The sequence below is a fragment of the Onychomys torridus genome, chromosome 2 (genome assembly GCF_903995425.1).
Source record: "Onychomys torridus chromosome 2, mOncTor1.1, whole genome shotgun sequence".
Taxonomy (NCBI): Eukaryota; Metazoa; Chordata; class Mammalia; order Rodentia; family Cricetidae; genus Onychomys; species Onychomys torridus.
This window is the reverse complement of record NC_050444.1, coordinates 138,523,711-138,665,343: the sequence shown is the minus strand read 5'-3', so window position 1 is coordinate 138,665,343 and position 141,633 is coordinate 138,523,711. Positions and strand designations below refer to the sequence as shown.

Below are 141,633 nucleotides of genomic sequence, written 5' to 3'. Positions count from 1 at the left end.
AGAATGGCTCTCCTAAGTGGAATTCATTCCCCCAGCCAAGAACCTGCCGTTCTGAATGTGTTAAATGCGGTTTAATAGCCTTTCTCCATTCCAGTTCAGATGGGGAGGGGATGCCAAATGGAAAGTCACCACTGATAGATTCAATAGAATGAATATGACTTCATGAAAAAGAGAAAGCTGCATTCTTTTTATTTGTTTAGGTTTTTTTTTTCTCTCCCAACACCCAAGACACATACTCTAACAGCACAAGTATGAGAGGAAACATTGATTGTCAAAAGACCTCTCTAGCGACCTGCTCCATTTTGTCAACCGAAAGACAGCCTCGCAGGAGGGAGGAAGGACCCATTCAACATACACATGGAGAACAGGTGTGATGGCTCATGGCTGCAGTCCCAGCACTCAGGAAGATGAGACAGGAGGATTGCGGTAAGTTTGCAGCCATATAGTGAGTTTCAAGCCAGCGTAGAAAGTGTAAGACCTTGCCAAAGAAAGACAGTTGGGGATCCGGCTCAGTTGGTGAACTGTTTGCCTGGCATGCACAAAGTTCGATCCTCAGGACTACATAAACCAGGCATGGTAGGGCCTGTCATACCGGCACCTAGAGGTGAAGGCAGGAGAATCAGAAGTTCAAAGTCATCCTTGGCAATGTAAAAAGTTCAGGGACCAGCCTGGTATAGATGAGACTCCTTTAAAAGTGGGGAGCTAGAAATGTTGTTCAGTGGGATTAAGAACACTGGCTGCTCTTCCAAACCTGAGTTCAATTTCCCAGCCCCCACATGGCAGCTCACAAACCTCTGTAATTCCAGTTCCAGGGGATCTGATGTCTTCCTTTGGCCTCGCCAGCCAGGCACATGGTACACAGACATACATGCAGACAAAACACCTCTACCCATAAAATAAAAATAAAAACTTTCTGAAAGAATGACATCATCTTCCTTAAAAATCTACATGGATTGTAAGTTAGTCCTGGTTTCATAGTTTATTTTTAAAGAACACTTTCAAATAGAAGAACTGTGGGTTCCATATTTGTTGAAGCTCATGTGTACAGTTATCTAACAGGGATTTTTATGAGTAGGGTCTAGAACCACAACCAGGAACCCTGTTCTCATTATTTTTGCATGCCCCCTGCATTAAGGAGCTCACTACCTCTGAGGACAATCCTTCACATGAGATAGAACTGACTGGCAGAGTTGTTGGTTCTTGCACACGCACACACACACACACACACACACATTATCCTAGTGGGTGCAAGGCAAAACTACATGGTTACTCCTGGCTCTGCCCCTCTGAGTCTTCCATCCAAAGACAGTGTCCCCAGGTCCTGTGTCCCTCCCTGCTTCCTCAAACATGCGACAAGGAGAAGTGAAAACCTCTCCAGCTATCGCTTCCTCCAGTCACACTGTACTTCCGGAGATGCACCCTGGGGCCATATTCATCTGGAACAGCACCCTTACTACAAAGTTACAGCAAACCTTCAGTCAAAACCTGTCTCATGCCAGGCGGTGGTGGCACACGCCGTTAGTCCCAGCACTCAGGAGGCAGAGGCAGGTGGATCTCTGAGTTGGAGGCCAGTCTGATTACAAAGTGAGTCCCAGGATAGCCAGGATTACATACAAAGACCCTGTCTCAGAGAGAGAGAGAGAGAGAGAGAGAGAGAGAGAGAGAGAGAGAGAGAGAATCCTGGGGACTAGTCCTGGATCTTCTGCATGCTAAATACACATGCCCTCTAGGGCCTTGGCTACTTCTGCTGAAGGAAACATGGCCTGGTGACCAGGATGCAGGCAGCCAGTGGGTCTGGAACTTCTGTGTCCCCATGAATGAGGAACAACAGTGCATTGGTAACCTTGGTGAATAGATGACCTGCACGGAGTGTCAGAGACCTTGGCAATTCCTCACACCAGTTCTCAGCACCTACTGTCCTCTGCTCTGCCTTCTGCAGCTAAGGAGAACACAGCTTCTCGCCATGTTTCCAGCTACCATAGTTCCTTGCCCCCTCCTCAGAAAGCAGCACCTCTGCTGCTGGGCCCACCAGCAAGGACCTCTTTTCCAAGCAGCCCTGAGCAACCTCAAGGCAGAAGCAAGCTGAAGGTTGGAGGGGGCAGAGAGGGACACCAGAGGCCTGGACCGTGAAGAACAGACGATCACAGACCTGAAAAAGCAAAGAGAAGCAGATGGGTACCCTCCCCACCATACCTGGACCTGCTAGAAAGGTGGGACACCCTTCAAGGATGACTGCAGGGAGGTGCCTGCCAGATCCTGGAACTGGGGAGTGTAAGCATGCTAAGCATCGCTACTCCAGGCAAGCTGCCGCATGTGAAGGTTATGCTTCTTGTATACTTCAGATGGGCAGAGTCAACAACCAGGAGCTGGTCCCACACTTCCAAAGCTACCTTCAGATGGCTAGTAATGAAGTTGGGGACATTTAAGTCAGGGCAGGGAGGTGGTTTAACTTCATAGTTGCTTTTCGTTTCCTTTTTTCTTTTCTTTTATCTTTTTCTTTCTTTCTTTTTTTTTATTTTATTTTTTTATTTTTTATTTTATTTTTGGAGACAGGGTCTCATGTAGTCCAGTCTAGCCTAAAACTCACAAATGTAGGTAAAGATGACCTTGAATTCCTGATCCTCTTGCCTCTGTCTCCACATGTCAAGACTGCAAGACTATACCCCTATGTCTAGTACTTGTTGTGTTGAGGGTGGAATCCAGGGCCTCACACATGTTTGGTGATCATTCCACCAACCGAGCCGCATCCCCAGCCCCATTTTTAAGAATTTATTATTTTATTCTATATATGTGTGTGTTTTGCCTACATGTGTGTCTGTGTGCCGTGTGTGTGCCTGGAACTTGCCGATGCTGGAAGAGGGTGTCAGAGCCCCTGGAACTGGAGTTACAGATAGTTGTGAGTCACCCTGCTGGTGCTGGGAATTGAACCTGGGTCCTCTGCTAGAATAGCCAATGCTCTTAATCATTAAACCATCTCTCCAGTGCCTCCCGCCCCCATTGTTGTTGTTGTTGTTGTTTTTCAGTGCTAAGGACTGAATCTAGGGCTTTGTGCATGCTATTGTTATACTTTTAGTTTTGTTTGGCAATGCTAGGGTTCAGTGAACCCAGGGCCTCTTTACACTAGGCAAATGCTCTGCCCCTAAGCTACCACTCCAGCTCTCTTTTTATAATCGCAAGACACACTTCTCAGTTGCAAAAGCTTCAGGCACTCTGAAACCTCTCTCTTACTATCCACTTGTAAGTAGGAGAAAAGCCACAGAGAGAGGTAAAGTCAGTTTGACCAGGTGACAGGGCAGAGTGGGAATCCCCAGACACCTTTCATGAAGCCGGGGGCTCCAGGACAGTAGCTGGGATCCTGCCTTTATGGGTAGCACTAACCTCTGTTTCTACATTTTGATCAATTGGTAAGCCCTTCTTTATCAATCTTTCCAATTGACCCACTGAAGAATCTGCATTTGTCAGGAGACTCACGCTATCCTGTCCACTGATACGTGCAGTTCAGTACACCACAGACTACCCCAGAGTAATTCCCCATGTAAAATAATTCTAAATTGCTTTTATACTCCTAAGGGATTATTGATTAAAGGCAACAAATTACAAAAAAGCCAATCTATGCCTGGTAGGGTGGTGAATTGCCTGTAATCCCTGCACTTGGGTAGTAGAATCAGGAGGACCAGACGTTCAAGGTCAAACTCAGCAAAAGTATGTCTGAGGACAGCCTGGGTTATGGGAGCTCTTGTCCCAGCCTCCTGCCACAAGACAAACAAACAAACAAAAATAACAAGGGCCACTGAGATGGCTCAGCAGACCACCCCACCCCTGCCACAGAACAAACAAACAAACAAAATAACAAAGGCCACTGAGATGGCTCAGCAGCTAAAAGTGCTTTCTGTGTTTAATCTCTGGATGCCTTGGCAGGAAAAAAACAATTCCTGAGATCTATCCTCTGACCTCCACACATGTGCCAAGGCATGTGAGCTCCTACACCAACACAGACACAAGTACACAATAAAAATAAAATCAAATATATATGCATGTGTGTTTGTGTATAGACACAAATACACTTTTTAAAGAGGAGGCATCAAGCTAACGCAACAGGTGAAGGCACTTGCCACCAAGCCTAATGACCTGAGTTCAGTCCCCAGCAACCAGACAGCGAGAGGAGAGAACTGACTCCCCAGAGGGGTTCTCTGACCCCACACACACACACTCACACTCATGTCTGTGTGTGCACACGTGCATTCACACACACAAATAAAGTGTGGGTTTTTTTATTATTATTTAAAGGATTCAAGATACAGCTCAGTGGTGGATTACTTGCTAGCATAAGAGGGACCATGGTCAATAACATATGACCCCCATAGCTGCTAAAGAAAGTGGTATCTGTTTCTATGCAAAACTGAACATTTTTTTTAATTTATTTTATGTACATTGGTATGAAGGTGTCAGGTCCCCTGGAACTGGAGTTACTGACACTTGTGAGCTGCCACATGATTGCTGGGAATTGAACTGAGGTCCTCTGGAAGAGCAGTCAGTGCTCTTAACCACTGAGCCATCTCTCCAGCCCAAAACTGAACATTTTCCTACTGTTTAAGAGAGAGAACAGAAATCTGTATTCAAAGTCAAACAACAAATAGCTATCAGAAGAAAATGATTGAAAAATCTCATAAACAGCTAATTTCCCTTGTCTTGAAAGGGCTCCTGAGACTTGAAGAGCACAAAAGACCAATAATTCAACAGCCGCTGGACAGCAGACAAAAGCCACCAGTCCGAGGCGCAGTGCGAGCCCGCCTCAGGCAGACAAGGCAGAGCTGGGAAGAGAAGTTGGCTCACAACGAAAGACTATTTCTCACCAACCACCTCAGCAAAACTCAGATGGTCTGGCTGGACCTGGTGACACAGGCCCGTGGTGTGTCTCAGAGCTACTCAGAGCTGAGGCTGGGGGATTGAAGTCTCAAAGCCAGCCAGGGCTACAGAGCAAGCTTAAGACCCTGCCTGGGCAACTTAGTGAGACCCTGTCTCAAAATAAAGAGGAAGAGGTGGGAGACTGGGAATGCAATAGAGTGCTTTCTTCCCTTGCACAAACCCCGGGTCTGACTTCCCATTCTGAAGGGGGAAAAAAATCAAAGTCTGGCGACCCCTGGACTATATTTATGTGACAGAGGCCATCATCACTGCTGCTGGTTTGAAGACACTGACACAGTGTCTATAAAGAGTATATTAGGCCCGGTGGTGGCGCACACCTTTAATCCTAGCACTCGGGAGGCAGAGGCAGGCGGATCTCTGTGAGTTCGAGCCCAGCCTGGTCTATAGGTGAGATCCAGGATAAGCACCAAAACTGCACAGAGAAACCCTGTCTGGGGGTGGGGGGAGTGTGTTAAGGAGCTGGAGAGATGGCCTAGAGGTTAAGAGCACTGACTGCTCTTCCAGAGGTCCTGAGTTCAATTCTCAGCACCCACATGGCGCCTCACAACTGTTTGTAACTAGGATCCAACACCCTCACACAGACATATAATGCAGGCAAAACACCAATAACACTCAAAATTTAAAAAATAAAAATAAAAAAAGAGTATGTTAGCAATGTTTATCAATAAAGAAAAACCAGGCTGAAGCATAGCTCAGTGGCAGAGTGCTCACTTAGATTTATGTGAGGTTCTATCCCTAGCACTGACAAAAAAATGTTTTTAGTGAATAAAAGCTTATGTGCATATATTCTTTGTTATGGAGTGAGTTGCATTCCCCAAAATTCAGACATGAAGATCCTGGACGCCTCCCCACCACCACCACCACCCTCACCCCCCACCCGAGACTTAATTTGGAAACAGGCCATCTGAGAAGTAGACTGGGACCCTGATTTAACATGTCTAGTGTTTCATTCAAAATAAATAAATAAATAAAATAAAATAAAATAAAGGACCGAGCAGGGCAGTGGTGGTGCATGCCTTTAGTCCCAGCACTCAGGAGGCAGAGGCAGGCAGATCTCTGAGTTCAAGGCCAGCTTGGTCTACAGAGTGAGTTCCAGGACAGCCAAGGCTGCAGGGAAAAACCTTGTCTTGAAAAATCAAAAAGAAAAGAAGGAAGAAGTAAGGGGCTGGGAATGTGGTTTCAAGGTAGGCCTTAGGTTCAAACCTCAGCACTGCACAAATGTGAAAGAAGTCAGGGTGTGGATACACACAGGAGAGCAGCATACAGACCCTGGCAGAGCTTGAGGTGCTATAGGGACAGGCTAGACAGACATCAGTAGCAGATCCTCTGCGAGGCCTTTGGAAGAAGCTGGCTCCAGACACCTTTGGCTCCAAGACTCCCAAACAGTGGTTGGAAACATCATTTCCATGGCCCAGACTACCCAGACAACAGGCCTCTGCTCCAGCAGCCCAGAAAGCCAAGACACCCTCTGCCATTTGCCTCCAAAGCCCCTTGGGCTATGGTAAGTGGTGGAGCCTCCTGGGGAAAGAGGGGCTGCTAAGACCCTGGCCCTTTCTGCCTCTCTCTGCTCCCCTCCTGCCATGAGGAGGACAGCTTCCCACCCTGTGCTCACACCTCATGCTCACACTCCTCAGTTACCATGAGGAGAGCAGCTTCCCACCCTGTGCTCACACCTCAGGCTTACACTCTCTTTGATGGTTCATGTGGGTTGTCAATTTGACTGGCTATGGAATCAACTAAAATACAAGCCTCCAGACATTCCTAAAAGGGGTTTTCTTGATCAGATTATTTGAAGAGGGAAGACCCACCCTGAATTTGGGCTGCACCTTCTGGTCCCTGGATCAAAGGACGTGGAAGAAGGAGACTGTATTTTGCCTGTGCGGCCTCACTCTGGCTGCCAAGTCCATCTATCCTGTGTTCCTCCTTTGTTAGTATTAGAGGCAGCTTCTTCAGGCTTCCAGCTTAGACTAAGGACCAGCAGCTCTCCGGTAACCCTCCAGGCCTTCAACACCAGGTTGGGACCACCAAGACATCCAGCCCTGTGGATTGAACAACTCCTGGCATCTCTGGCATGTCTGAGATGAATCAGCTCTCCAGGACGAGAGGTTTCAGCCATGGTTGCTAGGCTCCACCACCCTGGGGCCTGTGTCAAGGCATTTAGCATGGAAGGAGAATGGGCATGTATTTCTAGATAAGACTGATAGAATTCATGCATGTTATTATATTATTAGAGGAGCATTTAGGGGGCTGGAGAGATGGCTCAGTGGTTAAGAGCACTGGCTGCTCTTCCAGAGGACCAAGCTTCAATTCCCAGCACCCACATGGCAGCTCACAGCTGTCTATAACTCTAGTTCCAGGGCTTCTGACACCCTCACACAGACATACACGCAGGCAAAACACCAATGCACATAAAGTAAAAATAAATAAATCTTTACAGTTAAAAAGAGGATTTATTAGATTGGCCTACAAGGTATGGTCCAGGTAGTCCAACAGTGGCTGTCACAGAGGATGTGGAACTGCCCAGCACACTTGGTGTGCCCTGGTGCCTTGTGCAGTGACAAGCTCTTGACAGCTTAAGACCAGAGATAGCCTAGAGCTCAGCATATTGCCGGAGGGAGCAGGGCTAGCCTCATCTACATACAATGTTGTTCAGCTGAGACTGGGGAAGTACCTCATGGGCTGTTTTCAAATGACAACAGCCAAGTGCAGACTGGATGGATAGAGAGGCTCATTAGGGCTGAGAAGCATGTAAAAAGCCAGGCTGGATTGTGTGTGCTTGTAATCCCAACTCTGGTAAGGCAGAGACGGGAAGATTCTGGGGCCTAATTGGAAGCCCTGGGTCCCAGTGAGAGACCACGTCTCAAAACCAAGTTGGGTGGTTCCTAAAGAATGTCACCCAAGGTCATCCTCTGGCATCCACATGTATATACATACAAGTACATATGTACATGCACACAGATTGCACATAGTTTGGGTTACTATTGCTTGCTATGATGAAACACTGTGACCAAACGCAAAAGCGTTTATTTGGCTTACACTTCCACATCTAGCACTGAAGGAAGTCAGCACAGGAGCTTAAAAGGGAGAGAACCTGAAGACAGGAGCTGATTCAGAGGCCATGGAGGAGAGCTGCTTCTCTGCCTGCTTTCTTATAGAACCCAGGACCACCTGCTCAGAGGTGGCACCACCCACAATGAGCTGGGCTCTCCCCAATCAACTGCTAATTAAGAAAATCCTCGCTGACGGTGGTGGCTCACGCCTTTAATCGCAGCAGAGCCAGGCAGATCTCTGTGAGTTCGAGGCCAGCCTGGTCTACAGAGTGAGATCTAGGACAGGCACCAGAACTACACAGAGAAATCCTGCCTTGAAAAAAAAAGAAAAAACAAAAAACAAAAAAAACACCCTACCCCCCAAAAAGAAAATCCTCTGTAGGCTTGCCTACAGCTGGATCTTCCGGAGGCATTATCTCAGCTGAGGCCCCCTCCTTCCTCTCTAAAGACTCTACCTCATGTCAGGTTGACAGAAAACTAGCCAGGACATCAAATAAACAGGGGCTAGAAAGACGGCTGGCTCAGTGGTCAAGTGTGCCAACTCCTGCATTCTTCTTGCCTCTAGAGAACCCTGGATTCATGTGCACACACCTACACACAGACACATAATTAAAAATAAAAAAATAAAGCTTAAAAAATGAAACAGTCTGGGGCTATGACTTAGCGGTAGAGCACTTGACTAGCATGTGCCAATGTCCTCAACACTACAGAATTTTTAAAAAACTGAAATAAAATAGAAGCCGAAGCTCAAGCCAGCACTTGGGAGGCCGAGACAGGAGAATTGCCATGAGTTCAAAGGCAGCCTGGGCTACAAAGTGAGACTGTCTAGAACAACAACAGAAGAAAGAGGTGTTGTCTATGAATGCATCTGTCTGCGGGAACTCTTTTGGAGTGCTCAGCTCCCTCCCCAGCCCCCCAGCCCAAACAGAAGGGAATACTTTAAGGCCACTGGGCACAGGGCACCTGCATTGTTCATGCTTCTCCAGTTTAGAAACTTTCACAGAGAACATCGGGGTGTCTCTAGTACTTCAAACTGGGGCACCGGACTGGGAAATGCAGCCGTGTTTGCTTTTCATCTTCGGGAAATCACAGCCACTCAGAGCCCTGTGGGTAATTTGAGGAAGCTGCAGCTTCTCTCTTGTCTTTTCATCTAGAAGCAACGGGAGCAGGATCACAGCACTGAAGCCCACGTGCAGGAATCCCAGACCTGAGTCTGAAAAGCAAGACATCAGGGTTTAAACCCCTAGGTGTACGCTTTCGATCATTAATGACAACGTCAGAACGCAGTTCCCTAATCACGTACAGCCAGTTATTTGTTTGTCTCTAAGCCCTGCTTTTCCTCATACAGTTCATTTAAGGTCTATGAAGCAGTAATCGTCACTTACTGAACAGAAAACAATCCAAAGTGGTCTTTGGGTTGTCAGGATGGCTCAGTGGGTAGAAGATCCTGCCTCCAAGACTGAAGACCTGAGTTTGACCCCCAGGACTTGGGTGGCAGAAGGAGAACTAACTCCCACGTGTTGTCATCTGACCTCCACATGCATCCATGGCATGGTTGCCAGCTCACGTGGTAAGAGAGAGAGAGAGAATGTGTGTGTGTGTGTGTGTGTGTGTGTGTGAATGTGTGTGTGTGTGTGTGTGTGAGAGAGAGAGAGAGAGAGAGAGAGAGAGAGAATGTGTGTGTGTGTGTGTGTGTGTGTGAGAGAGAGAGAGAGAGAGAGAGAGAGAGAGAGAGAGAGAGAGAGAGGGAGAGAGGGAGGGAGGGAGAGAGAGTTGATTGTGTTTGCTGACTTTCACATGAAGAGTTGAGTCTTGGCTGAATGTCTGACAGGGCAGGATATGGGGCTTCTTCAACATTTTTAAGAGTTAATTAATGTTTTGATTTTATAATCAGCTTGCTGAGGACACCACTTTGCATAAACACAGTGCAAGGGGACAGAGGTGCATTTAGGGCCATTTCAGAAACTGTTGAGTGTTGCTGGATATTTGTTTACAGTGAGTGAAGATGTGTCTATGTTTGCCGCACCTGGCTGAGATACCTGATTGGTTTACTAAAGAACTGAATGGCCAATAGCTAGGTAGGAGAGCCTAGGCAGGATTTCCTGGCAGAGAGAGGAACTCAGGGTTAGAATCTTTAGAATCTGGTCCGAGAGAAGACATCAGTGAGGTACAGAGGAAATCAGACATATAGAATGGAGGAGAGGTAAAAGCCACGTGGCAGAATGTAGATTAGTAGAAGCAGGTTAATTTAGGTTATAAGAGCTCATTGGGAACAAGCCTAAGCTAAAAGCCAAGCTTTCCTAATTAATAATAAGTCTCTGTGTCATTATTTGGGGGCTGGGGGTCCAAGGAAAGTCCAACAAGAAAGACGTACTACAGTTGGGGATTCTGTCCTAATCCAAACCAGGATTCATTGAACAGCTTTTTGTGAAACTTGAGTCAGCAACCCAAGAAGCAATTTAATGAATTATTATTTTTGAGATAGGATCTCAGTGTGTAGTCCTGGTCCAGAACTCACTGTGTAGACCAGACTGGCTTCGAACTCAGAGATCTTCCTGCCTCTGCTGGGATTAAAAGCACACACCACCATGTCCATCTTTAAACGGTGATCTTTAAAATGAAACATCCTAACACAACACAACCCGAAGGCATCCTGACTTGGTACTTACTTGCTGGGGCATGATGATAGAAAAATGCTGTCTTTGTCTTATGTTATGAAATCGTCATGTTTCTATAGGAGCATACAGGCTTGTACCTATGATGAGAACACTGTGTCCACTGGACACAGTGCTCTTGAATTTGAGCAGGGGTGCTTCAGGAAGAGCTCACTGGGTTACTGTGACAGTCTGCCAAAAACATGTGCTGTGTGCTCAGAACCAGGGCTGTGATTCAACTCAGGCAAGCTCTGCCAGAAACACCTCAGATGCCTTGCAAATTTGATTCTGCGTTTTAATTTTTCCTGTTGTGTGTTTAGAAACCCTATGTAGGGTGACACCAGCTTAAGAAGCCAGGCTTGGGGCTGGAGAGTTGGCTCAGAGGTTAAGAGCTCTGCTTACTCTTCCGAAGGTCCTGAATTCAATTCCCAGCAACCACGTGGTGTCTCACAACCATCTGTAATGACATCTGGCGCCCTCTTCTGGCCTGCAGGGATATGTGCAGACAGAACACTGTATACATAATAAATAAATAAATCTTAAAAAAAAAAAAAAAAAAAAAAAAAAAGCCAGGCTTGGGGCTGGAGAGATGGCTCAATGGTCAAGACCACTGATTGCTCTTCCAGAGGTCTTGAGTTCAATTCCCAGAAACCACATGGTGGCTCACAACGTGATGGCCTGCAGGGACACATGCAGATACAACACTGTATAGATAATAAATAAATCTTTTTTTTTTTTTTAAAAAAGGAGGGGGGTGCCAAACTCCAAACCTCTCTGTCGGAAGCTCTAGAAGTTTTGAACTTCAGCTTTCCTAGGTGAGGAAGGGCTCCTCAGTCCTTCCCATGACACAATGCCAGACCCCCTTACTGACCCCTGCAACTTCAATGGCTCAGCAGCTGGAGAGGAAGACCACAGCAGACACTGACTCTCCCATGCCACCTGAATGGAGAAGCAGCAGCTGGTACACGGGGACAGGACAAACAGAACAGACGGACGGCACATTTGGGACCTTGAGCAGTTCTACAACCACCGTGATGTGTGACCTTTGGTTGATCGTCAGACTCTCTAGGCTTCTGCTCCCCATTTGGAAAATGAAAAGAATTGTTGTCATCCTCCGATTGGAAACACAAAAGAAGAAAAGTGTGGAGTGATGGTTTCTCCGGGGATGCAGAGAAATTCAATGAACAGCAATAATTAGTGGAGGGGGTGCTGGGGTGCTGGTGAATTGGAAGAGTGCATGGCTAGCATGCACAAAGCTCTGGGTTCAATTCCCAGCACACCATAAAAAACAGGCATAGGGGGTTAGGGATGTAGCTCAGTGGTAGAGCACTTGCCTAGCAAGCACAAGGCCCTGGGTTCGATCCTCAGCTCCAAAAAAAAAAAAAAAAAAAAAAACAGGCATAGGAACTCAGGCATGTAATCCCAGTAGGTGGAGGCAGAAGGATCACAAGTTCAAGGTTATCTTCAGCTACATAAAAATTTAATAATTTTGAGGCCAGCCTGGGCTACATGAGAAACTGTCTTTTAAAAAGCAAGCAACAATAACCACCACAACAATAATAGTAAATGGAAAAGGAGGAGGGCTTGCTAGCAGCTCTAAATCCTTAAGTAAGTCTCATGACTTAACTAGTTTGATCACGTGCCAAACACCAAGGTTGGACTGCACCACCAATTCCCTGCCTTTGACTAAACATTTGTTGTACTATTTCCAAATGCAGACCACATCGTTTGTAAGATTTTACCTTAAACTCTATATAGTTGTTGAGTAATTACTTATCCTTAGAAAGGATTTTTAAACTGTGAGTAATAGTATTGACAGGCAGATATCACCTAAAAACCTAGAACCGAGGACAGCTTCAGGTAAGGCTTGATCCAGCAGCTGATACAAGGGACCTGTGCTTTTTTTTTTTTTTTTTTTTTTTTTTTTTTTACTGTCAGTTTCTCCTTCTGTGATGATTCCAAGGAAGCCAGAAATTCCAGGCATCACTGGCTTTCCTCATTCACAATGATCAGAAAGCAGTTCCTTTCCCAGTTATCAAAAAAAAAAAAAAAAAAAAAAGACAAGAATTGAGACACATTGATTAGTTCTGGCACCAATGACTATACCCTGAAGGATGAGATTTTCTAACTTGCTTATGCAGACCAGACCCCTCCCCTTGAGTGGGTCACATCTGACCAAGTCACAAGGCTAGGAAATCCCCTGTTAGGCGGAGTGTGGGGCAAAGGGTGCTGCAGAGGCAAACACTGGCAACTTTATTGGCCAGCCAACTTCTGACCAGAAAAATCACATGTGGGTGAACCCCAGGGTTTGTGGGGTGCTGCAATGATGACACTTTTCTGAGTGTGATCATGAACGAGACTCGTGTGAGCTGATGTCAGCAAAGGGGGCCCCAGATCCTATAAGGTGGTCACATAGGGCCTTATGACCTGTCCCTCCTGGACCCACTCGGTCCTCCATCTCTGTGGTTTTCCTCACAGACAGATTAACTGGAGCCCTGAGCTCCTTTCCAGCTTGGGTCCCCAGGCACATGCACAACCTTTTCAAACAGGAAATCTATCAGCTGGGCTTAGAAAGGGGGGGGGGGGCTGCAGAGGAGGGTAATCCAAAACATAATGAGAGTTATCAGGGCCCTCCCACACCTGTTCTCCAGGGATGGGACTCAGCCAATCCTCAGTAGCCACAGACAGAGGGGAGAGAGCAATGTCTCCCTGCGCATTCAGCAAGGAAATCTCCAGGTAGCCAGATCTCTGCCCAACAGGGAGACCCCTACTAACTGCCCTTGGGAGGCCGCATGTCTTCTAGAAGCTTCCTGTATATTACCAGGGAATTCAAGCTCTAGTTAAGGGCCCAACCCTGATGTGTATACTCAGGACTCCCACAATCCTCTCTGAGCCTTCAGGGCAGTGATTTCAGTGACTGACGTTCAGTCTTTTACCTACCTTTGGGCCCATCTCTTCTTGGAGGTTTAAAACTAGGTGAGACACACACTGTTGTCAACATTACGGCCTTCAGTCTCGCTCTCTAGCCAGCACCTGCTGTTCCAGGATTGGGGTGGAGCGGGGAGGTCCGAGAAGAGTCACAGGGACTTGGGCCCCGTATGCAGCTGATTTCCATCTTTGTACAAATAGGGTTAGGGATTTCTGGGGTGGAGAAAGTCAGCCTCACCCTGTTCCCAGCATGACCTAAATGAACCCGGCAAGCCAAGGCAAGACCTCCCGTAGACTCCAGTCTCTAGTCTATAAAAGAGTTTCCGGTGGGCCAGCCTGCAGGGACTTTCCAGCCTGCTGGGCCATTTCAGGGCCATAAAAGAGGGAGCTGGGGTAACTGGATCAGGGCAGCAAGGAAGGGGGCAGACAGAAGGGCCATCTGGTCAAAGCCCCCAGACAAAGAGGCCTCAAGCATAGACTTTGGATGTTGTCCCCACATGGGTCCGACTCAGGTACAGGAGGTGACCAACCGAGCTAGGTGATGACAGGGTCACATCTAGGGCTAATCACTGAAGCACAACTTTAGAACAAGTCAGAAAGCACATGTGCTTTCTTTTCCTTTTTCAAGAGAGTGTGTGTGTACATGTGTGTGCATGTGTGTGCATTGTGAAAAACACATTGCATATCTTCTTTAATTGCTTTCACCCTACTCTTTTTAATATTTATCTATTTTGGGTCATGTGAGGTGGTGCATGCCTCTAATCCCAATACTTGGTAGGCTGAGGCAGACAGATCTCTGTGAGTCCAAGGCCCCCCAATCTACAGAGTGGGTTCTAGGCCAGCCAGGGATACACAGAAAGATCCTACCTCAAGAAGAAGAAGAGGAGGAGGAGGAGGAAGAGAAGGAAGAAAGAGGAAAATAAGAAAGAAAATATTTCATTTGTTTTATGTATATGGGTGTCTGCATGTATGTCTGTGCACGGTGTGTGCCTACTGTACACAAAGACCAGAAGAGGGTGTCTGATCCATCCAATCCTCTGGGATTAGAATTACAGATTGTGAGCCACCACATGGTTGCTGGTAATCAAACACAGGACCTCTGGAAGAGCAGCCAGTGCTTTTAACCCCTGAGCCACCTCTCCAGCCCCTTCCAGCTTATTATTTGAGAGAGCTGAAGCTGGAGACAAACGTTCTTCTTTGTAAAGCCAGGGTGGTGGCGCACCCCTTTAATCCCAGCCCTTGGGAGGCAGATCGAGTTCCAGGACAGCCAGACTACACAGAGAAACCCTGTCTCAAAACAAAACAAACAAAGTGCTTTGTGACCCTCGGGACTCCACCCGCCTGGCACCCTCTACCCTGTGCCTTTCTTCTGTGGTCAGGTGTGTCCTAACTGTCTGGCACTAGGAGGTGCCACAGGTTCATCTTTCCCTGTCCCAGCCCTAGGATCACACACGGCTACAAAGAAACAAATATTTCAGCCTGGCATGATGACACACGCTGTGATCGTAACACTCAGGAGGCAGGGGTAGAGGCAGGAGGATTGCCATAATTTCGAGGCCAGCTTGTAGCCATGTAGCTATTCTCAACCTGTGGGTCATGACCCCTTCAGCTACCCTGCATATCAGATACTTATATTACAATTCATAATAGTATCAAAATTACAACTATGAAAACGCAACAAAAATGATTTATGGTTCATTGTCATCACCACATGAGGAACTGTACTAAAGGGTCACAGCATTAGAAGGTTGAGAACCACTGCTATAATGTGTTCCAGGTCAGCCAAAGCTACATAGTGAAACTTCATCTCAAAAGAACCAAGAAACTTAAACAAAAAGAAGTATTTTTTTTTAAATGCCAATAATACAAATACACGGTGCCACATTTGAAAACCTGATTTTTAAAAGGAAGTTAATTGTTCAATTAATTTAAAACCAGGACTGGAGAGAAGGCTTAGTACTTCAGAGCACTAGCTGCTCTTCCAGAGTTCCACCTGGTGGGAGATCACAGCAGTCTGTAACTCCAGTTCCAAGGGAATCCAGGGCCCTCTATTGGCCTCCTTGAATACTGCATGCATATAGGGCACAGACATACATGCAAGGAAAATACCTAAACATTTAAAAAATAAAAACTTAATCTTTTTTTCTTTTTTATTAAAACATACACCAGTTGGTGGTGGCACACACCTTTAACCCTAGCACTCTGGAGGCAGAGGCAGGAGGTCTGGTGGACAGAGCAAGTTCCAGGACAGCCAAGGTGGTTACACAGTGAAACCCTGTCTTGAAAATAGGTAGGTAGGTAGATAGATAGATAGATAGATAGATAGATAGATAGATAGATAGGTAATAAAACATACACCAGGTCCAGCTGGACGGCTCAGCAGGTAAAGATACTTGGTGCACAAGCCTGACAACTTGAATTCGATCCTTGGATCCCACATAAAGACTCAAAACACTGGAGGCTTTTGTGGCTTGCAGGAGTCCTGGCCACTCAGCAGCCACTCAGCTAACGCATGAGGGTCACTGTTCAGCCTTCTAGAGGGGGCTCAAGTTCCTCTGTCATCCTCAGACTGAGCTGGAGTCCTTTCTGGGACCTTTCCCTCTCTAGTCTTCCCCACTTAGCCCTAAGGGGTGACAGTCCAGAAGTTTCTAGACCTTCTCCAGGTGACGAAGGACAAGACTACTCTAGGAAGGAAGTGGCAAAGCTAGGCTTCCAAGGTAGGCATGCAAGATGTGAGTTTGGGATTATCAGATCTATAGGGCTCCTGGGAACTGGGCCAACGCTTGCAAAACCCAGTTGTAAACAGGGCATGGCTTCTCAGGAGCAGCCAGGGCTTTCTGCAGAAGAGGGTGTCTCAGGAAGGAGTCATCATCACAAACCGGAAGAGAGGGAGACTGTGGCTTATGGGGAACTGCATGACTCATCGATGGCCCTGCCAGCTGCCTCTTTAAGTGCTGGACAGCACAGGGTTTGGGAACACAGGTGGAACCCCTGTCTAGTCCCTTCACCAGAGGAGGCCCCAGGCAGATGAAGTGGTTCTTAACTCAGACACATCACTTAATGTTTTCGCCATCTGAAAGGTGGTTACCTTAGAGAATGATGCCCACTATCGCTGAGCACACATGAAAAGGAGGATGCAGGAGATGAGGGTACAGTATGCTGAGTTCAGCATGAGTGACCCTGAGCATGCCACATGCCCAGCACCAGTCATGAGCTGGCACTCAGCAAGGAAGCATTGGATTCCCTTTCTGTTCAACCCTCCAGCATAAGTAAATAAGGCCAGGAACCAAACAAGCACATGCCTACATGTTTTGATGACATTCAGTAAGCCTCAAGGAACAACTTCAGGACCAACTAGCCATGTGTATTTCCTCCTTCTGGCAGCCTCCCAAAGCCTCCACAAAGCAGGTTTCCAAGGGAGCTGGATGCAGTAGGGAAAGCTGCAAGATTTCCAGCCCTACCAACTCCAAGCCTTAACTTTACCCTTCCCAACCTCAGAAAGACATTTTCTCAATTCTCCAATTAGATGAGGGCAAGTGCATGTCAGTAATCCCAGCACTCGGGAGACAAAGACAGGGAGATCACAAATAATGTGATTAAATCACTAGCAATCCACGGAATCAGCTTAATGACCAAAGGAATTTATTTGGGGGTAAACTCACAACCATGGGAGATTTATCGTAAGGTCTGGGAAGGCTGAGCTATGTCCCACACTGAGCAGCTTGGTCCAAGATCTCAACATCCAAACCACGAGGTAGCCAAGAGAGACTGTGCATCCCAGGTCTTCAGGGTCCCCCAGCGGCCACGCCCCAGGGTCTTAGGCAGGTGTCACAGCTACAGCTACCTTACTGGGGGCAGTGCTTCAGGGCAGGGCTCAAACAGCTACCACTGCACACAAACTGGGATCAAGACTTATTTACACAGCAAGACTTTGTCAATAGATAAATATGCAAATAAGAAAAGAAAGAAAGCCAGGATGGTGACACACACCTTTAATCCTAGTACTTAGGAAGCAGAGGCAGGCGGATCTCTGTGAGTTTGAGACCAGACAGGTCTGCATTGTGAGTTCCTGGTGAGCTAAGGCACACAGTGTGACCCTGCCTCAAAAAAAAAAAAAAAAAAAAAAGAAAAAGAAGAAAACAGATAATATCCAAATCATAAAAACAACATCCAAGTAAAGGGATAAATAGTTCTGGGTTCCTCCAGGAAGCAGGATGCTTTTCAGCAGAAAACCAAATGAAGTGTAGTATGCAGGCAACAGACATGGACTTTCACCATCAGAAACCTGTGGGAAAAGGGAAGCCTTTTCATTGTAGAAGAGTCTATTTACCTAAAATTCTAGACAGACAGCACAGCCAAACAATACAATGTTAACACAAGCGAGCAACGTGGGGGAATGACTAGTATGGCAGTTCCTCCAGATGCGGGAAAGTGGTGTGGTGGGGGCACCCAGGAGTCCTCAGAGGTACCACACCAGCCTCTTTTCCAAGTTAGGTGATAGATGCATGGAAAGCCAGGCACGATGGCACATGCCTGTCACCCCAGCATGTAGGAATTCAAGGATAGCCTCTGCTACTTAGTGAAGTCAAGGCTAGCTTGGTCTCCATGAGACCCTATCTCAAAATGACAAAACAGAGCTGGAGAGATGGTTCAACCATCAAGAGCACTTGTTGCTATTGCAGACAGCCCAGGTTCAGTTCCTACGTGACAGCTCACAACAGTCCATAACTCCAGTTCCAGAAGATCTGACACCCTCCTCTGACCTCCGAGGGCACCAGGCAAGCATGTGATACACAAAATTAGATGCAGGCAAACCACTCAGATACATAAATAAAATAAATCTTTAAAAATAACACAAAGGATAACATAGACAAGGTTTTAAAAATTATTACTGGGAGCTGGAGAGATAACTCAGTGGTTAAGAGCAATGGCTGTTCTTTCAGAGGATCCTGGTTTGATTTCTAGCACCCACACTGCAGCTCACAACCATCTGTAACTCCAATTCCAGGGGTCCTAAGCCCCTTCTGGCCTCCTGGGGCAGCAGACATGCACACGGTATGCAAAACACCCATGCACATAAAAACGACAACTGAAAAATAAGTAAAGTCAATAAAATTATTATTATTTTTTAGGCTGAACATGTCCAGTTGCATCTGTAGTGTCTTTTACTATAGAATCTTTTTATTAGACAGCCACCATTCTTAGAGGACACCTACATTTGACAAGGCAGGTGTGACTTACTCAGTAATAGTAAAGTATTAGTACTCAGTAATAAGCACTTAGTTTTGAGTGTTTGGGCTTCCTGAGCCTCAGTTCCCCTATATACAAGCATGCTGGTGACACAATAGACTTTGTCCTCCATGTGCAGGTCCTGGGGTCCCTTTCTCCCTCTCCTCTGCCCCCTCTCTCTTTTTCTGGCACACACACACACAGTCATGCACATGCATACAAACACACACACACACACACACACACACACACACACACACACACACACACACACACACACTGACAGCCAGGCTTCCTCTGCCCTGGGCCAACAATGGCTCCCAGAATGCTGATAGTCATCCCTGGGATCTCCCTGGTCTTAGTCTCTCTGGCTGAGGCCATCCAGCCTTTTCTGCATCTCTCAGGGAAAAATGGAGCTAAGCAGGACAGCTCCTGCCTGTAACTCCAGCACTCAGGAGGCTGAGGCAGGAGGCCACTGGGTTGTTCAAGGCCAGCATGGGCTGTGGAGCTTGACCTTGTACCAGAAACAGTGACGAAACCCAAAGGAAACACAGAGCAGAAGGATCTGTCCATTATCTAAGCCCCAGGCAGACGCAGTAAAGGGCTGTGCTCATCTGAGGGATCTTGACCAGTGACCTGCTGCCTCTTGAGAGTGAGGGATAGCATGAGTTTTGCAGTGTGCTTGACAGCATTCTTCATGAACTCTCCCATAGAGATTGGTGTCAATGTCCTCCTTTCTCTGGTTTTCCTCCACCACTGTGCATCTGTGGTCGTGGTGCCCTCCTGTCTTGGGAAAGTATTTATTTCAGGAAAAGTGTCCCTGGCCCCAAGTGTGGTTGCATCTCTGAACCGGCTTCACACACAGGCTATGGAATTGAAATGGAGTGTCCTGGTCTCCACCAAACAGGAAGGTGCCACCTCCAACGGCTCTGGCCCCACTTGTGCACTTGGAAGTCTGGATCAGGCCAGTGGACCTGTCAAATTGTTGAGCTGAACCATCCAGGCCATGCTGTTCCGGTTTTGCACAGTGCGCAGAACCTGCTTCTGCAGAGCCTGCCTCCCTTAAGCAAGCAGTCGGGTGGCACAAGCTCCCGGCCGCCCAGACTTGGAGTGGCCAGGGGCATGGCTAAGGTTGCTTGGGCGGGGTCTGGTCAGGGACGGGGCGGGACCAGCGCGGGTCTGCCGGGGGCGGGGCCGGGGCAGGAGCGGGGCGGAGCAGGAAGGGGCGGCGGCCCTGCCTGGCTTCCGCGTCACGGCCCTTAAAGCACCTGCCCGCCTGTCGCGGCTACGAAGGTGCCGTCCGACCTCGGGACTTGGCTCCATGGACACGCTACGGGCTGCGTCCGGCGCTCGGCGGGGTGAGTGAGTGCGGCGGGGTGGGACCGGTGGTACGCTGCGATGGGACTGACCTCGGGAGGGTCGCGGGCCGCATCTCCATCGGGGATCACTGGGACCCCGCGGAGTTCACCCTGGTGAGCGGAACGGGCTGTCTTAGGGCACCCAGCATGCGTGAGGCTCTAGCCGGGACCGCCTCGCGTCACCGGGCCCGGTAGCCAACCAGAGTGTCCCAGCAACTTTTCTCCCTGTGGGTCACCCCGGAAACTTGTCCTTCCTGGAATGGGACTCCGGCCCTGGGCTCTTCGTATGGGACTGGAGAACGAAGGCGATGGCCACCACGGGGAAGCCCCTGAGTCCCCTGCGCACTTCCAGCCCCCAGTTTCCTTCTGAGAGCCCCGCCCCTGCCTCTTAGGTCCCTTGGGTTGGCGTAGATCAGGACGGGTTTGGGGGTGGAGTCAGACAAGTTCAAATTTTTTGTGTGTGACAAACTATGAGTTGAGGACCTTGAGTAAATTCTTACTGACTATGCCTCAGTTTCCCTCATATAAGAATAACTCCTTGCCGAGAGCTCTTGAGAGCGCAGCCTAAGCTGGCACGTGAGGATGGCTTTGGATAGTGTCACCTCGGTTCATGTTGCCTCATCCTGTCGGGGAGAGAGGTTGAAAGAGAGAGCTACATTGGATATTCCTTGCCCCTAACCCTGTGGTCTGGTCAATAGGAGCTGTGATGGACGCCTTCCAAGAATCTGAGATATGAGTGACCCCTGTGGAAAGAAGCCTGTCCGAGAAGCCAGCCCCGCCATGAGTCTGTGGGATCTTGAAGACAGCCACAGCTGCCGGGGCCGCCCTCAGCCAGCACAGGATCCTGAGTCTAAAGAGGCCTCTGCTGAGTTGCAGATGAAGGTGGACTTTTTCCGGAAACTGGGCTACTCGTCCTCCGAGATCCACAGTGTCCTGCAGAAGCTGGGGGTCCAAGCGGACACCAACACCGTGCTGGGGGAGCTGGTGAAGCATGGTTCAGCTACTGAGCGAGAGTGCCAGGCTTCGACAGACCCCTGCCCCCAGCCCCCTCTGGTGCCCAGGGGCGGAAGTACCCCCAAGCCTTCCTCTTTAGAACCTTCACTCCCAGAAGAGGACAAGGAGGGCAGTGACCTGAGACCTGTGGTCATCGATGGAAGCAATGTGGCCATGAGGTATGTGTCACTTCTGTGGCGAGGACCTGTAGAATAGCGTCTGTGGCTCTTCCTTTGGGAAAGAAAGCTTTGCTTTCTTTGTGGACTGGTGAGGGAGTACAGACACTCTGTGAGGTCCCACCATGTGCCAGGAGGCTCCCTGAAGCCCTAAGACTTCTTGGGGTATTTCATGAATGTCCTAAGAAGGGAAATGGGAACTCGAACCCTTTTCCAGGCATGCTCCTTGATAAATGGGAAGCAAGAATTCAACCTCCTGTGTACCTTGTACCATGGTCTCTCCTGGCAATGCAGGGGATTCGCCTGTGTGCTCGAGCTTTCTGGGAGCTTAACAGGTGGAGCCATTACTTGGCTCTGTCAGTCTTTCCTCTCGGGTGGCCCTTGTGGGGGAAAAATGCAAAGGACATGACAAGTTGCAAGTACTAAGTAAACAGTTGTTACTCAGCGGCTGAGGCCTCTGGGACCCCCGTGTCTTAGACTTCCGCGCCTACAGAAGCAAGGCTTAGTTAGCTGGCTATCGAGAGCTCCCTAGCCCTAACCAGGTGGAATCTATTTGCCAAATCTGGCTCCCTGGGTGTGTGCAGGTGGCCTGATGCTCTGGGCTCATGTGAACCCTGATGGGATCTGTATTGCCTGAACTGACACTGCTTGGGCTGGACTGATCTCTGGGGGTTCCTAGACCTCAGTGCTTGTCACCTTTGCAGATCTCACGGGGAATGGGGTGGGGAGGAGGCACAAGATGAGCCAGGCTGCCTCTGACCTTAAGGAGCCCTTGACTTCTCCCTTCTATCCAGGCCGCACCCTCCAGCCCTGCTTTCTCCCAGTTCCCTGCACAACGGGCTGGTGAGTCAGGACTGGGTGGATCACACACAAGGAAAAGTTCCTGTTGGCAGAGACCAGGGGAGACCCCAGCAAGAGAACAGGAAGAGGGGAAGTCTCCTTCCCAGTTGCCCTGAGGGCTCTCCCAAGTGGACTGCCCAACCTGTCATGATGTCAGCTTCTTCCCTACCTGGCATTGGTCCCACCTACTCCCGGCCCAGTTGGGTCAAGTGAGCTGTCCAGCTGGTCCTGGCCCTACTTAGCTGGTGCACTGGGGTGGGGGTGGGGAGGAAGGCAGACCTCTTCTACACCTTTGGGTCCATCTTCACATCTTTAAAATGGGCTGATCTTGGGTGGAAGGCTGAGAATCGCTGGCTTCCATGCCAGAGGGCAGCAGGTCAGACTTGTACATTCCGAGTCTGGAGTTCTCGCTGAGGTTCTGAAATAGGAGGAATTAGGAGGGTCTGACTTTCTCTAGGAGTCATGGGCTGGGTGTTAGGAGTGTTGTGGGCAGCCATGTGCTATGTGTATTTGTATCCTGGGCAGGGGAAGGAGGGGCCTGGACGGGAGGGGGGCAGTAGTGGAGGGTTCGGGAGAGTTGATACCAAAGAGACAGACAGCTACTGTCTGCAGGCTGGCCCGTCTGCCCGCCTGCCTATCTGCTGGGGGTTTCTGAGCTGGGGTGGCCACGGAAGGGGAATTCCAGCCTCACACTTCCTGTCTCAGCAGCTGCTTGGTTCCTACCCTGCTGCTCCCCACACACACAAGGGCAGGCCAGCTAGCCCCCACCATATGCAAATCGTGGGGAAATTCACCTCTTGTTTCCTTCTAAGGGAATTTTCCTCCACTTGCTAGGCCCAGCCCAGGCAGTTCATTTCACCTAGGGAGGCTAGCCCTGCCTTGTCCTTGGGCAGGAGCTGGAGTCTTCCACATACAGAGCCCATCAGGCTGGGAGCCCTGACCTGTGGGTCTGCGGGACTCTGAGAGTGAGAGGAAGTTGGTTTTCCTGGGCCAACCAAGCTTCCTGCATTGCAGTGAGCTGAATGAGCTGTCCAGGCGTTCTGGGCCTCAGGCCTCAAGTGCTCTCTCTGCCAAGAATAGGGCTGTGACTACCTGCTGAGAGAACATTCCAGTGCCAGCACTGCTGAGAGTGGACTTGTCCCCAGCCATGGTTTTAAATGCCCAGAGGCAGTACACAACCAGATCCCTGGCATCGGTGAGGTCCTCACGCTTGACTTTGCTGGTCCAGGAGGGCCCATGAATACATAGCAAGGTCAGGGGACACGTGGACACTGCACACTCAGGACAGTGAGCCATGAGGCAGACGACTACCTCACATCTGGGGGAGACAAGAGAGTGCCCAGGGAAGGAAGCAGAATGATGGGGCAACAATGCTAGGCATTGTGAAGCCACAGACTGCGACCCGCCCTGGAAAGTGGGGAAGGGCTTCTCAGAGGTTTTGACATGTCACCTGGCTTCCAGAAGGAGGTGCAAGAATTTGCCAAGAGTCCATCATTTCTCTCTGGTTCCAGGGATGCCCCTTCCTCTCCATATGCAGAATGCACATCATTGATACTTGAGTTCAGAAGCTACTTTTCTCTCCCATAAACTTTGGGCCTTCTGTAAGAGACAAGATGGCAAGCCAGTAGCCCCACACCCCAGCTCGGCTTTCACCTCTTAGCACTAGCCAGGTAACTTGCATGTGTCATGGAGTCTTCATTCCCAGCACTGAAAGGTCTGGGTGACCCCTGTGCCTTTCCCAACCATCAGGGCTGCTGGTACCTAAATGCCAGCCGGAGTGGTTCTGATCACTGGCTGCTGTGTGACCCTGGTGACTAAGTCTCTGGACCATCTGAACAGAGGGGAAGGGGAGGATAATTGCAGTATTTCTTGTGGGCTTGCTCATGATTCTGAGGAGAACATAGAACGGCCAGGTTTGCAGCTCCCCGTGAGTGTTAACTCTATTATGAGCAGGCTACAGGGGAGTCAGGGAGCCAGGAAGGTGTGAGTGCTACCTTGGGGGTGAACTTTGTTTCCTCTACATTTCAAAGACTTCTAGACTTTGGAGCCTCCCCCCCCCCCAACCAGATAGCCTCCATGCCTCCAGTTAACCCACTTCCCACTCTACATTCTCTCGGGGCACCAACTATCACTCCCCCAAAGCTACCCACAGGATGTGGTCTGCCATGGACTTGCCTCTTTTGCGTAACATTTATTCTGTTTTATTTGCCAAATATGAGTCTGAGTTGCTCACTGTGGTGCTAACCAGAGGCTGGGATTGCGGGGGAGGGAGTCCCCTCCAGTACTTCCAGGAACTCCACCGTACCAGCTGTCTTAGCCTCAAGCCTTAGGGAAGTTTGCCCCCTGGTGTGAAGTGGCTAGTCTGAGAAAGATGCTGTCCACAAAGCGTGTGGGCACCAACCGAGGATCCAGCTAGGCTGCTTCTGAGGAAAGCCATGTTTAGATAGAAGGCCAAGGCCTGACGCCCCAGCCCTCCTTGTGAGCAAGCAGAGTTCCCCAGCAATTTCCTGCCCATCTTTCTGCCAGGAGTCACACCCTCCCTGGAAGGGTGAGTGTGAGGGGGGAGAAGAGGACACAGAGACATGCAGGGAGGGGCAGGCTTGCAGGGAACTGGCCTCTTGAGAGGAAAAGAGATGACCTTTCACTTTCACCTGGAAGAGCTCCTGGAGTGCCTCCTGGCTGTTATTGCTTGACTCCTGTGGAAGCGTGACACCCCCGGGCTCCTTCCCTGCACCCTTTGGGGACCCAAGCTGAGACCTTGTACACAGATTGAACTTTAATCCAGAACAGTCTGTTTTGTTTTTTTTTTTTCTCCTGCTTTACATCGCTGGTGCCTCCTTGCTATGTAGTGTTGAGGTGACTCAGCCTACGTGTGCACATCTGTGTCCCCGTGGTCCCTGTAGCTCCTGGGTGGGGCAGGATCCCCAAGTCTCCCATCACCTTTCCCCACCCCCAGGTATGTTGCAAGTGTCCTGGATCCTCCCCCTCTACGTGGGGAGCCAGTGTGGCTAGATTCCTGGGTGGATCCACACTTTGAGATGGAATCTTAGGGAAAGTCCCAACTAGGGCTGGCCACCAGGCGCTGTGGGAACCGGCCCAGGGACAAGGCCTTAGGCCCTACTGGCAGAGGACCAGGGCTTGAGTCCTGCAGCTATCCAGCAAGGCCAAGCAGGGCTAGAGCATGGCCCACTTCCCACTTCTGCTCCAGCCTGGGTGACCACAGACTGGCTACTCTGTGAGCTGACATGTCCCTCTCCTGCCAGCCACGGGAACAAGGAAGTCTTCTCTTGTCGGGGCATTCTACTGGCTGTGAACTGGTTTCTGGAGCGGGGCCACACAGACATCACCGTGTTTGTACCATCTTGGAGGAAGGAACAGCCTCGGCCAGATGTGCCCATCACAGGTATGGATGCCCTCTGGAAGGGGATGGCCTCACTGTACCAGGGACCCCTGGTGCTCCTCAAAAGAGTCGTTGAATAGGGCCAGCACCTTCTAGATTGTAAACAAGGACCAGCCTGTATTTTTCCAACACCTGCTACCTTCAGCAACCCAGCTCAGATAGGAATGGCTAGAAGTCACCTTGTACAGCCTTAGGATATCTCCCTCATCCTCCTGGAGGGGTGTCCCTTGTTCAGCCTCCCCAGTGGTAGAGGGGCAGAATAGCTTCATGATTGAGACTGTGGGTGCTAGTCCAAGAAGACGGGGTGAGAGGCTTGGCCCCGAGTAACCCAGGCGAGGGTCTTAAGTAGCTATGCTCTGAGCCATGGGCTCTTCCTCTGTGAAGTGGGACAGGGTGGCAGTGTGCTGACAGTACCCACCCAACACTGCTGAAGGAGCAGCTGAGATGGTATAGAAGTGCCTAACCCAGTGCAGTGTGAATCCTTGGTATGTTCAAGCTGTGGCCACCATCCTCATGAGAGCCCCCACCTGGAGGAGGAGCAGGAGGGGGAGGGAAGGAGGGAGGGAGGGAGGGAGTGATCGGACAACTTCTCTAGAAGTCTGCAGGTCTGGGTCAGACTGGGAGCTCCTGGACCTCTTCTGAACAAGGCTGGGAGCATTGTTTTGAGTGTATAAGGGCCAAGACACTTCTTCCTGGACCCCTGTGGTCCAGGCAGGGCACACAAGTCAGAGGGAAGCAGGAAGAGCCACTCTGGGCTCGGCACTCTTGCTGAACGGGAGGTTCCTGCGCACAGGTGCGCTTGGTTTCCACGTGACTGACTGGTTTCTGTCCTCTTGAAACTGGTGTGAATAGCCTCTGAGTCTGGCCACTGTGACTTGGAGCCCTGTGGGTGTCCCGGGGTGCCCAGTGGCCCCTGACCTGGACCTCTGTCATCCCCCAGACCAGCACATTCTGCGGGAACTAGAGAAGAAGAAGATCCTGGTGTTCACGCCATCCAGGCGCGTAGGCGGCAAGCGCGTGGTGTGCTATGACGACCGCTTCATTGTGAAGCTGGCCTTCGAATCCGACGGGGTGGTAGTCTCCAACGACACATACCGGGACCTCCAAGGCGAGAGGCAGGATTGGAAGCGCTTCATTGAGGAGCGGCTGCTCATGTACTCTTTCGTCAATGACAAGTGCGTTGCCGCCGGAGGACTGGGAGAGATACTGGGGGTAGACTCTGCGGGGCCCATGGTCTGGGTTGCAACTTTGGGGATGACATGAGTAGCGGAGAGAAGGCTGAGACCAGTAGAACGTTTTGATTGGCGGGTGGAGGTTGACACTAGCTTGAGACAGGGCCCAATGAGCTCCTAGATGGCTCTCAAGTAAGTCTATGGCAGCGTATGTCCCAATGCAGTTGGCTTGTGGTCGCTTGATACCCTGAGAACTCCCAGGGTATTCCCAGAGCCTGGGGAATGCCTGGAGGTAATCCTGAGCTAAACCCTCTGAACTGAGGGATTCCCTCTTCCTTTGGGGGGTATCTGCAGACAGGCAGTTTGGGGGCTGATCTACTCTTTGCAGGAAGGCTGGCTATCTAGCCCTTTTCTTGGTCCCTCTTCATGATTTCTTTCTCCTGAGCGTTCCTTTCATCTGCTGCAGGTTCATGCCCCCTGATGACCCTTTGGGACGGCATGGGCCTAGCCTGGACAACTTCCTGCGTAAGAAGCCACTGCCTTCTGAACACAGGAAGCAGCCATGTCCCTATGGTGAGACCCAGCTCCGTCTTCAATAGCCTTTTGTACCCCACTTTCCTCTTGCCTGCCCATCCACCTAGGTAGGCCTGCCTGTGCCCTGGTAGCTTCCTTGTGGGGACAACATGTACTAGGCCACCTATACCCCAAGTCCCCGTGCCTCCTCTTCCCTCTGGCCCCATTTAGAGACGTTCTCCGTCCTTCTTGCAGGGAGGAAGTGTACCTACGGAATCAAGTGCCGATTCTTCCACCCCGAGCGGCCCAGCCGCCCCCAGCGCTCAGTGGCTGACGAGCTCCGTGCTAATGCCCTCCTCTCATCCCCCAGGACCCCAGTCAAGGACAAAAGTGGCCAGAGGCCTTCCCCTGCCTCTCAGCCCAGCTCTGTGTCTTCAGAAGCTGAGCAAGGCAGCCTGGATGGGAAAAAACTGGGGGCCAGATCATCCCCAGGCCCCCACCAAGAAGGCTCAACACAGACCTTTACTCCAGCTGGCAGGAGCCTCCCTGTTAGTGGGAGCAGCTTTGGGCCCACAGAGTGGCTCCCACACACCCTGGACTCACTCCCATACACCTCCCAGGAGTGCCTTGATTCAGGCATTGGCTCCCTGGAGAGCCAGATGTCAGAATTATGGGGGGTGCGAGGAAGCACCCCTGGGGACTCGGGCCCTACTCGGGGCCCTTATGCTGGTTATCATACCTACGGGTCTGAGCTGCCAGCAGCACCTGCCTTTTCTCCTTTTAGACAGCCCATGGGTGCTGGCCACTTCAGTGTCCCCACTGACTATGTGCCCCAGCTACCCACCTTTCCAGCCAGAGAGTACTGGTCTGAGCCATACCCTTTGCCCTCACCCACCCCAGTCCTTCAGGAGCCCCAGAGACCCAGCCCAGGAGCTAGCAGGGACCCCTGGGGCAGGGCAAATGAAAGGGCCAAAGAAAGGGCCGGTGTGTACACCAAGTTGTGTGGTGTCTTTCCCCCACAGCTGGTAGAAGCTGTGATGGGGCGCTTCCCGCAGCTCCTGGACCCCCAGCAGCTGGCCGCTGAGATCCTTTCTTACAAGTCCCAGTACCTCAGCGAGTAAGCCAGAAGGTGGCCTGAGGGGCTGTGGGGCATCACAGGTCAGTCCCCAGCCCCTGGCCCACCCTGGAAGCTGGACAGAGGGACGAGTGGAACAGGCAAGAGAATCCTCAAACCAAAGATACCATAGGATTGGTTCTGGCCCTGTGGCACCTCTATCCCGCATGGGTCAGAAGCGATCACCCTGTTGATACACATTGTATCTCTGTCATTTAAGGAGACGCTGCCGGTCAGGCCGTCCATCCGTGGCTGATGCCCAAACCCTCTTTTTTTCTCAGAGGGCGGGGAGGGAGGCCTGGGGGAGCAGAGGCCTGAACTAGACCCCACCCTCCACCCTGTCCCTGGGACGCCGGCACCACCGGCTAGTTGGGCACCATGTGCCTGCCCTCCGAGGCCCCCCTCAAGCCAATGCGGCTTCATCCCTGTTCACAGGGCATGAGGCTTCATGTTAGTAAGCAAGATGCTTCTTATAACCCACCCGCCCGCTCTGTCCACCTACCCCGTCACCCCACCAGGGCTCCAAGGCCCTCTCTCCCCACACCTATTACCTTTCCCCACGGGTGGGAGGACACATGTATGCTATGTACAGATAAAAAAAATTGAAATATTTTAAATGGAAAGAATGAAACAAATAAAGGATATGAAAGTCCTTACAAGAGGTCCTTGTGTTTGATGTCCTTGGGGGGCAGAGCTGAGCTGGAATGACAAGAGACCAGTAGAGCAGGTGGCCTCAAGCTTTCACCCTGGGGGAGTCATCTGATGTCACTCCCTGTCCTCAGAAAGGAAGCTTTCCGGAATTGGCTGGTCCCTTGGAGCTGAGCCTGGGTAGGAGGTGAGGTGTCCCTGGGCCACGGCAGGTGACGGGTACAGGAAGCAGAAGTTAAACGTCATAGAACCCTGAGGCTTCAGCTGGAGAGGGTGACCCTGGTGGTGGTGAGGGGGGGGGGGAGCTGTTCCCCTTTTCTATGCTGATGAAAATTGAGGGTAGGGAATAAGGAAATGACCTGCCAGGTTATAGCTTTAGAGGGTGGGGGATCTGAGTGGGTGCTGCACTCCGGACCCTCCTCCCAGATCTGTGTCCAAAGAACGAGGGTGGCAGAGCAGGGTCGGAGAGAGCTGGGGTAGGGGCAGCAGCATGGAGAGGCCCTGCCACTGACTCTGCCAGCTGGGGCAAAGGGACTGTCCCTCCCAGACCTCAGTTTCCTCATCTATGAAATGGGAACGCTAATGGCAGCTACCTTACAGGTCTGTCACAAGGACTCAGTGAGATAATACGTGCTGGGTGTGTGGCCTGCCTCCTGCCACACAAGAACTGCTCATTAAGAGGCCTCCAAAAGTGTGACTCCTGTGGGTGGGTTCACAGGACTGACCCCATCCACCACTTCAAACTGCTCACCAGCCTAGACAAGCCCAGGCAAGATGATTCTTCTCTCCCTGCTCCAACCTCAAAAATGAACATGAGTATCAAATATTCTAAATAAAGACTAGGCTGTCACACAGTCCCCAAACAAATACTATTAGCCAGGGAAAATGGAAAAAATTACAGCTTTAATTAAGTTTAATTTTACTACCTTTGAACAATTCCTCTGATTTGTACTTAATGGCTGGTACAGCTATATTTTGTTTTAAAAACTACTTCACTACAGAACAGCTGTGATACTGAGGAAGAAAATGTCACCCCAGAGGCCCTGACCACCAGCTCCTGAGCACCCTTTCAGAAATCCCCGTTTAAGGCAGGGATAGGGCACTTCGACATACGTGGGCTGGAAGCCTCCCTCTCACAGGCACTCAAGATGTCTGTCCCAAGTGGTTCCTCCAGCCTCCTCACATGGTTTTATCAGCCTAAGGAGATGGTAAAGCCTTACTTAGACTTTACAACCAAACTAGAGTTTGCAGTCCAGGGAGCTGGGAATGTAGCCAGTCATGCACGGAGTTCACGACTCGGCACCTGGTGCTGGGGTATGCACCTGCAATCCAGCATCTGGGAAGAAGACGTGGGAGGGCCAGGAGTTCAAGGCCATCTTTGGTTGCAAAGCAAGGTCCAGGCCAACATGGTCTGCATGAGACACTCTCTCAAACAACATGAAACAAAACACACAAGACACACAAACACCCCAAAGACACACTCACATCAGAAGGCTTATTTACGGGCATCTGTTTGTCTTTATGGGATAGGAAGCTAAAATACCGGACTGTCTGGTTCATTATCAGCTGCTTGGCAATGCTGAGTGACTTGCCCAAGGTCCCACGGAGGAAGGCAGGCTGGGGCAGGGCTTTCAGTAAAACCCTGATCCCAAAATCTGACACCAGTCTACTGTGACTCAAGTCCCTGCAGAAATGGGAAGAAATGTCCTCCCAGAGAGATAACTATAATGACCATTGGTTCAGACACTCGGTAGGGCCCAGTCTTTCTCTGTACAACATAATGGCGCCTGAGGGTCGTGAGAATCAGGGGTCCTCTGGAAGGGGAAGTGGAAACTCTCTGGCTTACTTGCTTGCTTCCTTCGTCAGAGTTGAAGTCATTCGCCGACTGTCCTGTGGAGGTAGTAAATGAGGTGACCCCATAGGCAGACAGGAGTCAGTGTTAGTACCAGCAGGCTGTGGTGAATGTCAGGAAGCAGGGCCTGGCCCGGCTAGCTCCCTGACAAGAACCAACGAGGTCTACACATCCACACAGAAGGTGCCAAATGGGGCTAAGTCCTGGGGAAGAGAGGGTCAGCTCAGGCCCGCTGAGGCCTGACCTGGCACCCATGCTTCCTGACAGCTCAACTCAGCTGGGCAAGGCGGCCACAGAGCCATGCCTCCAGGCCTCTTTCTCAATCTAGCTTCTGGGCAGGGCTATGCAGGCAGCCAGGCTCAAAGCCAAGGCTGCTGCTTCTCTGTGACCTGCTTCAGCCTTAACTCCAAAATTCTCACCACCTCTCATCTCCTGGCCCACAAAAGCAGCAGAGATGGGTGATGCTGAGTCACGGGGCCTTGGCCTCCCACCTGTGAACAGGACACAAAGCCACACCACCGATCTAGATACTGCAACAGGATACCTTAGCTAGTGGGAGCTAGAGGCAGCCAGTTCAAGTCCCACTCACTAGCTGGGCAGCCCTGGGCAACTCACCACACTTCTCACGACCCACAGTGATCCGTGTGTGTGTGTGTGTGTGTGTGTGTGTGTGTGTGTGTGTGTGTGTGTGTGAGCTTAACGGGAGAGGGTAGCCGGGACAGAATGTGACTCCTGAGACCAAAGCTCAAGCCACTAGGCATGCTGCAAGGGACCAAATTCCAGGTAGCTGCCCCAGTTGCTCTTTCCTGCTGCTTTTCCTGGTTACTTGAGCCAAGAGGCTGACGGGGAAACTGGTGTGTATGCAAATTCCCACTGTTGGGAAATGCTCCCTAGGAGCTGGGCCTTCCCACAGGCCCTGCCTACTAGGGCCAGCAGGTGCGGAGGTGCTTGGGCAAGGTCTGCCCCACAAGATTAACCCTTTCAAGGGGGGCCCCAGCCTGCTCAGAAGCCAAAATGACTGCAGTCGGCCTTTGCTGGTAGCCTGATATAGGAAATCTCTGTACTCCCTGCCAGACTGAGCCAGCCCAAAATGGAATGAAGCACCCCTGCTCCGGATGTCCATGTCTACTCAGTCCCCATTGGGCTTCTTCAGGACATGGGAAGACCTGGCGGTCCCTGAAGATCCTGGTACCTAAAGAGCCACTGTGCAAAGACCACCTGGAGCTGCTAATGCTCCAAACTGCTGGTGTCTTTCAGGGGGTGAGGGAAGCCAGCAGCTGGGACGAGGCCAGCACCCATCTCTGCAGCTCCATTTCTCACTTCCTTTTTCCACCCCCACCCCTACCCCCGCCACCCTCCCCAGAAAGAACCTGAACAAAAGGGTAACCCCCTGTCTCAAGGAGGTGTTGGGTAAAGAAGTGAGCAGACAGAACTTGAGGGGAGGGTCATTAGCTAAGCCTTGCCAGAGGAAGGTAGCCCAAGGACCCTGGAGCCTTTGTCCCACGCTTCAACTCCTGGCTCATCTTCTGTCATTGGCTCACAGCAGGCTGGGTGACAAGAACCTGTCCTGGGGACCTCCTAGTTCATGGAAAGGGTGTGGGAGACTTGGCTGAAAGAGGCAGGAAGTAGGCCCCTGTCATTAAGAAAGCCCAAGCTATCCTAGGCCATGGCATGTAAATCCTTGCAGCCAATTCCTGGAGGGGGAGGAGGCCCAGGCTGTAACCCAGGGTGTGCCTCCTGAAGCTGCTAGCAAAGCAGCAGCTGGTGATCCTAAACTGCTTACCAATTTAAGAAACAGCAAGGAGACTCTTAGGCAACCACGCTCACAATAGGCCAGGCAAGCAGCATCCTGCTGCCGCCTTCTGGCAGCCCCCGGTACTACTACTACTACTGCTGCCTGGAGTGAGCCGCTTGCCCACCCGGAACTGCTGAAGCCCAAACTGCTGGTGTCTTTCAGCGGACAAGGGTGGGAGTGACTGCAGGAGGTTTGAAATACTGGGCTCTGGAGATCCGGCTGTCTGGGAGAACATGCAAAGCAGAGCACTGACACAAACAGGGAACTCCTTTTGGCTTTTGTTTTCGGACAGGGTCTCAGTTTGTAGTGCAGAACTGCGTCAAACTCACAATCCTCTTAGCTCCTAAAGCACTTAGATCACAGGTATGTGCTGTTTGTTTAAGCAGTGAATTTTCAAAAGTTCTTTTTTTTTTTTTTTGCTTTTTCTCTGTGTAACAGTCCGGGCTGTCATGGAACTCACTCTGTAGACCAGGCTGGCCTTGAACTCACAGAGAACCACCTGCCTTTGCCTCCCAACTGGGATTAAAGGTGTGCGCCACCACTGCCCAGCTGCCAAGAAAATTCTTGAGCAGGAGGTATAGCTGAGTGGTTGATTACTTGTTCAACATGTATCAATCTCCTAGTTCAACCCTCAACAATGTGTTGCACACGCACACACGCACACACACACACACACACAGCTGGAAGAATAAGGAGAAAAATTACAATTACATATACTTAATAAAATCACCATGAGTTGCTATTCCATAAGAATTGAAAGGGTGGTGGTGGCGCATGTCTGTAGTCTCAGCACTCAGGAGGCAGAGGCAAGTGAATCTCTGAGTTTGAGGCCAGCCTGGTCTACAAAGTGAGTTCTGGGACAGCCAAAGCTACACAGAGAAACCCTGTCTCAATTATAGTAGTAGTAGTAATAGAAAAGTTGAAAATGCTGTCATTTGGGCAGGATGTGGGGAAATAGGCAATATCCTATCTAGTGTCAACTCTGGAGACCTGGTACTCCAGGTTACCTAAGAAACACACACCTCACCGGGCGGTGGTGGCGCAAACCTGTAATCCCAGCACGCGGGAGGCAGAGGCAGGTGGATCTCTGTGAGTTCGAGGCCAGCCTGGTCTACAGAGCTAGTCCAGGACAAGTTCCAAAGCTACAGAGAAACCCTGTCTCGAAAAACCAAAAAAAAAAAAAAAAAAAAAAAAAAGATGGAGGGCATTCAGGACAACAGCAGAAGCTGGAGACATCAACCCCATCAATAGAACTTGGGCTGAAGGAACTGGCACAGAGCAGTGGAGTATCAGTCAGTGAAAATAAGGCAGCTGTCTATTTGGAATCTGTTTCTGCTTTTGTCTTGTTTTCCGGGTAGCTTGGCATAGGAAAGCCACTGCCTCAGCTTCTCACTTGCTGGTTGGGATTACAGGTGTGCACCATCAAGCCTGACTGTGTATGTTTTCACATTTGTGTGTACCCACATGTGCATGAGTGGACAGCTTGAGGGAGTCAGTTCCCTGCGTCCATGGTGAGGGTCCTAAGGATCAAACTCAAGTCATGAATGAGGCTTAGCAGCAAAAGCCTTAACCTGCTGAGCTATCTTGCCAGCCCAAAGCTGGCTTTGGGAGAATGTCTAATCTAAGAAGCTATTTTAAAAACGAAAGGTAGCATAGAGCCAGCACCTTACCATCTTTGCAAACAGTGTTTGTCCACACTCCTCAGGCCCCAAAGCACTGCTGTCTCTAGAGGACCGGCGACTGAGCCCCAAGTTCCCACTGGAGGCACCCCAGCACCATCTGATTGTCTACCTTTTGCACATTGCTATGGCCAAGAGTTCCTCTGAAGCCCTGTGGTAATTATAATCCCCAGAGGGAGGGCCTGCAGACAGTGAGCTCAAAGGGCAGAGCTCTCTAGAGCGGAATTACAAAGTGTTTTATGAAAGAGGCCTGGAGGAGCCCCCCTCCCACCACTCAGGGAGGCAGCAAAGGCCTCTGGGAACCAGGATCCAGACCCTTTACCAAGCACATGCATCTACTGGTGGCCTGACCTTAGATTTTCTTGCCTCTAAAACAGTTATTTGTAAAGCACCAAGTTTATGTTATTGTTATAGTAGCCTCTATAGACTGAGACAGCTATTCAGATGACATATTTCAAAGCCCCCACCCTTCCTGAGCTACAGAATAGATTATCTGGGGGTGAAGTGTGGAGCTGGGAGAACATGGACCAGGGGCCTATAGGGTATTCTTGTACATGAACAACAAACATTTGGAATGCACAGACCTCCAACACGCCATCCAACCATGACAGCAGTCATTTTCATAGATGAAAACAATCTCACTATGAGCAGTGCTTGTGGTTCAACCTAGTATTTATTTATAAATTATCCACATGTTTTAATGAACTAATATTTAGGCATATTACACAACATATTCAAAGTGGAGAACTACACAAGGCTGAGGTCTAAAGAGAAAACACATTCAAGATCTGGTCTTACCCTCCCACACCCCAAGCCATCCATACCCACTCCCCTTCCCTTGGACACCTAAGCCAGGGCCAGCACCCATGCCACCTGCTCCTGTCAGACCCACAGTATGACGGATTGCACAGAGCAGTGTTCAAAATGAAACCTGTGCTTCAAATCCTGAGGCTGGTCCTGAAGATCCAAACCTGGGAACACACACTTTAAACACACAGGATAGACTGACTCTCTCTCTCTCTCTCTCTCTCTCTCTCTCTCTCTCTCTCTCTCTCTCTCACACACACACACACACACACACACACACACACACACACACACACACGGCCTTCCTAGGCACTGTTCACAGCCCCATGCTGAGAGGCAGTTGTGCAGTTGTGCACACAGGGCACTGTCCTCCACTTCCATCAAGTCAGAGCTTCTGAAAAGACTTTGCAAGTGTGTGAACACCGTAGTGATTTGGAATAAGGCTGAGGGTGGGGAAACACCAAATAAGTGCAAACAATCTGCTGGAGAGTGCTCTAAACCGCACACCAACTACGTACAAGCGCAGGCGCCTTACTGGGTGGATGCAGGAGCATTACTCTCCACACTTCCTGCACCCAGGACCAAAAGCTTCCAGGTGAAGACCCTGCTGCTTGCTTCCTACTCTTGGAACCAAGGATTTTCCTGGAAGCAAACAGTACAAACTCAAGTGTGGGGGCACAGTTAACCCATGCAATGACGGACAGATCCCAGATCCGTTTCTCACAGTGCTCTGAGGCTCCTGAGACCTGGGGCCTCTGGACCAGCACAGCAGGTTTGCAAGCCCTGTTCTTGGTCCACACTGTCCTTGTCCCAATTCCCAAGCTTCCTAAGGTCCCTCTTACAGGCCCCAACTTTGTGGGCTGGTCGTGTTCCCCACATTCTCCTCATGTACCCCAGGAGTGTTGGGAACACTGATTTTAAACATAAGGGCCCCTTCCTTAGTCCTTAGAACTTGGACACTCCCATGAAGCTTTGCTATAGACTATCCTTCAAGTAACTGACAAAAATGTTACACAAAAGGTCAGGTCCTGTCTTATGACTTCCCGAGGCCAAGGGCAAGCTCTTTCCGTGTTAGAGAGACGCACATAGAAAGAAGTATGTATACCTGGTGGCAGAAACAAGTGTGCCACCCTCCATGCCTTGCCCTTCCAGAGGACAGGTGGGTCACTCGAAGCAGCTGTTGCTTCTCACCCCCTCCACCACCACCACCACACACACACACACACACACACACACACACACACACAGGCCAGCTAGTTACAGCCTAGGCTGGCCTTGAACTCCCGTCTGCACTTCCCAAGCGGTAGGATTACAGGCATGTGTGCCGTCACACCTGGTTTAGGAACTGGCTTACTCCCACAACCCACAGGGCCCTAGTTGTCACTTGGGTTTAGGGACTGCTGACTGCCTGGTTAAAATGAAAGACTATCCTAGCGAGATCAATGTTCTTTTTGTGTAAACACATTCCTTCTTACCATCGATGACTTGTACACAAAGCTGATAAAGTTAGTATCACAGCATGGTACAGAGGCAGGAACCTATTGGAGTGGGTCTTTTTTTTTTTTTTAAAGTAAGGTTTCTTGTAGCTCAGGCTGACCTCAAACTCCCTATGTAACCAGGGATGACTCTGACTTCTGATCCATCTGAGAGCTGGGATTAAAGGCATGCACCACCATGCCCAGGTTTATATGGTGCTCATGATCAAACCCCAGGACTCTGCATGCCAGACAGTCACCCCATTAATTAAGCTACATCACGAGAGTCTTCTGGATGCCTTTTTCTAAGCCACCCCAAAATAGGAAAAGCAAGTCACCTCTCAGAGCCTGAGTACCACTGGCCAGTACAGGAAAACTAGAAGACCCAACCCATGGTTAAACGCTATGGGGTAGAGGAGGCATAAAGCAATCAGCCCACAGCCACAACCTTCCACATGCACACAGGGACAGTCACACACACAGACATGCTGCTACATAACACACATTTAGGGCCTGGAGGGTACGCAGTAGCAGATCCCTTGCCTAGCATGGTTGAGGTCCTCTAGCCAACTCTACAATGCAATAAATAAATAATCTACCTTTTACTGAGCAGGACCACTACTCCTCTAGAACACAGCCAGCTATGGAGGTCCAGATGTTTTGAAGTCGGTTATTTGCTTTCCTCAGAGTTAAGGACAAGGCAATAAACCAATGAGAGAGGGTCCAAAATGTTTCTGAGGTTTTCGTTTTCAAGGAACAATCTACATATTATAAACTACTTCCTTAAGAACTGGAGTTCTGCTGCCAAGGACATGGCCAAAGACTGGAAAATCATCAGAGGAAATGGGAGTTTAAGAACAAAAAGAAAAACTTTTGCATATCAGAAGGTGGTTCCGGTAACAGGCCATCTTCGCTCAGCCTAAAGCTTGGCCTTGATGGCCCAAGTCTTCTGCAAAGGACCAGGCATCAGACAGTCAAAGGGCAGGCAAGGCCCTGAAGCCCCCCAAGCCTGACCCGGCCATATGTATGGCTCAGTCTCTAACACCACAGCCTCAGCAGACTCCTAATCAGCAGCCTAGACTCTGAGAGAACCTCAACCCTAGACTCTTGGGGTCAGGATCCCAGCATCGGCACCGCAATGTGCAGCCAAGGCCACTGTCCTGAAGACAGCCAAGGACATGAGCAGGGCCTGAGCTCTGCAGGAAGGACTGTCCGGGGCAGTGCTGGCTCTTGGGAGGCTCTCACTCCCCTCAGTGGAAGCTGACTTTCAGGAATTCGGGGCTTTTCTACCAGCTTCGTGATTTTTTAGAGAAATATCTAACTAGGTGAACGCCAGCAAAAAGAGAAAAGATAATCCCAGCACTCGGGAGGCAGAGGCAGGTGGATCTCTGAGTTCGAGGCCAGCCTGGTCTACAGAGCAAGTTCCAGGACAGCCAGGGCTACACAGAGAGAAACCCTGTCTTGAAAAACAGAGAGACACAGAGAGAGAGAGAGAGAGAGACAGACAGACAGACAGATAGACAGACAGAGAGAGAGACAGACAGAGAGAGAGAGACACGATGAAAAGAAAATCTCAGGCTTAAAAGGAAAGCATGAGAAATGGAAGGCAAGGAAATTTTATTTCTACAAAGAAATCAAAATGTTCTAGGAGTACGACATATGTTTTCAGCTTTCTTGTCCCTCAAACACGAGACTGCTTCCAACAGGCCATCATTAAACACTTTACCTTCCCCCTGCAGAAATCAAAAAGCCAAAGAGCCAAGTCGCCCATTTCCTTCTAGAAAGTCACTTTAGTTTCAGCTGTGAATGTCGACAGCACATGAAAAGATGACCAGATGTGTCATCAGGAAGGTACAGGTATCACAAAATGTCCCAAAAGAAAATCAGATGGTAAAAACAACAATAAAAAAATAATACAACACAAAACAAAACAAAAGAATGGCAGATATGTACAGCCTCCATCTGCAAAGGAACCTGGGTTCTACTTCAGCGTAACACAAAACCAGAGATGTGCACTTCTCGGTGGGGGTGGGGGTGGGGTCACAGATGGAGCTGGTGCCAGCCAGTTTGGGGGGAGACATTCATTCTAAGAAGGGAGAAATGCACAGTTAGCCACCCGTGGGGACTAGGACCAAGAGCAGGTCTTCCCGCTGCTCTGCTACTACCGATGACAAGGAATGACCCAGTCTTATAGAAAGGACTCGTCGCTACAGTTAGGACAGACTAGCCAGTTGCAGGCACTGGGTCTGGGGGAGCAGAGGCGGATGGCCACAGTCAGGTGAGGGACATTTGTCGCTGTGTGAGGTCAGAGGGAAAGCAGGGCTCCACAGCCGGAAGCTGCTGCTAACAAGTCTTCTAATAGTCCTGAAGAGAAAGAAACACAAGTCACAACCTATAGCCTGGTTTGAGCAAATATGTATATATATGTATATGTATACATATAATAAACTAAATCTTAGGGAGGAATATGCTCAAAGAACATTATACAGTTGGGTGGAAATGGTCTTAATGTAAATCTATAGAATATACATTTTTTAAAAAATATCACAAACAACTGAATTTTTATGTAGTTAAAAGTTCTAGTTCATGTATAATACACTGCATTTCCAAGTGCAGTGATCCACCTCTGAAGCACAGAAGACCACCAATGGAAATTTCAATTCTACTCATTAGCTCACTAGCCAAAAAAGAGCCAACATTAATAATTTAGTATGAATTAATTGAAGAACAGTTTTCTTCAATTAAAATGTGACTCATTCTCTAATTATTTCTCCTGGGTTTTGTGGATGTTTGCGTTTTTGAGACAGGGTTTTTCTGTGTAACAGCCCTGGCTGTCCTAGAACTCACTCTGTAGCCCAGGCTGGCCTTGAACTCACAGAGATCCGCCTGCCTCTGCCTCCCGAGTGCTGGGATCAAAGGTGTGCGCCACCATGTCTGTTCTAAAGCATTTTAGTGAAGAACACCTGGTAGCTGGAGTATCCAGAGGGACCCTTAGAGTCTAGAAACCAGAGTGTGATCCTAGACTAGGGACATTCTAAAAACCAAAATTACCTACAAGTTCATCAGCCCCTGACTGGGCCCTTGTCTAGCACAGAGAATGAGCCCTGTCAAAACCCACCAAAACCAATTTGTTTTGAAAACAAAACACTGGCAGCCTTTGAGTGGTCTGGCTGATACTTACAGCTCGGGGCTTTTTGTTTAACTTCAGATCAATCCTGCAGTGGGAGAAATAGAAGAGATTTCCACTTTTAACTCCAGAATCAGGGCAACAAGCAGCTACTGCATAGGGCACAGCTATCACAAAGGCTACTCAATTAAAGGCACAGTCTTCATTAGACTACGTCATAATTTAGCCATTTGCTCAGATATTAAGCAAGTATTAAAAAATACGAGCAGATACTATTGCCATAAGGCAACTGAGGTGACTAAAAAAGGAAATAGACAGCAGTTACAAAAGCCATAATTCTTAAATAAAAACTATTGCATAATTAGAAGAACTAGATTAAGAGGCATGCTCAGGTCAATGGGTTAGCTCTGTAACTATGTCACTGGTGGGTTCTGAGACAGGCAGTGACCAACGGCAAACAGACTAGGAGTTTGTGTTTCTGGATATGAAACACAAAAGAAATTACACGAATTTCAATTTTTAAATCTTTTCAAAGCAAAGTATCAAAATCTTAAGCTACGAATCTCCTTATGAAGCAAAGCCAGAAAATCAATTTAAATATGAATTAAAAGTACAGGTTATCTATTTAAAAAGAAATTAAAATGCATAAAAGTGAAGTTTACTTAATTTTGCTTAAGTTATTAAATAAAATGTTACCTCCATCACGTTTTTCTGTTTTTAAAAAAAACTTCCCAGCCTAACCTAATATACATACCTACAATCAAACAGACAAACTATGGGTTAGAAAGGTCTCAGAACGGCATCCCGGGTCTACACACTAAACAACACAGTACAGACACTAATGTAGATCAAACTTACTCAAAGTCATAATCAAACATGCCAGACGGGCTGAGGGGCAGCATTGGAGAGGAAGAAAGCAATAGAAATTAATATACTAATTTAATAAATTAGTCGATTAGCCATCCTAGCAAGATTTGTGGAAACAAAAGTCAGCTTTAAGAATCTTAAGCCATAAGGTTTTAAACACCAAAGCACCAAAGACTGTGTGGTCAGGGGGATTCCCTTCCTGCAGCGTAGACCAGAGCAGAGAGCGGACTATGGTAGGGCAAGCGGCTGTGTTAGAGCACCCAGGCAGCCACAGCCCCGGGTTAGCTGCCGGACTCGGGGTTAGAACTGCTAAGATATCTGGACTGAAAACAGAATTAGGGCATTAGAAGAGAGGGAGGGAGGGGGAGAGAGGAAGGGAGGGGGAGACAGGAGAAGAGGGGGAGGGAGGAGGGAAAGAGGTTTAGTCATACAGCAGAAGGTGCTAGAAGTAGGCATAACATATTGTCATTAAAACAAAACACTTTGCATTTTGAAAACAGCAAAACATGTAACTTTTGTTCAAGTTCGTGTTATAAACATGTCCAGTGCCACCAGCTCCTGCTGCAGGGTTCCTCCTGGAAGCCATACGCTGACTGCACAAACATCCTGACCGTCCTCTATTTCACAACTCTGCCTCCTAAAGTGGAGAGGGCGGGTCACTGGGTTGTTTGTTTTTTTAATGAGATGAGGAGGGTCTCGAAATATAGCCCACACTGGTCTCAAACTTGCTGTCCTCCTGCCTCAGCCTCCAAGTGTTGCAATTGCAAGCATGTGACACCTTGCCCAGTATAGCAGCCAACTGTTTACACCAGTGCAGCGACTAAGGAATACCAGGGTCTACTGACCCCAGTGAGCACACAGCGGAGGAGGCCGTTCCTTCTGTGCTGTCAATGCTGACAGGCCATGGTCTGCACAGATGTCCACAGCAAGCTCCTCGCGGGCTTTGACACCTTTCAGACTGTAGGCAGGTAGTCAGACAATACGGAATGTTCTGCTCGACCATGTTTGTGAGAGTCGTGAGAGCTGAGTGTCAGCACCACTTACAAAACCATTTCATTTAGGACCTTCCTGGGCACACACACCAGTGGACAAGCAGGACTTTTAAAATGCTTTCCTCTCAAACTGATTCAACCTTCACAAATTAAAATAGATGGTATCAGCTGGGGGTGTGGCTTACTGGTGGGTGCATGCTGGGTTCAATCCCTAGTAGTGGGAATACATACATTCATAAATAAAAGTGTATCTATTAGCCAAACTTGGGTTTGGTGGCAGGCATGGCAATCCCTAACAACCCCAGCATTCAGGAGGCTAAGGCAGAAGAAATTAGTCTGAGGCCAGCCAGGGCTACATAACAAAACCCAACAAGCAATGATTTACAAAAACAAATCTTGGGTGCAATGTAATAGTAAAAACCTCTAAGAGCAGCTAATATTTACTTTTTTCTCTTTAAAGACAGTGGGCCTGGGCTAGAGAGATGGCTCAGCCATTAAAGGCTAGGCTCACAAGGGGGGTATCCTTGATGGATTTTCATATCCCAGAAGAAGGCCAGTTCAAGTACTTCCTCCTGCTTCTCCTCAAGGGGGTCTGGCATGTGGCAAGTCCTCAGACATCTTGTCACTGTGGCCTGACTACACGGGCCACCGAATAGCAGAGAAGGAGGAAGTGCCGCTCTGGGTGCCCCCTCCCCAGAGTGCCCGGAGAAAGTGCTCCACCCCTGCCCTCAAGTGTGCAAAGGTAGCAGGACTCCAACAGCCTTAGCCCACTGAGGTGCCACTTTGGGAAGCCCTGACCCCAGCTTCCTAAGAAAAAGGCAACTTGGTGCCACTAGCCTTTGGGGGCAAATGAGCAGGCGAGGCCCTGGGAGGACCAGACACACAAGACTTCTGGAGATGAAAACTCAATCCACCTTCTGAGCAGGACTAGCCCCTTATGAGAGTGGTGTCCAAAGCGGTCTTTCTAAGCGCTAGAGTTTCTGGAAGGAATTCATTCCTGGGGCCAGGGAAGGGAGGGATAAGGAAGAAGTGTTCTCCTGTGGAGTTGTTCTAGAAACCTGCAAGGACAAAGTTAAATGGAATGCTTCTCTAGAGCCTTCCAGCAGTCAAGAGCTGATCCCATCACTAGTGCCATGGAGCTGTTACATGGAAGCAGCGGGGTCTAGAGGACACTGGCCAGTGGTGCAGTCCCGGGGACTTTCAATAATGTCCTCCCTGCTCTAGACACTCTGAAATAGGAACAGAATCACCAACATGACAGTAAGATCAATGTAATAAAAACAACACAGAAGAAAATGCTCAATGACCTTGTCAATCTGTGTGCGTGTGGTATATACATGTGTAAGCACGTGTGTGCATATGGAGGCCAAAGGTCGATGCTGGGTGTCTCTCCATGTAGTTTGTGAGAAAGGGTCCCATCACTTCTATTAGACTGGCTGAGCCCCTGGTTCTCAATGTCCCCAATGCTGGGGTCACAGACACGTACAACTTACTGAGTACTTTGACATAGTGCTGGGATTAGAACTCAGGTCCTCATGCCAGCAGAACAAGCACTTTACAGACTGAGCCATCTCCCCAGCCCATAAAATACTCTTTCATAAGAGTGTGGGTCTCTGCTGTCTGTGATAAGGTGGCCCCAAGCCTACCACAATGCTCCAGTAACCTACAGCTGTAGCAGGACGGTAGGGCAATCTTTGCTGTTCCTTACTACAGTTTAGATTAGCACAGTGGGCTTTGGCTTGTAGAAAAACATAAAGCGGTAGTCATTCAGCACTATTTATTGGGAGGAAACACTATATCTGCAATTTGAAAAACAAGAAAAACTTTAAGATTCAAGAATCTGTTGATGACAAAGAAGTTTAAACCAGTTCAATGTAATTCTCTATTATCCACAGTGCCAGATCCATGAAGTTCAAGTGTAACACCTCAAGTGCAGGAAGGACACCCCACAGGCTTCTGAAGCAATGGAACTCGTCAGCCAACCAGAGGATGGGGAGCCCCACGCAGCCCTGCACACCCCTCTCACCCTACAGTGTTCAGGCTTCCAAGACCAAGAGGGGAGCCCCTTGTCTACAGACTCATCACCCTCTGAGTTAAGGCCCAGCATTAGCATACAAACCAGGCAGAGTGACCACTAAAGTCCCTGAGACACCTGACCTCTCTCCACTGGTATCATTCCCATCTCACCCCTGCCAAAGGGGCAGTGCTCAGATGGTTCCTACGAAGGAACGCTCGCGCTTAGGGACTTTAGTGTTTCCCCGTATCTGAAGGCAGCATACTCAGAGAACTACAAAATAGAAAAGTCATAACAATCAAAACCAAACCCATTTTTAAAGTCAGAGAACGGCATGTCAGCTGAGCTCTCCCAGGAGCAGGTAGGGCCCAGGGTTCAAAGAACTCTCTACCCCAGGCCACAGCTTCCCAAGAACCAGAGTCACTTTGCAAGGACTCTTTCCTATTTTCCTTTTCCTCTCAGCAAAGGTCCCAAAGCTCACGATGTCGTGGCTTAAAGGAGTCACATTCCATCCTAGCAACTCCCACTGATTCTCCGGGGCCTCTCTATTGCCTCCCACTCATTCCCTCAGACAACACCAGCCCACTTGACTTGTACCAAAAACATCTCTGCCACCCGAAGTGTGAGGGCTTGCCACTGTCCCAGGCAAGTTCATTCCAACCGAGTCCCTCCCAGGAGTCACAAGAACTCTAGGACTGGGGGGGACCTTGCCACTAACCTGTGCCGGTTTTTATTCTTCCGTTTTTTGTGGCTGCTGTGGTGACTCCCTGAGGAGGTAGAAGAGGCAGCCTTCTGGGGCTTCACTCCCTGAACGGAGCCGTCCAGGTCCTCAGGGTCTTCCGGGGCGGGCTCGTTCTCCTGATTGTGAAAGTCTGGAGAGGTATCACTTTCGGTCCCACTTCCTGGTTCCCCTAGAGGAAAGAAAACAGGTCCCCAAAGCCTGAGCAGTGTTCCCCAAATTCCTGTCATCAGCAGACGTTTGCCTGTAGGCCCACAGGCCAGTGACAGAGAAGATACAGTATCAAAGCTGGAGAATTCCTGGAAACCATGCTACCTGCAACAGTGCTGGAGATAAACCAGACCACCACCCAGAGCACCATCCCACTACATGAGGGCTTTGTGACACAGTGTGCTGAAGAGAGAAGAAGGACACCCAGAGAGAGAGGGATGACGACCCTGGCAAAACTGCAGAGCAGCAGAGAAGCCTGTCTTTCTTTAAAGTGGCGGGAGGTGGGGAGAGCTGGAGAAGAGACGCCAACGTTAAGAGCATGCACTGCTCTTGCAGAGGACCTGAGTCTAATCCCCAGAACCCGCGGGGCGGCATGAAGCTCACCACCTGGAGTTTCAGCTCCAGGACAGCCAACACCTCTCCTTGGGTGTCTGCATTCACATGCTCATATCCCCATACAGACACACAAATATGATTAAAAATAATAAAGAAAGAAAGAAAGGAAGGAAGGAAGGAAGGAAGGAAGGAAGGAAGGAAGGAAGGAAGGAAGGAAGAAAGGAAGAAAGAAAAGGTACCCACTGAGGAGGAGAGTCTAGTCTAATCCCTAAATTACTGAGGTTTTACAACTTCTTTTTTTTGGGGGGGCTAGAGAAGGTCCCATGTAACTCAGGCCTTGAACCCCCTAGGTCACAGAGGACACCTCTGAACTTTATCAAAAGATATTACTAAGTTCACTTTTAAATTCTACATATGTGCGTGCAGGCGGGGTTAGGGGCAGTGGAATACTGGCGCCTGTGGAGGTGAAAAGACATCATCAGATCTCCAGGAGCAGCTATTACAGGCCGTCATCAGACATGGCTGCTGGGAATTGACCCAGGGTCCCCTGCAGAAGCAATAGACTATCTTAACAGCTGAATCTCCAGCTCCCCCTCCTTTTCAAATCACATTTTACTGATTTATGTGTATCCTGGGGGGTGCTGAGGCAGGGGGCTGAGTGGAAATGCCCCCACAGGCTCACCTGTTTTCTGGTGGGGGAGTAGCTTGGAATGGTGTAATCTACAGGAGGAAGTCTGCCACAGGGGTAGACTTGGGGAGTATAGAGCTTCACCCCACTTCTTTTTTTTTTTTTTTTTTTTTTAATGGAGCTGAGGATCGAACCCAGGGCCTTGCGCTTGCTAGGCAAGCGCTCTACCACTGAGCTAAATCCCCAACTCCTTCACCCCACTTCTTGCTTCAAGTGTGATAAAATATAACCAGCCTGCTTCCTGCACAGGAAACCCATTCTTGAACCATAAAGGAAGCCAAAATGCACTTTCTTCTATCAGTCCCTTTTGGTCATGGTATTTCACTACAGTAACAAAAATAATACCCACAGCAAGTAGGAGGAGATCAGAAAACAACGGAGGGGTCCGCTCCCTCCCCCCTCATGACTCATGTCATCAGGCTTGACTACAAGTGTGTTTACCCACTAAAACAGCACACATACCCCCATCTTGAACTTCTGATGTTCCTAGCCTCACCTCCTGAATGCTGAGATTACAGGCATGTCCCACAATGATATCCCACCCTCCATCTTTGGCAGTCCTGGCTACCGAACCCAGCCAGTAAGATAGACCACCAGCCCAAGGATGCTGGAACAAAGTAGTAGTTAATGTTCTTCAACTGACATAAATCACCAGTTTTATTTTTGGTTGTGAGCCTAGCCTTTAATGGCTGGGCCATCTCTCTAGCCCTAAATCACCAATTTTAAAATAGCGCTTCAAGAATCACGTGTGGTCGGCCATCTTCTGTACGCAGGCAAGGCTTCCAGGGGAGGGACAGGGACACCAACCCAGCCACAAACTGTTCGACCTACAATTTGTCCTGCCTGTAAGATGTGCTGGGGCAGAAGTGGCATAGAACTTGTAGGAGTGGCCAACCTGAGACCAGTGTCACAAGGAGAGGGAGCCCAGGCCTGACACTGCCTGGAGGGCCAGGAACCAGAAGCTGGATGGCCCAGAGACCTAGAATAAACTGGGAGAAAAAAAACAAATAAACTGGGGGTGGGGGAGGAGTCGTGAAATGATGCCTAATGGTATTTGTCTATACTTGTAGACTGCAGCCTAGCATAATCATCATCAGAGAGGCTTCATCCAGCAACTGATGGGAGCAGATGGAGAGACCCACAGCCAAACACTAGGCAGAGCTTGGGGAATCTATCGGAAGAGGAGGATGAAGGATTGTAGGAGACAGAGGGGTCCAGGACACCACAAGAAAACCCACAGAATCAATTCACCAGGGCTCCCAGGGGCTCATAGAGACTGAAGCAACAATCGTGGAGCCTGCCTAGGTCTGAGCTTGTCCTCTGCATGTATGCTATGGTTATGTAGCTTACTGTTCTTGTGGGGCTCCTAACAGTGGGAGCAGAGCTGTCTCTCGCTCTTTTGCCTGCTTTTCAGACCCTTTTCCTCCTACTGGGTTGCCTGTCCTGCCTTAATATGAGGGGCTGTGTCTAGTCTTATTGTAACTTGTTATGCCATGTTTGGTTGATATTCCTGGGAGGCCTGCTCTTTTCTGAAGGGAAATGGAAGAGCAGTGGATCTGGGGGAAGGGGGAGGGGGTGGAGAGGGGCTTGGATAAGTGGGGGGGGGGTACACTGCAGTTGGGATGTAATATGTGAGAAAAGAATAAATTTTTAAAAAAAGAAGAGGAGGAAGAGGAGGAGCCAGGTGTTGTGGCACATGCCTATAATCCTGCCTGGCACTTGGGAAAGTGAAACAAGAACTCTCAAGTTCAAGGCCTGCCCGGGCTAATTAAGAGATCCTGTGACAGAGCTGGAGAGATGGCTCAGAGGTTAAAAGCACTGGCTGTTCTTCCAGAGGACTTGGGTTCAGTTCCCAGCAAACACATGGCAGCTCACAATTGTCTGTAACTCCAGTTCCAGGAGATCCGATGCCTTCACACAGACATAAACAGGCAAAACACCAAGGCACATAAAATAAAAATAATACTTTTTAAAAGGAAAAAGTCAAGAGGGGCTGAGGAGATGGCTCAGTAGGTAAAGCACTTGACTCGTAAGAGCAAGGACCTACGTTTGATTCCTAGAACCTACATAAAGCTGAACACAGAAGTATGCGTTTGTAACTCCAGCTGAAACAGAAGAATTCCTGGAAGCCCCCAAGACAACATGCACGGCATATGTAGTGTAGTGGAGAACAAGAAGAGACCCTGTCTCATATGAAGTGGATGGTAAGTGGTGTGGAATAATCTTTTTGTACACTGTGAAATGTGTCTTTGCCAAGGCACCTTCTGATTGGTTTAATAATGAGCTGAATGGCCATTTGCTAGGCAGGAGAGGTTAGGCAGGATTTGGGGGGGGGGGATGACACACAGAGAGAAAACAGGAGGTGCAAGATGGTAGAGAGGTTAAAAAGCCACAAGGCAAAACATAGATGAATATAAATGGGTTAATTTAAGTTGTAAGAGCTAGTGGGCCGGCAGTGGTGGCGCACGCCTGTAATCCCAGCACTCAGGAGGCAGTTTTGAGGCCAGCCTTGTCTACAGAGCTAGTTCCAGGAAAGGCTCCAAAGCTACACAGAGAAACCTTGTCTCGAAAAACCAAAAAAAAAAAAAAAAAAGAGCTAGTGCAGCAAGCTTAATCTATGGACCGAACTTATTATTCATAATTAATAATAAGTCTCCATGTCATTTTTTTGTGAGTTGTCAACCCAAAGAAAAAGCAGTCAACAGGTAAGGACTAACATCTGAAGCTGTCCTCCAACCAATGTGCATGCGCACATACACACACACACACACACACACACACACATACACACACACAGAGATTAAAAAATAACATAAAGGAGTTGGAGAGATGGTTCAGTGTGGTGATATATTGTATACCCTAATAAATTTGCTGAAGATCAGAGAGACAAAGGAATTAGCCACCTCTTACTTCTAGGACTCCTCAGCCTAAAAAGCTTTCCTCAGCCAAGACTTCAGTGGAGAAGCCTCCTCAGCCAAAAAGGCTTTACTCCTGTCCCCTCGCTCCCCACATACCTTTCTCCGCCCAGCCGTGTCATTTCCTGTCTCAACTTCCCTAGTGCTGGGATTACTGGCATATGACTCTCAAGTATTGGGATTAAAGGTGTGTATGAATCCACTGCCTGGCTTCTAGTTTAATCTAGTGGCTTGTTCTGTCCTCTGATCTTCAGGCAAAGTTTATTAGGGTACACAACACATCACCATAGCTCACCGGTTAAGAGCACTGCTGCTCTTCCAGAGGACCAGGGTTCAATTCCCAGCACCCACATGGCAGTTCACACCTGTCTGTAACTCCAGTTCCAGGGGACCTGACGCTCATGGCAAAATAACAATGTGCATAAAATAAAAATAAATAAATTTTAAAAAAGTAAAACAGAAAGCTGTGGAATCGTGACATATATCTGTAATCCCAGAGCTAGGAAGCCTGAGGAAGGAAGATCAGGAGTTCAAGGTCAGCCGGAACTACATAACAGACCTTATCTCAGAAACACATTAGGAAAAAAAAAAAATTTTTTAAGAAGAGCCCAGCAAGATGGCTTAGCTGTGTAAGCCTGACAACCTGTGATTGATCCCTAAAGCCTATGGAAGAGAGAGAATCAACTCCCAAAAGCTGTTCGCATGCATGCCATGAAACACATATAAACACAGTCCCCCAACACACATTTCTCCACCGCCCCCCCAAAAGTAAAGAAACAGCCAGATCTCAGAAATGATGGAACTAATTTGAACACGATGCAGGAAAGTACCAGGAGGGGGAGCTCCAGAGTCACGGGGCTGCACAGGACTGGAAAAGCATCTGATTCCACATAAAATTTACCAAAAGAGCTAGGTGTTGGCACACACCTGTAATCACAACACTCAAGAAGCTGAGGGAGGAAGACAATGAATTCAACACCAGCCTGGACTACAGAACAGGACCCTCTCTCGAAATAAATGAACTAATGAAAAAGGCGAAAAGGATTTTAAAACTTTTAAAGCCAAAGCTACAGTCATTAGCATTGCGCTGCTCATGCTCATGGGGCAAGTATAGACAGCTCGAGGGAACCGAGCTCAGTCCGAATGAAGCCTGAGGAAAAGGTCAGCTGATCCTGACAAGGTTAACTTCTCTCTTCTGTGCAGAGAGAAGTTCTGTTTGTGCAAGACCAGCCTGAGCAACACATCGAGACCTCACCTCAGAAACATGCAACAGGCTGGAGAGATGGCTCAGCACTTAAGAACACTGGCTACAGCCGGGCGGTGCTGGCGCACACCTTCAATCCCAGCACTCGGGAGGCAGAGGCAGGCGGATCTCTGTGAGTTCAAGGCCAGCCTGGTCTACAAAGTGAGTTCCAGGACAGGCTCCAAAACTACAGAGAAAACTTGTCTCAAAAAACAAAACAAACAAAAAAGAACACGGGCTGCTCTTGCAGAGGACCTGGGTTTTGGTTGCCAGCACCTACGTGGCAGTTCACAACCATCTATAACTACAGTTCCAGGGGACCTGACATCTAGGATTATGTGTATGTGGTACATAGAGAGAGAGAGACAAAATATCTATACATATAAAATGCAAATAAATTTTAAGACTTTTTTTTTTTTAAAGATAAAATGAGGCCAGGTGTGGTAGCACATGCCTTTAATCCCAGCACTCAGGAGGCAGAGGCAGGTGATCTCTGTGAGTTCGAGGCCAGCCTGGTCTACAGAGCTAGTTCCAGGACAGCCAGGGCTATGAAGAGAAACCCTGTCAAAAAACCAAAATTAAATAAATAAACAAACCTAGCCTAGCATCTGAAAGATGCCTACAACTGAAACTTTAAGACACTTTTCTGGCAGTGGTGGTGCATGTCTTTAATCCCAGCAGTCAGGAGACAGGGTAGGCAGATCTCCCTGTTCATGCTAGCCAGATCGATGTAGAGTTCCAGGCCAGCCAGAGACACACAGTAAAACTGTTCCATCTCAAAAAATAAAAACAAGCAAACAAGCAAGAAACCTTTAAGATACTGAAAAATAAATGGACAAGAAGGATTCATGAAGACTAACGTGTGACTGTTACCAAAAGTGATCTGCAAATTCCCAATGCAACCCCGTCAAAATCCTGGACATTCTTCACAGAGTTATTTTAAAAAATCCTAATATTCAATGGAAGTACAAAAGGCCCCAAACAGCTAAATCAGTCTTCAGAAGGAAAAACAATGCTGGACGTACCTGATCTCAAATTATAGTATAAAGCCATAGTAACAAACCCAGCAAGGTACAGGCAGAAATAGAACCAGATATGCAGATCCATGGACTAGAACAGAGCACCCAGAAAGAAGCCCACACGATCACAGCCTACTCTGACAAAGCTGTCAACGACACACACACCAGAGAACAGCCTCTGTAGCACATGCAGGAGAATGAAGCTAGATCTGTAGCTCTCACACAGCAGACACCAAGTCATCAGAGATCACAGCAGTTCACACAAGACTTGAAGCTTTGAAGTCGCTTGGGGAGGACCCCTGAAGATACAGGCCCAGTGTTCACCTGGGCTGCAGACCACTCAGCAGCTGTAGAGGACTGAATTCCTAGCACCTATGTTAGGATTCCACAATCACATGGAACTCCAGCTCCAGAGAATCCAAGACACCTCTTCTGGCCGCCAGGGGCAATGTACTCCCGGAGACCCCTACCTCTACCCACCACACATTATACACATAAAAACAATACACACACACACACACACACACACACACACACACACACACACACACATTTTAAAGATATAGGCAAATGCAAGAACTTTCTGCACAGGACCAAGAACTGACAAGTGGGCTATAAAGAATAAGAAGCCACAGGGTGCAGGAAGCATCGGAATGAAGGACAGGCTACAGAATGAGGGGGAAATCTTTGCCATCTTCACATATGAAATTAATATCCAGGATGTTTTAGTTCTGTTTTTATTTAATGGGGGGGGGGGGGGGCTGAAGGAAATGACTAAGTGATTAAGAGCACTTGCTATACAGTCAGGAGGACCAGAGCTCAAATTCCAGAACCAAGGAACAGCTCAGCTCTGCAGGTGGAGATAGGGGGTGCTGGGGTTTGGTGCTTTCCAGCCAAGCAAAGAAAATACAAGCCTTGGGTTTAGGGAGAGACTCTGCCTCAAAGAACTAGGCAGAGTGCTAGGAGTACACCTAGCATCTTCTTCTAGCTTCCACATGTACACACAACTATACACAAATACACACACACACACACACACACACACACACACACACACACACACACTCGTGTGCATGTATGTTTTTTTTTTAAACTGCAAAAATGACACACCAAAAACCCAAGTCATCTGATCAAAAAATGGGCTAATGAACTGAGGGCAGCTGTCAAAAGAAGGAATACAAACTGGCAGGGAGCAGGGGAGCACACCTTTGGTCTCAGCACTCAAAAGGCAGAGGCAGGAGATCTCTGTGAGAAGCCAGCCTGGTCTACACAGCGAGTTTCTGGGCGGCCAGTACTACAGAGTGAGTACCCTGACTCAGACACTAAATGACAAGAAATGCTGGTGAGAACACGGGGAAGAAGAACCTGCCTTCACTGCCGGGGGGGTGGGGAGGAGCAGTGGACGGCCACTACAGGGATAAGCACGGAGGGGCCTCAAATCAGTGAAAACGGAACCACCACATGGCCCAGTTATACCACTCCTGAAGGGCTCTAATTCCACACCCCACATAGATATTTGCACGTCCATGTTTACAGCTACACTGCTCACAGTAGCTGGGGAACTGAGCCAGCCCAGATGCCTGTCAACACACCGATGGATAGAGCATGGTATATGAAGGACTTCTGTAGGAAAGTGGATGCCATTGGAAATCATCACGCTCAACTAAATAAGCCAGACTCAGAAAGAGAAATACCACTGTGAGGAACCTAAACTTAAACTTCTGTATAATGTGTATGTGTCAACGTATGTGTGTTTGTAGGTTAAGAAACTAGGGCTGGAGAGATAGCTCAGAGGTTAAGAGCACTGGCTGCTCTTCCAGAGGTCCTGAGTTCAATTCCCAGCACCCACATGGTGCTCACAACCACCTGTAATGAGATCTGGCGCCCTCTTCTGGCCTGCAGGGATACATGCAGACAGAATAATGTATACATAATAAATAAATACATCTTTTAAAAAAATAAAAGAAAGAAAGAAACTAAAAAGGGATCATGTGAGTTAGAAGGCATCTTTGAGGAGATAGAAAACAGTGCCAAGAAAGCCGAATCAAGCTCTACCTGGGAAGGGGAAAAGGAAGCAGCTGGAGGGGGCGTGAGGGAGGGAAGGAAGGAAGGCACAGCGTAGGGATGCACAGGTATGAAAATCAGTACTTCCTGTGCCAACCTACCCATCATTTCCTCTTCATTACTATTGTTGCTTTTACAGTGTTGGTGCTCCCATGAACTTAACTGGAGTTAAAAGAGCAGCAGGGGAGGGCGGGGTCTTTACAGGAGCACAGGCAACTTACCCAGGATTAGCCAAGAAGTCTCTCCCTCTCCCAGCAACCATGAACTGCCTGTAGGCCCTCACAGGGAGGTGGGGAGCTATGAGCCCCTCTCCCAAAAAAAATCATTTCTAAGAGAATTGAAAATGGAGGTGAGCAGAACAGACAAGCCACACTTGGGTTCCCAGATCAAACATTGGTTATTTATCATTTAACCATCCCATGAGGTTTATACATCTAGACAGAGGGTGAAGATTCAAACCAGGAGAACACGCTCCAGGTCCTCACTTAATACATACTATGTGGCCTCACATGAATGAGTCAGGTTTTTCCTTAAACTGGACCACTGAGTGAAATATAGGGACCTGGTTAGGACTGAAATCCCAGCTACTCCGGAAGCAGGTGGATTATAAACTCAAGGCCTGTTTCAGCTACAGTGTGGTTTCAATTGTACTAATAAGTTTCTGTTTATAATAGATATCATGTATTAAATACATATATAAAGATCATTTCTTATTTATTTATTTATTTGTTTATTTATTTATTTTTGGTTTTCCGAGACAGGGTTTCTCTGTAGCTTTGGAGCCTGTCCTGAACTAGCTCTGTAGCCCAGGCTGGCCTCAAACTCAGAGATCCGCCTGCCTCTACTGCCTAAGCGCTGGGATTACAGGAGGCGTGCGCCGCCACCACCTCCTGACGCGCTCTTGCTCGCTCTCTCTCTCTCTCTCTCTCTCTCTCTCTCTAATTTCACTTGCATTGGTGTTTTGCCTGCATGTATGTCTGTGTGAAGATTTCAGATCCCCTGGAACATGGACAGTTGTGAGCTGTCATGTGGGTGCTGGGAATTGAACCCAGGTCCTCTGGAAAAGGAACCAGTGCTCTTAACCACTGAGCCACCTCTCCAGCCTCTGAAGGTCTTGTCTAAAGTCAAGTGTTGAAAATGCTTATGGGAAACAAAAGGATAGTGGCAGGACAGGAGCCCACAGAGCCCTGGACCCCAGCAGGGTGACAGGCCAGTCAAGGGCTGAGTCAGCAGGGGCTGGAAAGACTAGAATCTGCGAGACAGGAGAGAAAGGCAAACTCTGCTGAAACTCCCATTCTGAAAAGACACCGGGAAGCTGGCTGTCCATCAGCAGCCTCTACTCCAGGAGTACCATGCAAACAGCGGCCACGCTTCAGCTCACTCAATGGCCACCTGCTCAAAGCCCAAGAACAGAGAACTCAACTTGGTCTCCTCTCTGATAAACTGGTACCCAAGGCAATGACACTGTCCCCAAGGACCCACATGGACATCAGGAACCATGAGAACTGATTGGGGATGTAGCTCAGTAAAGTGCTCGTCACTATACTCAAAGCCTTGGGTTCAATCCCCAGCACCACATGAACCAGGCTACGGGGCACAAGTGTGTGTGCATGCACGTATCAGTCCAACAGTCAGGAAGACAAGAAGTAAGTTCAAGGTCATCCTTGGCTCCATAGTGAGTTTCAGGCCAGCATGCACTGAGACCCTGTCTCAAAAGGCTCAAAGGGAAAAAAAGATGGACTCTCTTTCAGGAACTGCATTTCAGCTGTGGATTTGCAGAACTGGGGATCAAACTCTAGGCTTCGCACATGCTAGGAAAGTGCTCTCCCACAGAACAAGTCCCAACCCAAGGCTGTGCTGTAGAATGACAAGTCTGTTGATGATACATAACAAGGACGCTATCAAAATACAAACAAGGGTTTCCTTCCTTAGCTCACGGAGACTCAAGGACTGTGCAACTTCAAGTCAACATCTCACCAACAGTGCTGCACAGGAAACACTTGTTTGTCATTGATTGAAAATTGAGCAAGGATGAGGAAGTCTACACACTCCAGCAAAGGAAGGGTGACTGAGGGCTGTGATTTCTGATGGAGGGCAGGTTTCCAGGAGGAAGGGAAGCCCTATAGCAGAGCCCTGGAGCAAAGAGCAATACTGTGAGAAGAAACACGCAGCAGCACCTGCTGACCCTGCCGTGCCAGCGAGCTGAAAATCCACCTGCTTGTTTTTGCTTTTACTATATTCTCTTCACTACAATGACCGATGCTTCACAACTTACATAAAATTCCTCTTTAGGAGCCATGCAAATCCACTCTCTTTCTAATAGGGCAAATATACGAAGCCAAAGGAAGCAGAAATAATGCATTGAGAGTGGAGACTTTTGTGAAATGACTTGAAAATAAAATGCTCAAAGTACCAGCACTCAGGAGGCAGAGGCAGGCGGATCTCTGTGAGTTCAAGGCCAGCCTGGGCCACCAAGTGAGTTCCAGGAAAGGCACAAAGCTACACAGAGAAACCCTGTTTCGAAAAAACAAAACAAAACAAAACAAAAACAACAACAACAACAAAAAATGCTCAAAGTAGAAAACTCTGAAATCCTCAAATTAGAGAAGATATAAAGCAAAATTCTGCCTGTGTGGATGGCAGGCATCATCCACACAGGACTCCGTCCACTACCTTGTTTCTCAGAAAGTCTGGAGTACTGGGGAGTCCACACAGAGGGAGGGGGGTCAGGCCAGACACACTGCTCCTCTTGTGGAACACAATCAGGGTATCGACCACTTGGGTTTCCAGGGACCCTCAAGCCTTTCATCTGTTTTAGAGACGCCCAAGCAGAGGCATCCTTTAACGGCTCCTCCGCAGAGGCTCCTGCAACACAGCCTTATGACCTGAGTTTGAAAGGAGAGTACCAGCTCTCACAATGTGCCCCATGACCTCCACATGTGCACCATGGCACGTGTGGATACATACAATAATAAATAAACAGAAAAACTGATGCTAAAAAACGAAAGTGGGAAATAAATAAAAACAAACAGAAATAAAAAGAAAAGGAATGCAAGGAAGCCCAGATACACAGAACTAGATAAAGAACTTTTTTGGTGGTGTTTTTCAGACAGGGTTTCTCTGGGTGTAGCCCTTGCTATTCTGGAACTCACTGTGTAGACCAGGCTGGCCTTGAACTCACTGAGATGTGCAGTGGTATTTTCTCTGCCCATGACCTTGGGCTATAGAAGGATTCCTACCTTCTTAAACGAGAGGAGAGAGGGGTCACATGTCCCCCTTCTTTTTTTTTTAAATCCTAGTGTGATCGGACACGGATGGCCTAGGAATTGAACCCAGGTCCTCTCCATTTTAAGAGGTCACCTACGAAGACAAGAAGCACCACCTCCTTCAGGCTGTACAGCACAAGGTCATGGGCGGAGCAAATACCACTATAGAGATCCCCTGCTTCTGCCTCCCGAGTGATTAAAGGCATGGTCAAGAACTTTTGCTAAATTCTAGTAAGTTGAAAGAAATCAAGATGAGCCAGGTCCAGTGACACAGACCTTTGATCCCAGCACTTGGGAGGCAGAGGCAGAAGGAGTTCTGTGAGTTTCAGGCCAGCCTGGGCTACTTGGTGAGTTCCAGCTATCCAGAGCTACATAGAAAGACCTTGCCTTAAAAAAAAAGAAAGAAAAGGAAAAGAAAAAGAAAGGAGAAGAAAGAGAGAGAGAGAACGAAAATAAAATTTTCAGAAGGGCAAGGTGGTTTAAACCTACACTCCCAGTACTTAGGACAGCCTGGGCTACATAGTAAGATCCTGTCTCAAAAATAAAACAATATTAATAAAAAAATTTCAAAAACATTGAAACACCATAGGTTTTGGTTACAGGTCATGGGAAAAGCCCCCTCCCTCTTGGCTAGCTTCCACAATACCGTAAGGTTCTATGCTGGCTGCTAGGGGAAGACATCATCGGCAGTCTAACTCAGCTGTGGACCTTCTGTACACCACCACCACCATGCTGGGCAAGGGTCCACCAGCACAGAAACAGCATGAGCATCAGGGGGATAACCAACCATTCACTGGCTGGCTATGATGCCCACTCCACAGGAGCTACTGTGACCCTGGTCAAAGGCCTGTGGGGGGGGAGGTCACAGACCCGAGTGGAGGAGCCACATCTGTGGATTTGCTAATGGAGCTGAGAAACTCTTTTGCAGTGGGCAGTGACTCACAACTGGTCAGTCACAGTGCTGAGACGAGTGACCACTGAACGCTCAGCCGAACTAACTGGGACATCTACATCACTCCCTCCAAAGGTCCAAGGAACATGACGGCCAACGGGCAGGAAGATGTTCTTACAGGAGGAAGGTCGGGAGTGATGGGAAGCCTTCTCGACATGACGTGGCCCCGAACTCACAGACTCACGGCACCTAGGATTACCTGTGCAAGACTGAGCCTGTCACCAGCTCCTCATAAATCTGACCTACTCATAAGTCCTCAGCCCTCCCTATCTAGGAACATATAATGGTGGCTCAAGGACATTTCCTTCAGTGGAACAGCCACTGGTCAACTACCCATGGTCATGTGAATAATCTCCCATCCCTGTTCCTTTAAGTAACTCAGTGGTGGAGCGCTGGCCTAGCAGGTGCATGACCCCATCGCATAACAACTAAATAAAAGTAAAGCAATTAGCCAGGCGGTGGTGGCGCACACCTTTAATCCCAGCACTCGGGAGGCAGAGGCAGGTGGATCTCTGTGAGGTCAAGACCAGCCTAGGCTACAGAATGAGTTCCAGGACAGGCTCCAAAGCTACACAGAGAAACCCTGTCTCGAAAAACCAAAAAAAAAAAAAAAAAAAAAAAAAAAAACCACTAACCTGACACATAGTAAAACCCAGGCAATACCAACTATGTACTACAGGCAGGTGGCTAAGCGTTGGGTAATTTCAAAGAATGGCTGGCCAGTATATCCTTTAGAAAATCAGGTATAATACCTAAGTTCAAGGCTAGCTTAGGCTACACAGTGAGAGCCTGTCTCAAATTTAAAGGATTTGCAGCATCTGATGAGGTAGTCAGATGGCATCAAGATACTGTGCAGGGGTTCTGGGAAGGGGAGGACAGGGTAAGATAAGGACAGGGTAAGAAGCTAGAAGGAAAACTTCTGAAAGTTGGAACTTGACTCTGAATGGAAATGACTCTGGGAGAGGCAGGACCAAGGCACGGGAGAGTCTGGCTGGAGAGAAATCTACACAGAGCTAATAACTGAAGTTACTGAGTGACTCTCAGGTCCAAGCTACCACCAAAATCCCCTTTCCACTTATCCCTGCCCCACAGCAGGGCTCTGATCCCACAACAGGACAGAGCACTGAAAACCTACAGCAGCCTCTACAAACGCCAGCTGCTTTTTACATTAGTCCTGGCTTCCGCACAGAAATGACCTGTGTAAGTAAACAGGATCCACCCTCCCCTCTGTATTTAAGAATACACAGATATACCCTTAGAATTTCCTAAGTTGAGCACCAGAGATTTATCTGGTGCATTTGAAATTTCCTATTAAATTATTTGCTGTTACTTTGTTTTGGGATAGATAGTGTTTTGTCTGTGGTGGTTTGAACAAGAATGGCTCCCATAGGCTCACCTATGTGAACATTTGGTCCCCGTTGGTGGAACTATTTGGGAAGGATTAGGAGGTGTGGCCTTGTTAGAGGGGGCCTGTTACTAGGGATAGGCTTTGAGGGTTCAGAAGCTATTCCCAATGTTTCTCTCTCTACCTCAAATCCCCAGTGTCTGTCTGTCTGCCTCTGTCTCTCTGTCTCTCTGTGCCTGTGGTTATGTCTCAAGATGTGAGCTCTTAGCTACTGTTCCAGCACCACGCTTGCCTACCTACTACCATGCTCCCCACCATGACAGTCATGGACTCAAACCCTCTGAAATGGTAATCTCCAGATAAACTCTTTTTTCTAGAAGCTGCTCTGGTTACAGTGGCTTGTCACAGCAATAGAAAACTAAGACAGGGTCTCACTATGTAGCCCAGGCTGTGCCTGCCCAAGTTTACGTACACCACATGCATACAGGTGTCCTCACAGGCCAGAAGAGGGAAACCAATCCTCTGGGAATGGAGTTACAGCTGTTGTGAGGCACCACATTGGTGCTAGGATCCAAACCCAGGTCCTCTGCACCATCAGTAGGCACATTCACCACTGAGTCATGGCTCCAGATCTAAAGGACTTATTGGAAAAGTCCTCCCAGTGGAGGATGACACATGCCTATGATCCCAGCACTCAGAAAACAGCAGCAGGAGGGCCAGAAAGTTGAGACCAGCCTCAGTTATTAGCAGGTTCGGGTCAGCATAGATTAGAAGAGACTATCCCAAAAAACAAACAGAATTCCTAGGAACTTAAGCCCTACTGTAGCAGTGTCAGAGCATGGGGTCTTTCAGTATCTCCAGCCCAGCTTCATGGGAAAGAAATGGCAGAAGGCCACTAGGTTCTTCCCTGGAGAAAGACATAGTAGGTGGCATGGTGGCATGGTGGCATGGTGGCATGGTGGCACAGGCCTTTACTCACAGCAATCGGGAGGCAGGGGCAGGTGTATGTCTGATAGAGACAAGTACGAGCCACATGTCAGACAGACTATATAGCAAGACCCCACCCCCAAAACAAAAAAAGACTTGGGGAAGGTGCCCAAAGGCCTCCCAACTTCCAGAAGCAAAAGAAAACCATAGAAGATGCAGTCCAGATAAGTTAACCAGAGTTAACTTAGGGTCTATGGCTGCTTTAAAATACACGGATAAAGAAGGTAAAAACAGACTCACTCTTTTCGATGAGCTGGTCCTGAACTCCTGCCAAGGCACTTACTGCCTAAAAGAGAAGTCACTGGTTACCAGACAAGTGACCACAGATCCCAAGACACCAACCCACACAGGGGGAAGGGAAAGTCCACATTCCTCAATAAAGGGCCACAGGCAGGCACACCTGCCACTGCCGCCGCCGCCACCACCACCACCACCACTTACAGCTGCCGACGTGACTGAGGATTTGCTGAAGAGCCGTTCAGCCTCCTTGAACTTCCGGTTCCTCCGGTCGTTTTTGCTATTGGAGTTTCTAAAACACAGAGACAAGTACCAAGCTATGACTTCCACTCAAACTGGGTGCCTGGGGCAGATGCAAAGTTACAGATTGTTATTGTGTTCGTGAATGTTGGGGGGGGATGCATGTGTGCCATGTATGTGTGTGGGGGTCAGTTCTCTCCTGTCCCCTCAAGTGACTGAACTCAGGTGGCCAGGCTGCAGAAAGCACCTTCGCCTGCTGCGCCAATTCCCCAGCCCCACACTTTTTTCTTTTAACCAAGTTCAACTCAGGAACGCCTCAAAACTGGCCAAAACAAACCTCATGTTGAATGCCTACAAATACCACCACTTCCCACTGTGGGAGGTGAGATTAGTCTAGTGGCTTTATACCCAATGTCATGTTTATATCTTCACCTGTTTGTTTGGAGAAGCTCAGGAGTATCAATGTAATTCTAAACAGTCTTATTAAATAAGAAACACAGAGCCAAATACAGAGTTAAAAGCCCAAGAGGTCAGCGCAGTAGCGAAGAACCTTTGGCTTACCAGCCGCTGCCCACTCTTGCAGGATCAGTAACCTGGCCTGCCCAATCCCGCTTCCCACTCTATTTTAGTATGCATTTATGATAACACTTATTGTCAAAAATGTCTAGTGCAGCGGCTGACAAGATAGGAAAGGCACTAAGCTGCTACCTCAATTAAATGTTTTCTTTATAAGAGTTGCTGTGGTCATGGTGTCTTTTTACGGCAATAGAAACTCTAAGACACCATGTAAAGGTGGAAAGAAAGAACCAATTCCACAAAGCTGTCCTCTGACCCACACACTGTGGCACAAGCAGACCCCACCCACATCACACACACATATGAAAACAAATTTTTGTTCTTTTTTTTTGGTTTTTTGAGACAGGGTTTCTCTGTGTAGCTTTGGAGCCTGTCCTGGATCTCACTCTATAGCCCAGGCCTGCCTCTGCCTCCTGAGTGCTGGGATTAAAAGTGTGTACCACCACTGCCCGGCTTTTTTTTTGGAGACAGGGTCTCACTTACTATGTAGTCTTGGCTGGCCTAGAACTTGATGTGCAGACCACGCTAGCCTCGGACTCATACTGAAACACCTGCTTCTACCTCCTAAGTGCCAGGATTAAGGGCATGCACCACTTTAGCCAGTGGTAAACTTTTTCAATCAAAAAATGACTATGAAAAAATAAAATGGGGGCTGGAAAGATGAACTCAGCGGTTATGAGCACTGGTTGCTTTTCCAAAGGACCCACGTTTGATTCCCAGCACCCACATGGCAGCTCACAAATGTCTGTAACTCCAATCCCAGAAGATCAGATGTTATCTTCTGGCCTCCGAGGGTATATAAACATACATGCAGACACAACCCCCATATATATAAAATAAACAATTTTTTTAAATGACTATATAGCAGGGTGGTGGTGGTGGTGCACACATTTGATCTCTGTGAGTTCAAGATCAGCTTGGTATACAAAGCAAGTTCCAGGATAGCCAGGGCTGTTACACAAAGATGCCTTGTCTCAAAAAAATAAATAAATAAAATGACTATAGACGGCATGGTGGTGCATAAATTCCCTTCAGGAAGCAGAAACGGATGGAGCTCTGTGAGTTACAGGCTAGCCTGGCCTACATACTGAAGCCGAAATAAATAAGTATATTAAAAAATAATAATAAGTTTTTTTTTAAGTTTCTGCCGGGTATAATGGTGCATATCTTTAATCCCAGCATTTGGGAGGCAGGGGCAGATGGATCTCTGAGTTCAAGGCCAGCACGGTTTAGAGTGAGTTCCAGGACAACCTGAGCTACCTTGTGCAACCCTGTCTCAAAAAACCCAAAAAGCCTCTAACAGTCAAAGTGACAACACCAAACCCAAACACTCCAACTCTACAACTGAGCAAGATCAGAAAACAACCAGACAGACCGGGCGGGGGTGGCGCACGCCTTTAATCCCAGCACTCGGGAGGCAGGGGCAGGTGGACCTCTGTGAGTTCGAAGCCAGCCTGGTCTACAGAGTGAGATCCAGTACAGGCACCAAAACTACACAGAGAAACCCTGTGGGGGGGGGGGGGGGGACAACCAAACATGATGGCACATGCCTGGAATCCCAGCACTTACATGCAGCCATAGCTCTCCTGTCTCAAGCAAAAGATGGGCCAGTGAAATGACGTAACAGGTATAGGCACTTGCTATCAAGCCTGAGGACTTGAGTTAATTCCAGGCAGAAAACTAACTCCCTCAAGTTTTCTTGTGCTGTGTACAAACACACACACACACACACACACACACACACACACACACACACACACACACACATGTTAAGGCATAAGCATGCCTTATCCCCCATGGAGAAAAACAATGTAATAGTTTTATAAGCCAAGAAGGGAAATATTAGCTGGGCAATGGTGGCGCACACCTTTAATCCCAGCACTCGGGAGGCAGAGGCAGGCAGATCTCTGTGAGTTCAAGGCCAGCCTGGGGTATGGAGTGAGTTCCAGGAAAGGCACAAAGCTACACAGAGAAACCCTGTCTCAAAAAACCAAAAACAAACAAACAAGCAAAAATATAGTGAGACATAACTGTTGAAAGTAATTGGAGGGTTGGGGATTTAGCTCAGTGGTAAAGCGCTTGCCTAGCAAGCACAAGGCCCTGGGTTTGGTCCTCAGCTCAAAAAAACAGAAAAGAAATTGGACCCAGGATCAAAAAAAAAAGTGGTAAAGCATTTTAGGGCCAACTGAGGGAAGTTGAAGGAATCATGTTAATTTTTAAGCTATGAGCATCAGAGTTACGTGCAGAAATGTCCTATTCTTCTCAGGAGGTAACTGTTAGGTATTTAGGTACAAAGATTCATGGTATAAGTGGCTCAATTTTCAATCGTTAGCAGGGCAGAAAAGTATAGGGAGCAGAAACGTAACTAAAGGAGTAACATGAAGGTCTTCATGATGACAAAATAGTTCTGTGTCTTTTTTTTTTTTTGGTTTTTCAAGACAGGGTTTCTGTGTTACCCTGGCTGTCCTGGAACTCACTCTGTAGACCAGGCTGGCCTTGAATTCATGGAGATCTGTCTGTCTCTGCCTCTGAAGTGCTGGGATTAAAGGCGTGCACGTACCAGCACCAGCACCAGCCCAGCACCAGCATCAGACCAGCACCAGCACCAGACCAGCACCAGACCAGCACCAGCACCAGCACCGTTGGCCCTTACTGAGTCAGAGCAGATCTTGTTATTTTGATGGCACTGCATAATCCAGGATAGCTGGTGTTACGGGTAGTTGTAAAGCACCTGACACGGGTGCTGGGGAACGAACTCCTGACCTCTGAACTGCTGAGCCATCTCTCGCCGAGCCTTTTTAACGTAGGCTCTGGCTCCTGAACTCAGGTCATCAGGTTTGCATAGCAAAACCTTTTACCCACCGAGCCACGTCTCCTGGACCTAGTTTTACATCTTGTGGATATACACATATGATAAGATGCCATACAGCTATACACACACATTATGCCAATATCTGTTTCCTGGTTTTGATAATGTACTACTATAGTTACATAAAATGTAACCATCAGAGAAAACTGTGTGAAAAACATACAAGACCTATCTGTTGTTTTTGCAGCTTCCGATATGAATGTGCAATTACTTCAAAATAAAAAATTTTAAGCATACATAGATAGTTCTATATATTAGAGCTTGCACCCACAGTATAGTTGCTTTCTTTTTAAGATTTATTTATTTATTTATTATGTACACAGAAGAGGATGCCAGATCTCATTACAGATGGTTGTGAGCCACCAAGTGAGTGGGTGCTAGGAATTGAACTCAGGACCTCTGGAAGAGCAGTCAGTGCTCTTAACCTCTGAGCCATCTCTCCAGCCCAAGCATAGTTTCATATATAAGAGCTTGCACCCACAGTATAGTGTCATATATTAGAGCTTGCACCCACAGTAAGTTAGCAACTCATGAATATATGGGAAAAATACAAACTGATCATACATTACATCATCTCAATTTTTCTATAGATTTGAAAAATTCTCACAAGTTTAGAAATTTTTATGTATTGCCAAATCAATAATGATATAATTAGCATATAGTTATAGCAGAATTTGTAATTGGATATCATGGTTGATTAAAATGTGGAGAACAGTTAAGTCACATGCCGTATTTCATTTACACCCACACACGCCTGCACCATGGGCCCGACTTTCCCTAGTCACAAATATGGGCTTTGTCCAAGGTTACTCCGTGAAGCAATGGCAGAGTCAGAGTTCAAGTTCAGGCTTAGACCTCATTTCACACTATGACTCTATTACCAACACCCTGCAAAGAGGATACCAAGAACATCTCAAGCTGTGCAATGGCAGTCCATACCCTTAAATCCAGCAAGTGGGAGTCAGAGGAAGAAGGAGCTATGTAATTAATCTGTGAGTCTGAGGTCGCCTGGACTACTTGGTAAGTTCCAGGCTAGTCAGGGCAACATGGTAAGACCAGGTTTTTAAAAAAGAAAACAAAATAAAAACCCTACAGGTAAATATTAGTAGGGGATAAAATGGATACTACTAGATTCCGACACTCACTTTTGATTGGTCAGATACCGATCCCAGCCACGGATAATATTGCCATACATCTGAGTGTCTTCCAGGTAGCTTCCTTCAAAAGCATAGATCTGTCTCTCCAAGTTTGCAAGTGTTTCCTAAGTGATGAAAAGAGAGATAATGGAGAAGCAAGCATTAAGCATTAAGCATGAGCAAACAGACTTTGTAAAGTCAAGCTTACCCACACTGAATCATTTTTGTGGAAGAGTGGAGGTAATGGACCCTTTTATAAATAGAATGGAATGTGTAGCCTGACCTCAGAAAATGCACACACATGCAACATTTTGCATTTACTTCAGTGGGAAACCTAGCTATCATGAGCAGGGATGAGACAGAATGTGAGCTCTCTCTACTCTCACTCACTAAATGTGTCCCTACCAGCAGAGAGAGGAGCGAAGCGCTTTTCAAAATCATCTTTTCTACATCAACTGCTCCCTCCCCACTAGCTCTGGAAGGGCCGCCCGCAGCGGATGCCGGTTGCTATGGAAACCTGGAAGGGCAGCTTCAGGTGAGCTTTGCCTCCCGGATGCTCGCTGCAAAAGGCGGGAGCCTGGAGGGCTCAGCCACCAGGGTGCCAGCGGCTCCGGGTGCGCGTCACCATTCCAAATTCCCCAGACTGTGTCCTGCGTCTACCGCCAGCCCCCTTCCTGGCATCCTCAAATACACCACGTTCTCCGGCCATTGAAACGCGCCGCCCGTGCAATCCGCCGTGCGGATACCCACCCGACACGCTCCCGAATCCTCTCCAGGCCGGGGTCTAACAGCCTCCTTCCCACCCGCCAAGTCCGGCCGGAGCGTCGTCCCCGCCTCCTGCCTCTCGCCCTTCCCGCGCCCTCGCCGCCCCGCCCCGCCCCGCCGAGCGCAGGCCGGGAGCCGCGCCGCCGCAGGGAACCGCGCCGCGCCCGGCCGCCCAGAGCTCCCGGACCCTAGCCGCCCGCCGCCTTCGCCTCCGGAGCGGCTTGCGAGGCCAGGCGGGGACGGCGCCCCGGCCCCGGCCACTCACCGCCAGCTCCTGCTTCCGCTTCACCAGCTCGGCCAGCTCCCGCCGGGTGTCTGGGATCTGCGGCGGCGCCGTCTTGTTGTGCATCGCCATGTTGGGCTCAAGCGGCGGCGGAGGCGGCGGCGCGCGACCGGTAGGCGGACCCTGCGCGCTACCGCTGCCGGCCGCCAGGGGGCGCGCCGCCACTGCGCCTGCGCGCGCGGCTTCCGGGGCCGCTGGCGGGCTCCGCGCGCGAAAGCTGGTATAGAGTGGTGCTGGTTCGTGTAGGGTTGTCCTTGCTGCCCTTGCCCCACTGTGAGCCCTGGTCTTTGCACACACACACACACACACACACACACACACACACACACACACACACACGGACGTTCACTGCATCCACTGTGAGCCCTGGTCTTTGCACACACACACACACACACACACACACACACACACACACACGGACGTTCACTGCATCCACTGTGAGCCCTGGTCTTTGCACACACACACACACACACACACACACACACACACACACACACACGGACGTTCACTGCATCCACTGTGAGCCCTGGTCTTTGCACACACACACACACACACACACACACACACACACACACACGGACGTTCACTGCATCCAAAGACCAGCTGCAACTGCAACGTAAGCCTATTAAATATCCTATGTGCCTCGCTTCAGACAATGCCCTTCCCTCACTACCCAATTGCAGGTGGGAAACCTGAGCAGGTTGGGCCCCACCATCCGGAATGGAAAGCGGATCCCAAACCCAGCCCTTTCCAGGGTGGTGGCGCACGCTTTTTATCTCAGCACTCTAGAGGCAGAGGCAGGCTCATCTCTTGAGTTTGAGGTCGGCCTGGTCTACATAGAGAGTTCCAGACCAGCCAGAGATACATTGTGAGACCCTGTCTCAAAAGATAATTCTTGTGAGAAATGTAAATCAGCAGAGCCTAGTGGCTCAGGCCTGTAAACGCAGCAACTCAGGAGGTGAAGGTAGGAGATCATGAGTTTGCAGTCAACATGTTTTACATAGCAGAGACCCTGTCTCAAAAATAAGTTAAGGTCAGGCATAATGGCTCATGCCTTTAATCCAAGCACTCTGGAGGCAGAGGCAGATGAGGCCAGCCTGGTCTACATATCGAGTTCCAGGCCACCCAGACCTACATAATGAGACCCTGTCTCAGAAAATAACAAATTCAGTTAATAAATCTATCTCTATATTTTTTTGAACTGAGGATCGAACCCAGGGCCTTGCCCTTGCTAGGCAAGCGCTCTACCACTGAGCTAAATCCCCAACCCTATCTCTATATTTGTATCTATACCAGCGGCACACAACTAAATTTACTTCCCAGTTACCTCATTGTAAGAGAATCTACTGAATACAGTTGCAATAAGTGCATCGCTTATTGGACATGGTGGCACCTGTCCTTAATCCCAGCACTCTAGAGGCAAAAGCAGGCAGATCTCCTAGTATTGTATTGGTTTGTCAGAAAGGAAGGATTAGGAGAGAATTAGCTTTTATCTTCGGTCCAGGACTGTATCCCAGGCTGGTATTGAACAGAACACACAGACCTTGAATTTACTGCACTGTTTCTGACTTCTCAATGCTGGAATGGCAAGTGTGAGCCACCACACACATTGTTAACTGGTGCTGGGGATGGGAACCAAGACAGACTAAGCAAGCGCTCTACCACTGGGGCCTGCACTCCAGGCCAGCTCTGCATTTCTCAGTGTCTGCAACTTCACAGTGAGTCTAGGTGGCATTATTCTTTTCCCTGTGTGTGGATGTCCTTGAGTTGCTATGCTCTAGGTGGATATTGTTCAACAGGTCTGAGAAATTCTCAATTTTCTTCAAACCCTCTTTCCTAATTTTCTCTCCTGGAACTGAAACATTAATCTCCTCACTTCTCTCATGTTCCCTTCTAAAGGTACATGACTATACTCTTAGCCCCTGAGAAGCAGGAAGGTCAAGACGATGCTGCATAGTATTTGGGCCAGCCTATGCTACAAAAGACTGGGTCTCAAAACAAGTCAAGAACTCAGTTCTATCTCCTAAGCCTAAACTTGCATGAATCCCTGATTTTGAGCCCAGCACCCCTTCTCTTTTCCTGCCAGGCTGGGGCACATAAGAACTCTGCCAGGCCAGGCATGTAGCATATACCTTTAATCCCAGCACTCAAGATAGAGGCAGGTGGGTCTCTGTGAGTTCAAAGCCAGCCTGGTCTACATAGCGAGTACCAGAACAGCCAGGATTACATAGTGAAAGTCTGTCTCAAAAAAAAAAAAAAAGTTTAGGCTGGTGAGGTGGCTCAGAGGTTAAGAGCAATGGTTGTTCTTCCAGAGGTCCTGAGTTCAATTCCCAGCAACCTCACAACCATCTGTAATGAGATCTGGTGCCATCTGGCCTGCAGGCAACATGCAGGAGGAATATTGTATACATAATAAATAAATCTTTAAAAAAAAAAAAAAAAGTTCAAGGCCAGCCTCAAGTATTTAATTTGAGGCTAGCCTGGGCTCAAAAAAAATAACAAATGATTCTATCTTGAAAAAAATATTTTATTTATTTATTTATTTGGGGTTTTGTTTGTTTTTGAGACAGGGTCTCACTAAGTAGTTCTGGCTGTCCTGGAACTCCCAGCCTCTGCCTGCAGAGTGCTGGGAGTAAAGGCATGGGCTGCCACCACCCAGTTTATTTTTATGTATATGGGTGTTTAGCCTGTATGTCTGCACCACAAGCATGCAATTCCCAAAGAGGCCAGAAGAGGACATCAGATCCCCTGGGACTGGAGTAAGGATTGTGAGCTGCCATGTCAGTGCTGGGCATTGAATCAGGGTGTGAGAGAAGAGCAACCAATGCTGAGCCATCATCTCCCCAGCATCCCTGCCCCCACTTAATAACTGACTTAGTCCCAGTTTGAGGTGCCCATATACTTATGGGTATGGGGTCATCCAATGGAATGGAACCTTCCATGGGCCACACCTTAAATAAAACTGATTCTCCCCCACGGAAGTCATCCACTGTCAATAGCCCCTTAGGGATGGGGGCTTGTGACCAGGCTGGATGTTGACTGGCCTGATCCCATGCCAGTCTTCTGGAGGCAGCCACAGCTGGGCTTAGAAATATAAATACTGGGCAGTCCTCTCAAGTCCAGAGTTATGTCAGCCCTCCCTGACCTCTGGCTCTTCTAGCCTGAAATGGTCCCTAAACCTTTGGGTGGTGATGGTGGTACAGACATCGAAAACTTGTGGCTCGGCATCTTTATCTTTTTAAAAAATATACCAAAATATACCTTTTTCAGACTTACTATTTTATGATTGTTTTGTCTCCATGTGTATCTGTATACCATGTATGTACCTGGTACCTGTGGAAGTCAGAGGGCACTGGTTCCAGATTTTTTTTTTTTTTTTTTTTTGAGACAGGGTTTTGCTGTGTAACAGCCCTGGTTGTCCTGGAACTCACTTGGCCTTGAACTCATAGAGCTCTGCCTGCCTCTGCCTCTGCTTCCTGAGTGCTGGGAATAAAGGCTACCATGCCCAGGTCCTCTTTAACTTCTTAATGGAGTGGATTACTCTGATTGACTTTCAAATGTAGCAGCCATAAATGTCAGGAATAAATTTCTTGGCCATCTTAATTATTTTTGTATATTGTTGAATTCAATGGACACTTCTTTATATATTTTCTCTTTCTTATTTTACTAGATTTAATTTGCTATTTTTTTTGGGGGGGGGGGTTTCGAGACAGTGTTTCTCTGTAGCTTTGGAGGCTGTCCTGGAACTCACTTTGGAGACCAGGCTGGCCTCGAACTCACAGAGATCCACCTGGCTCTGCCTCCCAAGTGCTGGGATTACAGGCGTGTGCCACCACCGCCCGGCTTAATTTGCTAATTTTTAAATGTACTTTCTTTTTCTTTTTTTTCTTTTCTTTTCTTTTTTCCAAGACAGGGTTTCTCTGTGTAACTGTCCTAACTGTCCTGGAACTTGCTTTGTAGTCCTGAATCTCACTCTGTAGACCAGGCTGGCCTTGAACTCACAGAGATCCGCTTGCCTCTGCCTCCTGAGTGCTGGGATTACAGGCGTGTGCCACCACTGCTTGGATGTATTTTCTGTCACTTATTTCTGAGTGCTGAGAGTGCCACCAGGACACAGATATGGAGGTCAGAGGTCATCTGTCAGCTGGGTTCTGGGGACTGAACTCGGGTCATCTGAATTCCCATCAAGTGGTTTTACCTGCTAACCTAGCTCCCCTGACCTACTTTGCTAATATTTTGTTGATTTCCACATCTAGCTCCTAAGTGATGCTGACTTGTGGAGTTTTCGTCATTTTAAGGGTTATTAACCTCACGCGGATAGGTGTTATGCCTGTGTGTCTGTACACATGCTTGCAGGGCCCTTGTGGGTCAGAAGGAGTTGAATCCTCTGAAACTGCAATTAACAGAGCTTTTGATTTTTCACAAAGTTTTATTCCCAGCATCAGGGAAGAAAACCAAAAAAACCTACAAATTAGGGCTTGGAAAGATGGTTCAGAAGTTAAAGAGCACTGGCTGATCTTCCAGAGGACCCTGGTTCGATTCTCAGTACCCACATGGTGGCTCACAATTTTCTTTAATTCCAGTTCCAGGAGACCTGACTCCTTCCTGGGATACAGGAGATGTGCAGACACATATGCAGGCAAAACACCCATACACACAAAATTAATTTAATTAAGAAGAATGTGGTATACTCGGGAGCTAGAGGCAGGCCGATCTCTGAGTTGAGGGACAGCCTGGTCTACAGAAAGAGTTCCAGGACAGCCAGAGCTGTTACACAGAGAAACCCTGTCTCAGGGAGAAAAAAAAAAATGTGGTATATGGAGCTGGAGATGGTTCAGCAGTAAGAGTGTTTGTGGTTCTCCAAGAGGATCTGAGTTAGATTCCCAGCACCCACATGGTGGTTTACAACTGTCTATAACTCCATTTCCAGTGTATCTGATTCCATATTCTGGCCTCTGCGGGTACCAGGCATACACAGGGTGCACAGACAGCCATACAGGCCAGAGGCTCACACACACAAAATTTGGGACTTTTACTGTTTAGGTGCCTCAGCTATCTCATTTGCAAAAGTCAAACCCTGCTTAATAAGGATGGAGAGTTCTAGTATGAGCTAGTACTTGTTCAAAGTGTTTAGAATTGTATTTTCCTAGAAAGTGCTCTTATATTCCATCATTTGGCAGGGTTGATGTGTAAGTCTTTTAGGAAACTGAAACAGATTCAAACATTCCATCCTGCTGGGAAGCTCCAGCAGAAAGGTAAACAAATCAAACTAGCTTTAGGAAGTCCCTGAAACTGATGAGACTTACTTGACCCCTCCCTGCCTAAGTAAACCATAAAAGCTGAGAGTACCGCTGGAAGGAAGGGAAGATGAGCTGCAAAGACTCTGAGACCAGACCAGCTGCCTGGAAGAAGTTTATACCAACTGAGGCATCTGGAAAGCACATTCCAACCTGTTGAGCTGCCTGCAGGCTGTGCATTGTGCTCCAGGTTCCAAGCTTTTGTGAGCTGTCCCCCATGCTGGGGTGAGCTTTGGAAATGCAGTTGTCTGAGCCTTTTCTGTTCCTGTAAATAACCTCACCCATATTCTTGTAAGTAATCCCAATAAAACTTGGTTCACCATCCCAACACGTGGGAGGCAGAGGTAGGCAGATCTCTGGGAGTTCAAGATCAGCCTGGTCCAGAATGAGTTCCAGGACAGCCAGGGCTACAGAGAAACAGTCTCAAAAACAAAAACAAGCTGGGTGGTGATACACGCCTTTAATCCCAGCACTGGGGAGGCATAGCCAGGAGGATCTCTGTGAGTTGAAGGCCAGCCTAGTCTACAGAGCGAGATCCAGGACAGGCACCAAAACTACACAGAGAAACCCTGTCTCAAAAACAATACAAAACAAAACTTGGTTCACCAAGTTGGACTTTGGTGGTATCCATACTTTGGTGTGTTGCATCTCCTTGGATAAAATTTTGTCACAAAACAGGAGCATGCACATGTGTGTGCATGGATTGAGTGCATGTGGAGGCCAGAGGTCAACACCAGGTGTCTTCCTTTGTCACTCCCCACCTTACTTTATTTATTTATTTATTTATTCATTCATTCATTTATTTTTTGATACAGGGTCTCACAGAACCTGAAGCTTATCTGACTGGCCAGTGAACTCCAAGGACCCAGCCGTCTCCACATTCCCAACCCTGGGATTACAAACAAATACTTCTGTGCTTGGTTTTTCCATGGGTGGTGGGGAAGCAAATCCAGGTTTTCATGACTGCAAAGCAAGCACTGTACCATTATTATCACTGAGACAAGGATTCGCCTGGGCGTAACTCTATCCCACCCAGTGATTTCCATGACTCCCATAAGGTGAACGGCTGACTCAGTTCTTGTGCCTGCCCCACTCTGTCCATCATGCTCTGCAGGTGGCTCTGTGACCTCAGTGCCACTCACCACTACGGAGTTCAGAGCATGACCTTTACACTCTTCCCATGCTCCTCTGTAGTCCCACTGCTTCCTTGACTATCCCAGCTGGCATAGGGCCCTCTCCTACTAGTTCTGAGTCTCTCTCTGCTTTAAGACAATTGCAATCATCACCCCTTCCAGGAGCATCCTGCTTCAGTGTCGCTGTGTCTAACCCACACTAGCATGCTGTGCTCAAACAACTGAGTCACTCCAGCTTCTCAGTAAGTTAACTCATCTGGCGTCACTTTGTAAACTACACTGCTGTGGAATAATCGTTCTGTACACTGTGAAGATGTGTTGCTCTCATTGTTAATAAAAAAGCTGATTGGTGTGGGGGGTTGGGAGGGGGAGGACAGGGGAATCCATGACTGATATGTAAAATAATTAGATTATAAAATAAAATACCCCCCCCCAAAGTTGATAGGTCAATGGCTAGGCAGGATTTTCTGGGCAGACAGGATGCTGGGGAGAAGCTTGGAGTCAGAGGAGACACCATGAGACACAGAGCGAGCAGGATGGGAAGTATGTACATGACGTAAATGAGCCTCGGGGCAGCACATAGAATAATAGAAATTGGTTGATTTAAGTTTTAAGACCTAGCTAAAAACAAGCCTAAGCTATCAGCGAGCATTTATAATTAATATGTCTCTGGTTATTTGGGGAGTGGCTAGTGGGACAGTGGTCGGTGGTCTAGACAGAAAACTCTGCCTACACTACATTTTTGAAATTGTTACTTGAGACAGGTAACTCTGTAGCCCTGGCTGGCTTCAAACTCCTTAAGTAGACCAGATCTCTAACTCACAGATCTGCCTGCCTCTGCATCGCAAGTACTAATAGTGAAGGTGTGACCACCACACCCCCGTCTCACCATCTTTTTTTTAAGTCTTCAGTGCTGGCAACTGAACTCATGCCAGGCAGGCACTCTATTAACTAATCCCCAGCCATTTAAAATCACCCTCACACAGGGGAGGCTGTTTAATGGGCTCAGGTCAAAATAAGAAACTTTCTCAGGACTGGCCATAAGAGAAGGGAGGTGGGGGGCGCTTAGCCTGGGAGGCATAGAGTTGGATACACCCTGAGATTCAAGGGTGAACCCCAGCAGACTGGGACTGTATCCCTCGCAGCTGTAGATGGTAACCGGCAGTTCCTGAGCAACAGTGGGACGGCCTGACATGGGTGAGGCAGGGGCGTCTCCACCTTAATGTGAGACTGGAGCGAGAACCGCTTAGTCTTAAAGGCTGCAGTGGGTTTGGACTCGTTCTCGGCCTTGTCATTCTCCCAGCCAAGCTGTGGTCTCACAGGGCTTGGCTCCATGGTCCTTGATCCTCTGCTACTAGGTGAACATGAAGCAGCTGTGTGACATGTTTTCCATGGTCTCAGGGTAGCTGATCTGAAATAGCAAGCTTTGTGGATCCATTTCCATGTCCCTTTGCTTGATCATTTGGTAGCCCTGCTGGTCAACTGTTAGAAACTTCATCCCCACCCTGACCTAGGGTACAAGCCTCCTTGGCAATTTGCAGGGCCAAGTTGGTCTGATGTTTCTTTCCTTGGGTACGAGCCAGGTATCTGTCCTCATTATGCAGCATCAAGCAGAGCTTGCATTCAAAGGATGCCAGGCGTTTGTGCATGAAATACAGGACCTTGTTGATGTTGATGGTTTGGTTCTAGGGCCAGTTCCTTTGGGTGCACAGATTGATGCTGGAAGACCATAGTGAAGACCTGGGAGTGTTACCAGACAGGGAGACACTTGCTGAGACAGGACTGCCAATGGTTTAAGGATAGACTGGACTACAAGGTGAATTCCAGACCAGCTTGAGCTATAGTATCCTGTTTCCAATACCACTATCTCCACTGATTATTCCCATTGTCCACCTATCACCGAAACACACAGAACAAATATCGGAAAGAACCATCAACATTGCACATAATGAGCTGTCGTTGATAGTGTCAGAACAAGGCAAACAACTGTAGCTGAGAGGAGTGAGGACTTCTAAATTACTTATCTTGTATGCATACACAGATGTGGAGGGCTGAGGACAGCTCGTGAGAATTGCTTATCCCTCCATCATGTGGGTTCCGGGGATCCATTTCAGGTCATCAGGCCTGGTGGCAAGCGCCTTTCCTAGCTGATCCATCTCAGTAGCCCACATCTAAAGTCTTTTTCCCACCTCTGCAAATCTGGGGAGCACCAAGGAGAACTTGGTGCAGGAGCTCAACGGCAAAGAGCTGTTTCGCACACAGCTGTACTTCAACAGGGCAAGGGAAGACAGACGAACAAGGACATCTTCCCAGATGTCTGACAAGAAATTAACCACTGTTCCACTAAAGCAAACGTTCACCATCAACAGAATTGGGACATTTTTGTTGTTGAGGTAAGTCTCACTATATAGAGCAGGCTGCCTCACACTCCATTCTCCTAACATTTGCAGCAATTCTCTTCCATCAGCCTCTCCAGGGCCATAACTACAGGCACGAGTCACCACTTCTGGTTACTGGGACCTCTTTACTAAAAGATGTAGGCAAAGTTTTGCCAGTGTTTGTCAAGAAAGCAAATCCCCAAACTATCATTGGACAAGGAGGCCCTGGAGTAGGTGACATATTCTTGTGGAATCCCAGACAGAAAACCTTTCCTGGATTGAAAAAAGTCCATCCAAGTACAATCTGCTTTCTGGACACAGTAGGGACTGTGTTGACCTTTTCTGAATGCACATTCCTGAGCTGCCCTAGCACACTAGGCAGCCTCTAGCCCTTAGTGCAAGTGAGACAGTGACTACAGAAAGCAAGGACAGTTTATTTATCAGCATCCTGAATTCTAACCCCAGGAGGAAGTTAAGAGCATCAACAGTCTGAGTAGCACCCCTCCCTTTGTGTCCCCACCCTCATCACCGTGACCTGATGAAGTGGTCCTGATGTTTTTCACCACACGAAGGGCCATCTACACAAACCTTCCCCAACAGTTCAAAAAAGCACTGGTGATTCCACTGACCCATGCCCTCCTTGCTGATATGAGGTTCCTGTCCTCAGTACTTCTGGGTCTCTCTTCTCAGTTCCCTACACACATACAACTTTAACCTCAAACACTGATACAAAGATTCCTTTAGGAGCAAACACACCTATGAATAAAAGTCCTTTATGCTAGGAAAGTATTACCCTCTAAAATGGGGCTATATTTACAAATTTTATTTTTTTTACATCTCAAAAATACATATAAATGAAAACCTGCTCTCCAAATGCAGATAGGCCTTTGCCTATCATGTGGTATTATTTCTATCACAAAACAGTGTCATATGAAGATCAGCACACAGCTCTGAAACATACCATTTACAAGCACACATACTGTAAGTAATGACTTTCTTTCTACTTACACAGACAGACCCCAGATGGGAAGTTCAGAAGCTGGGCTTCTCCTAGCTTTCCATCCTTGGGGAGTAAATACAAACACATGGTCAAAGATGAAACAGAAACATAGAAGCTACCAACCTCTTTTAGACACAGACACATGACCTTAGGCCACAGCAAGGCCCCTGCTACAAAGTCAATGTCAGTGTGTTTCTCAAAGGGAGAAAAGAAAGGTAACATTTGAATAAAAATGCAAAGCTGAAGAAAAAGACCAGGTGATCAAAACTGTTACGTCCGTGTTTCATGGGGAATCAGGAATCCTCACAGGACGCAGCTCCACAACCCAGTGCTCGATATGACACCAGCACCCGTTGGCAGAAGCCATGACCTCCCTACACAGTCATGTCTACACAGGCATCGCAGAGTGTCTGTTTAGCTTAGACAGTCAATAATGAGGTCATGTGGTAAATTGTCACCCCCCAAAAAAGAAGTGCAAAATCAGCTTCTGACTCAAGAGCTGACCCGGGTCAAAGCTTTGGTATATGTTGGAGGTTGTTTTGGTGACACCCAAAGCTTACTGAGATTCTCTGCTCCAGGGTTCGTCCCCAAAACAAAACTCCTGGTCCACAAAGCTCAACGACTATATAAATAAGAAACTGTACAGAGAGAACAAGCCACAATCCCCTTTCCAAGGGCTTAATGTTCCTGTGCAGCAGTTCTGAAGGCGCCCACTACAGCCACACACTTTGACCGAAACTCGACATGCTGTAATTGTTGAGATTGTTCTGAAAACAAGCGCCCACAGGCAGGCGGCTGCTGTGCCAAGTTCAACAAAACATGAGGTGAGAGTTCTCACACTGCAAGACAGCTGGGCAGCAACAGAGGAAAGACTTAAGGCAGCAAGAGGCGCTGGAGAGTCAACCCCACAGCCTCCATCAGGAACGGTTTCTAACAGTGCGGGGTGCTTCTCAGTTGCTAGCTGTCAGACACCATCTCCTCCTCCTCCTCATCTTCGTCTTCCTTCCTGTCTACTTCAGAGGTGTCTGAAGACTCATGGAGCAAGACATATTCTCTGCTGCTGAATCCAAATTTAAGGACATCTTTTTCCTTCAGTTCATAGTATCGCTGTGGCTCAATACGCTTGTTGTTCAAGAAGGTTCCGTTGCCTGAGCCGAGGTCAATGATGTAGGGCTTGACCCTCCGACCCACTGTGCCGTCAGCACGTGTGTGCTCCACAAGTCTAGAAGAGACCAAGGAGAGAAGCCCGTGAGCCAAGTCCTAGCAGAGACCATCTCCTCTGAAGCTCTCTGCTACAGATCTAGATGTCACCGACCACGGTTCAAGTGAAAACTCTGGCAGGTCACAGGGAAGTACTGCCCTGGATAGGGAAATTGGGAGCAGTTCAAATATACCTAAGAGAAAAGGTAGAGCTGGCTGGGAGTGGTGGGTGGGGATGGAGGGCCATGAAAGATCCCAATGTAGAACTCAAGGCCTCTTGTCAGGGCTACTAATATACTTCCCCAATGCTGTACACCTATTTTAGCACCAGTCCAAATGGGGAAAAAAACATCAGAATTAGGACTTGAGAGACAGAGTTCTGCTCTGAAGATCATTTACTGCCATTAGCTAACAGTTCCGGCTGTCAGATGAGGATGTTAACACTGGTCCTGTTTTCCTCAGGGGAGTGTCTAGGATCAGTTGGTAAAGGTGTATGGTCCAAGCAGCAGACTCAGCCAATGTATACCTGGCATTCTGACTCTGGCTTCTACTACTTGTTCCTCATTACAGCCGGGGGCAGGTGGACACAGGTCCAGAGTGGGGCATGACTTTCTTTCTTTCTTTTTTTTTTTTTTGAGATGGGGTCTTGGTACATAGCCCATGCCTAGAGGGTATGCCAATCTTCCTGCTTGGCCTCCTAAGACCTGGATTACAGGCCTGCACCACCGCAATGGTAGGGGCTAATATCTGGGTTTCTGATATCAAGTTCAAGACTCTCATACAAACATTAAGAGATTACTCAAGGGCTGCCAGACTGTTTTCAGCCCAGCTCATTAGATACAATGGTAATGGGCTCTCTGCATTTCCACACACACAGCCACAGGAATCCTCAGCGAGACACTCACTCCAGCCCCCTTTCCAGTTCTCCCTCTGGTCTACCTACCGGTACTGGAAGACTGCATGCTGCTTAGAGCAAGAGGGATGGTCGATGGGAATGTCGGCGATGCGGCGGTGTCGACCCAGAAGGTAAGCGCTCTGCCGATGGATATACATGACCGGAAGTACCTCATCATTTTTAAAGGGGTAGAGACGCCACCGTTTTTTTGGGATCCGGGCTTCTGGGGGCTCACTGTACTTAATAACCACACCCCGGAAGGTATTGGTGTCCTCAAGAAGTGCTCCAGAGAGTTCAAAGCTTGGTTTTTCTTTAACAGGCACCTCTTTGCCTCTATTACCAGCAGGACGAGGGATCACCTCCTGAGGCTCACCGCCAGCACCTTCATTCTGCTGGCGATGCTCCCGGCGCCTGGCATTATGAAAGTCCCTCTCTTCTTCCTGGGCCTGGAGATTCTGGCTGTCTCGATCCCGACCCTGCCCACTGACAGGCCTCTCATCAGAGCTCCTCTTTTGGCGGGAATGGCCCCGGTGCCTGTCTCGCTCACGCTCACTGTTACGAGCTCTCCTTTGTTCCTGTTCCGATGGCTCCCGATGCTGCCGATCCTCTCGTCCTCTCCTTGGATGGTCCTCACGTTCCTGAAATTAAGATGTATTCAGTAAAGGAAAGATGGCTTCTACTCTATGAATAAGCTGCCAGGGCTGGGGAGATGGCTTGGCAGTTAAGAGCACTGACTGTTGTTCCAGAGGTCCCAGGTCCAGTTCCCAGCATCCACATAGCTGTTCACAACCATCTGTAACTACAGTTTCAAAGGGATCCAATGCCCTCTTGTGGCGTATATGGACACTGCATCTATATAGTGCACAAACATCCATGCAGGCAAAACACCCACACATAAAATAATTAAACCTCAAAAAAAAACAATACCACATCTGTGACCTGGATACTGGTATTCAGAACAAATTCCTATCCACACAAGACTATCTGTTCTGTTCCCCTGGAGGGCCATTAAGACTCTATATTCCATGTTGTTCCTCAACTAAAGGCCTAATAGCTCAAGCCCACATCCAGAGCCCTCAAAACAAGAGGCTGATACAGATATGAGGAGAAAGAATATTCCCTTCAGTCATTTTCAGGCAAACTCACAAGGCAGCATGTGTAGACTAATAGCAGAGAGTTGCTGGATATAGCAGATCACTGAGTTTGAAGCCAGCCTGTTCTACAGAGTGAGTTCCAGGACAGCTTGGGCTACCTGAAACCCTCCCCCAAAAAAAGGAGTTAAAAAAAAAAAAGAAAAGAAAAGAAAGAAAGAAAAGAAAACTTTAGAACGGTCACATTTAAGATACATAAAGGAAAAAGTTAACTTCCTCATAAGTCAAAAAGTAAACGAAATAATTTCAAAAGCTCCAACTTCAACAATTAGAAAGATTATTCAAACATCTAGGAACAAACTTCAGAAACATGAAAGCCTCAAGAAATCTACAAGAAGGTATTACTCGGCAGTTTCTAAACTTCTGACAAAATGGAGACACATATTGAAAATCAGCCTGGCAAAAACTACAATACACATCACACACCAGTAGATCAATGAGAGCCAGCCGGTAGTGGCACATGCTTTTGAAGCCAGCACTCAGGAGGCAGAGGTAGGTGGGCCTCGGTGAGTTTGAGGCCAGCCTGGTCTATAGAGTTCCAGCAGGTGATTACACAGCAAGACTATTACACAAAGACCCTGACTGGAGAAAACAACAACAAAATAGACCAATGAGAAATCAATCAGTAAGGCAAGCAGTCACAGGCAAAACCTATCAACAGCAGTCTCCAGAAGAAGCTAACACTTAGTAACCCCCATCTCACTAGGAACCAGAGCATCAATGCTAAAAGAGACATTTTCTCAGATTAGCAAAACTAGAAAGGCCAGGAACAGCTACTATCAAAAGAGAAGGGACTGGGGCTGCACACCTTTTAATCCCAGCACTTGAGAAGCAGAGGCAGGGTTCCATGCCAACCAAGTGATCTAGTGAGGAAGAGAAACTATCTGCACAGAGGAGGGGACAGGGGATGGGACAGATCACTGGAGGAGTCTGAGGCAGGAGAATCAAGTGTTCTAGGCCTAGCCAGGTGGTGGTGATTCTCGGCTTTAATCCCAGCACTCGGGAGGCAGAGGCTGGCAAGTTCGAGGGCAGCCTGGTCTACAGAGTGAGTTCTGGGACAGCCAGGACTGCACAGAGAAACCCTGACTCGAAAAAACAGAGTTCTAGGACTGTAGAGATGGCTCAGGGGTTAAGAGCACTGGCTGTTCTTCCAGAGGTCCTGAGTTCAATTCCCAGCAACTACATGATGGCTCACAACCATCTATAATGAGATCTGGTGCCCTCTTCTGGCCTGCAGAGATACATGCAGGCAGAACACTGAATACATAATAAATAAACCTTACTGGGTGGTGGTGACGCATCTCTTTAATCCCAGCACTTGGGAGGCAGAGCCAGTTGGCCAGGCATCCAGGCGGATCTCTATGAGTTCAAGGCTAGCCTGGGCTACAAAGTGAGTTCCAGGAAAGGCTCAAAGCTACACAGAGAAACCCTGTCTGGCCTGCCTATGCTATCTACCAAGCAAGTTTCAGGATAATCTGGCCCTAATTAGCAGATCAACTGTCTCAACTACAAAGATGTGGAATCAGACAAGTTTTGTCTTTTTCCACCTGGTTTATTAAGCAAGTCATCAGGGTTCAGACATCTTGTAACGTGTCAGAATTGTCTTCCTTTTATGGCTGAGTAATATTCCATTAATATAAATACATCCGTAATGGTAATGGGATCAGCATTCAGGCTGGGTAAGCACTCTACTGCTAAACTTTGGCCCCAGCCCTCTTTACTTTTGAGACAGTGTCACTCTTTGGAAAGCCCACTAAGCTTTTCAAACAGTCCTGAACTTGACACCCTCCTGACTCAGTGTAGGATTGCATGCACACACCACCACACCTGTCTCGAGCAAGACATTGCTAGAAAACCTTGAAGATACCTCGGCAGCTAAAAGCACTTTTTGTTCTCCAGAGGACCTGGGTCAGGTCCCAGGACCCACATGGTATCTTACAGCCATCCTTAATTCAAGTTCTAGGGAATCTGGTACCCTCTTCTGGACTCTGTGGGCCCCAGACAAAAACACAGTACATTCACATACATGCCGGCAGGCAAAACACTGATACACAGCAAAAAAATATATATATTTATCTCACACACACACACACACACACACACACACACACACACTCAAGACTGTTGTAATATTTACAGAGATGCAGACAAAGGAACTGGAGCAGCTAGGATCATTTTTGAAAGAATAAAGTAAAAGGAAATCAGGACACTCAGTTTCAAGATTTATTATTTAAATGTGGTAATTGAGATAGCATGGTATTGGCAGAATGGCAGACATATGCTGACTGATTTTCATTGTGGAGTAAAATAACAATGTCCTTTGAAAAATGGTACTCGAGGGCACTCACAGGTCAAAGCTGGCCATCCGTACTGCTTTAGAGAGTACCATAAACAATGTGCATCCAAGACATGAGAAACAGAGAAGAGGGTCAGAGGTAAGGAAGGATAAAGACATAGCCGTGAAACGTCTGTATCCTAACTATGATACCACCCACAGTTGGGTGAGAAGTTGCCATTGGGAGAAACAAGGAAATACACATCTCTGTATTATTCCTGACAAAGAGTTATCAGAATCAAATCAATTATTTCCTCCATATGTAAATTTTCATGTAGAGCAAACGCACACACATATCCAGTTTTTAGGAAAACCCACTGCCAGGACAAGGAAACACGTACACACATGGGTGCAGACCCTCTTTGGGTCCAGCAACAGCTCTAGATTTGAACTTCCTATCAGAGGCTCCTACCCACTCACTCACCTGCTTCACTTTGACCGTGGAGTAGTGGGGACTCCGGCTTCTCTTAGTCCGTGGAGACTTGCTTCTTCTCCCTGAGGACTTGTTTTTCTTTTTGGCTGGGGACCTTTTTCAGAGCATGGTACACAGGATTTTACCTCAATGTCCCTTCCCCCAAATAAATTAGCTTCAAGGATCAGGCTCGCCTACTAAACACAACACATTTGTGAGATCACTAGTGGAGTCAGGCCTTCACTTTCCTAGTCACACTTCTCCCGAACTCACACACACAACTGCCTGTTTAAGCCTTCTCACTTAGACAACCTAATTCTTGAACCCCGAAGACTCAAAGACCTTTCTTTTCCCAGTCTGTCATCCTACTAATTGGCACCACTATCTAGGAAGTCAATCTTGCCTGTTTTGTCTTCTCACTAACACACTCCCTTCTCCAACAACCACATCCAACACCCTTGGCAGGTCCTAGGGTCCCACCCTGTCCTCCATCCCAGTCATTCCTACCAGCCTACAATGCTCCTCCTTCATCACTCAATTCCAGATACACTGGCTGTTTTGTTTCAACTTTTAAAACAAACACAATTCCACTTCAGTCTTTGTATATACTTTTCTCTGCCATGATCTCGTGTGTGTGTGTGTGTGTGTGTGTGTGTGTGTGTGTGTGTGTGTCTGTCTGTCTGTCTGTCTGTCTGGTCTGTTTATGTAACCCAGCCTGGAACTCAAGATCCTCCCGCCTCAGCATCCCCACTACTGGATTACAAGCATGCCCGACAGATGACATTGGGTTCTCCCTGGATTGTTAAGATTCTTGACTCAAGTGGATGGATCGATCTTATCGGTCAGGTCTCAGCTTCAATGGCACCTCTGTACGAGCTCTCTCCTCTCTTCACCCAACCTCTCACTACCACATTACTGTTTTAATCGATCCTTAACACTAATTGAATCTATCTACTTATTTTCCTTCTTAGGGTTAGAGCTTGCCCAATTTCGCCAGGGTCAAACCCTCTCTCTTCTTCACCATGTGGCCCAACACCTCAACTGATCTTTAGCCCACACTATGCACTCAGTAAATCGATGCTGTACGGAGGCATCGGCGAAAATGAGTGCTGCGAAGAAGTCGCCAAGACCCAATGTGAGGCACTCTTTGGCGGTAGGCAAGTGGAAAGACATTCCTACCGTCCACCATGGGCAGGCGGGGGAACCTCGTTTCAACTCAACAGGTGCTCGGCACCCGGAGTCGCTCGCACCGCCCGGGCCCCGCGCCATCCCGGCCGCGTCCCTCTCACCGGCTCGCTCCCCGGGCTCGACTCCCGCGGTGGCCGGCGCGGCCCGGCTCAGCGGCGGGCGGGGACGAGCTAGCGGCTGGGGCATCGGGCCGGCGGTGCGCGACAGGTTCGGGGCTCAGACGCTCCTGCTTCACCACCACGGTCGCCAGCGCGTCGTCAGCCCGGTGTCGCCGCCGACCGCTTCGCTCCCGCTCGCTCTTCCCCGCCTTCATCCCGCGGCCCGGCCGAGAGCAACTTGCACGGTCCGTTGAGCCACTCGAGCCGGAGGAAGTGACGGGCCGACCTTTGCACTTCTGCTTCCGGGCTGCCTGCTATCCCAGAAGCCCTCACGGCGAGGTTCCCCTACCCCCCGGTGGGCGGGGCCACAGGCGATTGGGTTCACACGCTGGGGACACCTAGGCTGGTGGTGCCAGGGGTCCCGGCTGCTGGGGAAGTGAGACTGGAGGACCGAAAAGTCAGGGCCAGACCTCGGAAGGCTGAGGCAGGAGGATCGCTGTAAATTCGAGGCCAGCCTGGGCAATTTAGTGAGATTCTGTCTCAAAATTTGAAAAAGTTGTCTCTCAGGTAGAGCGATTGCCTAGCCGAGCCCAAAGCCCTGGATTCCATCCGCAGCACGGCCAAATAGCAATTAAAGTTAAAAGTGGCGGAAAGGCTGGGGTTGCAGCTTAGTTGTAAAGTGAGCGTTTGCCTCGCTTGTGCAAAGCCCCAGGACCTCAAAAAATGATCAATTTTTTTTTGTTGTTGTTTTGTTTTTCTAAACAGGATTTCTATATGCAGCCCTGGCTGTCCTACAACTCACTCTGTAGACCAGGCTGACCTCGAACTCGGAGATCCTCTTGCCTCTACCTCCCGAGCACTGGGATTAAAGGCGTGCGCCACCACTGCCCGGCTTTTAAAAAAGAAAAGTATTATGTGGGAAAGCTAATCTAATGCTGTTCGTGGCGGATTGTTGATAGTTAACAATACAAAGACAAGTACTCAATAATAGGAAATTATTTTTTGTTTCTTTTTTTGTTTGTTTTTCGAGACAGGGTTTCTCTGTGTAGCTTTGCGCCTTTCCTGGATCTCGCTCTGTAGACCAGGCTGACCTGGAACTCACAAAGATCCGCCTGGCTCTGCCTCCCCAATGCTGGGATTAAAGGCGTGCGCCACCAACGCCCGTCTATTTTTTGTTTCTTGAGACAGTGTCTTTATGTAGCCTTGGCTGTCCTGGAATTCACAGAGATCCACCAGCCTCACCTTCCAAGTGCCAATCGTTGCCAAACAACCTAAGGAGTCAGGAGATGAATTCCATTTTAAGGCTCAGGAAAGATGGTTTGCCTACTTCATCACATCCCTTATAAGACCTAGCGGTAGGGCGCCAATCTTGTTTACCAAGAAGCCTAGAGTTAGCGGAGCCAGCTCAATAGAACAAAACTTGCACGCGGCCAGCTCCACCTCCCTATGAAGCCCCGCCCCATCCATGGGGCAAGGCGAGAAGGGGTTTCCATGGTAACCGCAAACAAGGCCCTACCTGGAGGGACCGCTACAGAGTTGACACCCCTGCTGCCACCATGATACCCCCTGCAGACTCTCTGCTCAAATATGACACCCCGGTGTTGGTGAGCCGGAACACTGAAAAACGGAGCCCCAAGGTATGAACAGGTCTTAGGGGATGCGAGATCCTACAAATTCCCATGCGGAAAGACATCCCAGCTTTGAGGATCTCTGGAATTTCAGGAGACAGGCATTGCTGGGACTGACAGCCTAGGGAATTGGGACAAGGACGACGGAGGTTGGGAGAGGAGTCAGGCAAGCCTAGCTGTTGACCCTAAAGGACAGATTTAAGATGAGAAAGAAGTCACAGGGAAATGGACTTGTGGGCTTGTGGTAGTCAGGTCCAAGTATAGGCTAGGTAGTGACTTTGCCACCTATAGAGAGTCAGAGCAGAGGCCTGACCACTCGCTCTAGAAACACCAGTTCAAACACAGGGTCAGAGCCAGGTATCCCTCTTGGTCTCTTCAGCTCATACTCTGTTGAGACCACAGATGAGGGAAGCCAGCTGGAAATGGAGAAGGCTGTGTAAGAGCTGGAACAATCTGGAGGTCCTGTCTCACCTGTCTCTTAGGCTCGGCCCCTGAAAGTCAGCCTCCAGCAGCCTGGACCCTCTGGTCCAGTCCCACAGCCACCCAAGGCCAAGCTACCCTCGACTTCCTGTGTCCCAGATCCTGCAAAACAGGCAGAAGAAATCTTGAATGCTATCTTGCCTCCAAGGTAAAAAATGAAAAATAAAAATAAAAGGGAGGGTGGGGTGTGGGAAGCAGTATCCGGGAGAAGGTCCAAGCCCTTGGCTCCACACTTAGGTGTGTGGGGCTAGGAAATTTACCTGTGTGGGGCCAGGAAGTCTACCTGTTTTCTGCCTTGGGTTTTTGCTCAGCTTTCTTGATTTCATGGAGTCTAAGTATGGCTGAATGCTCACAGCAAGGAAGGAAACCTCTAAATCCATCCTCATACCCTCCATGTTCTGAGCAGTCTCGTGACTTTAGATGCCAGCTATGAAGTCAGCCTCTGTTCCTCCTAAACTCCATTCCCAATATTCTGCTCCCTTGGTCCATCCATCAAGATTCCCCCATAGAGAGCCTGGTGTGGTGGCATGTGCTTAATCTGCACTCTGCTAGACACAGGAAGAGTGCCTCAAAGTCAAGGCCAGCCTGGACCACAAAAGGAATGCCAGAGCACCTAGTGTTAGCAAGGTTGTGTCTCAAAAAACCCACAAATGTCCAATAAAGCAAGGCCCAGTAAACCTCACCTTCAATCCCAAAACTCAGGAGGCAGAGGCAGGAGGATAAATGTTTAAGGCCACCCTAGGCTACATAGCCCAGCTAGAATTTTCAAAAACCTCCACCTAATGGACATTTTTCTACCCAAGGCAGTAAAGCTTTCTCTCAGAATAAAGGAAACACGGAGAACCTGTGAACTTCTCCAGAGATGGAGATAAGAGAGAGGTGTCATTTTTTTTTTTTTTTTTTTTTAGTGGATTCTCTCCCACCAACATAGACATCCACCCTCCCTTGCTATCCTGCCTGCAAGTTCATCACTGCAGGAATTGACTGTCTCCGGCACAGAATTCATTATGGGCAGCCATCGCAAACATAGCCCTTCAAGAACATACACAAATGCTTCCTAGTGACTTGCATGTGAGGTTTATGATGTTCTGTGTTTCCACCATAAGCCAGTGTGGGGAATCCCCGCTGCATCTTCTATTCAAATCAAGTAGCAGGACCATGCATCTGTCCTCAGTGTGCTAGGCAGGTATGGCCTGGAGCAGAGGGTTGTGGTCTCATGGACAGTGCGGGTTGCCCATCTAACCAACCCTGAGGTAGGTGTCCTGTGGGAGCTGCATAGCAGGTGTGGCTTGGGAAAGAGAGGGAAGCAGATTCTGGTGGCATGCTGGTGATGTGGCCTCTGGCTCCTGCGCAGGCAGAGAGTGCTGAGGGCCCTTTGCTTACATCCGGTGGTGTGTCTGTGCCCTAGGGAATGGGTGGAAGACACACAGCTATGGATCCAGCAGGTGTCCAGCACACCCAGCACCAGAATGGATGTGGTGCATTTGCAGGAGCAGCTGGACCTGAAGCTGCAGCAGAGACAGGCCAGGGAGACAGGCATCTGCCCTGTGCGCAGGGAACTCTACTCTCAGTGTTTTGGTGAGTAGGCTTGGTGGGGTGAGCGCCATACGCTGTCTGCCTCCTTCCAGCACCAAACCATGCCCCGGTTACCCACCATTTAGAACACATCTCTTCTTTCTCCTGATTCCCCCACAGCGGCTGAGTACATTCCCTTCCCTTCCCAGTCTCCACCTCAGCCAGACAGCCATCACCTCAGTCATCCATGCGCCGGACATTCATAGTCACTGAGGTGCCTTATCCCTCACAGATGTTTGTTTGGTTTTTATGTAGATTGAGATTTATTCTGTGTGTGGGTGTGGCTGCACACATGTGCACATGCATGTTTTTATAGGGCACACATGTGCCATGGCATGAGGGTGGAGGTCAGAGGAAAACTTGCAAGACTTGATTCTCTCCTTCTACCATGTGTGTTCTGGTGATTGGCTCAGGTCATCAGGCATGGTGGCAAGTGCCTTTACCCACTGAACCGTTTCACCAGCCCCTTAACAGGTATTTGGAATAAGGTAAGAACTTCCATTTTAGCCAGGCATGGTGCTACATACCTTTACTACAAGCCCTTGGAAGGTAGAGGCAGGCAGATCTACCTGGTTTGAGGTCAACCTGGTCTACATAGTGAATTCCAGGCCAGCCAAGGCTACATTAAAAAAAAAGAAAAGAAAGAAAAAAGACTTTTTATTTTGAGTCTTTGCTTTTTTTTTTCCTTCAAAGATTTCCATAATGAGCCTGTGCTATTTTTTTTTTTCAGTCAGGGTTTCAATATCTAGCCCTGGTGAGCCTGGATTCAAGATCTTCTGCCTCCTGAGTATTAGAGTTAAAGGTGTACGTCACTACTCTTAGTTTTAACTTTTTTAATTGATTTTTTCAATACCAAATGATCGGCCCTGGAAACATATACACACAAATAACATGGTATGGAGTGAACAGGTTGTATTTATATATTTAAGAATATAGCAGCTGGGCAGTGGTGGTTCTGGAGGCAGAGACAGGCAGATCTCTTAGTCCTGAGTAGGAGGCCACCCTGGCCTACAGAGAAAGTTCTGGGACAGCAGGGGCTACATAGAGAAACTCTATCTTGAAAAACAAAAAACAAGAAAAAAGGAAACACACACATATGTAACAAGAAGGAAGTCTGTGAATTTAAAAGCGAGTGGGGAAGGCATACATGGAGAAGTCGAGAGAGAAAAGGGAAGAGGGAAAATGATACAATTATTTAAAAACTCTCAAAAATGAAAAAAATTTTTTTTTTCCGAGAAAGTGTTTCTCTATGTAGCCCTGGCTGTTCTGGAACTTGGTCTGTAGATCAGGCTGAACTCAGATATCAGCCTGCCCTGCCTCTTAAGTGCTGGGATTAAAGGTGTACACCACCAACACCTGGCTAATAAAAATAATTTTTATATAATTTATTTTTATTTAATATTCATTGGTGTTTTGCCTGCATGGATGTCTGTGTGAGGGTGTCATGAGCCCTGGAACTAGAGTTACAGACAGGTGTGAGCTGCTATGTGGGTTCTGGGAATTGAACCCAGGCCCTATGGAAGAGTAGCCAGTGACCTTAACTCTCTAACCCCATAAAAATTTTTTTTTTTTTTTTTTTTTTTTTTTTTTTTTTTTTTTTTTGGTTTTTCGAGACAGGGTTTCTCTGTGTCGCTTTGTGCCTTTCCTGGAACTCACTTGGTAGACCAGGCTGGCCTCAAACTCACAGAGATCCGCCTGCCTCTGCCTCCTAGTGCTGGGATTAAAGGCGTGCGCCACCACCGCCCAGCCCATAAAAATAATTTTAATACGTCATTAATTTAATTTTATGTGTGCGTGCGTGTGAGAGAGAGAGAGAGAGAGAGAGAGAGAGAGAGAGAGAGAGAGCTATGTGTGTGCAGGTACCCATGGAGGACAGAGAGGGCATTGGATGCCCTGGAGCTGGAGTTACAGGCAGTTGTGAACCCCCAGACATGGGTGTTAGGAAACAAACTCTGGTCCTATGAAAAAGCAGCAAGTGTTCTTAACCACTGAGCTAGCTCTCTAGCCCAATGTACAAATATTTTAATCACAAAATTAATATCTACCTTTATGTCTATCCATCCACACTCTGCCCACATTCCAGAAAAACACTCCAGTCATTTGTCATTTGTTGTTGGGATGACACAAGGATTTAAGATGTGCTCACTGAGCACTGATGTCACCTGCTGCCCTCTGCTCATCATCCTGGCCCTGTGGGCTCTCAACTGCAAACCCCCCCAGACTCTCAGGCAGCCGCAGATTCAGCAAGTGGGCCTTAGCCTGTCTAGTATAAGTGTGGTTTGTCCTCCAATTTGGGTACTTACAGAGGGAGAGAAGCAAGTTCTGGATAGACCCTGCTGGTCTTATTCACAAACCAGTCTGGCCAACAGAAACACTGTTTGTTTGTTTGTTTGTTTGTTTGTTTGTTTGTTTATGGAGTCAGGGTTTGTTCTGTGTAGCCCTGGCTGTCCTGGAACTCGCTCTGTAGACCAGGCTGGCCTCGAACTCACAGAGATCCCCCTGCCTCTGCCTCCTGAGTGCTGGGATTAATGGTGTGTACCACCGCTGCCCAGCTTAGCAGGAGTGCTTTTAAACACCACCGTTTGGGAAGGCCAGTTCTTCTTATACCCACTTTGTGCCTGAACATGGAAGTGAGGGGACCAGCTACCAGAAACAAACCTGGGGCTCTAGTCTCTCTCTTTCCATGCTAAGCTTGCTGACAGAATGCTTCTTCTAAGAGTCAGGTTCAGAGGAGTGACTGTATGACCAATTCCTTGAGTCATGGAAAACACCCTCCCATAGTGCCTTCTTATAGACAGTATTTTATTTTTTGTGTGTGCTGTATGCATGTGTATGTGTGCATATATGTGTTTGTGCATGAATGTATGTGCACATGTGTTAAGACCAGAAGTCAATGTCAAATGACTTTCATCATTCTCCACTTTTTTTTTTTAAAGATTTATTTATTATGTATACAGCATGTATGATCAACCAGAAGAGGGCACCAGACCTTTATTACAGATGGTTGTGAGCCACCATGTGGTTGCTGGGAATTGAACTCAGGACCTCTGGAAGAGCAGCCAGTGCTCTTAACCTCTGAGCCATCTCTCCAGCCCCATTCTCCCCGTTTTTTTGGGAGATCTTTTGAAAAACTTTGTGTGAGTGGGTGTTTTACCTGCAAGTATGTCTATGCACATCTATGCAGTGCCCAAGGAGGCTGGAAGAGAGTATTGGATACCCTGGAACTGGAGTTACAGGTGGTTGTTAGCTGTCAAACATGGATTTTTCTGGAAAAGCAGTCAATGATCTTGACTGCTGAATCATCCCTCCAGCCCCTCTACCTTAGTTTTTGAGATAGGGTCTTTCACTGAACCTGGTGCTCTTTGATTTAGCAAGACTAACTGGCCAGCAAGCTCCAGGGGTTTTCTGTCTCCACTTCCCCAGGGCTAGAATTACATGTGTGCCACTGTGCCTGGCTTTTTATTTGGCTGTTGGCAATCCTCCTTTTACCAGCTGTCATTCCCCAGATCCATGCCTCTGAGAACACATCCTAAGTCCCTCACAAGAGGAGGGGTGGCTTGCCATAGACAAAGTGCCTGTCCCCTCACCACTGCCTTTTATCTCCGTGTGCATATTGGAAGATGAGCTGATCCGCGAGGTCACCATCAACTGTGCAGAGAGGGGGCTGCTGCTGCTTCGAGTCCGGGATGAGATCCGCATGACCATCGCCGCCTACCAGACTCTGTATGAGAGCAGTGTGGCATTTGGCATGAGGAAGGCACTGCAGGCCGAACAGGGGAAGTCAGACATGGAGAGGAAAGTGAGTGGGGTTCACCATGTCCCCACAGCTCCCAGACTTTTCTGTTAGTCTTGGCTTGCAGTTGTTATTGCAGCCCGGAATTCTGGTCCCGAGGGTGTCCTCCACACTGATAGTGCAAGGCCTCAGTGAGAAGGTGGTCTTCTTGTCTGAGGACACTCCATGTCGATCACTGACTTCCCACTGGGTGGCAGTACATACCCTGGCATTGTCTTAGGTTGGACCATTGTGTCCTAAGTCTCCCCACACAGGCTGTCATAACTCGCATGCACGTGGGAATGTCCCAGGATGATGGCCATTCTATCTTCAGATTGCAGACTTGGAGACAGAGAAGAGAGATTTGGAGAGGCAAGTGAACGAACAGAAGGCGAAATGCGAGGCCACTGAGAAGCGGGAGAGCGAGAGGCGACAGGTGGAGGAGAAGAAACACAATGAGGAGATCCAGTTCCTGAAGCGGACCAATCAGCAGCTGAAGGTAGAGGAGCGCATTGGAGTCTTCGGGTTTTTTATTTTTATTTTTTAGTAGTACTGGAGATTCAGTGTCATGAAGGACACTGGGCAAGTGTTAGACCCTAAACTCTATCTCCAGCCCTCCTTTTCATGTTTTTTTTCTTGTTTAGAGTTTTGAGACAGGGTCTCATGTAGCCCAGGCTAGCCTCAAACTCACATTTTCCTTCATAGCCTCTATACTGCCAGGATTACAGGCATGCCCCACCATGCCAAACTCTCCTTTTAATTTTCTTTTAAAGAGTTGTTTTATTTTTGTTTGTTTTGGGTTTTTTTAAAGACAGGGTTTCTCTGTGTAACAGTCCTGGCTGTAAAGAGTTTTTTAAAAAGCTGGGAGGTGGTGGCACACGCCTTTAATCCCAGCACTTGGGAATCAGGGGCAGGAGGATCTCTGTGAGTCCAAGGCCAGCCTGGTCTACAGAGTTCCAGGACAGGCTCCAAAGCTACACAGAGAAACCCTGTCTCAAATAAGCAAAAAAAAAAAAAAAAAAAAAAAATTATAAAATATTTTATACAAATAAAAAATTTAAAAAATTTAAAAAAGATTTATTTGGGAACCCATGGCTGATATGTACAATTAAAACACAAATATTATAATAATAATAGTAATAATAATAATAATAATAGATTTATTTATTATGTATACAGTATTCTGCCTGCATGTTTCCCCACAGGCCAGAAGAGGGCACCAGATCTCATTACAGATGGTTGTGTAGTTGCTGGGATTTGAACTCAGGACCTCTAGAAGAGCAGCTAGTGCCTTTAGCCGCTGAGCCATCTCTCCAGCTCCCTAAAAAAGTTTTTAGAAAGCTTTTTCTTTATGTGTCTGAATGTTTTGCCTGCATGCACATACATGCACCACATGTGTGCCTGTTGGATCCCCTGGAACTGGGGTTATGGAAGTTTTTTTTTTTTTTTTTTTGGGTGCTGGGAAATGAACCCAGATCCACTTTCCTGTCCTCCTTTTAGTTTTCAGTTGGAAACAGGACCTGCATTTCCTAGGCTAGCTTTGAACTCACTCTATAACCCAGAGAAGCAATGAACTTGCAATTCTGCTTCTGCCCCTCCAGTAGCTGGGATTATAGGCCTGTGCCTATGGCTTTAAATGCTGCTGGTCCACTTGTACCGCCAAGCAGTTTGGGAGGCTGACCAGGATGGTGTGAGGCTCCTTTCCTAAGTTCTTTATCCCCGTAGCTAGGAAGGAAGTCTATTCCCAGCACTAACCAATACCCTAGCCTGCCCCTCCATTGTAGAGCCATCATGCCTGCCAATCTGTTTCCCTCCTGGGAGAAAGATGCTCCTAATCAGAGAGGATGCACCAGCTTCTGTCCGCTGGTTGTTGGAGTCTTCCTCCATGGACTAGGTCTCCTCAGCAGGCTCCAACAGGAGTGCTAGCCACCCTGGCATCTTGATGCACTGTGGCAAAAGCAGAGAAAGCTTTTGAAATAGGAGTATGTGGGAAGCCCTCTAGGTGCATGACAGAGAAAGCCAGCTAGAGGGGGTTTCCTCAGTCCAACTGAGGTGATGGGAAAGAGGGCTGAGTGGGAAGGAGGCCAGGCCACATATTGCAAAGGATGAGCCCCAGACAAGCATCACCCTTTTCACAGGGCAACTTTTATAATTATTGGCCACCCCTAGATGTGCTGAATAGAAGCTATGGGGCTGGTGTCCAACAGCGCAGCTTCACAAGGCCTCGGAAGGTTCTGGGGCTTGCTGAGGTTTAAGCATCACCCTTCTAAATATGGTGCCTATATGTATCTCTGTGAGTTCAAGGCCCGCATGGTCTATAGAGCAAGATCCAGGACAGGCACCAAAACTACAGAGAAACCTGTTTCAAAAAACAAAACAAACAAACAAAAAAAAGGTGCCTATAAAGCAGCTCTCTCCTACCTCCCTTACTTAAAGCCAGAAGGTCTGGCCTTGAGATAAGGAAGGCTTTGTATGAGCCATCAGCAGAGGATGAGAGAGTTTGCTTAGTTGCCCGAGTCTATTAGTAAAAAAGCTGGAGACTTCCCCAGCCAGATGTAACCGTTGACACAGCAGATTCCAAAGCTGGTTCCTTAGTTCCAACAAGAGCAAGGCTGGATACCTTAGCATCCTTCTGACATCCAAAGGCAGCCTTGAAATCCCCAGGGTGAAGGACTCTTTACAAGAAAGCTCTTTTTATTGGCTCAAAGCTGCACTACAAAGCAAGCAGTGTGTTCCCATCCCCAGGATGGACATCTTAAGGGTCCGTTCACTTATCACTGCAGCAGACCACTGCACTGGTGCTAGAGGAGCTGAGCAAATAAGCCCCAAGTGTCTCGTGCTTTCCCTACTCACTGGTAGCAACTTCTTCTAATTGAGTGTCAAGCTATCTCATTTCCCAGACCTCTGGTCCAACCAGAGCTCCCCTGTACTAAGCCAGGGAGCCCGAAGTTTAACTTAGGGGACACACTCAGGCTTAAAGCAGGAGCGATGGGAAACCACTATTTCAACAACTTTTATTCCATTTCCCCTTCTGTGCTTTCTGTTATACCTGAACTGCTAGTGTGTGGAGACCGGGACAGCTCTGGTCCCCACTCATGTAACAAAACCAAGCTTGAATCCAGCTGATCTAGAAAATGTGGAGTGAGTCAGAAGGGGGTGGGGGTTGGCACTCAGAGTGGCAGCCTTTGGGCTATTCCTCCCAGGCAAGATGCAAATATTAATGGAGTTTTGTTTTTGTTTTTCAGGCCCAACTGGAAGGCATTATCGCACCAAAGAAGTGATAATTTCCATATGGGTCTCAGCAGGCACTCTGCCCCGCCATAAGCCCATTGTAATAAAAAGCCAGTTTCCTGAGTGAACAACCCATCCCCTCCCCTGATCACCACTCATGTAATTGTTAGAACTGTTGCCCAGTGCCATGAAACACCTAAGGTCTAGCAGCCAGGCTCCTGGTTGGGCAATGGAAGGTGGTGTAACTCCGCGTCCATGTGCAGCTTACAGATTGGCCTGGGGATGTGTCATCTCAACAGCTCAGGAAACTACTCTTGCACCAAGTTCAGTTCCCAGTTCTGGTCTCTTGGGCTTCCCTGGGACATCCTTCCACTTCACTTCTCAAGTGTAACTTAGCAACTTATTTCAAGTTTGCTTTTAGTCTCATTCCCACCCAAGACATAAGACCCTGTCCTCAGTCTGCCTGGCTCCATGAGGAAACAGACAACCCATGCTCGCTGAGAGGTATCTAAGTCCCAGTATCCTGAGAGCTGTCTGCACCCAGGGCCTCCCCACTGCACCTTCTGCAGGAAGGGTATCCAAGCCTGACTCCACACCCCTAGCTAGTCAGAATGAATAGCCAAGGAGGCAGCCACATCTCACACGCAGTTCTAGTCAGGTTGTGACCTAGACAGTTTGTAGATCCAGAAAACGTAAATTACAGACAAATTTCCATTCAGGGAAGGCCAGGGTGGGAGGACAGTGAGCTTGGTGACACCTATCATTCAGTCAAGTGTCAGAAGGACAGTTCTTACGGCAGCACTAATTTCCTTCCATTTGGTGGGACTGCCTCAAGTACACAGCACCCCTGAAGGGGTGCCAGGAAGGACTCCCTCCCTGGAGGCTTTGCCCTCCATCCCAGTCAAGGCTTACTGCAAGGCTTCTGATCCCAAGAGCTGCTCTGCATTGACTATATCCCAACACTCTGCCTTATAGAAGTCACATCTTTGACTCTCACCCAGTATCCTGAGGAACTAGGTCTCCATTAGAAGCAAGCTGCTGGGCTGCCACTTTCCCAGAAGAGCCCGTTCCTTGCGGTGTGCTGGCTTTGGGCCTGCACAGGAGAGCATCTGTACCCTCACAAGCCCCAGCAAACTCAGTGCAGTGCCGCACACACGTCATCCCTGCCAGCCTCACCACGATCGTCTCTGAAGCACTTGTGCCCTTCCCACCCCGGAGGCTCAGTTCCCAGCACTGCTGAGTAGAGCGAGAGAAAAACACACGTCTGTAGTAGACACACACAGAAGGGTCCCACTCTGGAGGAATTAAGGGCCAGGTCAAGTGTTGGAAAAACTCTCTGGCTGGGGATTTATCTCGTCACTAGCACTGGGTACAGCCCCAACTGCTAAGCTTCCCAAGTGTGTTGTGTCTTACAGATGCCAACTGGGCACGAGAAAAATGAACACAATTCCTACGGCACGTTTTTGTATGATTTAATAAACAACTTTCCAGATGTTATTGCTTCCGTCTGAATTTCTTGTGTTTGTGCTTCTGTCCCTCCGAGTCATCCGTCTTCTTTTTGTTCCTGTTTCTATTTTTCACATTGTGTGTTTCATAGTAGCGCACACCAACTTTTTTGGATTGCTGCTGCCGGGCTGCTCTCCTCCGCTGCAAAACACAACAGCAAAGCAAACCAGTCAAACACTGAGGGACATGAAACAGGAGCCTACTTCGCAGCCTCTCCATGCCTGTGCAGCTCCCACAGCAAGGGAAGCAATGCTGAGGGAGGTCAGCCCCAGACCGATGACCAGCAGCAGACTCCCTGGGCCCAGCCCTTATCCCTCTCCCAGGAGTCTGCTTCAGCTCTGCAGAGCTGCCTTCCCAGAGGTAGGTACCTGCCGCCTCATCAGCTGTTCTTTTTCTATGTCACCTCCCTGGAACCAGACAGACCATCCAACAAAACCATTCCTCTGGCCAACAGGACACAGGTTTCAAGATGGTAATCTAGAACTCCTGAAACTAAGAGTCAGACTCAAGGACCTTTATTTAGTGGGCCACTTCTTGACCCAAATTAAATTACATCAGGCCTGCTGTGGAATAATCCTTCAGTACACTGTGAATGTATATTACTTTCACTGGTTAATAAAGAAGCTGACTGGCCTATAGCACGGCAGGATAAAGTTAGGTGGGACAATCAAACTGAGGATGCTGGGATGAAGAAGGGAAGAGTCAGGAGAGACGCCAGGCAGCAGAAGTATAGAAAATGAGGTGACAAGCTATGAGCCACATGCCAAAGCATAGATAAGAAATATGGGTTAAGTGTAAGAGTTAGCTAGTAACAAGTCTGAGCTATCAGCTGAGTATTTATAAATAATATTAAGCCTCTGTGTTGGTTATTTTGAAACTGGTGAATGGGAGAGAAATGTCCAACCACACAGGTCATTAAAAAGTAGGGTTCCTAGAACTCCTAGATCTAAATTCTTATGTTTCAGAAAGAATGGGTCTTGAGAACTGGCCTTCTAGTTGGGTGTGAGAGCACTTCAGCATTTGAGAGACTAAATAAGGGGACTGCCTGAGTTTGAGGGTAACCAGGTAATATAAAAGCTGAAGGGATGGCTCAGGGGTAAGGGTGTTTGCTGCCAAGCCTGCCATTCCCAGGACCTATGTGATGGAGAGAACACACAGGTTGTCTTCTGATCTCCAGGTGCTCACCATGTCATGAGATGCCTGCACATATGCATGCACACAAAATAAATGTAAAAAACAAACCTCAAAATGAACTTCTACTGATTTTTGTTTTGTTTTTTTTCCCCTGTGAGAGGGTTTCACTATGCAGCTCTGGCTGTCCAAAAACTCACTATAACCTCAAACTCAGATATCCGCCTGCCTCTGCCTCCCAATGCTGAGACTAAAGGCATGGTGGGCATGGTGGGGATGTGCCACCATGCCCAGCTAGACTTCTGCTGTTTATGCCCCTGTCTCATTAAAAGAAGAATACTTACTTCCTTACATGTCAGCATCCTCTGAGTTTTATTTGAAGGTTCTTCTTCCATCTGTGCATTCCGTTTCCTTCCCTTTTTGGTGGGTGCTGGATACCAATGATACATAAAACACAGAGGAGATTAAAAATAGGGCATTTCAAAATCTGGAAGACTACAGTGGGTACAAGCCTCGTGTAAGGAGGCAGAGAGAGAAGCAGGGTTACTGCCAGAGGCCAGGGTCACAGTGGGGTCTGACTTGCATTACTTAGAAACTGTCAGTAAGTTTATGAAACATCTGTGGCGGTCTGAATGAGAACGGCCCCCATGGCTCATAATGTTTGAATACTTGGTCCCCAATTGGTGGAACAGCTTGGAAAAGGTGATATATGTCACAGAGGTGAACTCTGGAGCAAAAAAAGCCTCCAGCCATCCTCAATGTGGTATCTGCTTCCTGTTTGTGGGATGGGATACGAATTCTCAGCTGTTGTTCCAGTGAGTGTCATGCCTGCCTGCTTGCTGCCATGGTTCCTTCCGTGATGGTCTCCTATCCTCTGGAACTGTAAGCCCCAACTAAGCCCTTCTTTCTATGAGCTGCTTTGGTCATGTGCTTTATCACCGCAATAGAAAAATCACTAAGACAGACCCCCTGCCTCAATTTGTCTGCAGACTCTTCACTTCTTCGACTGTGAAGTTATTAACGTGCACTTTGTTTTTGAGACAGGGTTTCTCTATGTTGCTGTGGCTGTCTTGGAACTAGCTCTGTAAACAAGGCTGGCCTTGAACTCATAGAGATCTGCTTGCCTTAACTTTCCAAGTGCTGCAATTAAAGACATGCACCACTATTGCCAGGCAAAAATGAGGCTTTCTCTTTTTTTGTTTTCTGTTTTTTTCAGACAGGGTTTCTTTGTGTAACAGCTCTAGATACCCTGGAACTCACTTCGTAGACTAGGCTGGCCTCAAACTCACAGAGATATGCTGCCCGAATGTTGGGATTAAAGGCATGCACCACCACTGCCTGTAATATGCACTTTTGAAAAGCAATTTTCCCTAGCTATCAACTTTTATCTTAACAAATGGGCAGATTTCAAGTGGAGAGTCCAATTTTCATGGTAAGTAGGATATGGAACCAGACACCTAGCATCTGCCTGGATGGAGGAAATGATCCTAAAGCTACAAAACATGTCTAAATGGTTCAAAGAATCGACCTCACCTGCATCACTGACTTCTGCAGACTTTTTCTTCTCCTCTTCATATTTTGCAAAAACCTTTTCACTTAAGTCCTTGGATATTCTGAAAAATAAAAGCAAAGTCACAAAGCTGCCTAGCACTCCCTTTAACTGCTCTAAGCAGGCTGCCTTGGAGAGGTGCAACACTCTTGAAGAAAAGCAAATTCCACGATATTTGGCCGTTGCTGGGTGACACAGCCAGTGCCCAGCAGTTTGCACTGCTTCTGGGCTAAAATACTAGATAACCAAGGTCCTTGTACTTCAAGTGGCTGAAAATGTCAAATTACAGCTTGTTTTTTTTTTTTTTTAAACAAGATTGTTCTGATTGGGATTGCAGCTAAGTGGTAGAGCACTTGCTTGGCAGACACAGGCCCTGGCTTCCACCCTAAGTACTTTAAAACTCTAATAGCAAAGCCAGTGTTCACAGCAAGTGGGAAAGGAACAGGTAAGCTAATTAGGAAGAGGAAAGAAGAGAGAAGAAAGAAAAAGAAAGGAGGAAGGAGGAAGGCAAGAAAAGAAAGAAGAAGGAAGAAGACAAAGAGGACGACGGCGAAGATGATCTTACCTGATGGCTGAAAACTTTTTAGCTTTGGCTTTATTTAGAAACTTCTGGTACTTGGCGATCTTTTCATCTAAGGCTCTAATCACAGCTTTGGTGTCAGGTTCTTCCTGAGAGTTCTGGGAAGGCTCCTCCTCAGTCTCCTCTCCCGGCTGTTCCTGCTCCTGTTCCTCCTCTTCAGCAGAAAGGCTTTCCAGATCTTCTTCCATGTCTGACAGCTCCACAGGAACCAGGTCATCCGCAGAAAACTGAGGCCCCACATTGATTTTGCCAAAGTTCTGGCGAACACGTGCGAGGATCTGCTGCATCTCTGAGTTTGAGTCCTGGCAACGGCTTGTTTCTGGTTCCTTTTCAGTGACAGAGTCTGACTTTTCAACAACGGCTTCCGAGATCTCTTCTTCTGGGTTGCTCTGGGTTGTTTCTGTGGGAACTTCCAATGGTGAGGAAGGTGGAAGCTAGTGAGGACAAAAGAGGCATGACAAGGAGACAAGGGAACCAGAAGAGGAGCCGTGCTTTCGCTCCTACCCGGCTCTCAGACAAGCAGTTCTCCTCTCAGACCTAAGCAAAGAAAGGAAGACCCTCGCACTGGAACTGCAGCGGCCGTCTACTCGGAGCCAGCGGAACTCAACACCACAGCCAGCACTATAAAGGGTCAAAGGACAGAGCTGTGGTTCCAGAGGGAAGGTACCAAGCCGAGGAAACCAACTAACCAGTGAGTGTCCTCCTCGGGTATCAGGAACAGGGAGCAGAGGAGGCACATAGAAAAGTAGAAGCCAGGTTAAATGAGGACCAGGAAGTGTAAGGAGAGATGTGAGGAGGCATCTTTTCAGAGTCCCCAGCCAAATTCCGAATGAGCACTGAGTCTAGAAACATTGAGATGACTGGCCTATTATAGGTATCTATATACACAGATAGCATGTGCCAAGCTTTCCACAGCATTTCTCATGTGGATCGTTCTATCTCTGTGACTAGACTCATATAATGACTCTCCAAAGTTAAGAGTAGCTGGGTAAAATGCTTAACAAGTCCAGAATCCATGAAATGGAAGAAACTGTATAAAAGTTTGTGCGTTTTGAGCAGGCTAATTGGTGCAGCAGGTAAACCACTTGCTGTCCAACCTGACGACCCGAGTTCAATGCCTATAACCCACACACTAAAGGCAAGAACTAGCTCCCTAAAGTAGTTCTTAGATTTCCACGTGTACACCAGGGTGTGCACATGCTTGCACACACATACACAAATTTTAAAAGTTTGTACATTTTGTAGTGAGGTGATTTCTAGAATTCTTTTTTTTTTTTCTCTTGAGACAAGGTTTCTCTGTAGCCTTGGCTGTCCTAGAACTCTCTCTGTACACCAGGCTGGTCTCAAACTCAGAAATCTACCTGCCTCTGCCTCCTGAGTGCTGAGATTAAAGGTGTGAGCCATCACACCTGGCAATTTCTAGCCTTCAGACCTTCAAGAAATTACTACTTCACCAACAGGAAAAGGAGTATGGACCAAAAAAAAATAAAAAGAAGAAACACAGAGTAGAAGATTGTGTTTCCAAGTTAGATCTCTGCACTATCAGTTTTAAATAAGTTACATTGGTATGGATTCTTATATAGTGATACAAAGTCAAAGTTATTTTTGTTATACTGTATATATGTTTCTTTTTCTAAGATAATTTTATATATTGATACAAATTCAAAATTATTTTGGTTACACTGTATATAAGATCCCATTTCTGCTTAAGACATTTCTGTATATTGATACAAATGTAGTTATTTTTGTTATACTGTATATGTTTCTATTTCTGTTTAAGATAATTTTGCATATTGATACAAATTAAGGTTATTTTTGTCACACTGCATATACTTTTCTACTTCCATTTAAGGTATTTTTGTATATTGTCACAATTTTAAGGTTCTTGTCCTTATACTGTACATGTGTTTGTATTTTTGCAAAAGGTATTACCTACATAGCTTGCTTATTTATATAATGTGAAGTTTTAGTAAAGTTATATAGGTTTATAAAGAATTACAGGTTAAGCGAGGCGGTGGTAGCGCATGCCTTTAATCCCAGGACTCGGGAGGCAAAGGCAGGCGGATCTTTGTGAGTTCGAGGCCAGCCTGGGCTACAAAGCAAGATCTAGGAAAGGTGCAAAGCTACACAGAGAAACCCTGTCTCGAAAACCTCCCCCCCAAAAATTACAGATTACAGTAACCCATATTTGTCAAACTTATAGTCATGTTAGTTAGGTTTTCTAGGTGTACAGAGATATGTTCCAAATAGATAGGTAATCTTCAAACACTTCAAAGACCTATAGAATATGGCATTTAAAATGTTTGTTTGGGTTGGGGATTTATTAGCTCAGTGGTAGAGCGCTTGCCTAGCAAGCACAAGGCCCTGGGTTCAATCCTCAGCTACAAACAAACAAACAAACAAACAAATAAATAAATAAATAAAAAGTTTGTTTTTGTTTTTCGAGACAGGGTTTCTCTGTGTAGCTTTGCACCTTTTCTGGAACTCACTCTGTAGCCCAGGCTGGTCTTGAACTCACAGAGATCTGCCTGCTTCTGCCTCCCGAGTGCTGGGATTAAAGGCGTGCGCCACCACTGCCCGGCTACTGCACTGATTTTGATTGTTAATACATTATAAAGTGACCCTGGACTTCCTTCAATACTAAGGTACCGCCTCCGAGAAGCCCTCTCTAAGCTGCACTCACAAGTCCTCGGACTCCTTCAACACTCATCCTGGCTGAGCTCTCACAGCTCCCACAACTGAGTACTTGGCTGTCTTCAAGCATAACAACCATGTTCTTGCCGGGCAGGGGTGGCACACGCCTTTAATCCCAGCACTCAGGAGGCAGAGCCAGGAGGATCTCTGTGAGTTCGAGGCCAGCCTGGTCTACAGAGGGAGTTCCAGGACAGGCTCCAAAACAACACAGAGAAACCCTGTCTCGAAAAGACCAAAACAAACAAACAAACAAACAACAACAACAACAACAAAAAACCATGTTCTTGCCTTAGAGCTTCTAAACCCTCTGGATGCTTTTGAGGGATGTGTGTCTTCTGGTCTCCCCGAGGAACACCTTTCCAACACACTTGAATAAACTAGCTGGCTTCAGGTAAGACTAGTCACCACAAAGGCTCAGGTAACACAGTCCCCCCTCCAATCTCTGGGGAGAGAAGAGTGGCTAGAAACTGAGCTGAATTCCCTATGGCCGCTGATTCCTCTACATACTGAAAAACTCCTCTAGGATGGTAAAGACACTGATGTGCTCACCCAGCTCAAGAACACAAGGTGCTGCCTCTTCCTACCTGGCCTAGGCATGGCTTCCACTGGGCTCTTCTGACTGTTAGCCTCTGTAATGAACTAGTAATCACAGACAAAGTATTTTCCTGAGTTGTGTTATTCCTCTAGCAAATCACACCCCAAAGCCCTGAATTTGTAGTTGGCTGAATGTAACTGTGATGCTACAGCCCCATACCGGGCTGTGGGACTCCAACTTGACTTGTGGGGTCTCCACTAATTCAAGAAGTTAAAATCAGAACCTCAATAGTCAGAGATCTGCAGAAGTGGAGTGGACAAACAGCACATACTTGGCACCCCCCCACACCCCGAATACATGTACATGCACTTACATACCTGAACTCCACCCCCACCACTACAATCTACTAAGTACATCAGAGTAGGGACCCTCCTGATTCTCACTGAAGCCCTCTGGTACCCTAGAAACACAAAAGTCAACTGTTAAGATTGAGCCTTAGGCCAAGCCACTGTCAGGGTAAGATCCATGGGCAGCAGGGAGCTTCCTGTTCATGTCTCAGCACAGGCCCCAAGCCCAAGGCCTCCTGGCCAGAATGTCCCCACCTCTAGGGTTTCCCTTCCCATGTGCTCTCAGCGTTCAAGGGCTCCTGAGGCTGGGGCTGGTGTGCATAAAGGTTTCTTCATGAATGAACTTTGGCCACACCTTTGCTCCCGCAGAAGACAGACATTTAACGAGTATTAATGTTTTCTTCTAGTCCCAAGGCTGGTATCTGCACTCATTGCTCTGTCTTACTTCTGTTTTGTTTCTAATGCTCCTCAACAAATCTACCCAATGGCTCTCTGGAATGATACACACATAGCAGAATTGAAGATGATGCTCCACGAAGGGAGACAACCATAGCGAGGTCATTCGAACCCACTTTCCAGGAGCTGTGTTTACCCTGTTCTTACCTGGGGAGCTGTCGGTGGCTCTGCATTGGGCGGCTTGACAAAGAAAGGGATCCGACCTCTCTGCCAGTCATTGAGAACCATCTTACCCACAGTCTGCAAGTCAGGCTCTCCGCCCTGAGAAGACAGGATAGACTTCAAGTTAAACCAAAAGAGCAAAAGCACTTCCCCGAGAGCTCTTTCAGCTGTGCTGGCTGCTCACCACCAGTTCCTACTGCTCTCACGACGGCAGGTCTGTGTGTCCCACTCACCAAAGACCCGGCTTACCTTCAGTAACTTCCCAGTGCGGAAAGCTAGCTTCTCAAGAAAGTCCTCAGCACTCTCCCAGGAGTCAATTTTGTATGTTTTGCTGATATATTCTGGCTTTGCTCGTTCAAGGACAGCACCAATGTGGTCTTGAGGAGCCTTAATTTTTTCAACTTGAACCTAGAGAGTAATACAAATGCTTTGTTCAACTCTTCTGAACAGACAGTGATCTTTATAAAGTGAAATGGATTTCATTGTCACAGGGCTGAGTGGGGCCTTGCTGGATTCTGTGTCTGAGCTAGCTAGGCAGGAGCTAGGAGCACCAGTGAGAGCTGACCGCAGCCATTGAGCCCAGAGATCAACTCTAATCCTACTTTACCACAAACTGACTGTGGCCTCCACAGGCAGCTTGAAGTTGGAATGCTTTGTGTTGCCCACTGGCAGGAATGGTTAAAATGTCTGCAAATTTGGGTGGTAGTGCCAGCACTGGGGAGGCAGAGCCAGGTGGATCTCTGTGAGTTCCAGGCCAGCCTGGTCTACAGAGCGAGATCCAGGACAGGCACCAAAACTACACAGAGAAACCTGGTCTCAAAAAAAAAAAAAAAACTTTAAAAAAAAAAAAAAAAAAAGCCTGCAAATTGCCAACCAGAACACAAAAAAGAATCCAAGAATTTCAGAAGGAAGGGGAGGAATGTGCCAAGGATGTATGTTAGAAGCCTGGTTATGGTTAAAGGGAATCATTTAAAGTTTTCAGTCATATTCAGAAACAAGTGAGAAAATGACTGGGTTCCAAGATGACTCAATCCATAAACCCACAAAGATGAATTATCACTAAGCATAAACAAGCCCTGCTTCCCTTTGGATCCCATGTGGAAACTACATACTGTTGTAGGATGACACTGACCAGGTAGCCCATAGCCCCTCGACCTCCTGGGGTGGGCTGAGTGGAAAGGAGTCTGTTCTGTTCAGCATCATGTGTCTGCATCTGGCTAGATAGGTTGACCCCAGACTGCCTTCTGAATGAGGAGTGGCAAAGGCTCTTGGGGTTCCCCCAAAAGAAAACAGGATTGTGAAGACCAAATACTCACCACTCCTTTGAGCACTATGTCGGTCTCTGAGTCCTCAGAGGGGTAAACCACGCCAGGGCAGTCAATCAGGAATATACGACGCATCAAGGTAATATACTGCCAGACCTGCAGACAAAAAATTCTATGTGTTGCCAGAGTCAAATACTGGAAGCTTAACTTCACTAATATGTGATGTTAGAGTATTAAGCTAGAAAGGGAAGAAGGGAGGGCCGAAGAAAAGCAACCTGCTGACCAATAGGGCCAGAGTCTATCCTTTACCTAAGCCAAGCGTGACATACTCCCACCCGGCACAAACTAGCACTCAATCTCGAAGAGTCTAAGAATAAGGTGAGACAGGATTTCCATTCAGTATTGTGCCAAACCACCAGTGAACCTGTCCAAGTCTTAAAAGTGCTCAGAGGCACAGAGCTGTTAGCCTCTTGCCACTGACTTCCAAATACCAGAATCTACTTAAAGACTAAGTTTTTTGCCGGGCGTTGGTGGCAACCGCCTTTAATCCCAGCACTGGGGAGGCAGAGCCAGCAGGATCTCTGTGAGTTCAAGGCCAGCCTGGTTTATAGAGCGAGATCCAGGACAGGCATCAAAACTACATGGAGAAACCCTGTCCCGAAAAACCAAAAATAAATAAGTAGGTAAGTTTTCTTTCCTTTTTAACCCAGATGCCAAATATTCTTGGGTTGATTTTATCAAAGCAAAAGGTTGGGAGTTAGGGGCTTCAGGGAGGGCTCTGTGGTTGGAAGCACTAGCTGCTTATAGAGAACCTAGGGTCAGTTCCCAGCACCCACATGGCAGCTCACAACCATCTGTAATTACAGTTCTAGGGGATCTGGTGCCCTCTGGCCTCTGCTGGCAAAAGATATGCACATAGTGAACATGTACACATGTAGGCTAAACACTTACACACATAAAAATAAATAAATCTTAAAAAAATTTTTAAAAAAGGTTGGAATGGCAATTTACAGAAGACTTACATATGAAGTACATCAACCAAACCACACCACAGCCACTTAGTAGCTAGCACACAAGGTTCACTACAGGACACCTGCCTAGCATGTGTGTGATGTGCTGGGTTTGATCCCCAGTACTGTTAGAGAAAGGAATGGGACAGGAGGAAGGGAAGGAGAGACGAAGGAAGACCTCCATATCTTAAACAGTCAAGTCTCCACAGAAATCAAACGCAGAGTAGAATCCATACGCACCTTTGTTTCTCCTGCAATGGGGGCCACATTGCAAACTTTCTTGGATCGTAACGTGTTTATCACAGAGCTCTTGCCTACATTTGGATAGCCAATGAACCCAACGCTGATTTGTTTCTTGTCTGTGTGCAACTGTAGAAAGAAAAGACAAGACTATCCATCACATACATGCAGCCATAAATCAATCCCCTTGGGTCTGACTGTGTTACTTGGCTAATAGGAAGATTACTTCCCACAGTGCAGAGCACAACACAACTTGATATGAAGCCTATACACAAGCTAGCTACACAGCCCGAGTGAGTGAGCCACACTTGCATTTACAGGTCATGAATGAACCATGTCCTCTGGCACCCATATAAACATCCTTGCTTTAGGTAAAAGCATGGAAAGCAAAACTGGGAAGAGGTAACTTGGGCACCTCGTCATCTCAGTGCATCACCAGCCACTGGAGAGACATCTTTAGGGAAGGAAACTCACAGATCCTCACCCCAGACATGCATGTCTGACCACAGCCTTGGCGGCTGCAGCAGCAACAGCAAAAGGCAAAAGTATTCAGTCCCATCCAACTCTAACCACCAGATGGTGAAACCAGCCCTCTAGCACCCTGCTCCCCCAGGGCTCCCAGAGCTAAATCTAGAAACCAAAAGGCTCTCTTCTGGAGATACTCACAAACCCAAGGAAAATCCCTGTGTCCCTAATTAATAGTATTATCCTGCAGTGAAATCTGCCACCCAACAATCCAGCAGTCCCCACACCAAAAGAGACACTGAGAATAGATCTATCAAGGCAGTGGGGACTTTTACTTTCAATCTGATACCAGTTCCATGTTGCCCAGGTCAGTTTCAAACTCCTGAGCTAAAGTAATTTTTTTTTTTTTGGGGGGGGGGGAGTCCTATCTTTGAGTAGCTGAGATTACAAGCTTGTGCCACTGTGCCCAGCATAGTACTTGAAGGCAGACCACAGGCTGGGAGCAGCCAGGTCCCATGGGAGAGGGCTGGCTGCAAAGTGGACTACCTACCTGCCTGCCCCAATACTCTCTCTATCAGGGGTCTGCCGGCATACTGAACACACAAAGAAACAACCAAGAAAATCAGCTGAAGAGGGGACAAATACCTCTATCAGAGAGCTGCAGTGACAGCAGCCGGGTGGACTGCTGGGAACAGCACTTCAGTCAGAACACTGTGACGAGCAAGTACAATCAGCCTAACACTGCTGCCCACAGTACAGAGGAAGCAGAGGGAGTGAAAGGTGTGTGCAGGGAACTTGAACAGATGTCACCCAACTGTGCCCAGCGTCAGGAGACAACAGGATGCGGAGGCAGGAAGACTGCTGCAAATTCCAGGCTAGCCTTGGTTACACAGTGAATATGATGCCAGCCTGGATCACAGGGAGATCTGGTCTCAAAATGCCACAAAATAAAACAGCCCTCCTCCATAAAACAAGGAGCTCGAGAGAGAAGAGACAGGGAGCATGCATGAGCAGTACTTCTAACCGAGCTTGTAGCTCAGTAGTAACACGTACTTATTAGAATTGTTCAAGGCTCTGGGTTCAATGCCTAGCTCATGCATGCATGCATACACACACACACATACACACACACACAACACACACATACCCCAAAAAAAAAAAAAAAAAAAAACAAAGACACACCCAACAAAAAACCTAGCCCTAAATTTTTAAAGCAGGAAACATTTATTAAGTATGTAAATCTATGGGGAAGAGTTGAGGAAATCAAGAAATAAATCATAAGTATGTTCTAACAGCATGTAGGAAATACCAGAAATGATGGCTAAGAGTCAAAAATTGCTTCTGGGAAATGAGGAAGGGTGGGACAGAAGCCGTGTCTTTTGTTAGAGCTGGGCAGAAAGAGGGGGATCTGGTTCCAGGATGTCCCTGAAGTGATGGGGATTACAGAGTGTGAAGCTGGGCATATATCCTCTGGCAAACGCTGAATCAGTAGTGCCAGGGATATGGCAAAAGAGAAACAAGAAAACATTTCAGATCCCTCAGACTCCAGAGGGCCTATGGGTTTTTATACCTTTAGAAATCAGTGAGAAGCGAAGTCAACAAGTTGTTTTGAGACAGATGTCATTATGAAGTCCACACTGGCTTCAAACGTTTGATCCTCCTGCCTCAACCTCTCAGGTGCTGACCTGAAGTTAGCAACTTTGGACACACAAGCCAGCCCCTTATATAAACTCAGCTCCACAACTCCAGCAGAAGCAGCCTCCCTACCTTCCCAAACTGCCGTAGAAGCTGAATAAATGCTCCTTTTCCAAAGGGGTTTGTGAGACTTGCATGGAAAGCCAAGGTTGGGTAGTCCTGGGAAAGCACAGCAACCCATCGTTTCTAAAGGAGAGAAGAGAGCATGCTGGTGAGTCACAGCTTCTTTGTTGACAATGCTCAGAAGACTGAGTTGGAATTACTAGATACTTCAAATAGTGTTGCCTAAGGGAAACACCAACTGTAATCCTTTGAGATGTTCTTTCAAGTATGACAGTTAGTGCTTTGTCTTTCGTCCAATAACTGACTGCAAAACAATATTCCAAAATAGCTATCATGACTGCTAACTGCAGTTAATGGAACACAATGGAGAAGCAGCTAGTGACAGGCAGCTGCCTCCACAGAGGGGACACAAAATCCTGCAGTTGTCCCTGGCAGAGGATAGAAGATGTCTGCCCACCATCAGTGCACACAATGCCAGTGTGCAGTGCTGAGAACCTATACACTGATGTGCAGTCAAAGGTTTGTCCCAGTGGCCTCCACAGTGGGTTTTAGGTCATACGGTGAACTTACTGTTGCCCAAGTAGGAACAAGATCACACTTATTGAGTACAAAAATGAGGTGTTTCCAGGGTTTTTCCTTTTTCAAGTAAGCTTCGATGTGAGGGGAACGAGTACCCATTGGATCTCTAGCATCAAGAACTTGAACTACGACATCTGATGAGTCTATCACCTGCAAATTGAGGAGGCAGAAACGGTTCAATACAGCACATACAAAATGAAGGGGACATTTAAGGGAGCTCAAAGGAACGAAATGGCATTTAGAGGCAACTGCCAACAGTCTAGTGAGGAGAGTGGGTGTGTAGCATCCAGTCTCAATGCCCACTGATCAGAATTATTCCAAGAATATAGAAAACTTGTCAGATTTCAAATAGGAAAGCTAGCTTACAACAAAGCCACCAGATTCATAGGTATTAGATATTATGTATGGGGTTGTGTATTTTCCAGAAAATTAAATCTGCCAAGTTTACCTTTATGGTACTAGTTTCCTATTGTGACTGTTTAATTACATGGCTGGGTTTGGAACCACTAATGATATTCTCCCACAGACATAAAGCTCAGCCAGTTCAAAAGCAGCAGGCTAGCACTCAGGAGTATACAGAAAACCCTCCTTCCCTTCCCCATGGAGCTAGGCAGCTGGCTAAAGTAGGAATCCATCCCAGAATGAGATAGCGAGGCTGAATACCCTACAATTCTTATGCAGCACTATCATGTGGGGGATCACCCTAACAGGTGGTCTACACAAGACTCAAAGGCAACACAGAACACAAGTGCTCTTCCTTCCAAGCACTGTGGTAGTATGCGTGAGGCTCCATCAATTCCTTCATGGAGTAAAGAGGATGAAGCCAGGGGCAGAGGGTTATTTCACCTGAGAGTTTCAGTTGGTTACTTACTGCCTGCAAGCTCATCAAGTGGGAGGAGCTGCTCAGGGAATGAGCCTTACCTTGTAGAGCTCTCCCCATATTCTCTTCGACTGCCCCTTCTTATATATCTCTTCTTGAGCCTCGTTTCTAGGTAAGAAAGGACCAGAAATGAGCAACTGAAGCATTATCAAGATTTAAGAAGAAATGAGAATGGTCACGCCCATAACCCAGCACTCAGGAGTCAGTAGATGGAGCTCCGAGAGTTAGACAGCCTGGTCTGCACAGCCAGCAAGGACTATATAATAAGACTCTGTCTCAAAAATGAAAACACACACACACACACACACACACGCCAGCAAAACACACTAAGATAATAAAATCAATCAATAAAAACAAAACAAACAACCCCCCAAAACCCTAAACACACATATACACATAATTAAAAAATAATATAAACAAAAATTTAAAAGCACAAAAAGAATGCTATAAAAATTAAGTAAAAGGAAGAACATTATGACACACTGCCATGACACTGATGAACCTTGAAGGCATCATGCCACATGAAATAGGCCAGACACAGAAGGAGAAATAGTATGGGGTTTCCTTCATCCATCCCTCAGCTGGTCCAACCAGGGGGAGGAGGCTCTCAGAGCGACAGTGGTAAGGGCTGTGCACCACTGCAGGTTTTATGCCACATGTATGTTACTACGATAAAAACAAGTACATAAAAGGGGAAGGTGTGGCTGTCGTCAGCCACTGTCACCAAGAATGAACAAGGGCACAGGCAGGACCTGTGTCACAATCTACGCTTCACAGCTCTCAAGAGAGGCACTTCTTTGGATAAAGTTTCTAAGTGCTTGCTTGCTAGCCTCAAGGACATTTACTGAAGGAACATTAAACAAAAACTGTCTTCCCCAATTATCTGCTCCACCTTTTGAAGGAAGACGACAACAAAGCCAACAAAAAAGTTCAAATACTGGCCAGGGAGATGGCTCAGTATAGATGCCTGCTGCCAAGCCTGACTACCTGAGTTTGATCCTGGAACCCACATGATGGAAGGAAAACTGACTCTCACAAGCTGTCCTTGTATACTGTGGCACATGTGCATCTGCATATATAAATAAATAATCATTAAATACATTAAATAAAATAAAAAAGAAGCTAGCCAGGCGGTGATAGCACACACCTAAAGTCCTAGCACCCAGGAGGCAGAGGTAGGTGCATCTCTGTGAGTTCCAGGCCAGCCTGGTCTACAGAGTGAGTTCCAGGACAACAGCCAGGGCAACACAGAGAAACCCTGACTTGAAAAACCAAAAAAAAAAAGAAAAAAAAAAGGCAATATTGAAATATTGGGTGATAGATGGATAGATAGACAAAAGTTCAGGTTACAAAAGTAAAAGTTGATTGGTAAACCAAAGAATTAGTTTAAAGGGATGATATATAATGATAAATGACTGATCCTGTTTTGGGGTCTAAATAGCCAACTGTTTCAGTGGCAGTATATGATTTCAAATATTTGGTGGCAGTTTCAGCTGGTCATGAGCAGAAGAGTGAATGTACTCCTGGGAAACTACAATAAAGTGACTTCTGCAGTTGAGTAGACAGCAAGATGGAAGTTGTCTCTCAGAGTCACTGCTCTTGGAGAGTGGGGAGCGAGCTGGGCTTGACGGTAAGCAACTGTAATCCTAGCTCTTGGAAGGCAGACTCAGGCTGATCTCTGTGAATTCAAGTCTAGCCTGCTGTCTACATAGTCAAACCCTGTTTATAAGAAAAAAGAAAAGAGAAAGGAAGGGAGGGAGGGAATTAATTAAGTGGGCCAGGCGATAGTGGCACATACCCTTAACCCAGCACCTGGAAGGCAGCAGCAGGTGGATCTCTGTGAGTTCAAAGGCAGCTTGGTCAACATAGTGAATTCCAGGCCAGCCAAGGTTATATAGAGAGACCCTGTCTCAACAAAACAAAACTAAAGAAGATTAATTTTGGGGCTGGAGAGACAGCTCAGTGGTTAAGAACATGTACCACTCCTGCAGAAGACCCAAGTTCAGCTCCCAAAACCTATGTTGAGTGGCTCCCAACTGCCTGTAATTCCTGATCCAGGGGGTCCATTGCTCTCTCTGGCCTTCTTGGGCACCTGTACTCATATACCATCTCTAACACACATACACATAATTAAAAATAAAATAAATTAAAAAAAAAAAAAAGCGCAAATAGAGGGTTAAGTGATGGCTTACCAGTAAAGTGCTTATCAAGCAAGCCTGGAAGATCTGAGTTAAGATCCCCAGAAAACATGGAAAAAGCTGGGCATGGTGGGGTGTGCCTGTAACCTCAGCACAGGGGAAGCATAGACAAGAACATCCCTAGAGTGTGCTAGCCAGCTACTCTAAGCAATCAGCAAGCTCCAAGTACAAATGATACTGTCTCAAACAAACAAACAAAAAAAACAAAGTGGAGAGCAATTGAAGAAGACCCCTGAAGGCTGGAGGGATGGTTCAGAGATTAAGAGCACTGGCTGCTCTTCCTGAGGACACAGGTTCAATTCCTAGTATCCACATGGCAGCTCACAACTATGTTTAAACTTCAGTTCCAGGGGACCCAATGGTCTCTTCCGGCCTCTATGGGTGCCAAGCACACACCTGGGACAGACATACAGTCATGCAAAATACCCATACACGTTAAAAAGGATTGTTTTTGAAGGTTGACCTCTCTCCATATGCACACGCACACCTCCTCCACATGAACACAAACATACAAACATTCACAGAATTCTAAAAATAAACAAACATGCTACTTCTTTTTGTTTGGTCTCAAGTGATAAGTGCTCTCATCTCTAGTGAGATGGGGTGGCATTAGCAATGAGGTAACACTGCTATGGTCTTCAGTCCACACGTTCTGTAAGACAGTCAAACCTGCCTGCATGTCGTTAACTGAATGTGGGAGAACAGGAGGTCCAGCACTGCCGAAGAGAAGCTAAGCCTTTCTGTAGGACAGGACAGCAGCTGCCGATCAAAAGTAGGCAGACCCTTTGGTTGGGTATCATGACTTGCCTCTTAGTAATCCTTTCTTGTTTTTGTTCGTTTGCTTGTTTGTTTTGTGAGATAGGGTCTCACTATGTAGCTCTGGCTGTTCTGGAACTCATTATACAGACCAGACAGCCTCAAACTCACAGACCACCTGCCTCTGCCTCCCAGGTACTGGGATTAAAGGTGTACGCTGCCTCCCAGCTTGCCTCTCAGTAATCCTTGAGGATGAGGAAGATTCAGTGATACTGCTAAACACAGGAAAACCTACAAACAGCACAACTATCCAATAGCAAAGCTCACCACAATGAAAGTCTACTGAAAAAGGTATATTTGTAAATAAAAAATTACTATAATTAGGTGTGGTGGCACATGCCTTTAAGCCTAGCACTTAGGAGGCAGAGACAGGAGGATCTCTGTGAGTTTGAGGCTATGTAATAACTCTACATAGTGAGTTCCAGGCCAGCCAGAGCTCAATAGTGGACCCTATCTCACAAAAGAGGGGTTGTAGGGAATCCCTACTGGCAATCTGACATCTTCAGCATATGATTCCCCAAAGAATGAAGAAAGCTTTCCTCTCCCTTTCCAACAATATAAAATGAAAATAAAACTGCCTACACAAAGTAGGACACACACATATGAAAATGTCATAATGAAAACTATTCCTCTGTGTAACCATTTAAAAAAGAAGCTGAGGGCAGCAAGATGGCTTAGTGTGTAAAGATGCTTGCTCTAAGCTCAACAACCTGAGTCAGATCCCAGGACCCATGTGGGAGAAGGAGGGAACCAACTCCTCTGACCTCCATATAAGCACTGTGGCACTCATGCACCCACACATACACATATACAAAATAAAATGATACAACTTTTAACAGACCAACCAACCCCATAACCTTTATGCAGGTTCATCACTTTTTCATATTGTCTTTGGAGGGCCATAGAAAAAGATCAACCATAAACCGCAGTGGTCTACAGACCCAGGAAGCCAGTGTCAATTTCTGACTTAACTACATTCTGTAATTTTCGAATGATAGTGAACACCACTGACATATGGAAGAAGAAAACATTACTTCCTTTTCTTTAGGAATGAAGAGAGGTATGCGGTGATGAAGCCATGTCGAATTATTTTTAGTCTGTCCTCCATTGTACCAACGCTAGTCTGAGTGCAATCACTATGCCCCACACCAGCACAAAGGACTCAGAGAGAACATTCTGTAGCACAGCAGCAAAGATGAGAACCTCAAGTGCGTACCTTACACCAGTGTCCTCCGTCACCAAATCACGGTCCTTGCCCTGGTCATAGCTCTCAGTGGACATTTCAGCGTTTTCCAGAAGGGACTGCATATCACTTGCAAACAAGTTTGGCCTCTTTCTCTGTGACTTTGGGCCAAATGTACTTTCAAAACTTTCGGTATCAAGAATGTGGACCTTTGCATTCTAAAGAACGGAGAAACACAGGTAAGACTTGGGAAAGGAAAACACTTAGCCAAAGCAAAAAAGCTAAAACAACATGGGGAAAGGTGTCTGTACCTAATTTTTCCAGACCACACCAAACCCATGAGAGCACGAACCGAGGCTGGTTTCAGATCTGCAATGCATGTTTAAATTGCACAAGGGCTTCTTTTCTGCAATGCTATGAGCTTCACTGCAGGAATCTCAAGGTAATACAGACACCAAGTATGAACAGCCATGTGAGACTTGCCAAACTCTGCTTTCCTTCACCCATCGTAGATTCCAGTCAAATGTAATCAGGACTACAAGGATGCAAATTAACTTATCTTTTCTGACCCTTCTTGGGAGCTTTCAAACAAAGTGCATAAAATTTGCCAAATTCACAGGTTTTGTCAAGGACAATCAGTCAAATGTGTGTGTGTTTTTTTCTTTTTTAAACCAACTGTAAATGCCAACTTTTTCTTGGAAGTTAATTTCTCTCATGGCTAAAAGGAATTGCTTGTTTTATAAGATGCATTTTAGTTTCAGATAACATTCTCCCTAATTTAGGTAACGTTTTTATTAAATGCACATGGAAACTCTTCAGATGAAAAACATCTAGCAAAAATCCAAAATAATAGGTTAGATGTGATAAAGGAATCTGATACTAACTAGAACTTGATGCGCCTGCAAAGGAGTTACAGGCATAGGAATTCTTGAAGCAGGATAAAAGTCAAAGTTTGAGTTAGGATCTACCACGTAACAGAATGTTAAGAGTCTGCAGAGACTCCTTTAAAACAAAACAAAACAAAAACCACACCTTCCTCCCCTTAGTACAGAGCCCTGGGTAAGTACCAGCTAGGAAAGCCAGGAGTGATGGAGCAGCCCCATGCCTTCCTAACATTCACTGCTCCTCCAACTTCCTTGGGTCTTTAAGTGGCCATCATTTACTTGGATTCACTACAGTCTTAGCTCATTTTCCCTTGCTATCGTCTAACTAAGAGAATATCCAAAAGGAAAACAGCATTTTCTGTGGCACTGTGTTCTGAAGTCAATAAGTATGTCTGGGCTGGGGAGATGGCTCAGTGAAGGCCAGTTTATCCCTGAAAGGCATGTAAAAAGCTACATTAAAAAGAGGCAGTGGTGTGAATCTGTAATCCCAGGGAGATGGACGGTGGAGACAAGTGACTTGCCTGGGAAGTCTGCAGGTCAGCTGGCCTAGAGTACACAGTACAGCAGAAACAAAAGAGACACTGCTTCAGCAAGGCTAAATGAAAGTGAGAATCCATTTCTAAAAGTTGTCAGACAGCACATGCACAAGTACACACAAACACACACAAAATCAGTACGTCAATTTTAAAAATCAAGTATGAGAAAAAATTATCCTTGGATCTCATAACTGGACTGGAGAGATGGCTCAGCAATTAAGAATACATACTACTCTTCCAGAGGACCTGAGTTCAATTTCTAGCACCCATACCACGTGGCTCATAACTCCAATACCAAGGAATCTGACACCTCTAGCCTCAGAGGGCACACACATACACACACACAGACACACACAAACAATTAAAATCAAATCTTAAAAAAAAAATCTCATAACCTATGAAGCACATGGTTTTGAACCTATAAGCTTACTATCATACTACACAAAGTGTACATGCAAAGTTAGTTAACTACTTTGACTACATTGCTACAGAAATACATCTAACCTACAGAACTGAATGTGCAAAAAACGTATCTGACTTGACTTCCCCGAGCAGAAACATTTCAGAACTAGACTCCATACCATGCCACAGCCACCAGATTAAAATAGGAAGGGTTTTCAAAGAAAAGCAGAAAGCCCACCAATTATTCTGAATATTTTCCTTCATTAAAACACAAGCTAGGCTGAGTGGTGCTGTCACACACCTTTAATCCTAGCACTTGGGAGGTAGAGGCAGGCAGATCTCTGTGAGTTCAAGGCCAGCCTGGTCTATAGAGCGAGTTCCAGGACAGCCAGGGCTACACAGAGAAACCCTGTCTTGAAAAACAAAAACAAAAACAAAAATCCAACAACAACCCAAGCTGACTCCAGTGACTGGAGGTTCCTTCGCTCCACACATCAGCTGGCTGAGCTAGGAACAACTGGGAGAGGCAACAAAGCAATAAATCCACAATAGAGAGCCTCTGTTCTTCCCAGAAACACATGCAATAGTCGGTCAGAGGATGGCTTTAGGGAGAAGAGACAAAGGGAAGAAGGGAAATGAGCAACTTGTCTGTGGTTCAGGAGTGACGCTCATTGCTTCCCTGAAAGAAAACAGTCGCTGGACTAATAGGTGCCAGTCTTCTAGTCCATCATAAAACAGGACACAATTGACAAAACCTGAGGCAATAGGCAGCTTTGCTTTTGATTTCTGTTCTCTAAGTAAACACTTTTCTTTGAACTGTTGAGTCCTTGTATGCTTGTCAGTGTCTCCTCCCCTCCTCAGACTGGCACTGAAGCCTGTGCACTGGCTGCCTCTGGGAATTCTTCAATGCAAGTTAAAAACGTGCAGGCAGACATTAGACCGCTTCTTTGTTCCGTGTGAACTCTTTCCACTCTAGGCAGACTCAGCCCTTGCTGCACCGCACACCTCCAGCCCTCACAACGTGACCAGCCCCTTTCCTTCAGCTCACAACTCCAAGCATTTCACAGAGCCTGGGAGAATACAACACTGAAGGACTCCTTCCATCTCAACCCTCACTCTCCTCTCCCAGGGGCTTCCTAGCCAGTCTGGCCTACTTAATAGGTTCCAGGCCAGTGAGAGAGCCTGCCTCAAAAAGAAAAGAAGGGAAGGTAGACAGTGCCTGGAGAAGGACAGTGAGGCTGTCCTCCAGTCTCCACACACACACGTGAAGACATGCATGCTCACACACAAATGACATTCCAAATCATCTCTTTAGCCTTAATGGGCAGAGTGCTGCATGCTTACTGGGCCCAGCATGTGCAGGTGCTTCAGTTCTCTTTACAGCAGGGAGGTTATGGATCATGGAGAAAGCTAACTAAGGATAGAGGAGGAAGGAGGGACGACTAAAACTCAGGTGTCACTGCAGAGTTTTGTTGGATCCGCACAGCGCTGCACCTCCTGAGCCAAATTCCATTCACAAAGGATGACCAAGACAAAGGAGAGGACCAAGTCTCATAAAACTCCCACTGCTACTTAGGAAAGCCAAAGACAAACAGTGGGACCTGCCCAGAGCTGGCCCACAGAGCCCTACCACCAAAACGGCGCTTCACCTTACATGAGGCTGGATTCGATCATGCAGAAGAGACATGGGTAACTTGCTTTGTTTCATGACAACTTTGTATGGGTCCTTCATCACTTTATCCATTTCCTCTTGAAACTTCTGTAATGATGCCTGCTTGATCACTCGAGTATTTCCTAAGTCACAGATAAAGAACACTGCCATTCAATAAGGGGCTGGTTTTTTCTGCACTCAACTTCTCACTGACAGGGGAGGGCAAGGTCATTCTCAACCCCCAAGTGCCTGCACATCCATCCACTCCCTGTAACTCTGCAAACTTAGGAAAAGGGGGACACGTGTCTCTCTTGAATCACACACTAGGAATTCACCCACCAATCAGACACATAATGGGTTTCAACAGTTTTCCGAGCCCAACTTCCTGATTAGATGAAACAAAAAATTCAACATCACTGAACAGAACTGAGATTTGACAAATATCTTAGTTCCTGCCAGTCCCAGCAAAGAAACATGGAGCCAATCACAGCTGATCATTCAGAGAGGGAAGCCCAAAACTCAGAGTTAAGAGGACTTGAAGGGGCTCCTAAGGTACTCAGGACACCTGTAAGAAGATAACTGCACCCGAGGTCAGACTTTTGATGATAAGCATTCTAGTGAACAGGACACGTGCAGACACAGCGTCAAGGTCGCACACCCACTACTTGCCAGGCACAATGCTAAGCACTTCACATACGTGGATTTCTTTTCAAATTTACTTACGACAGGGAACATCATAGCACTTGTGTGGAGATTAGAGGACAACTTGCAGGAGTTGTCTCCTTTCCTCCTCCCACTCAAGCAAGCCATCTTTACCACTGAGCTAACTATCTCACTGGTCTCCTTTTGGAGACAAGGTTTCATACAGTCCAGGCTAGCCTTGAATTTCGGATTCTCCTGCCTCCATCTCCCAAGCATTAGATAGGTGTGCCCCACCACAACCATCCTGAAACTATACCATTCTTATCCTCATTTTAGAAATTAGGAAATTAAGGGACAGAGCCTTAACAACTTGCCTCTAGCCACACATACAACTTGCTTCCAAATTCAGATACTCTAGGCCTGGAGTCCCAGCTCCTTGGTATATAAGCCCCAATTCCCTCTGTGACTGGAGAAACTCTCTTCACTCCTCCAAGGACCAATAAAGGACATCCAACCTGCTGCAAGGTAAAGGGACCAGAGCACCTGCAAGGCCATTTCTTGTACAACCATCCCCACAGTCAACTAGAAATGAGGAGGTAAAGAGTCCAACATTTGCAGATGCTTTTATGAGGAAGGTCCTGTCTGCCTCTGTTGACACAATGGCTCACTTCCAACTAAGAATGAGCTCTCTTCCAAAGGAACGGTGTGAGGAGCCCACCACTTCTGCAGCCCCTTCCTTTCCCACTGTGGGTGCTTTGTACTTCTTTTTCATGACCCTTGCCAGTCTCACTCACCAATTGGACATGTCAACATCTGAGTCTTTCCATTCAACATACATGTGTAGAGAAGACACAGGATGCCGGGCGCTGGTGGTGCACGCCTGTAATCCCAGCACTCGGGAGGCAGAGCCAGGCGGATCTCTGTGAGTTCGAGGCCAGCCTGGGCTACAGAGTGAGTTCCAGGAAAGGCGCAAAGCTACACAGAGAAACCCTGTCTCGAAAAAACAAAAAACAAAAAACAAAAAAAAAAAAAAAAAAAGAAGAAGATGATGATGATACAGGACGACACTCACCAAACCATTTGATATTCGGCTCTACTCGCGCCACTGTGCCAGAAGCCACAGTTGACTGATACTGCAGCGGCTTAATCACTTTACCACGACTGTTCCTGAGTTGAGGAAATAACAGATTTGGGTTGACGACAAAAGAAAGGCAGCAACAGCCCAGGCTATGTACAGAGCATGCTTTCCATCAAAAGGACTTTGGGGGGATTTAAGATGATCATGAAATACAGACTTCAGTAAACAAAAAGTCCTTCTACATTTGAAACAGATTGCCCAAAAGCCGTTTAACCTCTTGCAACAGAGCACGTAATGATTTCTGCTAGATGAGTAACAACGCTGATGTTTAAAAATCCATTTACTGTTTGTTTGCTTTTTAAAAAAAAAATCACATACTTGAGTTTTTTTGGTAATTATTTAAAGGCTGGTTTAAATGAATTTTAAGTAGAGGGTGATTTATCCTGGAACTCAAAATTCTAAAACAAACTGCAAAGTAGGCGACCAAGGCAGGTTAGGTTACTGACGTTTGTGTTTTACACACAACTTTTAGAAGAAATGAATCTAATTACCAAACAAATTAAAACCAGCTAGCAAAATGCCACTCTCAGCAAGCCCCTGGAGTGGAGGCTGCCTCAGCAGAACTCTGGGCTGTGACGAGCATCCGAGTGCCAATAAGCTGTGATCTGAAGTCTGGCTCTCAAAGTCAAGTTTCCGGGCAGTGTTCGTAAGTGCTCTATACACTTTGTACTTGAATCTGATGGGGCTTTAATTGAGTTTGACAGGACACTGGTGGAGATCAGTGTGTGAGAAATAGGATGATCACTTGCTGGGAAGTGTTAGGGAACAACCACGGCCTCACCATCCACTGCCCAGCTTTAACTGTATTCACTGTATTACCACAGCAACCCCACAGGAAATGGCATCCTACTCCCATTGGGAGGAAGGGGGTGGGAACAAGGGAAAACCAAGTCTCAGCTTTAAATCCAGGGCGTGAAGGAAAGGAAAGGTTGGCTGTGCCCAACGCTCACCTGCGCTCCTTTTGCCTGTACATATTCAGACGCCGAATTGTGGCCCGGTCCCTCATGTTTTGGCCTCCAGCTCCTTGTACTCGATCTAGAAACAGACAATAAACCATTTGATAATCAACAATTGGTAAGTATGGTCACTGTTTAAAATGCACCAACCAGCTTACTCAACCAACCAAGCTAATCTCATCAAAGAATGTCTGCTCTCTCCGTATGCTGCTCCAACAAGTGACTATGAGAATGTGCTATGACAAAGCCGAGTCCACAACCGAACTTCCAAAAAACTGGGATTGACCACGGGATGCTAATATCACCAGTTTTAACTCCAGCACCGGCACCATCTCAATCCACACAACAGTCATATATGCCTATGTTATGTGCTACAGACTAAGAAACTGAGACACACTGAGTAGTCATATTGTGCCAGAGTTATATGGTTGCTAATTGGCAGAGCCAGAATTTAAACACAAGCATTTGATCACAGTCTGTGTTCTCAACCACAAAAGCCTCAATTTAACAAATCAATAAAATAGAACAACAACAGAACAATGGGGAGATGGCTCATAGTTAAGAACACTGGCTTTTCTTACAGAGGACTAGGGTTCAGTTCCCAGCATCCATGTGACAACTGACAACTGCCTGGAACTCCAGTTCTAGGGGATCCAACACCCTCTTCTGGCTCCTGTAGGCACCAGGCACATAATGATTTTATATATCTATATATCTATATCTATATGTGTACACACACACACACACACACACACACACACACACATATGCAGGCAAAACACAAATACACATAAAATAATTTTTTAAAAAAGTTGCAATATTGGCAAAACTGAAAAAAGAGAAAGAGAGTTGAAAAACTACACAGAGCCAATCCTCAAAGGATCGTCCTGCAGCTAGCATGCATTCTTCAGACCCTCTGTCTTTCTGATGGTTTGAAACAGTTCTCAAAATGTAGCCTCGCTGGCCTCAAACTCCTGGAGATCAGCCTGCCTCTGTCTTTCAAGTACAGGAATTAAAATAGTGTACTACCAGACCCCTAGACCTCCCCCCTCCCTTTTTTTTTTCCAAGACTGGGCTTCTCTGTCCTGGAACTCTATAGACCAGGCTGGTCTCAAATTCAGAGATCCTCCTGCCTCTGCCTCTTCTGCTGGGATTAAAAGCATGCGCCATAACACTCAGCTCCAGACCCTCTCTTAAATAAGGACCTCGAGGACCAAAATGAGCAGCAGCATAGAGCAGCCCCACGAGGCAACTTTACAACATGCTCAGGCACACTCACTCATCTAGACATTTCATAACTCAAGACTTCAATTTGGGAATTTTATTCCTCCTGTTTTACCTTGCCTTGCCCCAGAATAAAGAAAATATCTGTGATGAAAAGGACTATCAAACATCAAAGCTCTCATTCAGCTTTATACAAACTACTTTTTCCAGAATTTTTTTTGAACCCAGGGCCTTGTGCTTGCCCGGCAAGCACTCTACCGAGCTAAATCCCCAACCCCAGAATTTTTTTTTTAATTTCTCTAAAGAAAAGAATATGTAAGTGAACATGAAAAAATTGACAAGAACTTAGGAAGCACCACTGTGGGAGGAACTGACTGTGTTGGCCATTTGATTTTTTTTTTTTGTTTTTTTTTGGGTTTTTTTTAAGGTTTATTTATTATGTATGCAGTGTTCTGCCTGCATGTGTCTCTGCAGGCCAGAAGAGGGCACCAGATCTAATTGCAAGTGGTTGTGAGCCACCATGTGGTTGCTGGGAATCAAACTCAGGACCTCTGGAAGAGCAGTCGCTGCTCTTAACCACTGAGCCATCTCTCCAGCCCTTGATTTGGTTTTTTTGAGACAGGGTTAGCATGCACTCTCCAGACCCTCTGTCTTCTTAATAGAGTGTTTGAGACAGGGTCTCACAATATAACACTGGCTGACCTTAAACTCACAAAGATCCGATTGCTGCTGCTGGGTGCTGAGATCAAAGGTGTGCACCAGCAAACCCTGGCAGCCATTTAATTTTCAATCCTCAATCACCCTCTACATTAGTGGCATAAAATCAGTACCCACCTTTAACAAGTCTGACCAAACACTACCATATTCACAACAGATATGTAGCTCAATTGGTAAAATGGTTGCCTAACACATACAAAGCCCTGGTTTGATCCCACACAAACCAGCCACTGTGGCACAGCCTGTAACTCCAGCACTAGAAAACCAGGAGAACTAAACATTCAAAGACATTCTTGGCTACACACTGAAACAGTGATGACACACTGAGATCCTGTCTAAAAAATAAAGAAAGAAAGAAGCTGGGTCAGAGAGATAGTTCAGCAGTTAAGAGAACTTGACATTTTTTGCACAGGACCTGGGTTTAGTTCCCAGTACCAACAAAGCATCTATAGGGATGAACAAGGTGTTACAGGTATATGTAGGCAAAACTCATAATAAAGTAAATAATTTTTCTATTTATTTATTTTTTTTTTGGAGACAGTTTCTCTGTGTAGCACTGGCTGTCCTGGAATTCGCTCTGTAGACCAGGCTGCCCTGGAACTCAAGAGATTCACCTGCCTCTGCCTCCCAAATTCTGGGCTTAAAGGCGTGCCATCACTGCCCAATGTAAATAAGTTTTTTTTTTGTTTGTTTGTTTGTTTTTTTTACTTTATTAGGAAAAGGAGAGGGAGGGAGGGAGGGAGAGAGAGAGAGAGAGAGAATGCCAAAGAGACGCAGAGGGGAAGTACAGAGAAGAGTGTAAATAAGTATTTTTAAAGGAATTATTAGGGCTGGAGAGATGGCTCGGTGGTTAAGAGCACTGACTTCTCTTCTAGAGGAGCCAGGTTCAATTCCCAGCACTCACATGGCAGTTCACAACTGTCTGTAACTCTAAGATCTGACACACTCAGACATACATGCAGCCAAAACACCAATGCTCATAAAATAAAAAACAAGTAAATTTTAATAAAAGGAATTATTTGTAGTTTTAACTTTCAAGGAATGATGCTCTTTAAAAATTGAGTTAAATTCCACACAAATTATGGCTTATATGCAGATACCTGAAGCTTCTGAGTTTAAAAGCAGCATATCTAGAAACCCTTTTTGTGAACTCCAAATACCTAGTTCTCCTATTCTAAATTTTTAATAATTCTATTTATTTATATTTTATGTATGGGTATCCTGACCAAATGTCTGTTTAACAAGTGCACAGAATGTCCAGTGTTAGATCCCTTGGAACTGGAGTTACAGAAGGCTGTCAGCACCATGGGTGCTGGGAATCAAACCCAGGTCCTCTGCAAGAGCAGCCAGCACTCTTAACCCTACCTCTTTCTACCAATCCCCAAAACTTACATCTGTATTTAAAACTACTGATAAACTTAAACTCCGCTTAAAACAACATCAAACCAATTACCAACCAATCTTAAGTATTTTTTCCAAATAAATAGTATTATATGACTAAATACTGTTATGAAAGATAGCAAAGTAATGCAGCAACTTTAAATTTTGGTATAGTCTCATTCAGCATTGCTACCTAAACAGTGTGCTTGAGGTTTGTTTGTTTTGGTTTTAATTATATGGGTGTATGTGAGTATATGAATGTTAGTGTAGCTAGCTGCCTTGAAGGTCGGAGGCATCACCTTAGAAACCCCTTGGAGCTGGAGTTACAGGTAGTTGAGAGCCAACTGAACTGGGATCTGAAAACTGAACTCTGGTCTTCCTGCAAGAACAGTGTGAGTGAGCTCTTAATCTCCAAGTGGTCTCTCCAGCCTCCCTGAGTGTTTTTATAAATCTAATTTAAAAATTATGCAAATTACAAAAGAAAGAAAAAACTTAATTATGCAAATTAAAAGAAAACACTGAGATCAGCTATCCTTGCAGCTCCATGGAGACAAGGGCAAATCTCCAGTTTTTGTGTGTGTTTTTGTCTTTGAGACAGTCTCACTATGTTGACCGGGCTGACTGCTCTAACTTACCAGTGTTAAACACCTGTACATCATATTTACCTGCAGGGTTGCCTATACATCATCTGATCCCAAGGGCCAATGCTAATCACTCACTTATATGGTCAGAGCCAGGGTGTGGTCAAGGGTAAAAGGTCCCCTGGGTCAACTACTCCACTTTGTGTTTTCAGAGTCTGTGCCCTGTAGCCCAGGTGACCTCGAACTCGCGATCCTCCTGCCTCAGTTTCCCGAGTGCTGGGATGACAGGCGTGTGTCAGGACTCCAGGGTCCTAGTTCACTTTTTACCTGCCTTTCTCTATGCCTCGGCCGGAGTGGCCGCAGGGCTGCCAAAGGCTAGCGTGACGCGGCCCCCGACTTTAGAGTAGCTGCCTACACCCCGGGCTCGCCGCACAGGCCGGGCCTTCCTCCCCCAGCTTCCCGCGGCCTAGTTCCGCCCAACCCGCCGTACCCGGGTTGGTGCTGGCTGCCGACCGGTTGATGGTGCTCCGTCCTTTGTACTTGGGCTTCACCATCCTGACGACAGTACCGACACCGCTCTGGTACACGTAAGGTAAACCACTTCACAACTTCCCAGCCGGGAAAGCGACCTACGTGAAACACGTTGGACCCCGAACACCGGTGACGTCACTTCCGCTCGCGCCACGCGCGGCCCAGAACGACTTCCTGAGAACGCGCGGCGCTTTCCTGGAGCGGGCCCAGCCCCGCCTCCGCCCCGCTGTCTCCTCCTCCTGGCCTAGCAACCGCCAAGCGTCCCTTCCATAGCAACGTCCAGGTCACCAGGCAGCCCTAGGCTCCTTGTGAGTCCCGCCGAAAGAGAGAAGCCTCTTCTCGGGTCAATGCATGAGCTGATCGGAATTTACTCTCCGAACCCTTCCCAAAGCTGCCCAGCAGCAGCAGGCAAATATCAGTACAGGTCATCCCCGTCCTTCAAAATTTAGGCTGGAGTAGAGCACACCATCTAGTACACCCCAGGCTCTGGGTGCAAACCTCAGCTCAAAATTAATTAGTTAATTAAAAAAGAGACAATCCTCTAATAACTTATTATCACAAAGAGAGAGACAGATTCAAACTCCTTTTTCTCCCTACAAAGCTTGTGATCTGGCTGTTTCCTCTGACCTCTCCTTGTCCCTCCTGCCATTTGTACTGGATGTTCTTCTGGCTAATTCACTCTTTCCCAGAATCTGCATAGCAGATTCCTTCTGGTCAGTTCCCTGATCAAATATCTATTCATAGGATTGCAAACCCTAGCAAATAAATCAGTATGATGGCACACACCTGCAATACCAGCACTCCAGAGACAGAGGAAGGAAGACTGTCATGAGTTCCAGGCCAGGCCAGTCCAGATAATATAGCAAGACCTTGTCAAAAAAAAAAAAAAAAAAAAGGCCGGGCGGTGGTGGCGCACAGAGCCAGGTGCATCTCTGTGAGTTCGAGGCCAGCCTGGTCTACAGCGCGAGATCCAGGACAGGCACCAAAACTACACAGAGAAACCCTGTCTCGAAAAAAGCAAAAACAAACAAACAAAAAAGAAAAAATACAGTACACGCTGAAATTTGAATTTCAGATTGGAAAAAAATAAACATACTTTCTAGTTTATGTTCCAAGCATTGTTCAGAACAACTTAAAGAATCTAAGGAAGCATGATACACGTGAGAGGCTAAGGCAGACAGATTGTCACAAGTTCAAAGCCAGCCTGAGTTACATAGAGAGACCCTACTTCAAAAAAAATTTTTTTTCATTGCTCACTTGTCATTTTCAAATTGAGCTACATGCCCTTGATTTATCTGGCAACTTATCCTATGGATAGAAGTCTTTCCTGATGTATTGTTTTAAACCAACCACTTCCTTCCTGTTATTCCATTCCACCACACTTCACACACCTGCCACTAGCTGAAGTGGTCTTACAAGAGTACTGGCTGTTTACCCAAATCTAGGCCAGAAGCTGCAGGAAAGAGGAAGCCTTGCACATTAATTCACCTCTGTGTTTCAGAACCCAAAACAAAGCTGAGTGTGGTGACGTGAGCCTGTAATCTCAGCATTTGAGAGGCTTAAGCAGTAGGATTGCCATGAGTTCAAGGCTAGCCTAGCTGGGCAATATAAGGAAATAAAGGCCAGGTGATAGAAGGAGACATTACCTTTTTTGTTTGTTTGTTTGTTTTTCAAGAGTTTCTCTGTGTAGCCTTGATTATCCTGGAACTCACTCTGTAGACCAGGCTGGCCTCAAACTCAGAGATCCGCCTGCCTCTGCCTCCTGAGTGCCGAGAAGAAAGGCCACCACCCAGCTCCCTTACCCTTATGTTTCACTTTTCTTGCCTCAAGGGCAAATGTCACAAACCCTCAACTTGGCTAGGAAGGCTCTATCCCTGTGCCTAAGGGAATGCTGAGAACCAATGAGAGAAAACTGCACGTTCAGTGAGGAGCAGAATGAAGATGGTCTTTTCTGCTGTACTCTGTCCCTTTGATCCCCAGATGAGGGTACAAGAGCCTCCTCCTCCCAGAGAGAAGATTAGATTAATGTGTTTCTGATGCCTCAACTTGGTGCAAACCAGAATAAACACGAATGGCAGAAATCAGCCCCATGAGCTCATGCAGGCTTTGATCAGAGACATAATTTCATTATGAAATTTTGAATCAGGCTGTTGTGAAGTCTTGCCAAAGAGTTTCGTTTTCCCAGATGATATGGTGTGTTGTTTTCCCCCTACTCTCTTACCCTGCTTATGTTGACTGTACAAATTTCCCATCTACTTTTACAGTCTGACCTATCAACCCTTCCAACAGTATTTGCTGGGCCTGACAAGCACCCTCGGGTCAGCCAGCAGATGCAGAGCTTGATGATGGAGGTGAGTTAATCTCAAGTTACCAGTGCACTTTGTTTATCCCGCTCCCCACAGTTGTAATAGGGTGACTGTTTCTTCGCTCTTTCCCCCCACCCTTAATGCATGGCAGCTAGAGGAGGCAAGACCCCTCCAGGAGTACGATTCCTCAGCTTTGCAGCAGACAGAATGATTTAACTCCCCTGAAAACTTGCAGGGTGATTCCCTGAGTTATGGTACACAAGCTCATCACAGACGCAGTTCATCTGTGCAGATGCAATGCCCTCTCTCTTTCTCCAGACCCAGGGTTAGCACCTCATCACCAGCAGTTCTGTTGTTCCTAGCCACGGCTCTGTGTGGAGTGGGAGAGTCCCCCAGAGACCAGCTAGAAATGCCTCATTTCTGAAAGAAGCTTGTGCTGTATACCGAACTGATGTCTTCACAGGAAGTGGAGAATCCTGACCTCATTTTCATCTTGTCATGGGTGTCAGATGGGTAAACAGCACTTGCTTCCAAAGAAGAATTTTTCAGTGTGGTCTGAGGACTGTGAGCATCAGACTCACTTGGGGGAGTGGGTTTAAAACGCAGCCTCCTGAGCCTTTCCCCAGCCCTTCCCTGCTCCACCTGATTGGAGATAGAAACTCACCCAGCAATAATCTACCTTTTAATGATTTATTCTCCCTCTAGCACTAAGATCAAACTAGGGTCATCTGCATGTTAGGAAATTGCTCCACCAATGAGCTACGTGCTCATGTCTTAGTGACCCTAGTGACTGTTTTAGTGGCACTAGAGGTTGAACCTAGGACCTCTCCCATGCTAGGTAAACACTCCACTACTAAGCTATATTCCCAGGTCCCCTAGTGATTCTTGTATACATAGAAATGTTAGTCTTTTTGCTGTTATTGCTTTACTGATACTGGATCTCATAAAGCCTAGGCTGGCCTCAAACTTGGTGAGTAGCTGAGGATGACCTGGAGCTTCTGGTTCTCCTGCCTCCACTTCCCAAGCTCTGTGATGAAGCATGCAGTGGTTTATGCAGGGCCTGGGATCAAACACAGGACTTGCTATGTGCTGGTCAAGCCCTCTACCAACAGTTACCTCTCCAGCCCCACACGGAAGTTTTAGCTCTGAAAATCAAACTCTTCCCTAAAAGTCACCCTGGAGCTCTCTGATAATCTGACTGGAAGCTAGAACACGAAGCCCTGGTTTCCTTTCCGCCAATCTTGCATCCTCTCATTTTCTCCAGCAGAGCCAAGGTGAGGAAGGCTGGAGTGGGCTCTGTTACTCTCTGAAACTAAGTCTGGACTCTGCCCGCGGTGTCCGTATCTAGGCTGCAGCCCAGGGTCCTTATCCTTGGGCGATGCTCCATTCCCAGGCCATTAGCTCTTAATTTGTGCCAGCTTGTTGGCATCTGCTCCTCAGCTGAACTGCCACAGAGACGCCTCACTTGTCCTCTGTAGGTCCCTCACCACCAGCAGATTCCTGTCTGCTGGGGGCAAAAGTTTCCCCCTGAGAAGAGCCGAGCGCCATAGGTCTCTAACCCCAGAAGTCAGAAGAAGGCTGAAGCAGGTAGATTGCTGGAAATTCATAGCCAGCCTGAGCTACGCAGGGAGACCTTACCTTCAATCAAACAAACCCACGGAAAGAGAACTAGAGACATGGTTCAGGTAGTAGAGTGTTCGCTTAGCATGTGCAAAGCCCCAGCTTCCACCCCCAGCAGTACGTAAAAACCTGGCGTGGTCCTGTATGCCTGTGATCTCACACTTAGGAGGTGGAGAAAGGGGAGGGAGGCAGGAGTTCAAGGCACACATACGACTCTGCTTAAAAACAAACACACAACACACACATAAAAGAGCGGGGCTCTAGAGTGACTCCACTGCAATGCCAAAGCAAGAGGTGCTGAACATTGAAGAATTCATGTGGCTTCAGGGTTTGGTTGCTTTGTTTCATCTGTAGGAAACAGACAAACAAAACTCCATTATATATGTCCTAAACAGTTAACCAGAAAATATAAGGACAGGCTGTGTTAAGTTAGGAGTTCAAATCACCCTCCATTTCTTACTTTAAAAATAAAAAAGGATTTATAGCTGGGCATGGTGGCGCACACCTTTAATTCTAGCACTCGGGTGGCAGACGCAGGCAGATCGCTGTGAGTTCGAGGCCAGCCTGGTCTGTATTAAGGTTTAGCTGCATGTACATATCCAGTGCATGCAGTGCCCATGAAGACCAGAAGGGAGCATCAGATCTGCAATTACAGATGCAATTACAGATGTTTGTGAGCTATCTGATGTGGATGCTGGGAACCAAACTCCAGTCCTCTGCCAGAGTACCAAGGGCTCTTATTGACCAACTGCTGGCCCATCTCTCCAGCTCCATGCCTCCATTTTCTATTTAAATGCCCAGAAAATTTTTAAACAAGGACACAGCAAGCTGCCAGGCTGGCTCCCTATGAAATATGACTACTCTCTTGGCATTGCTCAAATTTCAGGGTTAAGAAGGTCTTCAGAAAGGTCCCTAGATTAAGCTCTGGAAAAACAAACAGAGGCCTTTTGCTCCTTCCTGCTGCTGGGTCCCTGTAGTCCCCGATGCTTACGAACCACCCGAGAAGCGCTTTTCTGAGATGTCGTTAACAGCCTCTCATTTTCAGCCTGGTTTAGATAAGTTATCCTGAGAAGTGGATCCAGAACGCACACTGATGTGGGAATTGAAAGTCCAATTCCAAATTGTAGATAACTGTTAAGCTCCAAGGAGGCTAGAGGCCCATATTAAGTCATCTCCCCAGGATCAGTGTGTTTCTTATTATATTTGGTATCTATTTGTCCAGTGATCTTTTGATTTTTAAGCCGTTAGACTAAATCTTTGTGTAATTCTTCCCCTCCCCTGCCTACCTCCCCACTTCTTAGGAAAACATGTTTTAAAAATGTCCACCAGGTCCCTTGGCTTGTTTCCAGAATACTGTCACACTGAAGAGGAGGAGGAGTCAACTCTTAAGATACTGTGTCCCGGGAAACTATCAGATGGTCAGTTTCACCAGTAGGGCAACTTCTCCCCAAGAAGACACTGAGATTTCTGTGACCATCCTTCTTGCTCCTGTGTCTGGTCTCGTCTAGATGAGAGGCCAAACCTCGTCCTGAGCCATCTCTCTTGGTCTCCCTCCCCCATTGTCCTCTCATGGTCCAGTTCAGTCTGCTGGCCATGTTCAGCCTGGACCCTTCCTTCTGCCTACTTTCTCCATTACGTCTACAATAAAAATCTTCTCCATACTTCAGGAGCAGTCCTGTCCTCCTCCTTTTATTTCATTTTTTTTTTCATTTATTATCTATCTTAACATATTGAGGCAGGATCTCTCCGTCAAACCCAGAGCTCACCCAAATCATGCAGCTAGCCAGCTTGTTCAAGAGGCTTCATCTCCACCTTCTGAGAGCTGGAATTACACACAGGCCTAGCTTTCAGGTGGGTGCTGGGATCTAAACTTTGGCCCTCACCGTTGCAATGAAAGCTTCCAGCCCCTGTGTAATTTTGGTAAAGAGCCATCATTAGAAAATGATCACTCCTTCATCTTTGGAAAAAAGCTAACCAACGTATCCTGCAAACCAGGATAGAGGAACTTTCTAGTTACTTTTAATAAATTGTGATCCTAGGATGCCTCTCCACTCTGTCCAGGACTGGGGACTTGGATTTCCACCATGCTTCCTGCCTCCCACACCATCAGTGCCCATAAAAAAACATGAACCAAACTATTTAGCTTATTTCCCAGCACAGGGATAGGCAGACTTACACCCCACTGGCCAAATCCCACCCACCGCCTATTTTTATATGGCCCTAAAGCTAAGAATGGATTTTAGTTTCTTAAATGGTCGAAGAAGTCAAAATAAAAATAAGGTTTTATGACGCATGAAAGTGATATGAAATTCAAATTTCAGGGTTCATAAATAAAGTTTTACTGGAACACAGCCACACCATTTGTTTACATATGGCCTTTGGCTGCTTTGGCACTACAAGGGAGAGATGAATTGCTGCAACAGACAACATATGGTCGGCAGAGCCTAAAAATAGTTTTACTCCTTGGTCCTTTACAAGATCACTTGCCCACATCCCCATCCAAGGACACTGCTGTGCATTCCCAGGGTTGACTAGGCATGTAACAGACAGATGGTGCAGCTGCCATCATCCTCTGAGAGTGTTCCCCATTCCAATATGGAATACTCTCCAGCCCCCACCCCTCACCCCCACCTCCGCCACACACCCCGCAGGCACTGGAAATTCAAACCAGGCACCCCTGTACATCTGAGTGTAGCTGATGCTTTTGTGGACCAGCAGAGGGCTCTTTGCAGAGGTTTAGCTTTCCTGAGGCCAAATAGGGTCTGTCAGGTGTGTGCCCCGCGCCTCCCCCCCCCCCCCCCCCCAAGGAGAAGCAGGATTCCCCTTCTGATCTCAGAGACCAGAACTTCACGAAGGGACTCCACTCAAAAAGTCCTTTTAGCTGACTTTGAGTGACCTTGAGTCAAAGCATGAAGTTGAGAGACTGTTTTATCTAACATGATCCTGGCACATTGGGGTCTTCAGGTCAAGGCAGCCACTGGAACACAACACGGGGATACATCCTGTCAGCTACAGCTGTGGTGAGCCCATCTTGAGCAGTCATGAGCAATGGATGTCGGTGGGCTTGAGTGGAGAAGTGGAGGCTGGTAGAAGGCCCTGTGAACTGTGGGCACTGTTTATGAACATGTGTAATTCAACCCCGGGAAGCCCTCTTCCTGTAAAGGAGTGAGACTCTGGACAAGTAGGATACTAACACCTGCAGACAGGGAGACAGGCCGAGCGAGCGTATCACCTCCAGCTAGGCAAGAGCAGGGCCAAGTTAACTGGGCTCCAGTCCTAACCTCTCCATTCATTAGCTGTGTGCCTTTGGTTCCATTCTTTGCACCCTCTGTGTCTCAGTTTTCTCATCTATAAAGCAGGCATAACGACAGTGGTCCACCTCACAAGGCTGAGTTGAGGGTTAAGCAAAGCATTGTAAAGCTAGGTTGAGCAGGAATAACCACCATAAAAATGTTAGTTGGACTTACGTTACATATCCTTGGGAGTCCTAGGCAGCAGTGAATACCTCATGTACTTTCTTTCTTTTTTTCATGACTAACGATTTTATTCTCTAACAGGTAATTTCTCTACTGCTTTAGTAGTTTCCTCTCAGACAACATGTTTTAGAACTGGATCACTTAGCTCTTTCTCTACCTGTCTCTTCCCAGTTCAAAATGTTTGCATCTTGGATCTTCAGTTAGACTTGGCACACTCACCCTGAGCACCCTCTTCTTATTTATTTATTTGTTTGTTTGTTTGTTTGTTTATCTACTTATTTACTTACTTGCTTATTACATATACAGTGTTCTGTCTGCAGTTTGCATCTTGGATCTTCAGTTAGACTTGGCACACTCACCCTGAGCACCCTCTTTTTTATTTATTTATTTATTTATTTATTTATTTATTTATTTATTTATTTATTACATATACAGTGTTCTGTCTGCATGTATGCTTTTATGCCAGAGGAGGGCACCAGATCTCATTACAGATGGTTGTGAGCCACCATGTGGTTGCTGGGAATTGAACTCAGGACCTCTGGAAGAACAGCCAGTGCTCTTAACCTCTGAGCCATCTCTCCAGCCCTGCCATCTTCTTTTTGATTTTGGCTTTCTTTTGGAAACTTGGCTTTGTTTGCCATGATAGCCTCTCTGCTTCCAATGGTGGCGCTGCTTTCCTTGGGTGTACGGGGAACCCTAGCCCTTCTTATACTGGGTCATTAGATGATTCTTGCCACAGCTCTTACATAAAGTCCTTTGGGTTTTAGGTATATTGACAATCTTTTCGGTAGAGGTGTCCATGAAAACAAGAGATTGGGTGTCTGAGATCACCACCTCAAACCACTCCTACCAAACAGGAATGGGCTCAACTGGTTTCTGGAAGGGACATTCAGCTAGAGGGTGAAGCTATAGATTAATTGAAAATGGATGGATAATCCACAGCAATGCAGAGGGGACTACTCCCTTGGGCAGGAGTACTTCACAGAGGATGATCATTTGTTCCATGTTAAAAAGGAATGAATTAGCTGGGCGGTGGTGGTGCACGCCTTTAACCCTGGCACTTGGGAGGCAGAGCCAGGCGGATCTCTGTGAGTTCGAGGCCAGCCTGGTCTACAGATCAAGATCCAGGACAGGCACCAAAACTACACAGAGAAACCCTGTCTCAAAAACAACAACAACAACAACAACAACAAAAACAAAAACAAAAACAAAAAAATCAAACAAACAAAAAACAAAAAACAAAAAACCCAAAACAAGAGTGGACTAGCTACAGATGTGTTTGGGATGGAAACTTATGGACATGTGATGTTCCCTGTCTTAATTTGCTTTCTACTGCTATGATAAACACCATGGTCAAAACCAACTTGGGAAGGAAAGGGTTTATTTGGCTTACATGTCCTGATCACAGTCCATTGAGGGAAATCAAGGCAGGAACTCAAACAGGGCAGGAACCTGGAAGCAGAAACTGAAGCAAAAGGCACTGAGGAGTATTGCATACTGCCTTAGTCTCCATGGCCTGCTCCACCTGCTTTCTAATGCACCCAGGACCACCCACCCAGGGGTGGCATCACTCACGGTGGACTAGAGCTGCCCACGTCAATCATTAATCAAGAGAATGCCCCCACAGACCTGCGTGTAGGCCCGTCAGATGGAACCTCTCAACTGACGTCCTCTTGCCAGATAATTCTAGTTTGTGTTGGTCAAGTTGACAAAACACCCACTAAACAAACAAAAACCCAGGCTGGGGAGATGGCTCAGAGGTTAAGAGCACTGACTGCTCTTCCAGAGGTCCTGAGTTCAATTCCCAGCACCCACATGGTGGCTCACAACCATCTGTAAAGAGATCTGGTGCCCTCTTCTGACCTGAAGTCTACAGGCTAAATTAAAAATTTATTTAAAAAAAAAAAACCAACCAGTACAGTCCCTTTGTCCTGGGCACCAGCAAGTAACAAGAAGAGGAGATGGGGCAGGGGATGGGAGCAGCAGGCAGTACCCCCAGAAAGGTGGCTTGTCTGGACCAGTACTGGACAAAGGACAGGGACATGGAAAGTCAGGTTGCTTTGGGACCAGTGTTCCAACAATCTTCAGAACTGAGCCTGCTCCTTCCCCACATCTTTATTCCTCGAAGGGAAAAGGAGTCTGAATCACCAACCATTATCATCTCCAGTGACAGATGATAAAAGAAAAAGAACTCTGGCCAGAGAGGTAGCTCAGTCAATAAAGCGCTTGCCTTGCAAACACAAGGATCTGAGTTGAATCCCCAGAACCCCCCCCCCCAAAAAAAATCTGGTGTGGTGGCACATGCATGTTGTCCCAGCGCTGGGAAGGTGCGGCTAGCCAGCCCAGCTTAATTAGCAAGTGCCAAGCCAATGAGAGACCTTCTCTCCCAAAACAAGAGGATGGCTCCTGAAGGATGACATGTAAGGCTGACCTCTACTACCCACACGCATGTGCACACCTGCACACACCATGTAGACAAGAAGACAATTCAAATGGAACCTTTCGTTAATTCCTTTTTTCTTATTTATCCACTATTGAGTCCATGCTAGTAGAAGGCAAATGTCATTGGTCAAATATCCAGGAGGCATAGGGAGAAGGTAAGTCATGACTATAAATAAGCTGAAGAACTTTCAAGTGCACATGAAAGAAAAAAAAGATTAAAAGGCAGACAGAGGCTTCTGGTGGATGGGACAGTAACAGCTCTTGAGAAGAGACGAGAAGCCCAGCTCAGGCAGCCTGGAGAGGGCTCAGAAGGATCAGAGGATGAAGAATGTTTGAAAAACAGAAATGGTGGAAACCAGAGAAGGGTAAGCCATGGGAATCAGCGAGAATGTGTTTGTGAGAAATCAAGACTCAATGTCTGTGGACACTTTGTTGGTTTGGTGGCAAGGAAAGAATTGTAAATATGCGTGGTAGGCAAATACCTCGTACAATAAAATATCTTGGGAGAACGAATGTGAGGGCAGGAGAGAAATCAAACACAGTCTATCGGCAACGATCCTGCCCTTGGGAGAGAGGCCAAGTGTATATTCAAGGTAATCGTTGCCAGAGTCTCCAATCCTCCGGGGCATAGTGGAGGCCTGAGCCAGGTTTCTTCTATGTCTATTTCAACCTGGCACAACCAGCTTTTATCAGGGAGGCATGGACGCCTTCCTTTAGTAGGAGCACAGACCTTGAGCTAGTGGAGAGAGGTAGGATGCCACTCTGGTGTCCACAGAGAATGACTCCAGCTTCAGCTGGCTCCAGGCTCTCCACTTGGGACTTCTGAATGCTACAGTGATTCTGGCATGTGAGTCAAGACCAGTCCAGTGCCCTTCAGGAAGACCAGTCAGGAGTAGGCCCTGGCACAGTCAGAAACCCTAATCTTGGGTAGGACCTCAGAGACATATCCAGTAAGCAGAGATGCTCAGATTCAAATGTCAGGTTCTGGACCAGGGAGATAGCTAGGTCAGCAAAATGTTTGCTTACCTTGCAAGGACAAGGACCTGAGTTCGGGCGTAGTGGCATGCACTTGTGATTCCAGCCCTGGGGAGGCTGAGGCAGGCAGGTCTCTGGGCCTTTCTGGCTAGCCAGCCTAACTTACTTAGTGATCTCCAGGCCAGTAAAGAGACTGTCTGAAAAGACAAGGTAAATAGCTCCTGAGGAATAACACCAAGGTTGTCCTCTAGCCTACACACACACACACACACACACACACACACACACGCACACGCACACGCACACGCACACGCACACGCACACGCACACGCACACGCACACGCACACGCACACGCACATGCACACGCACACGCACACACACACATTCATGTACATCTGCACACACATACACCTGGCATGCACACAAATGTCAGATTTTGTAACAGGCACGAGGCCGAGCTGCCCTTGGCCCTGATGTCATATTATCACCTGTTCTAACACTTGAGAGGAGGTGGCAGCAGGACATTGCCCTTGCCCAAATGTCTATGGTGGTACACACCCCATCCCTCCAGGCAGGCCTGAGGACAGCTGGGCCACAACTCACTGACCCATCACCCCGGCCTCTGTCTTTCTCTCTGCCTTTCCCCAGCTGCTGCCCTCCCCCCGCCCCCACCCAATCCTTAAAAGAACACTTTGCATGGTCTCTGGGGATGTGACACCCTCGTCATCAACACTTGTGCCAAGTTTGCCTTCCAGGGCTGGTGTCAGAAAGTGCTTCTGCTGTCCCTTGGGCCACCACCTCCCTTGCCAGACTTGGATCTGGTCTGGCTGCCCTAACATCACCTAAGCCCTCTTCTGTCCCCAGTCTCTGGTCAGCCTCCTCCTGTCTCCATGCCCTGGGGCTGCTGGCTTACTCTTTTTGGAGATGAACTCATTGTTGACTTTAACTCACTTCAATGTTTCCCAGGGAGGCGTGCTGGCAGGAGGCCCACACAGCTCCTTGAAGAAGACAGCCAGGCCAGGGCCAAGACTGGGAGCCAGAGGCAATGGAACCGCCAAATGCCTCCCATTTTATGGACAGGCCTGGCTCAACCTGAAGACATTCCAAATACTCAGTCAACAGCTATGGTCCATATGAGGTTGGAAAGGGAGCCCCTAGAAGCCATCCTTTGGAAGACACAAAACTCTGCTTGGAGGAAGCAGCTGGCCTTGTCTGTAGACCAGGTTCAACAGATGGGGAAAGCACACCGTACCATCAATAATCAATAATCAGAGGCTGGCAGTTGCTGGGAGTTCGCCCCTGCCCTCTTTCCCACATAGGAGTGAGCGCAGCCAGGAATCCATCTCATCCACCTCCCTGCACCAAGCCCCGGGGAGGGCAGGCGAGGGAGGAACCATTTTTCACATACTTTCTCTTTCAAAATGCAGCCTTGTTTCGCAATTTCCTACTTAAGTTCTGGAAGGCTCTAGGGCTTTAACCCAAGCTACCTTCTCCAGCCACTGGCCAGAGTGCCTTCTCCTCAGACACCAACCTGGTAGGCAATGCCCGCTGGAGGTAGGTAGAGGCTCACAATGCTAGTTCTCCCACATCCCACTGATGAGAACTCATTCCCGTCAGAGCAGGTCACTGACTCCACAGTGAGGGGTTCTACCACACACCCTGCCAAGTGTTTATTCTTCACTCGGTTGGTTCTTTCTCTGGGAGAGTCGGGGAGGTAGGCCACACCAAAGCAGGTGAACCCAACCCTGGTAAGCCTGCATCTCAGCATCCCCCAAGGCCATTGATCTCCATGTCGCCTCCTTCTCCTATAATAAGGCTTCTGTTCGTGATCATATCCACCTGTAGTACAGACCCTGCTCCTTCCCTTTCCAATGAATCCATTTAGTCTTGCCAGATAGAACCTGTTCTCTCAGGCTGTTTCCTCGTTCCCTAACACCATGAAGGTTTCTACCAGCTACCCATTGAGCATGCAGCAGACCCATAGCTCGAGGGGCTGGAGGCTAAAGCCAGCACCTGGGGGCCTGGCCCTGTGTCAGAGACATGGAGCCAGGCCTGAGAGCTGGCCCTGACCCTGAACTCTCTCCCAGTCCTCTTAAACCAAACCAAACAAACCAGAGAAGGGGGCGGGGGGAATCCCCACTTTGAAAAATCCAGAAAACACAACTTCATCATCCCAAACAACGGAATGAGAAACATACCGTAGCTGGAGGTGGGAAAGATGTCCAGAAATGTGTTGGTCCGGGTAAGTGCGTGACCCCATTGAGGAGAGAGCTAACATTTTCCAAACCACGTGGGCAAGTAACCACATAGAACTATGCTGTTTTCACCATCTAAATGCGGAACAGGGAAAGGCGGCCCGGCATCTTGACACATAGATGGCCCCTCCAGCACCTATCACTCTCCAAAGTACCAAGTACCATTTCAGGACCATCCGTGGTTGTTGGCAGCCCTAGAGTTGGCAGCCTCAGGTGGTGTTTTAGGGCTATGAGCAGATAACCAGCTGTCACTTTTAAACCGATATCACCATCCAGTTCAGAAACAAACAAGAATAGGCCTAGGGCTCACTGTAATCACATTGTGTTAGGGTTGAATCTAGAAGTTCACAAGGTACCAGGATGAGAATGTCCCCTGACCAGTCGTCCTGCAGATGTGGAAGCTGAGGCTTGAATTATGCATCTCAAGACTTCTGGGAGCCACAGAATACTTTCCTGAGCTGTTCATATCCCAGGAGCAGCTTCTGGAAGTGAGGGGATGGATGAGGTAATAGAAAGAGCTGAGGCCCTCCCCAGAGCATCAGCAGGGTGATATAGGCATCAGGAGACTCCTCCTCTCTTATTCTGGGACTTGTGCCGGTGTGGCTTTAGAAGAGAATGTATTAAGTATGGCATATGTGCTTGAATTCTCCAGGGGCACCTTGCTATAAGGCAAACGAGTTCTTACATTTGTGTATGGTCTGAGACTCTGTGTTTTTAGCAAGTTCCCAGGTGAGGCCACGATTGCAGGCTGATGGCTACACTTGGAATCACCAATAGTCTGGGAGATTGGATGATACCAAGGAGAGACAGCCAAGACACACAGAGACTGAGGATTGATCCAGAAGAGCGCTAAACCCAGGGAAGCTGATGCATGAGTAGAGTCAGAGGCTGGGATGGGGGTACAGAAGGACAGGGTAACAAAATACCCAAACCAAAGAAAACAGAAGACAGAAGGAGACAGTTGAGAAGCAGCGAGACAGAAACACACATGGAAAACTGACCAGTCCAGAAAGACTGCCAAAGACAGGAGGCAAAACACGACAAAGGGGGACGCCACAGCTTGCGATGGGCAGCCTGGGACACATGCCAACACAGGCTCCCAGTCTCAAGCAGCAGTAAAGGGGTGGTGGGCCTGAGTGAAATGAGGCCTGTGGCGGGGCAGGTGCACAGATCTGAGTCCCGGCTCCCCTGTCCATGAGCTTCCCCACGCCCGGATCACCCTTTCCCAGTCCCAGAGAAGAATGCACCATCTCCCAAACCCATTACCCACCGCCGCCTCCTTTCTCCTGTGTATTCAACCTTTCCCCAGACTCTTCCAGAAGGTTTTAAATAAGTTCTAGTCTTTTTTATTTATTTATTTTTTAAGACCAGGGGTAGTGGCATACACCTTTAATCCCACTATTCAGAAGGCAGAGGCTGGCAGGTCTCTGAAAGTTCCAGGACAGCTAGGCCTATATAGTGAGACCCCATCTCAAAACAAACAAAAAGATTTTTTGGAGTCATGTCACACCCCTGTGGTATTGCACACAGTGCCCCCCTCCCCTTTTCCTAGCTAAAGATCCTGAAGGAGTTGGCTCCTTCCTCCCACTCCACAAACATCCCTGACTAAGGAGGACATTAAGTCCCTAACCATTCCCAGCACTCTTTTTTTTTTGGTCTCCTGGCAGCTTTGGGTGCCTCAACTCTCCCTCCTTGCCATTTCTGGGGATTGCTATCCCGCCTGCCTGCCCTTTTCCAGCCTCTTTGTCAGCCGGTCCTCCACATCAGATCCTCACAGCTGGGTCCCAAGCCCCTTGTCACACTCTTCATACCTTTTTTTTTTTTTTTTTTTTTTTAACTTAGCTTCTTCCAAACTCGCAGCCTTGGTGATCTTCTACTCCCACTTCAAACTCAACACAGTTAAAGCCAGGTGTGTATTCCTCCTTCTCTCGCACTGGCCCTCCTCCCCTCCCAGCCTTGCCTCTGAGCACACTGTACCGCACCTCCCCTCCCCCACATCACCAAACCCTTTCTTCTCCAGATGCCTTTGGCTTGCTCATTTCTCCCCATTTCCAACACCATGTTCCTAGTCCAAGCCTCCGAGCTCTCTCTCCTGGATGACTGCAATAGCCTCCTGAGCAGCCTCTCCAGTCACATAGTAAACAACAGGAGCTTTGCAAACTGCAAATAGTCATGGAGTCTGCTCCTTGTGACTCGGAGTTTGCAGAATTAAAGCCAGCCCGGCTTAGAGATCTTTCTAGGATCCTGTCACTTGTGCTCCATGCCCTCTAGCCATTCTGGCTTTCTCCCAGTTCCTTAGACACCAATCTACTTTCTGCCACAGGACATTTAATTGTACCGTCCACTCTGTACAGAACTGTGTTATTGGTATCAGGTATGGTGGGACATGTCTTTAATCCAAGTCATTGAGAGAAGCAGAGGCAGACAGATCTTTGTAAGTTCGAGGCCAGCCTGATCTCCATAGTGAACTGGGTTGTCTATGGCAATGACCACTGGCCATATGTGGCCGGCTATTGATACAAGTATGGCCACTGGGCAACTGAAAAAATTGAATTCTTAGTGCTGATTGATTGGTGACATTTGAAACTTAAAAATATTCAATTTAATTATTAGAGAATTATTCCTAAAACAACTTGAACATGCAAATCTCTTGCTTCATTCAGTCTTGGTTTGTATGAAGTCTAAATACAATTTAAGTTTCTGGCAAAAATTTTAGTGACAGAATGATATTATACTGTATGTATAAACATATGCACAGAATGTGGGAGACTTAATCATTTATGTTGATGACATACTATGGTCAGTGATGACATGCCTTTAATCCCAATACTCCAGAGGCAGAGGCAGGCGGATCTCTGTGAGTTCCAGGACAGCCTGGTCTACAGAGTGAGTTCCGGACAGCTAGGACTATACCTGAGAAACTGTCTTGAAAAACAAAACAATAACAAAAAAGACAGTATTCTGCCTGTATTTGCTTAGGAAACCAATGTTGGGCTAGATGCATTGTGGCTCCTAGGCAGTTTGGACTTCCATGTGGCTCACAGATGTCTTCTGGACACACTGCTCTAATACTGCCTTTCCTTGGTGCAGGCTTTCTCTCTGCCTCCTGAAGCCACTGAATGAGCGAGGAGCCCCGCTCTGCCACAACCTGATGCCTCTGTAACCAGGAATGGAACCCAGAGCACCCAATGACATACAGGCAACAGCAAGTAATGCTTCAGAAACACTGATACCCTGGTTCCTCGATACCCTGGGAGCTGCCTATCTGTTATCCCTCCCCACAGCTCCCTGTAGACCCCCTTTGCCCCAAAGACAAGATGTCTTTTGTGATGATATCTCACACACTTTCTTTAGTTTGCTGGTTTGATATATATTTGTGTGTGTGTGTGTGTGTGTGTGTGTGTGTGTGTGTGTGTGTTTAGGTACCTAAAGAGTTTAGAAGAGTGTGTCCGTTCCTCTGTTTTTAACAGTTGAATTTATCACTCCAGCCCTTAGCTTGCTTTTTATTTGTTTGCTTGGTTGGCTAGTGGGTTTTTTGACACAAGGTCTCATGCAACTCAACCTGGCTTCATTCACACTATGTAGTTGAGGATGACCTTGAACTCTCTATCCTCCTGTTTATGACTTCTAAGTGCTGGGATTGCAAATGTGAGCAGCATGGTCTTGGCTTCTATTTGTTTGTTTTGGTGGTTCTGAGCATTACTTTTGGAGTCTTAAGCATGCCAGGCAGGTGACCTACTGACTCTCATGTATGGTCAACGGCTTCATAACTAAATCTTTTTCTGTCTTCCCCACCCTTAAGAACTTTAACCGTTTAAAAATTTTTTGAAGATTTTAAAAAATTACATTGTTTAATTACTGACTTTTTTTTCTTTTCTTTTTCTTTTTTTCTTTTTTCTTTTGGTGTGTGTGTGTGTGTGTGTGTGTGTGTGTGTGTGTGTGTGTGTGTATGTGTGTGTGTGTGTGTGTGTGCATGTGGAGGTCAGAGGATAACTTTCAAGAGAGTTACTTCTTTCCTTCCACCATGTGAATCTCAGATCAGACCCAGATCGTCTGGCTTGGTGGCAAGTACCTTCATTGGCTGGGCCCTCTTGCTGGCCCAAGACTTTAATCTTTATCTTAAATCCTACTCATTCTTCAGAGCTGGTTGCAAATCTCTCCTGTTCTAAGAAGTCACCCTGGGATAAAGTCTTTGATTTTAGGTTTCTTTGTGTAACAGTCCTGGCTGTCCTGGAACTCACCCTGTAGACCATGCTGTCCTCGAACTCACAGAGATCCACCTGCCTCTGCCTCCTGAGTGCTGGAATTAAAGACGTGTGCCACCACTGCCCGGCTAAAAGTCTTTAATTTTTGTCTCACTGTTTTTTTTGTTTGTTTGTTTGTTTGTTTTATTTGTTTTCACTTTCACAAGCTCTGTGAATCTGCCTGCCCTGGACTCCCTCTGTTTGCACATGGGGTCTAACCTGCACCTTTATTTGATGAACATCTGTCTCTCCATCATCCTCTGAGATTTGTGAGAGAAGGCTGAGTCTGACCCTCTGGGGAAACCAACCACTTGGTCCAGAGCCTGGTTTGCACTAATGCCAGCAGATACCAGAATGCCACCTGAAGTCATTCTATCCACCCCTGTACTTTTGGCCAGGACAGTCCCCAAACACTGTCAGAGAGCCTGCTCTCTCCCTCCCCCAGGAGTACCTTTTGGTACACAGACCCTGACCTCCCAGATGGAAGTCCTCTCACGGAGCTGGCCTGTACTTCTACAAAGGAATTGAGGGGAGTGCTTCTTGATTAGGATGTGTGTGCTGACCACCGGGAGCCTGGTTAACATACAGGCTGTGGCACACTTGGTCTGGAATGGCACCTGAGTCTCATTCTCAACAAGCTGCTTGCCAACACAGTCACAGCTGGCCCACAGACCACATTCTGATTAACAAGAATGCAGATGGGTCTGGAGAGATGGCTCAGCGATTAAGAGCACTTGCTGCTTTTGCTGAGGATCTGGGTTCAGTTCTCAGCACTCACACCAGCAGATCACAGCCTCCTGCAACTCTGGCTTCTGTGAGTACCTGCATGCCTGCATGCATATGGTGCACATAAACTCACACAGGCGCACATACATTCAGAGGAATGTTTTTAAATCCTTAAAAAATGCAGAGAACCTGGTGACCATCCTCTAAGTATCAATAAATTTAGCCACTAGGCTATTAGGGGGCTTTAAAAATTAGGCTCCATCTCTCCTTGTTCCAATGTGTACCTACCAAACCTCACACCCTGAAAATGAATGGACAGCATTTTTTTTTCTTTTTAATC

General features: G+C 47.4%; 5 protein-coding genes across 9 annotated transcripts; 2 read left to right on the top strand and 3 right to left on the bottom strand.

The window, feature by feature from the left end:
* Positions 1–20,038: 20,038 nt before the first annotated feature.
* On the top strand, positions 20,039–28,986 carry Zc3h12a (zinc finger CCCH-type containing 12A). Of its 2 annotated transcripts, none has more exons than XM_036179013.1 (6): positions 20,039–20,145; positions 20,844–21,317; positions 25,418–25,557; positions 26,495–26,729; positions 27,193–27,299; positions 27,495–28,986. In XM_036179013.1, exons 2-6 carry the CDS (start codon positions 20,878–20,880, stop codon positions 28,358–28,360), a joined length of 1,788 nt encoding a protein of 595 aa, XP_036034906.1. In that variant the 5' UTR covers positions 20,039–20,145; positions 20,844–20,877; the 3' UTR covers positions 28,361–28,986. The 2 variants fall into 2 exon arrangements, with proteins under 2 accessions (XP_036034906.1, XP_036034907.1); XM_036179014.1 differs by having other exon boundaries at positions 27,610–28,312.
* A 9,223-nt stretch (positions 28,987–38,209) lies between these two features.
* On the bottom strand, positions 38,210–65,603 carry Meaf6 (MYST/Esa1 associated factor 6). 3 transcript variants are annotated; one of them, XR_004944282.1, is made up of 9 exons: positions 65,462–65,603; positions 64,441–64,556; positions 59,815–59,902; positions 59,614–59,659; positions 44,328–44,520; positions 40,595–40,624; positions 40,433–40,490; positions 39,791–39,824; positions 38,210–38,973 (listed from the first exon to the last, which is right to left on the bottom strand). XR_004944282.1 is itself a non-coding variant. In XM_036179898.1 (8 exons), the coding sequence occupies exons 1-8, from the start codon at positions 65,549–65,551 to the stop codon at positions 38,965–38,967; spliced, it is 606 nt and encodes a 201-aa protein (XP_036035791.1). In that variant the 5' UTR covers positions 65,552–65,603; the 3' UTR covers positions 38,210–38,964. The 3 variants fall into 3 exon arrangements, 1 of the variants encoding a protein (XP_036035791.1); XR_004944283.1 differs by lacking the exon at positions 40,595–40,624; XM_036179898.1 differs by lacking the exon at positions 40,433–40,490.
* A 9,194-nt stretch (positions 65,604–74,797) lies between these two features.
* On the bottom strand, positions 74,798–82,836 carry Snip1 (Smad nuclear interacting protein 1). The gene is made up of 4 exons (XM_036179866.1): positions 82,570–82,836; positions 81,293–81,395; positions 77,431–78,020; positions 74,798–76,509 (listed from the first exon to the last, which is right to left on the bottom strand). Exons 1-4 carry the CDS (start codon positions 82,779–82,781, stop codon positions 76,245–76,247), a joined length of 1,170 nt encoding a protein of 389 aa, XP_036035759.1. The 5' UTR covers positions 82,782–82,836; the 3' UTR covers positions 74,798–76,244.
* Positions 82,837–83,761: 925 nt separating this feature from the next.
* Positions 83,762–94,744, top strand: Dnali1 (dynein axonemal light intermediate chain 1). Its single transcript, XM_036178034.1, has 6 exons — positions 83,762–84,203; positions 84,677–84,822; positions 86,083–86,252; positions 89,870–90,048; positions 90,356–90,520; positions 93,267–94,744. The coding sequence occupies exons 1-6, from the start codon at positions 84,123–84,125 to the stop codon at positions 93,300–93,302; spliced, it is 777 nt and encodes a 258-aa protein (XP_036033927.1). The 5' UTR covers positions 83,762–84,122; the 3' UTR covers positions 93,303–94,744.
* Gnl2 (G protein nucleolar 2) lies at positions 94,704–123,397 on the bottom strand. Of its 2 annotated transcripts, XM_036178032.1 has the most exons (16): positions 123,208–123,397; positions 118,810–118,894; positions 117,794–117,888; positions 116,083–116,222; positions 112,640–112,824; positions 108,451–108,517; positions 107,521–107,679; positions 106,960–107,073; positions 104,728–104,856; positions 103,529–103,633; positions 102,462–102,620; positions 102,198–102,311; positions 98,004–98,452; positions 97,423–97,502; positions 96,234–96,319; positions 94,704–94,899 (listed from the first exon to the last, which is right to left on the bottom strand). In XM_036178032.1, the coding sequence occupies exons 1-16, from the start codon at positions 123,269–123,271 to the stop codon at positions 94,747–94,749; spliced, it is 2,184 nt and encodes a 727-aa protein (XP_036033925.1). In that variant the 5' UTR covers positions 123,272–123,397; the 3' UTR covers positions 94,704–94,746. The 2 variants fall into 2 exon arrangements, with proteins under 2 accessions (XP_036033925.1, XP_036033926.1); XM_036178033.1 differs by lacking the exons at positions 116,083–116,222; positions 118,810–118,894; positions 123,208–123,397 and having other exon boundaries at positions 117,794–117,855.
* Positions 123,398–141,633: the final 18,236 nt, after the last annotated feature.

What these genes read in the sequence shown, in the direction of transcription:
- Zc3h12a (XM_036179013.1), top strand. Translation starts at nt 20,878, where the DNA reads ATGAGTGACCCCTGTGGAAAGAAGCCTGTCCGAGAAGCCAGCCCCGCC. An exon ending in GGAAGCAATGTGGCCATGAG is followed by an intron (nt 21,318 to 25,417) that starts GTATGTGTCACT and finishes CTCTCCTGCCAG; the next exon opens with CCACGGGAACAAGGAAGTCT. An exon ending in TACTCTTTCGTCAATGACAA is followed by an intron (nt 26,730 to 27,192) that starts GTGCGTTGCCGC and finishes CATCTGCTGCAG; the next exon opens with GTTCATGCCCCCTGATGACC.
- Meaf6 (XM_036179898.1), bottom strand. Translation starts at nt 65,551, where the DNA reads ATGGCGATGCACAACAAGACGGCGCCGCCGCAGATCCCAGACACCCGG. An exon ending in AGCGGAAGCAGGAGCTGGCG is followed by an intron (nt 64,557 to 65,461) that starts GTGAGTGGCCGG and finishes TTCATCACTTAG; the next exon opens with GAAACACTTGCAAACTTGGA. An exon ending in AAGAATAAAAACCGGCACAG is followed by an intron (nt 40,625 to 44,327) that starts GTTAGTGGCAAG and finishes GCTGCCCCTCAG; the next exon opens with CCCGTCTGGCATGTTTGATT.
- Snip1 (XM_036179866.1), bottom strand. Translation starts at nt 82,781, where the DNA reads ATGAAGGCGGGGAAGAGCGAGCGGGAGCGAAGCGGTCGGCGGCGACAC. An exon ending in CGAGCCCGGGGAGCGAGCCG is followed by an intron (nt 81,396 to 82,569) that starts GTGAGAGGGACG and finishes GCTCTGAAAAAG; the next exon opens with GTCCCCAGCCAAAAAGAAAA. An exon ending in CCACGGTCAAAGTGAAGCAG is followed by an intron (nt 78,021 to 81,292) that starts GTGAGTGAGTGG and finishes TCTTAATTTCAG; the next exon opens with GAACGTGAGGACCATCCAAG.
- Dnali1 (XM_036178034.1), top strand. Translation starts at nt 84,123, where the DNA reads ATGATACCCCCTGCAGACTCTCTGCTCAAATATGACACCCCGGTGTTG. An exon ending in CTGAAAAACGGAGCCCCAAG is followed by an intron (nt 84,204 to 84,676) that starts GTATGAACAGGT and finishes CCTGTCTCTTAG; the next exon opens with GCTCGGCCCCTGAAAGTCAG. An exon ending in AATGCTATCTTGCCTCCAAG is followed by an intron (nt 84,823 to 86,082) that starts GTAAAAAATGAA and finishes TCTGTGCCCTAG; the next exon opens with GGAATGGGTGGAAGACACAC.
- Gnl2 (XM_036178032.1), bottom strand. Translation starts at nt 123,271, where the DNA reads ATGGTGAAGCCCAAGTACAAAGGACGGAGCACCATCAACCGGTCGGCA. An exon ending in TTCTACGGCAGTTTGGGAAG is followed by an intron (nt 104,857 to 106,959) that starts GTAGGGAGGCTG and finishes TTCTTTCTACAG; the next exon opens with TTGCACACAGACAAGAAACA. An exon ending in TGCAGAAGTCAGTGATGCAG is followed by an intron (nt 96,320 to 97,422) that starts GTGAGGTCGATT and finishes ATTGGTATCCAG; the next exon opens with CACCCACCAAAAAGGGAAGG.